Source organism: Calliphora vicina, chromosome 5 (assembly GCF_958450345.1).
Source record: "Calliphora vicina chromosome 5, idCalVici1.1, whole genome shotgun sequence".
NCBI lineage: Eukaryota > Metazoa > Arthropoda > Insecta > Diptera > Calliphoridae > Calliphora > Calliphora vicina.
Genome location: NC_088784.1, coordinates 95,408,890 through 95,553,068, shown reverse-complemented (window position 1 = coordinate 95,553,068; position 144,179 = coordinate 95,408,890). Strand labels below are relative to the sequence as shown.

The 144,179-nt window shown below is 29.2% G+C and overlaps 6 protein-coding genes across 6 annotated transcripts; 1 reads left to right on the top strand and 5 right to left on the bottom strand.

The window, feature by feature from the left end:
• Positions 1–15,692: 15,692 nt before the first annotated feature.
• On the bottom strand, positions 15,693–21,902 carry Or56a (Odorant receptor 56a). Its single transcript, XM_065512988.1, has 9 exons — positions 21,720–21,902; positions 21,531–21,648; positions 17,822–18,039; positions 17,255–17,467; positions 16,401–16,522; positions 16,238–16,340; positions 16,068–16,169; positions 15,825–15,977; positions 15,693–15,764 (listed from the first exon to the last, which is right to left on the bottom strand). Exons 1-9 carry the CDS (start codon positions 21,900–21,902, stop codon positions 15,693–15,695), a joined length of 1,284 nt encoding a protein of 427 aa, XP_065369060.1.
• A 266-nt stretch (positions 21,903–22,168) lies between these two features.
• ODA-Dnal1 (Outer dynein arm dynein axonemal light chain 1) lies at positions 22,169–22,850 on the bottom strand. Its single transcript, XM_065514077.1, has 3 exons — positions 22,699–22,850; positions 22,533–22,644; positions 22,169–22,471 (listed from the first exon to the last, which is right to left on the bottom strand). The coding sequence occupies exons 1-3, from the start codon at positions 22,848–22,850 to the stop codon at positions 22,169–22,171; spliced, it is 567 nt and encodes a 188-aa protein (XP_065370149.1).
• A 3,843-nt stretch (positions 22,851–26,693) lies between these two features.
• Non1 (nucleolar GTP-binding protein 1) lies at positions 26,694–30,194 on the bottom strand. Its single transcript, XM_065514426.1, has 4 exons — positions 30,024–30,194; positions 29,638–29,912; positions 29,248–29,578; positions 26,694–28,252 (listed from the first exon to the last, which is right to left on the bottom strand). Exons 1-4 carry the CDS (start codon positions 30,069–30,071, stop codon positions 26,948–26,950), a joined length of 1,959 nt encoding a protein of 652 aa, XP_065370498.1. The 5' UTR covers positions 30,072–30,194; the 3' UTR covers positions 26,694–26,947.
• A 5,024-nt stretch (positions 30,195–35,218) lies between these two features.
• LOC135961488 (uncharacterized) lies at positions 35,219–36,755 on the bottom strand. Its single transcript, XM_065512987.1, is given in 5 exon segments — positions 35,219–35,351; positions 35,410–35,752; positions 35,826–35,972; positions 36,240–36,472; positions 36,733–36,755. Coding segments are annotated over 5 exon segments (879 nt in total).
• A 12,628-nt stretch (positions 36,756–49,383) lies between these two features.
• pio (piopio) lies at positions 49,384–139,678 on the bottom strand. The gene is made up of 10 exons (XM_065513182.1): positions 139,470–139,678; positions 132,942–133,034; positions 92,638–92,687; positions 92,508–92,553; positions 74,855–75,056; positions 74,638–74,704; positions 50,153–50,685; positions 49,930–50,089; positions 49,707–49,865; positions 49,384–49,596 (listed from the first exon to the last, which is right to left on the bottom strand). The coding sequence occupies exons 3-10, from the start codon at positions 92,680–92,682 to the stop codon at positions 49,399–49,401; spliced, it is 1,410 nt and encodes a 469-aa protein (XP_065369254.1). The 5' UTR covers positions 92,683–92,687; positions 132,942–133,034; positions 139,470–139,678; the 3' UTR covers positions 49,384–49,398.
• LOC135960899 (apolipoprotein D-like) lies at positions 77,566–78,993 on the top strand. Its single transcript, XM_065512301.1, has 4 exons — positions 77,566–77,692; positions 78,178–78,423; positions 78,490–78,671; positions 78,737–78,993. Exons 1-4 carry the CDS (start codon positions 77,682–77,684, stop codon positions 78,877–78,879), a joined length of 582 nt encoding a protein of 193 aa, XP_065368373.1. The 5' UTR covers positions 77,566–77,681; the 3' UTR covers positions 78,880–78,993.
• Positions 139,679–144,179: the final 4,501 nt, after the last annotated feature.

The window sequence follows — 144,179 nt, the reverse complement described above, 5'->3', positions numbered from 1 at the left end:
TCATTTTTGCACCGCATAATTACTTGTGATGAAAAATGGATCCATTATAATAACCCGAAGAGTAAGAGATCGTAGAAGCCTGGCCAACCAGCCGAATCGACATCAGAGGCAAATATCAATGGCGCAAGGGAATGATATGCATTTGGTGGGACCAAAAGGGTCCTATCTATTATGAGCTGCTGAAATCTAGCCAGACCATCTCAGGGATCCTTTACGAAATACGGAAGTGAATATTAACCGAATGCCCATAATATGCGGCCAGATATGAAACTGTAATATTCCATCATCACAATACTAGGCCACATGTTGCAATACCTGTTAAACACTTTTTAAAATGAAGTGGTTGGGAAGATTCACCTCATCCGCTTTATATTCCAGACCTTGCCCCGTCCGACTACTGATTCGCTTGAAGCGAGCATTGACCGAAAAACGGTCAGATGTTAAACTGTAATAATCATTCATGACATAGCTATTCCATCTTTGCAATACCTGTTAAAAACTATTGAGAATGAAGTGGTCGGGAAGTTTTGCCTCAACCGCTTTATAGTCCAGATCTTGCACCATTTCGATCGATGCAGAACGCTCTCCCTGTGATACACTTCCTTTGGAACAGAGTAACCAATATTGGCTTGATTCGTTCTTGGCCTCAAAAATTCAGCAGTTCTTTTGTCTCGAATCCATATAATAAATTTATATTGTAGAAATATTTCAAATGAAAAACCTAACAATTTGAAAAAAATCACGCATTTTTAAGTCATAAAAGCAAAACGTGAGCAGCTTGACTGAAAATTGACATGATAAGGATAAATGGGCGTGGCACCACCCAATCAAAGTAAATAGCTATTTTCAAATATCTGCAGAATATCTAAACAACTATAATCGTGAAAGTATTTAAACTTTGTATGAATTAATTTTTTATTACTTCACGGAGTTTGACTGAAAATTTGCGGTATTGGATTAGTGGGCGTGGCACCTATCATACAAAGTAATTAGTTATTTTCGAATATCTTGAGTACTATAATTGTAAAAGTCTTCAAAGTTCAAACTCGATTCAATTTCTTATGATTGCATGAAGTTTAAGCAAAAATTGTAGGGATCGAAACAGGGATGAGTCACCTACCATACAAAGAAAATGGTTACTTCTAAATATATTGAGAACTATATTTGCAAGATTATTCAAACAAATTATAATTTCAATGGCGAAATTAAAAACTAACAAAAAATTCCGGTTTTAATTATATTCATTTAATATTTTATAAAATCCTTTCACATTTTTTATTTTACTACGATAGGGTTAGTAAAGCGCAATGGGTTATGCTAGTTTACATAAATTAATACACATAGATCGAAAACTCTCCTCTCAAAAACCTAACTCAGTTGTCAAAAACCTAAGTAGTGAGAATTTTTTAGTAAATAAACCATCGTATGTGTAACTTTTTTGAGTAATTTGTTTGTTTGAGTTTTTCCTAGTTTCCGCTCTATGTATATGTTCTCTATGCTAGTTTAACTTTTATTTTCTTTCAAACTTTTAACAGTTTAATTAGTTGTTTACATTTTTATCAAATTTCCCTATCATTTTGTGTTAATTCAATATAAATTTGTTGCAAATTTTAATGATTATTTGCTGGCAAATGTTTGATTACATGTTTATCAATTAAATACAATCTTTATTACATCATCATCATCATCTGCAGCAACAACAATAAAAGTAACAAGTACATAATTTGAAAATTATAATAATGTTTACCTTTAGACAATAACACAGTGCTACAAAATAAAAAAAAAACTTGTTATGGAATTAGCGTGGGGTCTAGCCCAGGCTGAACTGCATTTTTAGTGAATTGAGTCACATACTTGCCCAATTCACAATTGTCGTAGTGTTGTAGCATTGTATGTCATAAATATTTTTCAAACAAATTTTTCGAAACAAAAACAAAACATTAATAACAAAAAAATACGACATACAACGTACAACACTACGACACCAATTGTGAATTGGGCAATTGAATTTAAATTTTATAACAAAGTAAAATTACTTTAGTTTTTTTTAATTTCTAGCTTTTATTTTGAAACATTTGTACAATTTAAATTCATTCAAAGTATTGGAAATTGTTAGTTTTGACCTTTTCCCATCTTTCTGGCAACATACGGGTTCTGAGCCAAAAGAACTGTTCATATTTTGAGTCCAAAGACGGATCAAGCCAATATCGGATACTCTATTCCAAAGTAAAGCGTATCCCAGAGAGAAAGCATATCCCAGCATTGATCAAAACAAATAGTACGTGAGGCAAAATTTCCCAACCACTTCATTCTAAATACTTTTTAACAGGTAGTTCAACATGAGCATTACCTTAGCGCCATGGATATTTGGCTTTGGTGTTGAATCGAATGATTAACCGAGCTTCACATACGATCTCTTACTTTTCGGGTTATCGTAATGGATCAAATTTTTCATCGCAAGTAATGATTCGGTGCCATTTCATGGCGATCGGTCCATACTTGCTCATAGCTCCTTTATAAAGCCCACTTCCGAAAAACACTCTCGAAAAAATTATTGAAATTTTAAAATTTATTACTTCTTTTAGCTTTAAAGACACTTTGTATAAGTTTTAAATCACATGGAGAACTCATGAGAAATGATATCTTAAAGAATTACTTTTTTCTTGCAGAATCCTAATATACATGATTTTTGCTCTTATTCTATTGTATGTTTAAATAATTATTTATGGCAACAATAACAATAATAGCAACTCAATTAACAATAGCAACAGAATAGCAACAGCAGCAACAATAAAAACAAAAATTTGTTGAAGCTATGATTAAAATCAATTCAATTAATAGTTAAGTATACAAATAAATAAACAAGAGGAAATTTCTTATTAAAATGTTTAGAAATCAACACAAGAGAAAATTCAATGAACGAATGAGTGAATGAATGAATGAATGCGTGAGTGAATTAATGAATAGTTAAAATAAACACTTGAAATAATTTATCACAAATGAAAAATTAAACATCTTAATGACAAATATTTGTTTTAAATTCATACAATAAGACAACAACAGAACAATAAAAACAAAAACTTCCAACTAAACATTTAAACTTATTAGTTTAACTATGTAAGTTGTTGTCAAGTGCGTTCTTAAAGAAAAATTATGAAAAAGTTTTTGTGCCTTCGTATTTATCTGTCAACCAGCAACATAACTAACTGACTACTGCTGTCTCTGTCAGTAGCAAAAAACTTTAACTTTTTGTCATTACTAACTGAGCAGATAGATACCAGTAGTTGTGAATAAAAGAATTACAAGAAAAGAAATAAAGGAACTACTAAATGGAATTAAAATATTCGCAGAATTATTGTTGAAACTTATACATACATTTCATATATTGTACTTATACTTATAAGAACTTATACAGAATTTATTTTATGATGGGACTAAAGTAGACTTTATGATATCCATACAGGATCATTTGTTAAGAGCTAGATTTTTTGTACTATTGGCTGTATAAATTAAATATTCGGTATTCACAACAGATGGCGTATCTTTTGAAAGTGGTTTTTGTATTTAATAACTTATATGTCATTTTCAAGGGTTTGTATCTGTCATTTATACCCTTCACCTTCGTGAGAAGTTATAAGTTTGTCATTCCGTTTGTAATTTCTACATTTATCATTTCCGACCCTATAAAGTATATTTATTCTGGATCCTTATAGATAACGGAGTCGATTAAGCCATGTCCGTCTGTCTGTCTGTCCGTCTGTTTGTTGAAATCAATTTTCTGCAGACCCCTGATATCTTCGAATTCCAAATCTTTAATAATTCTGTCAGACTTGCTTTCGAAAAGTTTCCTATTTAAAATTAGCAAAATCGGTCCACAAATGGCTGAGATATGTGGACAAAACCAGGACAACGTCGATTTTTGACCTATTTTTGACCTATATCTGGATTACTAAGTCATTAGTATAGACAATATGGATATCTTATGATAGATATTTCAAAGACCTTTACAACGACGTATATAAGACCATAGTATGTTGGACCTACAATGGGTCAGAATCGGAAAACATATTTTTTAACACGAATTTTATTTCACCAAAAAAAATATAAAAAACAAAAAAAAATTTTAAATTTACAAAAAATTAAAATAACAATTCGATAAAAAAAATTTTCCAAAAAATTAAAAAAAAAAGAATAAATTTTGTTTACCGAAAAATATTTATTTTGAAGTATAATTTGGTGAAGGGTATATAAGATTCGGCACAGCCGATTATAACTCTCTTACTTGTTTATTCTCACTTAGTTATTGAACATTATAGTGTAAACAACAAAGTTTTTCTTGCTTCGAATTTTGTGCCAACATAGCGTCATATGCGGGAAGTTTTGTTTTACTTCTTTAATTTGAAAAAAAGTGGTGCGGAAATTGGATACCATAGGAACTGAAGCCGAAAGACCTTGAAAGACGATCTTGAACGCTATAAAAGAAAATTATTTTTGCACCGAATCATTACTTGTGATGAAAAATGGATCCATTACAATAACACGAAGCGCAAGAGATCGTATGAGAAGCCCGACCAACCAGCTGAATCGACACCAAAGCCAAATATCCATGGCGCTAAGGTAATATTCTGTATTAGGTGAGTGCAAAAGGATCATATCTATTATGAGCTGCTGAAATCTGGCCAGACCATCACAGGTAACCTATACAGAATGCAGCTGATTCGTTTGAAGCGAGCCGAAAAATGCCCAGAATATGCGGCCAGACATGAAACCGTAATATTCCATCATGATTACGCTCGGCCACATGAATGAAGAGGTTGGAAAATTTGCTGAATTTGACCAATGAGGACCGATAAGGTTTGTAGCTTTTTCACATAGATCTGTGACTTAAGAATCCCAAAAAGAAATAGTCTATCGGGGTAAAATCGAACGATCTCGGTGGCTAGTTCTCACCACTTCAGTGTGAAATGACCATGCCCTCAAATAGCTCCTGCAGAATGTACAATTTCGAATGAGCTGTGAGGCTTTTATTTTGAAACATTTGTACAATATAAAGTATTGGCCATTGTTAGCTGTGACGTTTTCCCAGACAAAAGAACTGCTCATCTTTTGAGGCCAAGAGCGAATCAAGTCAATTTCGGATACTCTGTTCCAAAGTGAAGCGTATAACAGAGATATCGTTTTGCATCGATCCAAACAAACAGTAGTCGGACAGGGCAAGGTCTGGACTATAAAGCGGGTGAGGCTAAACTTCCCAACTACTTCATTCTAAATAGTTTTTATCAGTTATTTCAACATGTCGATGTCATGATGGAATTTTACGGTTTCATGTCTGCCCGCATATTCTGATAGTTTTTTGGCAAATGATTACTTCAAACGAAGCAGTTGCGTTTGGTACAGTTTCCATAAGATGGCCTGAATTCAGAATTCAGCAGCTCATAATAGGATCATTTTGCTCCCACCAAATATAGAGAATTACCTTATCGACATGGATATTTGGCATTGGTGTCGATTCGGCTGGTTGATCGTGCTTCACGTACGATCTCTTACGCTTCGTATTATCGTAATTGATCCATTTTTCATCTCAAGTAATGATTCGATAATGATTTTAAACATCATTTTGAACATGCAAAACCAGTTTTCAAGGTCTCTCGGCTTCAATTCGTATGGTACTCAATATTTAAGATCATGTAAGATCATAGTAAGATCGACATGAATATCTTTCAAAGTAGTGATAGCTCTGTGTTCAAATATATTGAACACAGAGTTGACAATGACTCTTATAAAACTAGAGGGTAGCTACAAACAACACTTTTTATTATCTCAAAATTCAACTAAATATCAGCTTCATTACCAACATAAATATGTATGTAATTTAGATAGCTAACTTTTTTTCTTCATATCTACATATTTGTGAATGAAATGCAAAGATAAATAAATGTCTCTCTGCATTCATAACCGCTACAATTAAATATTAAGAACTAACAACTATTATTTACCCCACTCCTGCACTATGACAATAAAATCTTTGTTAATATATTTTATAATTATGTAACAGTATCATTATCAATTGTAATAAGCCAGCGAATTAAAGTTAATTTATTTATTTATTTGTGTGATTTTTTTATATGAAATCTTCAATGAAAAGTTGTTGCTTCTTGTTAATGTTCAGAAATAAAGAAAACATTTTTAAGAAGGAATACGTTCGTTTATCTTTTATATAACATACCCAGCAGTTCTGGCTAAGTGTTCGGAACTAGTTATTATACCGATCATTATTATTATTTTAAGAATTTACAAAGGACAAATTCCGCATTTCAAAACTAATTTGACTGTCCAATAGTCTACTAATGGTTGCTAAAATAACTACTTTCTAAAGTACAATACAAAATAAGATTAAAGAAACTACATTACTTAGAGACAGTATAGTGACGATTGACTTCACGCTAGATTACCTGGGCTGTATGAAGCAACCAACTGAATTCTCTCTGTATTACAAAGAGCAGATAAGTGTTAAATAAAAAAAATAAATTGAAGTCAGCCAAGAAATTATAGTGAAAATTACTGTCTAAAAGGAAACTGCTGGGTAATTTTTCAGTCAGCAATAGAAGAAATCCTTTACATATTTTTTGCTATTCATAACTAAATATATCCAGTGCTCATATACTTGTGTGACATTTCCCAGCTTCTGTTTCTTTTCATTCATTCCGTTCATTCTTTTTTTTTTTTTGTTTATCTTGTTGAAGAAAAAGTTAACATCACTTACAGTTACACACTCACGCACAAAAGCAGTTGAAATTTCATTGGATTTCTTTAACACAACATAAATTAGTACAAAAAACAAGCAAGACTATAATCGTGCCGAATCTTATATACCCTTCACCAAATTATACTTCAAAATACAAATTTTAAATATTTTTAAGTAAATAAAATTTATTTTTTTCCAAAGTTGCTTTTTCCAGTTTTTGGAAAAAAAATTTCGAATACTTTTTTTTTAATTTTTTCTATTAATTTCTTTTTTTAATATTTAGCGAAATAAAACTTTTGTTAACAAAAAAATCGGGTTAAAAAATATTTTTTTCTGTTTTTGATCCATTGTAGGTCCAACTTACTATGGTCGTTGCAAAGGTCTTTGAAATATCTATCATTAGATATCCATATTGTCTATATTAATGACCTAGTAATCCATATATAGTTAAAAAATAGGTCAAAAATAGAGGTTGACCGATTTTCTCGATTTTAAATAGCAACCGTGCCGGAAGAATTCCGGTGATATTGATACAAGGATCCACAATATATATCGCTGGCTTAACATGCAAAGGCTCTAAGTCCATATTTTAAAATTTTACAGGATAGACAAAAAACATTCAAACTTTTTTTGCGTAAATATTTTTGAATTCTGTAAACGCAATTTTTTTTGTATTTTTCTTTGTTTTTGATGTGCGTAAAAAATGTGCCGAGATAAAAGGTTTTTTGGACTTAGAGCTTTTTCTATTATTTAGTTTGTATTTTTTTTATGGACTTGGGTCTTTTTCTTAGAACATGTCTTTCATTTCTTATTTACTAGTTTTTATATCTGGATTACTAAGTCATTAATATAGACAATATGGGTATTTCAAAGTCCATTGCAACGATTTATATAAGTCCATAGAAGGTTGGACCTACAATGGGTCAAAATCAGAAAAAATATATTTTAACCCGAATTTTTTTTTTCATCAAAAAATTTTTTTCATAAATTCTTTTTTTTAATTTTTAAAAATTTAAAAAAATTTTCAAAAAATTTTAAAAAATTTAAAAAAAAATTTAAAAAATTTGGACAACTTTTGAAAAAAATTTGAAAAAATTTAAAAAAAATTGGAAAGAACTTTTTTAAGAAGGATATATAAGATTCGGCACAGCCAAACATAGCTTTCCTACTTGGTTTTTGACAAATAATTTTAAAAAAAATTTAAAAAACGTGGAAAAAAACAATTTAGAAAATTTAAAAAACAATTTTGAAAATTTTTTTTTTTTTAATTTTGTATACCTAAAAAATATTTAAAATTTTGTATTTTAAAGTACAATTTGGTGAAGGATATATAAGATTCGCCACAGCCGAATATACATAGCTATAATACGTTTGTGTAGATGTTTGTAACGCCCAAAAATATTAGTCTAACACCTTAAATTCTACCGATTGACTAAGAATCACTTTATGAGTCAATTAATTTTGAAGACATTTCTATAAAATGTGGTATATACACTCTTTTTAGGCCCAAGGACGAAGCCTATTGAAACTAGCTGAAATCGGTCCATTATTTCCCCGAGCTCCCATACAAATGTCCTCCCGAAATACTTTATACATACTATGAAAATCATGTCACCTAATTTCATGCCGATCGGTATATAACTAGCCATAGCTCCCATATAGGGCCCGCTTCCAAAAATCACTTTAACGAGCATAAATCTCTTATAAATTTTGGTATACACATAAAATTCAACGCAAATAACTTTGATGGCGATCGGTCCATAATTAGTCATAGCTCCCAAATAAGACCCTCTTCCAAAAATAACTTTTTTAAATTTTAAAAGAAAAAAATGTTTGGGCTTGACCATTTTTTCCAACTTGTTTTAAATTAAAACTTTTAATACATGTCATTAAACAATTTGACAGAAATGGTTAAACTGTACTTTTTTAGGGACTTAGAGCTTTTTCTTGTGATAAATTGGACTAAGAGCTTTTGCTCATCACTACAAAACAACAACAAAAAGCGAGATAACTCGAATTTTTATACCCTACACCACCATAGTGGGGAGGGTATAATGCGTTTGTCTGGCTGGTTGGCTGTCCATGTAAACCTTGTGCGCAGAGTACAGGTCGCAATTTTGAAGATATTTGGATAAAATTTGGTACATATAAGTTTTTCGGCCCAAGGACGAAGCCTATTGAAACTGGCTGAAATCCGTCCATTATTTCGCCTATCCCCCATACAAATGTCCTCTCGAAATTGGACTTTATCTGTCATAAAGGTTTAATTTAATTCATGTTACCAAATTTTGTTACGATCGGACCATAATTAGTCATAGCTCCCATATAGACCCGCTTCCGAAAATCACTTTAACGTGCATAAATCTCTTAAAAATGTCGGTATATGCACCAAATTCAACATAAATAACTTTCATACAGACATAAATCACACGACCTAATTTCATTGTGATCGGTCCATAATTGGTCATAGCTCCCATATAAGGCCCATTTCGAAAATCACTCACGAATATAAATTATTGAAATTTTAAAAGAAAAATCTATTTGCTAATTTACTTGGTGTAGGGTATTATATAGTCGGGCTTGACCGACCATACTTTCTTACTTGTTTTCTTTGTAATCAATGTATTTTTACTTATTGTACATTACTTCATTAAAATCTCAAAAAGTGGACTTAGAGCCTTTGCATGTTAAGCCAGCGATATACTTTATAGGGTCGGAAAATTATATTGTGAAAATTACAAACGGAATGACAATAGTTTAAGACAAAACTATTTTTTTGGTGAAAAAAAAATACGAGTAAAAAAATATTTTCCCTGATATTTTCCCTGATCGTTGCAATGGATTTTGAAATATCTATAATTAGATATCCATATTGTTTATATTAATGACTTAGTAATCCAGATATATGTATATAAAAAAAATAAGACAAATTCTAGGTTGTCCCGGGTTTTTCCTTATATCTCATCCATTTGTGGGCCTTGTTTGTGATTTTTTTGGGGGCTACGGAAAGTTGATTTCAACATACAGACGGACAGACGGATATGGCTATATCGACTTCGCAAATATAGAAATTACAAACGCTTTACGAGTAAAAACGAATTTTAAATAACCTTTATATGTAAAAATAACATTTAAATGCAAGGATCCAGTGAAAATGTGAAAGAAAATATGCTAATCTACACCATTTCCAATTGTATTTCAGAAGTTTCTAATTTTATTTCTGAAATTTCCAATTGAATTTCAGAAATTTCTAATTATATTTGAGAAATTTCCAATTATATTTCAGAACTTTCCATTTGTATTTCAGAAATTTCCAATTGTTTTTCAGAAATTTCTATTCGTATTTCAGAAATTTCCCTTGGTATTGGAATTAGAATTTTCTGAAACACAAATGGAAAATTCTGAAATACAATTGGGAATTTCTGAAATTCAATTAGAAAATACATAAGGAAAATTCTGAAATACAATTGGAAATTTCTGAAATATAAATGAAAAATTCTGAAATATAATTGGAATATTCTGAAATTCAATTCGAAAATTCTGAAATATAATAGGAAATTTCTGAAATTCAATTGGAATTTTCTGACATATAATTAGAAATTTCTGAAATAAAAAATGCTCAAAAATCGTTTAGCATTTTTTTCAAATTTTCCACTGAAAATCTTGCTACTTTTATTCAAATTTTTATCAAATCATATCAACAACTAATAATACTCACCTCGTTTGACATTAATAAAGTGAGAGAGAGAGAGAGAAGATTAAAATTATATCAACAGAGACAGAAATAAACATTTTGAAGAGTTTTCTTAACATTTTTGCGTTCATCACAGAAATAAAAGTTTATTTAAATGTTTTTACAATTGTATCTTTTTCAAAATAATTCATTTACATTTTTTTTCCAAAAAAAAAGAAAAGAAAAACTTTTTATAAAATGCATTCAAAAATTGTTTTTCTTTTTACTACAATATTTTAAAACATCCCTTTCAGACGATTTTTTTTGTATTCGTTTCTCAGTAAATTTCAATTACAAGTTTTTGTTGTTCTGTTCAGTGCTGTTTTTTTTTTTCTGTCATCCACGAATTTTGCTATAAAATCTTCAAGTAATTCATGTGAAAAAAAAAAAATTATTTACAAAAATAAATTGTTAAATAAACGAAAATAAAGTTTTTCTTGATCCAACATCCTTTTTTCGTTCTTCTTCTTGTTCTGCACCAATTCCTTTTTAAGTTGTTCACATTGTAGCTGTGTTGGGGCATAATTTTGGAAAGGGTGAGACGAGTAGTAATAATTTTTTGACAATTTGTTGCTGTTGGCATTTATTTTCATGTAGTTCATATTTGTTTCGTTTATTTAACATATGCAAAGTTTTTTAATGTTATATAGAAAAAGAAAATAAAATATTCAACTTTAATAACAATCAAATTTCTAGAAAGTATTTTGTTTTGATAACAATTCATTTAATCAAATATGAGACAAACTATTAGTTCGAAATTTAGTTATTACCAATTTTAATATGAACTTTGAAACTCTGTAAAATTCAAAAACTAATTCGGATTTTGAAATTTTAACGAAAAATATTTAAAAATTGTTACTTTGTATATATTTTTATACCCTTCACCATATATTTTTAATTTTCGAGTATATATATTATGTTATATTATAGATAGCGTAGTCGATATATCTATGTCCGAAATCAATATTCCGAAATATTCAATATAGTCCTGGTTCGGTTGCTATTTAAATTCGTGAAAATCGAACCAAAAATAACGGATATTTTTATATTTTTTACCTATTTTTGACGTCTATCTGGATTATTAAGTCATTAACATAGACTATATGGACCTTTCCAACGATGAAATATTATTTAACCCAAATTGTTTTTTACCAACCAATTTTTTTTACATAATTTTTATTTTCATCAACAATTTTTTATTCACCAAAAAAGTTGTTTTCAATCTTTTTCTTAAAGTATACTTTTTGACATTTCAGGAGGTAAACATGAGTAGAGCAAAAAACAGTCAGGTGGCGTTACGCTGCCACCTGGTTAAATACGCCTTGGGTAAAGGGTATATAAGATTCGGCACAGTCGAATATTGGTCTCTTACTTGTTATAATTTAAGTGCATTTGTGTCGAAACTACATAAATATTTTTATTAAACGTGTTATAAAAATCGAGTGTTTTAATAATTTAATTAAAATTTTTCAGCCTAACCAAAAAAGAAATTTTAAAGTTAATTTTTGTTAAAGTCAACATTATTTTAAAAATACACATTTGTTGCCAATCATGATTCCACTTTAGTGACCGAATTTTACAGTTCTGACTACAAAATTTTAGAAGGGGTTACAAAAGTTTGGTAGCTTCCACCGAAATTCTTCTTTATCAACTGACTTTCTGTTGATAGAACCGAAAAATTCTATGTGTGCAACCGAATCATTCGATTGGCAACAAATTCGGTAGTAGTTATTTTAGCATGTACGGGTGTTAATTGACCTCAAATAGTCAGTTAAAAAGACACATCATAAAAAGTCTAATAACCGATTGCTTGTGAACAAACCATCATCCGGCAACTCTCCAATAGAATACTTATTTTGGGTAAATAGTAACTACATTATAAACTGCTGTACAAAATAAACGTTTAAAGTTACTACACTCTAGATTACCAGGGATATATAAAGCAACCAATTGCCATCTCTCTGCACTACAAAAAGCACATACGTGTCAAATGATCCAAAATATTTGTATAAACAGCCAAATGGTGACACATTAGTGACAATTATTGTCTGTAAGAGATACATTGACCACCACTTTCTTAACCCCTGGTTACTTTGGAACAAAATTTAAACTATAAATCGACTTTCTGTGAAATTAATTTTTCGGCTTTTGTGGTTAGGCTGTATGTATACATATAAAGTTCGTGTCTAAATAATAAGATCACATAGTCTTTGTTTTGTTTATCCAAAAGTACAAATTATTAATTTTCAACAGTTATTTCTTTCAAAATGGACAGCGAAAATAAAGTACATGTAAAAATAACACTAGTTTACAAATCAAATATTTTTGTTTGCTCATGGAATGAAACTTATATTTTTGAGAAGAGCTAGGAACGCCAGTTAATTAACAATGTTTTGTTTCCCACCTATACGTCAAAATTTTGAGATATATGGGTTTTTATTTTTCACTTGCCCTGAGAACTACTAATGCATACTGTACCGAATTTTGGTAATTAAGTATTTACATCGTTTTTGGGTACTCAACACTCTGGAGAAGCTACTAGATACTTTCAGAGTTGTATTTTTTTTGACAAATCCCGACAAAAATTAACGGGAAAAAAATAAATACTGTTTAGAAGTACATTTTTCCTGTAGATAAACGTTAATAAATCGCTATTAAGTACAAAACTCTAAAGTAAAAACTATTTAAAAAGGTCTTATAGAAAGTGTAAAATAAACCCAGACAATTTTTGTTTTATTTGCGGAAAAATTATTCAGTCAAATTAAAAAATTTCGTAAAAGCTTTAGATCCATGGTAAGCGTTCATATTGTTCAGGTTACGATGATTTTCGTCAAACAACCCGAATGTGAACAAAAGAGCGTAATAGAGCGTAAAAATACACACAATTCATTCAGTTTCTTGATGTTGTTGTGGATATTTTATTTTTTACCCAAAAGAGCACACAAATTAAATGCCTCTTTTTGCCTACCAATGCTTTAGATAAGACAAGACTAGAATTTCAATATTTATGCAGCGTGTTCCCGAGTCTTTCTTAGGCTAAATTAATAGAAGGGTCCTCAAATTAGAAAAATGTTGGGTGATACCAAATTTGAGTGTTTATAAACCGATGTTGAAAAAGCAGCATGGAATTCTTTTAAACTTGTTGTTCAAGAATTTTTGGGGAATAAGAAAAGTCAAAATTACAGAGATATTGTTGCGAATTTATTACATAACTTTGAACTGATGGGTGTAAATATGTCCCTCAAAATTCATTTTTTACATTCTCATTTGATTTTTTTCCCGGAAAACCTCGGGCACATGAGTGACGAGCATGGATAGCGTTTCCATCAAGATTTGAAGTTTTTCGATGGGAATTATCAAAGTTTTTGGAATCATAATATGCTAGGAGACTACTGTTGGAGTGTCATATGGGAGACAAATGAAAATAATTATAAAAAGAGGACTAAAACACTTCACTTTTAATATTTTTGTCCTAATTTAATGTACATTTTTATATGTTTCGTTTTTAATAAATATCTCAAAAGTTTGACGTCCAGGATTTTTTTAAATATTTTTTCCGAAGTTAGAAGAACTAAATACATAAATCCCTATATGTTTCAATTCATGAGCAAAAACCTTGTAAACTAGTGTAATTAAAACTTTTCCAAAAAATCCAATATGCACAAAAAATAATGAATATGAACGAAAAAAATTGAGGTAAAATTTTATAAAAAAAAAAAATACTCCTGTTGTGTGATGCATGATGAAACTTATGTACTGGCAGACGGAAGTTATCTACCAGGTCAAGATTTGGCTTTTTGAAAAGCTAACTTTACATAAAATATTTTATATGAAAAAAATAGCAAATGTTTGATACCGAGGGGACCAAGTCCATCCAAAAAACACATTTTTTATGTAAAATTCAAATATAGGGCAAAAATTCTCAAATCTCCTAGATGATATCAAAATATAGAAACCCATTTAAGATGGCCCAATATGTTCTTAATTATTTTGTAAAGGGTTCCAATAACCCCCACCCTGGTCTGGATATTATAACCAAAAAACTAAAAAGTATCTTTGGGATTTTTCAAAACTTTTTTGGGAATTACAAGATTCCTGATACCAAATTTCAATTTTTTTTTAATTTTCCATTTTAATAGAAAACTCTATATAACTGTAAAATTTCGTCAAAAGATATTCAAAAATAAAAATTTAATTTCAATTTGAAATATTTTAAATTTAAATCGGCTATAAAAAGTATTGATTAATTTTTTAAATTTCTGGTATTATTGGAAAGGTTGAACTTTGTTATTTAAGAATTGAATACAATATCATTCATATGACTACCACGACTGCTCGGCCGTACCTCACCTGATAAATCCAACTTTTCAGTAGTTACATTTTCGATTGTTTCGACTCGAATCTATTCAATGGCAGTCATATAAATGTTATTGTGTTCCATTCTTAAATGACAAAGTTCTACCTTTCCAATAAAACCAGAAATTTTAAAAAATAATCAGTACTTTTTTATAGCCGATTCAAATTTAAATGGCCCACCCTATATAACATGTCTCCTCATGTTTTTGACGTGGAAAAATAATTAGGAAAAACTTAAAATCTCGCAGAGAATTTATCTTTAAGCTTCATTTTATTTTTGAATTTCCTAATAAAAATGGAATATTTCGTATTTACAATATTGTTGGTAGTTTATTTCAGAAACCAGTCAAGTGCAAGCATTATATTATTTTTTAAAAATGTTTTATGTTTATCACACAAATTGATAACTTTCATAGGAAAAAATATAAATTTTGTTAAATTAATTTTTAGGTAGCTAGGAAGTTTTCTTTGATTTACTCAAAAACAATAATTTGTTGTTTGACTGGTTTTTTGAAATAAACGATTCAATTGATGTTTGAAAAATCCTCAAATCTAACCGTTTACAAGTTCAGACAAATATTTTCCCAGTCACATTGTTACAAAAATAATAATTGCCTTAAATTTTTACAAATTTACTAGTAGCACAGACCTTATAATTTTTAAGCACTTTAAAATGCACATTTTTGATATTACGGGTTATAAATAGAACTAACAGATTATTAAATGAGAGCAAAGGATTCTTAGCTGAACTACGTTTGAACTACAAGTATTTTAACCAATAATATTGATATATTTCGATAAACATGAATAAAAGTATGTGACCTTATCATTTTGACAGGCACCTTAATATATTTCAATTTAGTTGGTGTCTTCTGATTCCAAGCCAGCATTTCTTAAAATACTGAAATAACTGTAGGCACCACGAACCACCTAAAACAGATAAAAGTCAGTCGTACGATTAAAAAAGCAATTTATTCCCATAACACTCACATCAATAAAAGTTTTTAAATTTAGTTCAACAAATATGGCCTTCATTATCAGGGGTGTATTAGATTCCATCATCATTAAACGAATGTTTTTTTGAATACTTATGGGAAATTTATGCCATGGACTAGAGTAGAGGCCCATACAAAGTTCATCGTTCTGGGGATAATAAAAAGAAGAGTATAATTCTAATATTACTATAATTTTTATAATAAAAAATTTTTAAACTTTTTATTGAGCTATACTTACACTTTCCGCTATCAGTGTAGCATGCCAGTGATACAGCCACAATATAAACGACATGACAAATAAATAAATCGCTATAAAAAAATAATCCATATTCGAAGGATTCTTAAATAAATAATGATTAATTAACGAATTACATTTTAAAAAACTAATTTAAATTAATAAAAACTTACACCCGCTGCAATGGCATAAAAAAGAAAACATATCAATACAGAAAATATTATAAAATCTGAAAAGACTGGTATCCTGATCAGGGACTGTAACTCGCCAGTAAACCTTAAATATTAAAGATATCCATAATAATAGAAATATAAAATGAAATCCAAATATAAAAACCATCTTAATTTCAATTGATGTGTAACACAAAATTCACACATTTTTGTATGCCAGTACAGCAAATCCTTTTCACTGAGAGTTCTCAATTTCTCTGGATTAAGTTCTTGGGAAAATTTAGCAAGCTGCCAATTAAAAATTTTTCTAATATCAAAACTATTAAATTATAAAAAAAGTAAGAGATCTATATTCGGCTGTGCCGAATCTTATATACCCTTCACCAAATTATACTTTAAAATAATTTTTTTTAAATATTTTTAGGTAAAGAAAATTAAATTTTTTTTAATTGTTTTTCAAAATTGTTTTTTAATTTTTTTTAAAAAAAAGTTTTTTACAAATTTTTTTAAAATAAAAATTTAAAATTTTTTTTTTTAGTTTTTAAATTTTTTTTTGACCCATTGTAGGTCCAACTTACTATAGCCTTATCTACATCGTTGCAATGGACTTTGAAATATCTATCATTAGATATCCATAATGTCTATATTAATGACTTAGTAATCCATATATAGATCAAAAATAGGTCAAAAATTGAGGTTGTCCCGGTTTTTTGCTCATATCTCCGTAATTTATGGACCGATTTTGCTGATTTTAAATAGCAAACTTCTCGAAAGCATGTCCGACAGAATTATTGAAGATTTGGATCCCGAAGATATCTTCAGAAAATTGATTTCAACAGACAGACAGACGGACAGACAGACATACCGACATGGCTTAATCGACTCCGCTATCTATAAGGATCCAGAATATATATACTTTATAGGGTCAAAATGAAAAATGTAGAAATTACAAACGGAATGACAAACTTATATATACCCTTCTCACGAAGGTGAAGGGTATAAAAATGTATTTCCACTTACATCATACTCTTTGAGCCTCTTGTGTACAATGGCATATTTCAAAACAATATATTTCATTAAACAGCACACAAAGGTGTGCCAACAGGGTATGGCGGTTATGCCCAAAAATAAGGCATAGCAGGCCCCCAAATAACCGACAATGAAATTGTCGTACACCTCACCGAAGGGAAACAATTGAAAGAGTAATATAGGCTGGGCAGTGCCATTGAGAACCTGTAATTAAGATTTATAGATAACGAGTCTACTCTATGTATTCGAGAATATCATTCTGAACATCTTTAATGATATGCACTCGTTTGTGTATTCTTTAAAACTAACCTCAATAAAGTTCTCTTGGGTGTATCTAATTATAAAATTGGACCCATCCAAGTGAAATTTATTTGCATACCTCAAGGCAAATATAACTAATATTTCATTTCAAAAACTTTGAAAGCTTTATAAAATAATTTAAGTGCAAAATCAGTTATATTTGCATTTATTGACATTTTTGCGATGAGTGCCTTGGGTATGCTTGGGCATTAGAGGGTTAACAGATATTTATCGTGAACTCTCTCTCAAGTTACTCACCTCGGGTATATTAAACACTGTTTCGGGCATAAAAACCGAACGATAGAAACAATCAATGTATGCTATAAATCCGGCTATAACTGATGGTGTCCACATTAAAATCGTTATAATGCGTAAATATTTAACTGTTTTCGACAGCATCATCTCTTCTACCGCATCGGTAATACGTAAGAGTTCGGTGATGTCTTCGTGTAGGAATGTAACCATGCGAACGACTCCTTAAAGTAAATTTAAAATCTTGTTTACACACCATCAATATGTGACAATAAAATATTTTCCTGATATAGGGGTTATATGGGGAGTAGGGCCAATTATGGATCGATCCTCAAAAAAGTTGGTAGAAAGATTTAGGTTCACCACCATTTTTCACTACACCATTTTTCATTGAAATTGAGAAAATTCCAATTGAAATTGAGAATTTCCATTTGAAATTGAGAAAATTCCAAATGAAATTGAGAATTTCAATATGAAATTGAGAATATCGATATGAAATTGTTAAAATTCCAATTGAAATTGAGAATTTCCATTTGAAATTCATAAAATTCCAAATGAAATTGAGAAATTCAATTTTAAATTGAGAAAATTGATAGTTGCAGGCATAGACAACAACTAGATAGGTAACTGAGAGCCACAAACCTAAGCCTGTTGTCTGAAACCTAATTCATGAGAATGTATTGCGTGTATTTTGTTTTTGTATCACCCGTATGTGTGACAAGAGAGTAATATTTTACTCCCTCCTTCCGTTCTATGCGTTTATTCTATGGTCGCAGGGTTCGTTCACTGCCGAAAGCGCAAACGAATGGGTCAAAAGTGTTGATAGCAAGAGTTGGGTAATCAGTTATCTGAACTCGTTCTGGTATGTGACAATGGCCCTTGCCACAGTCGTTTACGTTGAATTTTCGACAACTCTCCAGCAACACTTTTACCATTGAGTCCCTATTCACCAATGCTTAACTCTATTGAAATAATTTGGTTCAAAATCAAAAGTATTGTGAAGTCAAAGATGAATATACTAACCGTAAATCCTCCTAATGTAGGAGAGCAGAGGATTTTATATCTTCAAGAATTAATTAACGATTCCAAGTCCTGTATAACTACTGAAGATTGCAGTAGAGCTATACGACATACAACATCATTCCACCAAAGCGCTTTGGAATTGCAAGATATGCCTGTTGGACAATAAGACTGTGTACATATTGTTACGAAATTGTACTTGAATTCAAATATAATGATTTTAACGGCTGATTTAAAAGTAGCCTAATGCTTTCAAATAACAGTGCTGTAATAGCAAACTGTAACATATCTGTGGGCATTATTAACATTGAATAAAAGCTTTCAGTTGACCATTGATCATAAGTTGGCAACGCTGTTTGCTGCGACCGTATATTCGAATTCGAATATTCAGTTAAAGAACATTGTAGAAAGTACACCACAGATGGCGTATGTATTAGAAACCTCTAGACAGTTAAAGATAAATCTAGAGTGCAGATGGCAGTGTTATAAATAGTGGCCGAGGTTGCAGTCGTTAGTGAGTTTATCAGAGACTCTTTTCGAATAAACATCAACTGAGTGCCTTAAAGTGTGTTGTATTTGTCAAGTGAATTCGTGTACATTATAAAGTGTGTATTTCTGCGAATTTATAAACGTGTATAAAAAGAACATTGAGTGACTATTTAATTCTGTTGTTGTTGTTGTACATTTTAAATAAATAAAGAGTTGTTACAATTTTAAAACTACTAAACGGCTTTTATTTGCAATCAAAAGTATCCGGTTTATTTAAAGGAAACAAACAAACGTTTTGAAAAGGTTAAAACCATAGAGAAAACACATAGAGCGGAAACTCTTCTGTCAAAGACCTAACTCAGTTGTCAAAAACCTAAGTGGTGAGAATGTATTAGTAAAAAAAACTATGTGAAAACAAAAACATCACTCGTATGTGTAACTTTTTTGAGTAATTTTTTTGTTTGAGTTTTTTTCGAGTTTCCGCTCTATGTTCTCTATGGTTAAAACGTAACAATATGTTTTTTGTTTAATGCATATTATTTATATAGAGTAAAATAAAATTTTCTCAATTTCATTTGAAATTTTTTCAATTTCATTTGAAATTTTCTCAATTTCAAATGGAAATTCTCAATTTCATTTATAATTTTCTCAATTTAAAATGGAAATTCTCAATTTTATTTGGAATTTTCTCAATTTCAATGAAAAATATTAATTATTATAAAACAATTATGAATGTTCAACTAATTTTCTGAGGGGGACCTTGTATGGGGACTAGGGACAAATGTTGTCCGATTTTCGCCATAATTTACAGTATAATTTCAGGTACTTAGAGCTAATTTGTGAATTATCTAAATATTTATGGACATTTGTATGGGGGCTAGGTGAAAGCACGACCGATATTGTCCAAATGGATATATCTCGATTCCTCAAACTGCCCCAGCGAAACGCCGGGACTATACAACTTTTCCCTGTAAGCAGAAAATTTATTCAATGTATTGGCCTTTGTTAGCTATGTCCTTTTCCCATCTTTCTGGCAAACATATGGTTTCCGAGCCAAAACAACTGCTCATCTTTTGAGACCAAGAACGAATCAAGCCAATTTCGAATACTCTATTCCAAAGTGAAGCGTATCCCAGAGAGAGCGTTCTGCATCGATCCAAACAAATAGTGGTTGGACGGTGAACGGTCTGGACTATAAAGCGGTTGAGGTAAAGCTTCCCAACCGCTTAATTTTTAATACTTTTTAACAGCTATTGCAACATGTGGCCTAGCGTAGTCATAATGCTCGCTTCAAACGAATCAGTTGCATTGGTTACAGGTTCCCTGTGATGGTCTGGTCAGATTTCAGCAGTTCATAATATATAGGACTCTTTTGCTCCCACCAAATACAGAGAATTACCTTAGCGCCATGGATATTTGGCTTTGGTTTCGATTCGGCTGATTGACCGGATTCGTATAGTACCCAATTTCTCTGCTTTTGTATGAATCCTTCATTTCTAAGTCATACACCCATTAGTTTGATAAACAAACTAAAGTAAAACGTGTAAATCAAGGTTCAAAAGAATTAATTCTTTGTTCCATTTTCGAAATCAAAATAAATGTTATCACTTAACCATTAATTCATAGGCTTAATTCCTTTGTACTTTAAATGTATTGAATTAATTCGTTTGAGAATTCTGTATAGAATTATTTCATTATTAAATCATTAAAATTGTCATTAATTCAAATTCATTACAAAATAGTTTTAAAAATTTTGTATTGAATGATGAAATTATTCTTGAATTCAAATCTATTACAAAAATACTTAAATCAATTTTTTTCTAATTATGTATATTTTTTATGAAAACAGAATAAAGAAAAAAATATTTTATTTCAATTTGTATTAGATTTGCATTAACCAAATTGAATCATTCCAGGGTTGAATGAATTTTGTTATGAATTAGTTCTATTTTGAATGAATGAACGATGAATGAATTCTATTTAAATAAAAGCTTTGAATGAAGATAAAGAATTAAATGTTGGGAGTGGATTAATAGAATGAATGGCTGACATTTTTTTAATTCCGAATTAGGATTTAAGATTCAATTAATTCGAACCATTCTTTACAGAACACCAAATGTATAAGGTTTTCGAATTTACATATTTTGGCGTGCAGAACAAAGTCGATTATTCCACAAATTAACAAAATTAACGCCATTTAACTTACGTGTCCTTTGAAAGAATGCATTAGCTGTTGCAATCGAAGTGGATAAATATAAAAAAGCTGTAGCACAACTTGTGGCACCATCAGCCAAGCTGGCAAATCCCTTTGATATTTTAATAAACTATTCACAGAAAATATAAAAAACTTTTCAAAATTTAAATTTTTACAAATCCCTTTCCAGCCTTTTCTTACAATTAAACAACAGCACACGGCAAATGAGGCGGTAAAAATGGCACCTTTGCGTAAATTTAAACGTTTGTTACGTTGTTGGCTGGATACAATGTAACCATAGGTTCTCATGCACTTCAAATGTAAGCTGATTAAAGAATTCTCAAAAACTTCTTCAGGCACTTGTAAATCTTGTAATTTAACCATGATTACAATACAGAAAAACTGATCTACTTTATTTATTTTTAACTTTTCCCAGAACTAAATTCAAACTAACAAAAAGTCTGCAAAAATACTTGACATTTATAGTGGAATTAATTAAAGGAAACATTTAAAATTTACACAACAATTACAAAATATTTACAGCAATCATTTAAATGTAATTATTTTGCAATAATTAACACAAATAATTTATTCAAATTATTTTAACACCTTGTTGTTTAGCAATTAGTGGTAATTTTTAATAATATTTTTTATAATTGAGGCTCTTCATTTATAACCACCGGTTCGCCATCCAATTTTTTAATAGTCGGCAAACGTTTTATACACTCTGCCCTCCAAGTGGTTTCATCTAGGCCATCGGCTATGGGATTACCCACCACCACTAGATCTTCCAATGACTCTAGTTCCTGTAGGCGATTAAATTCTGCCCAATCTTTTATTAGATTATTGCTGATATAGAGAACTTTTAAGTTGCGTAAGGCTGAAAGCCCCTTAATCTTTTCAATAAGATTGTAACTGATCCAAAGTTCTTGGAGAGTGTCGGCAACAACCTCCTGCAAAAGATGAAACAAAATTTTAGACTCAATCATATTTATCAGCTTTAAAAGTTCTTACCAATCCCGATATTTGCTTTATATAGTTCCTAGCCAGTGATAGAACCCTCAAATTCTTCATGCCATTTAAACCGAAAATTTTCTCAATCATATTAGTGGACAAGCTTAAACGTCTAAAAAAAGGTTATAAGATTTTACAATTTTTGTGATTGAACGAATTTACTCACTCGCAATTCACCAACGATCCCAAAGTATTGTCCATTTTTTCAATGGGCGGCCATTGAAATTGCAATTCTATAACTGTAGCTTGGACTGCACTCTGTTGTTCACGTTCCTCCCAACGTTTAAGCGCCTCCTTTATGGTAGTAGCTTTGGACATTTTATCAAGTATTTTATGCAACTGTTAATGGTTTTTTTGAAGCATAATAAATAAAGATACCGCAAATAAATAATAATAAATAAATGTGAAACTAATGGTTGTCAATAGAAACCGTTACTACAACATTATTATTAGAATTGTTTTTTTGATTTGATATAATAATGTACGACATTATTTAGTTCGAAAATAAAAGTGTCTAACATCCACCTTAAAGTATGCCGATCAACTCAGAATCACTTTCAGTCTGTCCTTTTGGCTGGCTGGCCAGCTGTCCATGTAAACCTTGTGCGCAAAGTACAGGTCGCAATTTCAAAAATATTTTTTTATTAACACATCTCTTAAAAATGTTGGTACTCACATAAAGTTCAACAGAAATAAGTTTCATTTAGACATAAATCACACAACATAATTTCATGGTAATCGGTCCATAATTAGTTATAGCTTCCATATAAGGCTAACTTCTGAAAATCATTCACGAAAATAATAAACTAGTGAAATTAAAACTTTAAAATTTCTGCAAGAAGACTAAAACGAAAAGCATCAGTTTTTTCCTTATTTCAATATTTACATATTTAATTTTGATGATTTATTTTTGTTTTTTTTTTTCTCAATAAGTTTTTTAATATTGCCCACCAGAGCACTATAGTTCAAAGTATCACTTTTTCCGTGCGAAATTAATAACTATTAAAGTATTCTACTGGATTCGACTCCGAATCCGGTATAAGATTTCTCTCTCTCTTTCTTTCTTTCCTTTTTTTTAATATACGGTTTTGGACTCTTCTTGCATTCTTAATCTATCCTCACTATCTTTATCTTTTTGAAGGGAATCACAATGGACCTCAAGGTCTCCGAGTGGAAGTGCACATAGTGTACACCCCTTCCAAACCTATTCTACTGTTTGATACCAAAATTGGACCATAGGTAGATTTTTCTTATATTTTCAACAAATTTAAGAAAAAATTAATCCTTTGTCGACCATTAACCCATCAGGAGAAAAATAAGTAAATTCATTGCTTTTGATTAGAAAAAATTTATTTCATATTAGTTTTCAATCAAATTAGTTGAATCAGTAATTCATTTTGTAAACACATTTGATTCAAAATATTAATCAGATAAAACTTCGCACAGTGGAAAAAAAAGAGGGAAATAAATCTGTAATTTCTAAATCCTAAGTCCTTAGTTAGATTTGAATGGTAGGACACCTCGGGTATGTTCAATTTTTAAAACGATCCTATTTTTTCGTCTGTGTTTTCGATCATCTGCTTTGAATGTATTAATACCTTGTGTACTGTGGATCACATTGGTAACCTAAGATACAAATCTGAAAGCATATATCACCATTAAGCCACATAGTGTTTTCATTTCGAAAATTATCTTCCTTTCTTCTGCATTTTTGACATTTTACTTTTAAGTAATTGTAGACAAAATGGCGGACTTTTTCATCCAATAATTTCTTATAGCCCTTAGGAATAACAGGAGCACTAATTTTCTTCACAATATATTTAATAATAGCATCATACTTTGTGTCTTTTGGGCGTTCTTTTAACCAAATTTCAAAAAGTTAATTTTTCTATAGCACAGTAACCTAGAAAAAATGAAATTACTAAGTGAAATGAATTCACAACATTTCAATATATTTATTTCTTTTTATTTCAAGTTTTGACAAACGTTAACATTTTTTTAAAAGCTTCTATAAAGTTAAAGATTTGTAATCAAAAGAAATTACTTTAAGGTTATGTTTAAAAATTGTAATTTTTAATATAAAGGGAAATAGTTTCCAAATATTTTGGAAAGAAAAATTAAGTACTTAGACGTCTCGTTATTTTTCCATTTTAAACATTATTTAAATTATTCACACACTTTCCACAATTAACGGTTAAAAGTTACAATATAATATTGATACTATTCACAACTTTGACTTTGAAGGCAGTATTTTGTATTTTACAAAAACCAATTGCGAATTTGATTGTATTGGAGTTTTAGTAACAGTTGACAACAAAAAACAATGAATAATAACAACTTCGAAATTTGAATTTCGCACGGAAAAAATGATACTTTGAGCTTCGAATTAGTTAATTAATTTAATTTTAGCTTAATTCACTTAAATATTAATTCGGATTTAAAAACTTGTTTGTCAGCCATTCATTACATAATTCCATTCCCAACATCTAATTCTTTAGCTTCATTCAAAGGTTGTTATTTTAATAGAATTCATTCATCGTTGAATTAATGCATAATGGAATTAATTCGTAACAGATTTCATTCAACCTTTAAATGATTAAATTTTTCTTAATTCAAATCTAATACAAATTGTATTAAAATATATTTTCTTCATTAAGTTCATTTAGCTTTTAATAATTTACAAAATTGAATTGAAATAAATTTACTTAAGCCCTTTTTGTAATAGATTTGAAATGAAGAAAAATTTAATCATTCAATAAATTTTTAAAGCTCGTATTTTGTAATGGATTTGAATTAAAGCAATTTTTAATGATTCAATAAGGAATTAATTTAAAATACAAAGTAATTAAGCCTATAAATGAATTCATAAAGAATTATTTAACGGAATGGATAAAAGATAACAATTAAATTGATTTTGAAAATAGAATTAAGAATAAATTCTTTCGAACCTTTGCACGACAGTGAAATCTCTAGGTTTGTGACCTAGTGGTTACAATTTCTATCGTCAGATTTCAATCCCATTGTAGAGTCACTAAAAGGACCAAAACATTTTTGTAAAAATAAGTTTCCATTGTTTTGTCAATTCCATTATAATGAACACTTTTTACTTTGTTTTCTATTTTCAGAATTTAATTAATTAATATGTTCGTATTATAGCCTACACCACCATAGTAGGGAGCCTAAAGGTTCAAATCGTTGTTCCTATACGGCCTATTGACATCGCCAAGACTGCAGATAACACGATTACCGAACTTCGTGCGCAAAACATCGATTGTTTGATGAGCTGTGTGACATGGTGGGCAGTCGTGCTGAAACCAAAGATTTTCCATGTTCATATCTTTAAGTCCGTAATCATGGCTATGTATCGTTCGCTGAAATGGCGTACGATGTTCTTGGATAATGTTGTACACTTTCGACACAGCAGCCACATTATCGTCGGAAGCGTTCGCCTACGGGGACCATGAGTGTTGTCCAATAGCCAGACAGTCTATCGAACCTTTTTGAAAAACTTGCGTACAGCACATTCGGCCAAAACTCCTTTTCAACAAACGCATAGTTTGGGCAACTCAGTACTCACTTTGTAAATAAGTTTGTAATATTTCCCCCAACGTTGTTCTGATAGTCTCGTTATCTTTATATAGTAAGACCCTAACTTGTGTTTTTTCAGATTTAACCTAAAATCTCGACTTAAAAAACCCCGAGTTAGGGCCTTTCTATATTAAGGTAACTACTTAAATATTTGGAAAAGTTACCACAGAAGGCACTTTATCAGACCGAAATTTTGGATAATTTTCAAAATGTACGTAAACAAACCAGAACGTTCATTCATTCTCTAAATTGAATCATAGTAACCCCCACCCTATTCTGTTAACTGGATGCGAGTAACACTTTTGTTTATGAAACGAATTTATCAGCCCAATTATGAATAAAAATTCCGCGGGAGTTGCCCATTAAAGAATGAGCTTTTCACTTTAAATACATTATCAACTCCCAATTAAATAATTTTTTGCTAAGACAAATCAAAGAGTTTATTAAATAAACATACTTATATTCATTCCGTAATAAACAACTTTGTAAATCATTTTCATATTGATGTTTTTTGATACTAAATAAATATTTACCCACATCTTTTTATCTTTCCAAAATAATCAACATCCTCAATTTCATATTTTTTTGTTTGTTTTTATTAATTTATATATTTATAATTCATTAAATACATAAACTAGTACACGTAGTTTTATTCATTTTCTTTTATTACAATAGAGTTTGTAAATTAAAACATAAGCAGTGAAATAATAATAAAGCTTTCGTAAAAACTGTATTTTGTTTTTATGTTTTTCTTTAAAAAAAATATATATTCCCGTATTAACTAAAGAAGTGCCCCCCATAGATGGTAGTGTATGATGTAGTAAAACTTAACGTCTATCGGCCGTACCATTGCCTCTCTTGCCCGAATACAAATGTTTGGGCATTTTGGTACCAATAAAACGATCAGCTTCACCCTTAAGACACAAACGTCCCACCTTCTTAGCAATGTCTTTCTTGGCCATATTATGGGCCTTCTTCTTCATGGCGGTATTCTTAAGACCCATAGTATTACGTGCTGGTTTACGTTTCAATGGCTGGCCAGTCTTCTTAACAACAGCCGAGGATTCTTTGTCCAAAAGAGGTTTCTTGAGTTCTTGCTTGGAACCCACAGCTATTTGGCCACGTCTTAAATCAACCACAGATTTGTTAAAGTTGGCACTGGTAGAGCCAGACATATCGACACCAAGATTTTCCATAGTTTCCACCAATTTGTTAACAGAACGATCGCGTACCTTGGGTTGTTTGTGTCTGGGTATGATGGGTTTGTTTTTGCGGGGCTGTAGACGTTTCTCATCGCGCAACATGAAACGTTTCTCACGGATCTTCTTGGCCATTTCACGGATTTCCTTAAGAGTTTCATCCATAGACATATCAGGCAAATCATAAACACCACCTTCCTCACGTATACCTTCGGCTCTTTCGAGTTCTTCCAATTTATCAAAGATATCGGGATCAATGTAGTCGGCAATGTTATGGCCTTGCCAGAATTCAGGTATAACATCGTAACGTTCTTCTTCGGCGATATCGGCATAATTCTTTTTCAAGTCCAAAGTATATTCATCACCCAATTCCTCTTCGATATCCTTCTCCAATTTGCGTTTACGCTCAGCCTTGGCAGCATTCTTTTCGAGTCTAGCCAAAGCCTGCTCGGGAATGCAGGGACCTCTAACCTTATCATCTCTGGGTGCTGGCATAGCCACATGCAAACGATTTAGAATATTGTCTACCTTCTTGGTGCGCATCTTTTGATCTACTCTGTAGGAGAGTAAACGTTCGCATGCTTCATTTTTCACCTCCATTACACCGGACTCTTGAACGGTGGACATTAACATAACGGGCACTGCTTTGTCTTCCTGTAATTTCTCAATAAGTTGTCTCTTTTCAACGGGCAAATCTTCCACACTTAGGATGTCAATTTTGTTGATGGCCAATATCAAAGGTTTGTTAGTGAACAGAGGCTTGATACTTTCGAACAATTTGATTTGATCTTCCAAGGAATGACCACACTGTTCTGAGATGTCCATGAAGTACAGAACACAGGCACGTAAATGAGCCAAGGCTGTAATAGCCTGCATTTCAATGACATTACGTTCTTCCAAGGGATGATCCAAGATACCGGGAGTGTCAATGACCTAAAAGATACAATGAAAATAATTATAAACTGTGTTTTTTGTTTTCTGTGTAATGTTAGAAATTAATTTGTAGAGAAATTTATTTATTTCTAGCAGCTATAAAATGAAATTTAAGTAGAGTTTAAGGGAATATTGGTTTGCAGTTTTGGATAAGCCAAAAATTTGGTTTAATATAGAAACTTTTATGAAGAAAACACTAAGATTATGGATATTGAATTTATTTTCTTCTTTTTAGAACATTTATTTCGAATTTGAATACGAATTTTCGAAAATATTTTTAAAAGCTAATATTCTGATACTGTATTGAAAATACTCTCAAAATTCATGAAATTTTTGATATTTTTTTCAAAAATTTTATGTTCGAAAATGGAAAATATAAGAAAATGGCCTCAAATAAAACTAAATGTATTATTTTAAGAATCCTCATGATTTACAGATTATTTTAACAGCTTTAAAAAAATTTCGAACATAAACTCGAAATTTCGAACTTAATTTCGAAAATTAAAATTTAAGAATTTTGACGTTTATGACAACAAATTTCTATTACACCGAAAATAACGAACATTTTTGGCAAAATATAAATCCATCTCAAAGATTTTAAGACTGGGAACCTTTTGAGAAACTATTATCACAAATGAATGAATACATTCATAATATTTATACATTTTTAATAACAAACACATTATCAATAAATATAAATATCAAACCTTATCAAAACCATGAGAATTTTTGCATTTTTGTTTAATCTCTAAATGGTGATTAATTTTTACTCTTTGTTGTGGAAAGTTGTCATAACTTAAGCAATTTTTTAAGAATTGAAAGCAAATGAAAAAAGGAAGTATAGTCGATCAAGTCTGCTTATTTATATACAGAATTTGTTAGTGTTCTATAAATTAACTTTTGGCCTAACAATCAAAACATTTCCTGCAATTCATTGCCAATGTGTTGCTCTATTTGCTAGAAATGTATGCACTAAATCACAACGATAAACTTACCTGCCATCTCAAATATTTATAATCTGTATGACCGACATACAATGATTTGGTGGTGAAGGCATAAGGCTGGACCTCAACATCTGCTCTGGTGATTTTATTGATAAACGAAGATTTGCCAACATTGGGGAAACCGCAAATAATGATGGTACGTGAATAGGGATCAATAGTGGGCAAACGCGATAAATGCTGACGAACTTGTTCCAAATAAGTCAAATTTGAAGCTTGTCTCTTCATAATAGTGGCCATACGACCCAAAGCGGCCTTTTTCAATTGTTTGCAACGATACAAAGAATCACCATATTTCAGCAAACGAACATAATCCTTGGCGACACTAAAAAAAAAAAAACATTAAACATTTTTCTAAAGCAATAACAACTTTTCACAACTTACTTGTCGATTAAATGACGCGCAGTATTCAATTGACCCAAAGCCAATTTGTAATGATCTTTGTCGTATAACACATTCATTAAATCGGCATAGAAGGGATGCACATCATCCAATTTAGGGAAATCCTGAATAATCTGAGACAGACGATCGTGGAAATTCTGTTGGGTGAATTTTACCTTACGTGTGTAAAAGGCACGAATACGGGAGATTTTGTAGCCTTTGTGCACAACTGTGGGGGTTTTACGCTGGGTCTTCGACAGCATAATATCGATAAAGTCCTGGAAAGCATTATGATGAAATTGTGATTATTTGTAAACAAAGTTATTGAGGTTATGTTTTCCATCCCCAGAGGGTGCTCCTTTGGGGTTTTTAATATAAATAAAACTTACCTTTGCTGGCGGAACCACCATAATTTTTTTAAAATTGTACAAACTCATTTTGTATGATTTTTTCCTTTATTTTTTACACGTGTAATTATTTTAAAAAAATAAAAGAAAAATAAACGGGTATATTAAATGCGCACAACAACCACGAGGCGACGCAAAACCCAAAAAGAGACGTGCTACCAGATGTTTTAAATCAGCTACAAAACATATGTCAACAAAGTTGACAACATCAACAACGTGGCAATGTTGTGATAAAAAAGTGATGCCAAATCAGAGTTTAATATGCAGCATTGCCAGTTGGAAATGTTAAGATGGCATTACTGCGCTGTTATTAACAGCAATTGTGTGTGAAAAACTGTTGAAAGTATGAATAATAAAATTAAGCTAAAATAATTTTTTACGAAAAACTACAATTTTGTTAAAGGTGAGTGAATTTTGAATAAAATAAGTAACATAAATATACCAACAAACATATCGGTAACTTAAAATGTTACATATTAATTTATAGTTAATATTAATTATACAAAATATACCAAATTTATAATTGCGTTCTGTTAACTCTTCGATATGTGAGTCTTTTCTATTTGTTGATGATGTTTTTTGTTGTTCAGAAGTTGTTTGGACTATAAGGATGTACAAGTATCCAACATAAACTTTTGCTTAAAGGGTATTCTTGGGTGGACATCGGATAATTCCTTAATATAAACCCTGGACCTACTAATCGATTTTTTGCTGATTGATTTGAGTGATGTTCAGATTGATTTTGTTGAACATCTTAAATGTCTGGGTATTGGGTTGCAAACTTTCTGTTGCTGATCACATTGATTCATTAAGTTTTAGATTTTTTGGTATCTTAAGGCGATTATATTCAACTAATTTGTATTTGCCATTTTGAATCACATACAAATTAGTTGATGTCACAGGTATTATATGGACTTGAAGTTGTTTCTGGTACTTGTGCTGTGTACTTGAATAGAATAGAAGTTTAATTAATGCCGTACGCTTTGTAAACAATATTCGATTCGTGAACGTATCTTGACCAATGTTCTACGTTTTCTTCATGATTTTATAACGTAATTTGGTTTTCTTTTATAGACTCGTTAAAACTTGCAAATCAATTCCATTATAAAGCCTTTTTAGTACGTATTGCTGGCAGAGTTTTTTACCCAATTATTTACGCACTTTTCCCAATCTAATAATGTTTTTAGACTAAAACTCTAACAATAATTTTTTGAATACTGTAATTTAACTTGTTACAAAATCCAAAATATACAAAATTGATATATAGTTGCTATGGCAAATTATGAACCGATTCTTTAAATTTAGGCTGTGTAATTTTTAATTATTTTAATCTTAGTTACTTGCTAAAATTTTAAAAAATTAATGAAAAAATATTATTAGTACATAGGTTCTCCCATTTTTATAAGTTCTCCTCTTAAAGTTCTAATATAATTTTTACACAGATAAAGCAGATTCGTTGTGATTTGTTGCTAATGGAATAATTCGATAATATCTATGGATTTGTTCGATACTAGTAACAAATTATAATTTAAATAACCCAATTTTTGTTATCACAACCAAAGATATTTTCTCTATGTGACAAAACGGAAAAATGTTTATTTAAAACAGGATAATTTCTAGTAGGTCGCCTTAATACGAATTAAAATTTATGTTCTTAAAGGAATTATTGAAATGCTTAACATAAACTCCTATATTCACAAACAGTTCTTAAATTTATCAAAGTTTTATCAAACAAATTTTGTTTTATAACCCTTTTATAAATTTAAAAATTCTTTATGAATATGGGGCTAAAACTTTTAGAGATATAGAGATCGGTTTAAATTTGTTTATATACATTCTGATTTGAAAAAGTTATATTTGTAACACATTGAATTATTGGTCGTAGACCCTCAATATTATATAAATTCTATTTTTTAGTGTATGTATAAGCATATACACCATTATTTTTTTATTGCATTCTATATGTGGCCAAAATTTGGTGAAATTCTACTTCTACAAAGTGGGTCAATTTCGTTCTAGATGTCTACTAACACAAACATTTTAAACTCAATTATTTCGAAATGGCAATCAAATTATACACTATTGTGTTATTAAGGGGACGATATATTGTTACTGAAACCAAATTGGGTGAACCAGATAAAAGTTTTTATCGCAATTGGTGACCGTTTATATTGGTGGTGGATATATTTTTGTAAATTTTATTAAAAATATACAATAACATTAACAAAAATATAAGACAGAAATTACAGTTATCAGATATCGAAATATCAAATACAACCCTTACCGCTAAATTACTGTAATCGAAATAAGACAAAATACCAAAAACCATCATATTTCTAAACAAAAATCGGTTTTTATATAAAATCCCAAAAAATCTTAACTCGACGATATCTTTAAGAAAATGAGCTCGATCCGTGATTATACATATTTCGATTTTTATATCTTAAATCACAAAAGAACCTTAAATCGTTGATATCCTCGTAAATAAGCGTTTAATAAAGAAAAATAGCTCGATTAGTGATCACTCATATTTCTGACCAAAAATCGATTTTTATATGAAAATCTAAAAACGTCGGTATCTTTGTATATAAGCGTTTAATAAAGAAAAGTATCTCGATCCGTGATCTCTCATATTTGTAACTAAAAATCGATTTTTATATGAAAATCTTAAATCGGCGATACCTTAGTAAAAGAGATTTTTATATGAAAATCTCAAAACCCATATTTCGAACCAAAAATTTTTATATGAAAATCTTAAATCGTTGATATCTTTGTAAATAAGCGTTTACTAAAGAAGAGGAGCTCGATCCGTGATCACTCATATTTCCAACCAAAAATCGATTTTTACATGAAAATCTCAAATCGTTGATATCTTTGTAAATAAGCGTTTAACTCATATTTTTGACCACAACTCGATATTTATATGAAAATCTCAAAAAAACTTAATTCGTTGATATCTCTGTAAATAAGCGTTTAGTAAAGAAAAGGAGCTCGATCTGTGATCACTCATATTTCTAACCAAAAATTGATTTCACATGAAAATCCTAAATTGTCGATATCTTTGTAAATAAGCGTTTAATAAAGAAAAGGATCTCCATTCGTTATCACTCATATTTCAAACCAAAAATCGATTTTAATATGAAAATCTCAAAAATCTTAATTCGTCGATATCTTTGTAAATAAGCGTTTAATAAAGAAAAGGAGCTCGATCTGTGATCACTCATATTTCTGACCAAAAATCGATTTTTATATGAAAATCTCAAAAAATCTTAATTCGTCGATATCTTTGTAAATAAGCGTTTAATAAAGAAAATGAGCTCGATTCGTGATCACTCATATCTCTGACCAAAAATCAATTTTTATATGAAAATGTCAAAAAATCTTAATTCGTCGATATCTTTGTAAATAAGCGTTTAATAAAGAAAAGGAGCTCGATTCGTGATCACTCATATTTCCGACCAAAAATCGATTTTTATATGAAAATCTCAAATCGTTGATATCTTTGTAAATAAGCGTTTAATAAAGAAACGGAGCTCGATCCGTGATCACTCATATTTCTGACCAAAAATCGATTTTTATATGAAAATCTCAAATCGTTGATATCTTTGTAAATAAGAACGAGCTCGATCCGTGATCACTCATATTTCTGACCAAAAATCGATTTTTATATGAAAATCTCAAAAATCTTAATTCGTCGATATCTTTGTAATTAAGCGTTTAATAAAGAAAAGGAGCTCGATCCGTGATCACTCATATTTCTGACCAAAAATCGATTTTTATATGAAAATCTCAAAAAATCTTAATTCGTCGATATCTTTGTAATTAAGCGTTTAATAAAGAAAAGGAGCTCGATCCGTGATCACTCATATTTTTGCCCAAAAATCGATTTTTATATGAAAATCTCAAAAAATCTTAATTCGTCGATATCTTTGTAAACACGCGTTTAATAAAGAAACGGAGCTGATCCGTGATCACTCATATTTCTGACCAAAAATCTATTTTTATATGAAAATCTCAAAAAATCTTAATTCGTCGATATCTTTGTAAATAAGCATTTAATAAAGAAAAGGAGCTCGATCTGTGATCACTCATATTTCTGACCAAAAATCGATTTTTATATGAAAATCTTAAATCGTTGATATCTTTGTAAATAAGCGTTTAAAAAGAAAAGGAGCTTGATCTGTGATCACTCATATTATTAACCAAAAATCGATTTTTATATGAAAATCTCAAAAATGTTAATTCGTCGATATCTTTGTAAATAAGCGTTTAATAAAGAAAAGGAGCTCGATCCGTGATCACTCATATTTCTAACCAAAAATCGATTTTTATATGAAAATCTTAAATCGTTGATATCTTTGTAAATAAGCGTTTAATAAAGAAAAGGAGCTCTGACCAAAAATCGATTTTTATATGAAAATCTCAAAAAATCTTAAATCGTTGATATCTTTGTAAATAAGCGTTTAATAAAGAAACGGAAAACGTGATCACTCATATTTCTGACCAAAAATCGATTTTTATATGAAAATCTCAAATCGTTGATATCTTTGTAAATAAGCGTTTAATAATGAAAAGGTTCTCGATCAGTGATCACTCATATTTCTGACCAAAAATCGATTTTTATATGAAAATATCAAAAAATCTTAATTCGTCGATATCTTTGTAAATAAGCGTTTAATAAAGAAACGGAGCTCGATCCGTGATCACTCTGACCAAAAATCTATTTTTATATGAAAATCTCAAAAAATCTAAATTCGTCGATATCTTTGTAAATAATCGTTTAATAAAGAAAAGGAGCTCGATCTGTGATCACTCATATTTCTGACCAAAAATCGATTTTTATATGAAAATCTCAAAAAATCTTAATTCGTCGATATCTTTGTAAATAAGCGTTTAATAAAGAAAAGGAGCATGATCTGTGATCACTCATATTTCTAACCAAAAATCGATTTTTATATGAAAATCTAAAAAATCTTAATTCGTTGATATTTTTGTAAATAAGCGTTTAATAAAGAAAAGGAGCTCGATCCGTAATCACTCAATTTCTAACCTAAAATCGATTTTTATATGAAAATCTTAAATCATTGATATCTTTGTAAATAAGCGTTTAATAAAGGTCGGTGATCACTCATATTTCTACCCAAAATTAAATTTTTATATGAAAATCTCAAAAAATATTAAAACTCTTCTTCTTGATCCCCACATGAAGTCAATATTTCACAAATATATGGTAATTTTCTGTCGCAGTTCACAGTCATCCAGGTCCGGTTTATAGTTAACGCCACGCAACTAACATTAGCATATTGTGAGCTAGAATAAAAATTACTAAATATCACACTTTACTTTAGGAATTTCTGTATTAAAAAACCTTCTCTTAGGATTTCCCGGCTGCCAAGCTCGATAAGCAAAACATTTTAAATTTTCTCTTTCGGTATTAAAAAAATCTGAATTATTTGACCATGTCCAATTATAATGCAAACCAATGTGAGCCAAATATATTCTAGAATTATCCGCTTGTAATGCTTGTCCATCATTGTAATTGTCAAGTATGTGAGCTAAGGATTCTGTTCGTTTCTGTGAGGCTACATGAGCCAATGTTGCGCAGTAGTTTTGGGAATGTTGACAGTTTAACCTGGCATTTTGAAATGATTCTGGAGTGGTGTGTAGAACAAACAAACCAACTTCGGGTATACAAATGTAATCTGATGCATCTGAAAAAATGGGTAATATAGTGTAAAAATTCAGATATTAAATGCGAAAAACTCATTATCATAGTTCTGTTACCCATAGGTTTATCATATAGAGAAAAATAGTCAAATGATGTGTCATTTACCATCATTTGAAATGCTTTATTTTCTGGACATCGGAGTATATGACAATTGAAATACAGTTGTGGTTGCTTCCAAAAGTGATCACCAAATACGTTGGAATCTGTAAAAAAATTATTTATACATAATTGTTTTTGAAAACAAAATCAACACATTGACGAGTGTTGTTTTTGTTTTCACATAGTTTTTTTACTAATACATTGTCACCACTTTGGTTTTGACAATTGAGTTAGGCCTTCAAGTTTAAGTTTTGAACAATTTAAAATGAATATTTAAAACATAAACATAATTCGACAATTAATTAATGCATAATTTTAAAAATAAATTAAAACCAGTTTTAATCAATTTCAAGTACAGTGTATTACTTTACAATAATATTACTTACCCTTATGTTGCCTTAGAAATCTCTCCCTTGGAGAATAATTAAAAGCCAGTCCTCTATATTTTCTTGTTAACTTCTCGCAAGCCTCTAAACTCTCCACATTATCCAAAAATAATCTCTCCTCCAAAGATCTTTGAGAAGATTTCCATAAATAAAAGTTGAAACTTTTACGATTTTTATAATCAGAGCAATTGCCAGCAATTACAATTAAAATAAAGAAACTTGAAATAATAATAAATTTAAAAGATGTTTTTAAAATCATTATACACTTTACTTGGTATAATGAAAGTTATTAAGTAAATTTTGTAAAACAGTTTATACGCAAAGTAGAAATGAATTTGTAATGACTTTAATTCGTATAATTATGTTTATTATTATTTAAAAATGTATGTTTGTGTATAATAACTATAGTAAAATGAGTTGTGCATTCCCATTTTTATTATTATTTCAAATTTGACATTTGATTGACAAATATTGTTACCCCTGGGGGTTTTGACTAGCCATTATTTGTTCACTCAGCGAACAATTTTGTGTGCGCACATGAATTTGTCTTGTTTGGACACATTTTGTCAATGTTATGTTCCTGTCCACGCGAGACAAATTCATATATAGACAATATTGTCCGCTAAGTAAACAAGACATAGGGTTAATACTTGATTATGCCAGGAAGACTATTATTGTGCTTAAAACTTGAACAAATATTTTATTGGAATATGTTAATTGTTCTAATTTCAGTTTTAAGAAACCGAATTTCAAACATTTTGGAGAATTGTTGAAACTGAATTCTTATTTCTTTTGTGTTTCGAAATTTAAAAAATCAGTGACACATATCGGTAGACCATAGTACAAAACTAACTAAAGTTATGATCATTTAAAAGTTGAAAATTCCAAAAAAAAACTTGTTCATTAATATGATATCTGTACTAACAATTTCTAACTTACAGATTAAATTCAACATAAATTAGTGTCACTAGTAGATTTAGGACATTTTTATTGCCTATAAATAATTGTAATAATTATTGGCCGGAAAATTATCCGGCTCGAAGGACCATGAATAAAAGTGACCTTTAGAAGAATTTTATGTTTGTTAAAGTGACATATCATAAATCATACTATGACTGAAATGGGATACAGATTCATTTTAAACGATGTTATGTATCCATACACTGTGGAAAATAAGCCCAGCACGACAGTTAACCCAAACACACCTCTAGGGTTATAACTGAGTGATCACAGTCCCATGAGGTACGTGTTTTGAAGTGACCTGACCAAACGCCAGATCTCAATCTCATAGAAAATCTATAAGAAGTTGTAAATCGGAAAATATGGACTCAAAATTATACCACGGAGCTTTATTAGATGCGGTTATTGAGTCTGTAATTGGTTCAATACTTCGGATTCAATAACAAACAATGGATATTAGAGTGTCCCTTAGAATTATTTTTTTTGGAAATGTTGAAACGGTACCCGCTGAAAACATTCGTAATGACCTAAAATACCAACAAAAAAGTTTGTTTTGAGGTGTATTTACAAGGGGAAAATTGCATTTTTTTCAGTTTTTTCCTTATGTATTTTCTCTAAGGAGTGAGATCGAAAAATTCTTAACACACGTTTTTCATTACATTTTTTAACCCAAGTATTATTTGAATTTTTTTTTGATCAAGTTACCTTTGAAAAACATGTCAGTTATTATGTGTAATGTCAATTATATTAATTTTTTTGTTAATCTGATTAAAATGAGTGACCAGAAAAAAGTGCGTACTGAAATTATTAAATATTTTCAACAAAACCCAACTTGGTCTTACAAAAAGTTGGCCAAGCATACAAAGGTCTGCCGTCAAACTGTTTCCAATGTTATTAAACAGTACCGGGAGAACTTGTCAGTTGATAGAAAACCTGGTTCAGGTAGAAGGAATGGTCCACATGATGTTTCTAAAGCCAAAAAAATAGAACGCATTTTCAAAAGAGCTCCCAACACATCCGGTAGGAAAGCAGCCCGGTTAGCTCAGTGCTCGGACTATTTGGTACGAAAAGTTAAAGCTAATGCAGGTTTAAAAACATACAAGGCTCAAAAAGTTCCTGACAGGAACGCTACTAAAAATTTAGAGGCCAAAAACAGAGCACGGAAATTGAAGTCAAGTTTTATAAAAAAATATTCTTGCTGCATAATGGATGACGAAACGTATGTTCTGGCAGATTTTTCGCAACTTCCAGGTCAAAAATTTTATGTTGCTGATGCTCGAGGGAATGTTGAAGAAAAGTTTAGGACCCAAAAGCAGACAAAATTTCCCAGAAAGTTCTTGGTATGGCAAGCAATATGCAGTTGCGGCAAAAGAAGCCACTCATTTGTTACAACGGGCTCTATAAATACCGAAATTTACATCAAGGAATGTTTACAAAAAAGGCTGCTTCCATTCATAAGACTTCATAATGTGTCCACTTATTTTTGGCCTGACTTGGCATCCTGTCACTATGGCAAACAAGCCCTTGATTGGTACAAGAACAATAATGTGGTATTTGTACCAAGAGAGGCAAATCCTCCAAACTGCCCGGAGCTAAGGCCAGTGGAGAGATATTGGGCTCTTGTTAAAAGAGAATTGAAGAGTACAAAAAAGGTGTCCAAAAGTGTGGTAGATTTTAAACGGAGATGGACTACATGTTCGAGCAAAGTGACAGAAAGCACTATAAAAACGTTAATGGAAGGGTTTCCGAAAAAGGTTCAAAATTTCATCACTAGTGATTAAAACTATAAAAATAATTTTTTTTGTAAATTGTAATAATAATTTCAATCAAATAAAAAAAAAATTAAAGCTGTAAGTTTAGTGGTTTCTTTTTTATAAACATATATGTATGTTAAGAATTTTTCGATCTCACTCCTTATGTGTCTTTAGTTAATTTCAAATATTGAAGAGTAGACATTAGACATTTCTATAATGAAACTAATTTACTTAACGCCAGTTCCTCTATATGAAAAGAAAAGTATGTTTAAAACTCATACAATTAGTTTAAGAAATATTTTCCAATGATTTTAATTTTTTGACTCACTTTTTTCACGATATAAATACTTGTAAAAATGAAATAATAAAGAATTTAAGAACTTTACTTAATGTTTAAAATAATATTTTTATGATTTTATTAGGAAAAATATAAACTATGCAAAATTTGCAAATTTTCATAATGACTTTAATTAGTATAATTATATTTATTACAAATTATAAATACAATATATATTGTGAAATTTATCTCGCTAAAATAACTAAATAAATAATTCATTGTGTTTTTATTTATATTCTCTTAAATTTGACACTTGCATGACATTAATGTTTTGACATATGATGGTTGGCTGTTATTATATGAAGCACCTTAAAAAGGTTGTTATTGTTGTTTTAATTAGATTGATTTCAATTTGTTTTAAATATTTAAGCAAAATGTATTATTCTAAAAACTTATTTTTAAGAGGCCTAGCTCCAGTAAAACATTTGTGTTTGATATGTAAGTTATATTTTTATCATTTTAATAAATGTTTTATTGAAGCAAGGCCTTATAAATTAAACCAATTGGAAGAATACTTAGGAAATTGTTAATATTTTATTAGTTTAAAACAAATTTTGCATTATGGTGTTTAAGTTTAACTAACTACATATTAAACTTAAAAGATTATTGTAAAACTGGTTGGTTTTTCTTTTCCTATAACCATTAGAGTAATAATCTTTGGTTAGCACTAACCAAAGGTCTTAATATAGAAAATGTTCTCTAAAAAATTTGACATTATTTTTGCTTGCACTAACTTGTAGTGCTATTTTAACCACATAATTTTATAAGTTAAATTTTGGATTGATAATTTTTAAAATTAAGACATAGAGTTACTGCTAACTTTTGCTTAAATTGTTGGTGTTAATGGGTGTAAGTAAATTAAATTATAGAGAGGCATAGTAATATATTGAATTGTTAAATATAAAGTTGTATTATCTGGACGTTTAGATAAGGTGAGTTGTTCTATTGATAACTCTAATATTAAGTAATACTACAATGGGGGGCTTGAATTTTTTATAGTCATATATATATTACTACATATGGGGCTTAACGTATTCATGTTATTGTTAATATTTTTTAGTCAAACTTTAAATAATTTGCTTTAATGTGCTCAGGTATTGAAATCGGTCAACATTTTGTTAAGTTAAATAAGTCGACTGTTCGAGCTATGTCGGGAAAAATTAGATTTTCTCATCCATAAATCTAGCAACTATATATTTTTACATTAAAATAGGAAAAAAAAGTCGACAAAAATACCAAAATTGCTATTCAAAAATTTAAAATATTCGACATTTTGCTTCAACTATAAAACCACAATTTTGTTCTAAAAATTCGTGGATGTGCGATTAATCAAATAATAAAACATTCTTATTAATTGAAAGGTATCTGTCGGTAAAGAAATTTTACATTTTTATATCTCACTCTATAGTTGGAGTTTTTATTGACCTATACATTTCATTGAGCGTGCATAAATTTGGTAAAGATGCTTGTATCGATATAAATTCTATGAAACAAACACTTTTAGAACTAATCCATCATTTACAATAGCTCCCATAGAGTTCCGAAACCAGAACATTTTTATAAATTGGTTTTATCAAGCAGAAATACATATTACTGTCCATGGTTTTGATGAGATTTATCAATAAAATTAGGCTTAAATAAGCCTTAAAATCCCTAAAACTTTCTCATTTGAACCATTTCAAGATACATTTTTATTTCAATGGCGGATTCTGATAAAACTTAAGAAAATTATTTCACTAGTTTCAAATTTGATATAGAAAACGATCCGAAAACCATTTTTGGTGCAATTTAGACTCTAAATGCATTAAATAGTTTATGAACGGTAAAAAATTTAAAAATTGTATCTTTGACCCTGCGGATTTTGATCAAGTGTTCAATATATTTTTCAACTGTATCATAATCAGTGTTGCCACTTCATGTGTAATTACACATATTGTGTGTAATTTTAACTTGGATGTGTAGACTATGTGTAATTGAGTGAATGTGTAATTCATGTGTAATTTTAAATTCCAATTATATCCAAAATATATTGTCAATGTATGTCTTTTATCTATATTTTGAATTTTAATTGAATGAATGAATTATGGATTGTTCAGATTTCAAAACCGACTGAAATAAATATGTACATTTATATGAGGGAAAGTAGCTATATCCTCTATTTTAGTTGATAAATACAAATCCAGTATCTCTAAATGTATTCATATTTATTATATTGTACTCGTTTGTTACTCAGTATAATGTAATTATATGTACTAGGATCGCCCGGTGGCCGAAATTCGAAAACCACATATGTTTTATTAATGGTGGACAATAACATACTTAAAAGTGTACCACAAAAAAACGTGTTGGAATTAAAAGTCTTATATATAACTAAAATTTAGTTTCTATTACCAATATTATGCAAACAAAACTATCACAAACGGCGAAATGTCCACCTGGAAAACCAAACATAGCAATCTCCAAATTACTTATCGTATTTTTCTGCAAACCTTAATGTTAATTTAGTTCAAACTTGATTCATATCTTCATCTTATATTGTATAAATAATACAATATAAGTTATTGGAAAAACGTTAATTTTCAAGATAACCCCAAATCGAAAATTTGTATTTTTATAATTTTAAATTGTTTATAGAATAAGGATAACGGTATTTACAGATAACGGTATAAACTATTATATCGGTAACGGTAATTACAGTTAGCCAATCTTAAGAGAAAAAAACAAGAACGTAGGAATTTGTGTGAGAAAAATTAATTTACAAATTGTTACTAGTTATATTTTATACCCGTAAGAACTGTTTTGAGTTCATGCTATTAAATAATAAACAATAAAATTCACTTAATATTTTGGAAGTTTTATTTCAAATTTATAACTACAAATTTTAAAAATATAAACGTTACAATATTTTACTGGTAAAGTATTTACTGGGAAGGAAAATGATCAGAGATATAACACTGTGCAACAACCAAAATCGGAATGGGATAAAACGAAAAGCAAATGAAATTTTGAAATTTGTAATCAGGAATCCCGCAATTCCCAAAAAAGTCTTGAAAAATCACAAAAATGAGATTTTTTAGTTTTTTGTCTATATTATCCATAATAGGGGTGGAGAGATCGAAAGGCTTTTACAAAATAATTAAGAACATATTGGGCCATCTAAAATGGATTACTATATTTTAATACCGACTATGCGATTTGAGAATTTTTGCCATAAATTTTCATTTTACATAAAAAATAGGCGTATTTTGGATGGACCTGGTTCCCTCGGTATAGAAAATTTTAATTTTTTTTTTCATTTATGATATTTGATGTAAAGTAAGCTTTTCAAAAAGTATAAATTTGTTATACATCTTCTAAGAAATTTTTTAGATAAATTAAAAACATAAAAAGTACTTTTATCCCAAAAAACTTTCCTATTTTCTATTTTTCAAATTAAAATGCATATAACTTTGGACTCAGTAATGATTTTTAAACAATTCTTTTGCTGTTTGCCATATAAATTTTTTGTTAATCCAATAAAAGAAAAATGGAGAAAATCGGAAAATATTTGGACCCGCTGTTATCAAAAAACTGGAGTAGGGTGGGTAAAAATGTTGAAAATTTAATTTTTAATTGCGAATATCTCCTAAGCTTTAAGTGTTAATTGATAGCTAAGATAAGGTTTTTTGTAGTGCTCGACGAGGAGATTCTAGACATGTATTTTTCTTTTAAATCAGAGAGCAAACGAAAAAATAGTATTGTATTAAATATTTAACATACCGAGGTGTCCTACTTTGGGAACCCCTGCACGCGCCCTTGGTGGGCTCATGAGGTCCTAGTTCAAAACTTTAATTCGACAATACTTCCTCTTTTCGCATGTCAAATTTCATTAAAATCGGACCAACCGTTTAGAAGTTACAGATTTATTTCGCTCTTTATTTTTCTACACCACTGTATATATCAAAAATGGATTCCCCGATCCCAAAAATTTTAAGATACCACAACTTTCCGGGATAATAAAAATAAATAGGCATTGTTTTATCAAATTTTTATTGATTTTTTCTTGTTAGCCAGCGTTCCAAAATCACTAACTTCAAATGCGTGTAAAAAAAATCTAGCGCTGAACTAGAAAAAAGCATTGAGGGTTTTGTTATGGAAAACGTAAGCTTTCATTTGCTTTTGGTTTCATCCCATTCCGATTCGAAAAGTTCGATTTTGTGTCACAGTGTAATTTTTAAACAAATAGTAAAAAATATTTATCTTTGAAACTGAAAACAAAACTGATTTCAAAGCACTTAATATAAATTAGGAATAAATTAAAATTCGAAAGCAAACATTGTGCTATTTTTTAAATATTGTTAAATTTTTCATAGAAAAGTAACAATTTCCAATGGAACAATCTCCGAATGGACATTGATTAATATTTCTTAAAAGCGTATTTGTGATTGACATATTTGACTGATCTCAAGAATTCATTAAATTAGAAAAGTTCACTAAAAATAGAGATTGCTAACCTTGCTTTAATACCCCTCATATATCCAATTCCTGGATAAATTAAAATCACCGCAAGTTAAAATTGTCCATTGACAATAAAGTAATCGTATTTGGTCCAAACATCCCAGAGTCCACTGTGACAAACCTTTTATATTCATGACAATTTTAGAAAATTTCTCCTATTGAAATCACGAAAATTTATTTACATGTGTAATTTTTTCTCGTATGTGTAATTTAGGCATGAGTCATGTGTAGTTTATAATTGTCTTGGTGGCAACACTGATCATAATATTAAGAATTAAGTTTCAAATATTATTCAAATTCCTGCTACGGCTTAACTATAAGAAAGAATTACAGACATAATTCTTGTTTGCTTTTATTTGGTAATATACATATATCCTTAATAAGATCTCAAATAGTAATCGGCCAATTATGGCTGATCCAGGACTATATCCGATAAATCGATCGATAAATCATGTTTGAAAGTTATTTGGGGAATATGGAAATTTGTTTTCAACAGAGACGGACAGACCTATACCGACTTCGTTATCTATAACAATCCAGAATATATACTCTAATTTTTCTAATTTTTTTTTTTTAATTTATTACTGAAAAATATTTTATGTAAAAAAAAATTTTAAAATTTAATTTTTAAAATTATAATAATTTTTTTTTTTAATTTATTACTGAAAAAAATTTTATGACAAGAGATATTTTTTTGGTGAAAAAATTAAAATTTTTTTTCCCGATTTTGAACCATTGTAGGCCCGACTTACTATGTCCTTATATACGCCGTTGTAAATTTCTTTGAAATATCTATCATTAGATATCCATATTGTCTATATTATTGACTTAATCCAGATATAGATTAAAAATAGGTCATTTGTGGGACGATTCTCGATCAAAAATTGGTATTTATGGGCCGATTTTAAATACTATATAAATTATTTGGGGGGCTACAGAAAGTTGATTTTAACATGCAGACGGACAGACCGACATGACTACATGGACTCCGCTATATATAACGATCCAGAATATACATATATACAAATGAAAAATGTAGAAATTACACCTTGCTTTTCTGGTGAAGAATATGAAGAAAATATTTTCGAAAACTGAAAATTTGAATTTGTTCGCCTTGTATTTCAAGTCTGAAATTATTCCAGACTATTTTGAATTCGAAAAATTTAACAATCATAAATGATATTGAAAACATATATTTTATTAGTATATCTTATTAGTATTTTAAACTTTAAAAGTTTGTATGTATTATGGATGTGCGATTAATCAAATAATAAAACAATCTTGTTAATCAATATATTGATTAATAAATTCATCAACATTTCTGATTAAATAAAACTATGCTTAATAAAAATCATTGGGAGCTACTCAATCAGCAATTTCAAAACGTTTACAAGCAGCAGGATTCATGCAAAGGCAGGGAAATTGGGTATCATACGAATTGAAGCTGAAATACCTTGAAATACTAGTTTGTATGTCTGAAATGAACTCTTTTTAACTCTATAAAATAAAATCATTTTTACACCGAATCATTACTTGAGATGAATAATGTTTCTATTACGATAACCCTAAACGTAAGAGATCGTATGTGAAGCCCAGATAACCAGCCGAATCGACAAAGCTAAATATCAATAGCGCTGAGGTAATGCTCTGTATTTGGTGGGAGCAAATCAGCTGCTGAAATTAGACCAGACCATCACAGGGCACCTGTACCGAACGCAACTGATTCATTTGAAGCGAGCTTTGGCAAAAAACGCCCATAATATGTGGCCAGACTTGAAACAGTAATATTTCAACATGAAAACGCTTTCCCACATTATGCAATAGGTGTTAAAAACTATTTAAGAATAATGTGGTTGGAAAGTTTTGCCTCACCCGCCTTATAGTCCAGACCTTTCCCCGTCCGACTGCTATTTGTTTTGATCGATGCATAACGCTGTCTCTATATTCTTCACTTCAGAGCAGATATGCTTCACTTCAGAGCAGAGTACCCAAAATTGTATTGATTCGTTCTTGTCCTCTAAAGATGTGCATTTCATTTGTCTCGGAATCTATGTATATGTTGCCAGAAAGATGGGAAAAGGTCATAGCTAACAATGGCCAATACTTTGAATAAATTTATGTTGTACAATTGTTTCAAAATAAAAGCTAAAAATTGAAAAAATCCCGCATTTTTAAGTCATACTCCCAATAACTTGAATTTAGATTTTTGTTTAGAAAGATTAAAATGAAAAATAACATAAAATAAACAGGAAAAAAAAGTTACACAAAATTTAAATTTATTTGAAATTATTCAAATTACTAATCAGTTATTCATGAACTTTGAACCATAGGCAAACCTAGAGCGAAAACTAGAAAAACACAAACAAAAAAATTACTTAAAATAATCAGAAATAAGAGTGTTGTACATAAATCGTTGATATCTTTGTAAATAAGCTTTTAGCAAAGAAAAGGAGCTCGATCCATGATCACTCATATTTCTAACCAAAAATCGATTTTTATATGAAAATCTCAAAAAATCTTAATTCGTTGATATCTTTGTAAATAAGTGTTTAATAAAGAAAAGGAGCTCGATCTGTGATCACTCATATTTCTCTCAAAAATCGATTTAATATGAACATTTTAAAAATCTTAAATCGTTGATATCTTTGTAAATAAGCTTTTAGCAAAGAAAAGGAGCTCGATCCGTGATCACTCATATTTCTAACCAAAAATCGATTTTTATATAAAAATCTCAAAAAATCTTAATTCATCGATATCTTTGTAAATAAGGCTTTTGACAACTGGGTTAGGTCTTTGACAGGAGAGATTCCAATCAATGTTTATGCATTTGAACATTTGAAACTATTAATTTAATTATGAATATGAATAATCAAAATGTTTGATTAATCGAATAAATTATTAATCAGAAATTTGATTGCACATTAGGGTTCCTAATTTCCCGAATTTTTTTCTTTCCCGGGAGGAAATTAAAAAATCGTTTCATTCCCGGGAAATTTTTAACACTAAATTAAACCAAAAACCAGAAAATTTTTTTCGAATAAATTGACTTATAATTTTACCAGGGTTTTAAAAGAAGTATAAAATAACTATATTTGGTTGTTGGTCCAGCCTTTATAAGGGTTTCTGATTTAATAGTGGCATTTGATCGGTATTGTCACAGTCGTAGTTTTAATCAGTATGAAATCAATAAATTCATTGTTTAAAGAGCATAAACCTTAAATTTGATGTGGTTTTTTGATTTCGGTTATTTCAATAGTAATACTTCTTTGCCAACAGACTATCTGTTGCTAGAACCGAAAAAAATCTATGGATATAATAGAATAATGCAATTAGCTACAAATTTGGCCATCGAAACGTATCTGAATATTGCAACTTTTAGAAGAAAACTTATAAAGAAATTTCCGGAAATTCCCGACAAACATTTCCCGTGAATTAACAAAAAAATATTCCCGCGAATTCCCGGGAAATTTTTCCCGCCTGGGAACCCTATTGCACATCCCTAACTTGTATCTATTAAACCAAATCCGGTATAGAAAATAGAATTTCAAATAGCACTTGTTTTAAAGAATACAGGGATATTGTTTCAATTTGTTCTATATATTTTTATACCCTTCACCTTCGTGAGAAGGGTATATATAAGTTTGTCATTCCGTTTGTAATTTCTACATTTTTCATTTCCGACCCTATAAAGTATATATATTATGGATCCTTATAGATAGCGGAGTCGATTAAGCCATGTCTGTCTGTCTGTTGAAATCAATTTTCTGAAGACCCCAGATATCTTCGGGATCCAAATCTTCAATAATTCTGTCAGACATGCTTTCGAGAATCAGCAAAATCGGTCCACAAATGGCTGAGATATGAGGAAAAAACCAATATCTGGATTACTAAGACATTAATATAGACAATATGGATATCTAATGATAGATATTTCAAAGACATTTGCAACGACGTATATAAGACCATAGTAAGTTGGACCTACAATGGGTCAAAATCGGAAAAAAAAATTTAACCCGAATTTTTTTTTTCACAAAAAAAAATTGAAAAAACAAAAACAATTTTTTTAAAATTTAAAAAAAAAATTTTAAAATATAAAAAAAAAATTTAAAATAACAATCGAAAATTTTTTTTCCAAAAAATGAAAAAAACAACTGGAAAAAAAATTAAATTTTGTTTACCTAAAAATATTTAAAATTTTGAAGTATAATTTGGTGAAGGGTATTTAAGATTCGGCACAGCCGAATATATCACTCTTACTTGTTTTTTGTGTAATATTTTATATTGAGTTCTAGAAGATTAAAATATGTGGAAGCCAGTTTCATTGATTCCAATTTACTGATACTCAGCTGTAGTAATGTATTTCTAAACAAAAAAACAACTTCTCAAACCTCCCATATGTGATTAAACTAACAAACACATGCACTTATTTAAAATATAAAATAAATTAGTAGTTTTTTTATTTAAAATTATATATTTATTACTGATAAGTATTTAGTTAAGTTAAGTTTAGTTTAAATAATGACAAGTATTGAATTGTTTTAACCAAAATAAAGTTCTAAATAAAGATCGATTTTGGTTAAAAGACTGAAAATAAAATACATACGTAAAAGTTCAATAAGGATAACAAAGTTTTAAAGTACACTAAACATTTACAAAGTTTTTTTACAGTAAAAAAAAAACTTAAATAAAAAATTAGTTTTAAATTTTTTAGAAATTTCCAAAATACAAACATTAAACAAACAATAAGAAGTTTATACAGTTAAAAACATAAAAATAGAGATTAATTACAGTTTAAATATACAATTAAATAGTTTAAATATTAAAAGTTATCACCTGAGGCGTTAGCTAAACTACTGAAAGTTGCCGAGGGAAGGGACTCATAATGGTAAAAAAGCTAACTTAAATTAAATTAGAAAGAGAGACAGAAAGAGAAAATGATAAAGCGATAAAGCAAAAGAAAGAGAAAGAGTTTTGTTAAAGGAAATATAAAAGACCCTAAAACCTTTATTAAATTAGTGTACAAATAAACAGAGATTATTATTAATTGTGAAACTTTAAAGTTTCTACAAAAATCTCTGCGATATTAGAGGGTTTTTGGCTGTTTATTACTAAAACTATAAATCTATAGTTTTAGTAAATAGTATTAATTATTTAAAAACCCTGTAATATCTACAAATAAAAAAAGTTTTTTTCTTTAAGTGCTGTGCTTTCTTAATTTTAAATATAAATTGTTTAAACGTAAATTTATATTAATTTATAATTAAATACGATTGTTAAATTTTAAATCATTAAACTTAAATTAAACGAGTTTTAAAATTAAAAAAGGCAGCTTGTTTTTGTGACTTAATTTCTAGCTAAATAGTTAATTTTTGACTTTTCTTTCTTTTTATATAAGTTAAGAAAATTTCGTTTTAAAAAAAGTTTTTTTTTTACAAAATATTTTTGTGTTTAAGCAAATTTTTCAACACTTTTAGTGTTCAGTTTTTTCATCAAGAGAAAATTTGGATTTTTTGTTATGGGTTTTCTTAAATCTGGGCCTAAAATATATATTTAAATTGTTTAGGTGAATAGGGTAGGTTGATTTTTGGGGGAAAATTTAACTGCTATGCGAGAAAGCGGTGTTTGTGTAGGGACCACTGTAAATGGAACTGCCGGAGTTTGAAACGGTCTTAGTGCTGCGTCTAGCCATTATACATAGAACGGCTGCAACAACAGCCAACATTAAAATGAGGCCAGCTATAGCGATGGCTATGGCAAAAGCACGTTGAGAGATACAGAGAGCATCTTCCAATGTCTGCAAAGAAAAAGGCAAAAATAAATTAAATTCTCAATTTTCTTAAAAAGTGGACTTGGCTTGTTTTTGCACTAAGCTAACTAAGCTAACATAAAATATATTTAGTTTACCTTTTCTTTAGTTATTGAATCATCATCTCCCTCGGTAACATCGACATTTTCGTTAACATAAAGACCAGAAAATACTTCAATGGTGGCTGGAGAACCTTCTTCGTCTTTGTTATCGTTATTTGTTTGTCGTTTAGGTCGTTTGCCTCCACAAATGGGAGCCTTTAAAAATATAAAAAAACATAAATTATTATAAATTACACTCCTCCTAATAACAAAAACTTACCACTTTGCAATCGGGATCCTGTAGAGCACACAATTTTACATTACATTGATAATAAACCGATGTGGTATAGGGGAACTTATGAGCCGGGAATGTAACATTAGCCGCCAATCTATCCATGGTATAGTTGAATTGACCCATAATCTCATTATCCATAGGACAACTTCAAAAAAACACAGAATACAAATGAAATGCATATAATTTCCCTTTAAATTCCACAACTTACCCATCATCACCCACCAAACGCTGTTCACCCCAACCCAGACCATCGCGTACAATACAATCGGTTACATGCAAACCATAAACATTCTGTTTATCGATATTAATGACAATGGTCAAGGGATCTCCGATCTTTACATCATTGGCAATTTTATGCTCTGCATTATATATTTTCATATGGCAACCAGGCATTGGAATTTCATTATCCATATCAGTTTCATTATTCATCATAGCCTCCTCCTCGTTTAAAACATCTTCCTCATCCAATTCATCACCAGCAGCCCGATACTTATCCAATGATCTGCCATAACTTCTACGATCAGTACTGTCGGCTTCGGCACTTCTAAAGGCTTGTGGTTTTGGTGGATATTTACCACCAGCACTGGCTTTCACCATTTTATTATGGGTTTTCTTCATGTTCATGGCAGCATCACGGGATTTGTAGGCACAACGGACATGATAGCCACGACCGGCATCAGTGATCAGTTTCAAATGGGGCTGTAAAACTATGGTATTGAAGAATTCAATGCCGCCATCGTCCTGCAAAGAAAATTAAAATAAATAAAATACTTATTAGTTTAGGGAAATTGATTGTAATTAATTAAAATAATTTTTATAAACTAGGGTGGCACAAATTCTAAATTTTTGTCCCTTATCTGAACAGCAAATGCAAAATCGAATAATGTCTAGAGGTTGCACATTTTATCTGCATTTGGGAACATCCAAGATCGCAAAAGTGCAAAGTAAGGGCCACCTTAGTATACGGAACATGGATATTTTTTAGGCTATATAAAGAAATGTTTTAAGTATAACCAAATTTTTAATTTTTTCCGTTTCACAGAGGGGCATAATAAAAATGTTTGGAAATAAATCTAAAATTTCTAAACAGCTGGTGCGATCGGTATAAAATTTGACAAGGAGTATTCGAGTTTATGTTATTAAAATGGGCCCTACAAATACTCCACAGACGGCGCTATGAGGGCTCAAAGTAGAGTAAAATTTTTAAACACTTGCAATATTTTTGAAGGACTGAGTTTTAAAATGAAATGATCTTTATTTATTAACAAAACTCAATAAAATTTTCAAAATTTTTTAAATTTGTCATTCTTAATAACAAATTTTAAAATAAATTTTGACAAAAGGTCGAAGGGAATCCCGCAATTCCTAAAATTTGGAGCAAAAATACCAAAAATGGTATTTTTTACAATTTTGCTCATATGATCGACATTTCCTTCGGGGTTGGGAAAATACTTTGAGGATAAATAGGGAACACATCAAGGTTTCAAAAGCTGCTTTCCGTTTCCTGATCCCAGCTTTGGTATTTTAGAACATGTGGCCCAAAGTAGAAATTTTGATAGAAATTAGGACAAATTCTGAAGGTCGTAGGTGCGAAAATAGGAGATGTTTTTTATACCAAAATCTTTTCCGTAAAGATAACTTACAGAAAAACATAAAATTACAGAAAAACAAAAAATATACAAGGTGGCGCAGAAAATGCTATAAATTTTGCGATTAGCCCATAATGTCAGTTCTGTTTTGACATTTGTGTAGCAAACACATGCGAAATACACGTTAATAAACAATGTTACGCTACACTGCTCCAGAACGCGGAATATTGCTGACTATTTATTTGACCAATAATCGGTCGGTGACTTTGGCAAAAATAATCATGAGTGATGAGGCCCATTTCCATCTTAGCGGGTACGTAAATAAGCAAAATTTACGCTTCTGGGGCACTGAAAATCCGCGTGTAACCCACGAAGAGCCATTACACCCGCTCAAAGTCACTGTATGGTGTGCTGTTTTCGCTGGAGGAGTCATCGGACCTTTTTTCTTCGAAGACGTCGCGGTCCAAACGGTTACGGTGAATGGTGAGCACTACAGAGCAATGATCAACGAGTTCTTTTTGCCGCAACTTGATGAATTGGGATTGGAAAACATGTGATTCCAACAGGACGGTGCAACGGCACACACTGCACGTGCCACAACCGATATGCTGAAGGATGCATTTCCTGGGCGCCTAAACTCCCGTTTTGGCGATTTGCACTGGCCAGCAAGATCGCCTGATTTGACCGCTCCAGAATTCTTTTTGTGGGGCTTTTTGAAGTCGCGGGTTTATGTCAACAAGCCTCAGACTCTTGCAGCTCTTAAAGACAATATCCCTCAAGAATGTGAGGACCTATCGCCGGAAGTTTTGGCCAAAGTGATGGAAAATGCCATAAAAAGGGCTCAAATGACAATCAGCTGTGGCGGTGGCCATTTACATGACATCATATTCTCGACTTGATGTAAAAAAAATTAAAAGACCAAATAAAAATAATCCATAAGAAGAATCAAAGTTTTTCATTTTTTTTTTTAATTATGGCCAAAAAACATCGTAAGTTTACTTTTGTATGTTCTTAAAGAAAGTTTAAAAACCAACCTAAAAAGAAAGCCTAAAAAACATTGATATTACTTGAAATCTTTTGTATATTAAGTTTTTTTTTAAAATTACAAACGGAATGACAAACTAATATATTTTGAAATGCCTATAACTCGGAAATTATAAGAGATAAATAGCACAATATATATCCGAGCGCTTTCCAAAAATATAACAATCTTCTACCCCGAGTATTCCAAAAAATTTCTATTCTTCCCCACTGTGCATTATAGTGTAAACAACACAGTTTTTCTTTGCTTCGAAAATGTTGTTGTTTATGGCAATAAAGCGTCATATGCGGGAAGTTTTGCTTTAATTCTTTAATTCAAAAAAAAGTGCCGCTGAAGCACACCTCTTGCCAACCAAAGCGTATGGTGAATATGTTTCATTGATTTCAACGTGCTAGAGATGGTTTGTTCGGTTCAGAAGTGGTGATTTTGACACGGAAGACAAAGATCGCCCAAACCAGCCAAAATAGTTTGAAGACCAAGAATTGGAGCCATTACTCCTTGAAGATTGTTGTCAAATTCAGCAAGAAACGGTCCTATCTATTATGAAATCTGGCCAGACCATCGCAAGGAACCTGTACCGAATGCAATTGATTCGTTTGAAGCAAGCATTGGCCGAAAAACGCCCAGACATGAAACCTTAATATTTCATCATGACAATGCTCGGCCAAATGTTGCAATACCTGTTAAAAGGTATTTACAAAGAATTGTTTGGGAAGTTTTTCACCCTCTTTATAGTATAGACCTTACCCCATGCGACTACTATTTGTTTCGATCGATGTAGAACGCTCTCTTTGGGATACGATTTACTTCAGAACAGAGTATCCAATATTGGCTTGATTCGTTCTTGGCCTCAAAAGCTCGGAATCCATATGTTGCCAGAAAGAAAAAGGTCATATCTAACAATGGCCAATACTTTGAATAAACTTATATTCTACAAATATTTCAAAATTAAAACTAAAAATTTGAACAAAAAAATGCCGTATTTTTAAGTCATACGCCCAATACAAAAGCTATATTTATTTATATTTTTTTTCAACTTTGACCCAAAGCTCGAAACATGAAATAAATGTGCAACCTCTAAATATTATTCGATTTTGTCAGCATTTTTGAAAATCTTAAATCGCATAAGTGTAAAGTAAGGACCACATAGATATTTTTGTAGACTATATAAAGAGATTTTTTTAAGTTCAACCAAATTATTAATTTTTTATATTCTTATATTTATTTATTTTATAAAATCATCTTTGGTCTCTTTATATTTATTTGCATTTACTTATGTTAATGTATTTTCAATGCTTATTTTCTTCTAAGCAACCTCCCATACGAGGTTTATAATATTTTTTTCTTTTTTTTCATTTTTTCATATTCTATAATTTAAGTATTGTAGTTAATGCAAATAAATAACGGTTTCATATTCATTCTTATACTTGAATTAAGTTGTTTTTTTTATATTTTTTGTTGGTTTTCATAATTTATTTAGAATAATGATTGTTTAAAACGAAAAAAGCCACAAACAACTTCCTACATTTTACCGTTTGTTGGTTTTTTCTATATATTATAATTCATTTCATATTAATTCCATTCATTTTGTTTTTGTTTTATATTTTTTTTCATTCCCATTCTTTTGTTAAGGTTAGTTTGGTTGTCTGTTTGTAGAAGTTGCAGTTTAACATTACTGCACAATTCCATTCAATTCAATTCTATTCTGTTTATTTTAAACTTCTTTTGTTTTTTTTTTTTGTAGCTTTTCTTCTTATACGGTAAAAACCCTCAAGGCATAGTAACAATAATAATAATGTGACCATTGTAGGTAAAACAAAAGACTCAAGACATAAGTATGCTTACAACATTACGGTTTATTCATACGATGACGTACAATTGTTTATGATTATTTAGTGCAAAAAGAAACCTAAATAAGTTTGAAAATACATACATTTATATACATATGTATAAACTTATGAGAGACACTGTATATATAATAGGGTGGCCCTTATTTTGCACTTGCTCTCTGTCATCTAAAAACCTAAATTAGGAGTAACAATTTTAACAGTTATAAATATTATGGATAAGTGTGGGAACCGATTTTAATTTTTTTGTTCTGATCGTGGGCCCCCTAATGTTATTTTAACCCATTCTTTTCACTATTTAAAGGCAGACATATAAGTTAATTTATGTTTATTTTCATAAATCATATACAAATTGTATGAGTAAAACAATAATTGTTATCAAGCTACACTTAAAAAGTTCTCAGCTGAGTTGAATATTTAGAAATATTAGTTTTAAGTCATCTGATCATTTCAGTATCATATACATCTTGTTTTATTTGCAAACAAAAAAATATTTTATTACATTGTCCAACAGGATTTTTGAAACAGAATAGCGACCCTATAATTCTGAAAGGACATATTGAGAATAAACATATAATCCAGTTGGTCAGAGTTTTTTTTTTGTAGTGGGTCAAATGAAAAACTAAATGAAAAAAATGTTGCAAGTTATTATCTTAGATAATTCTTATTGTCAGAGTTATATTGTGGAATTTTATGGGGATAATTTTTGTGTAAGATCTTCACCTTCGTGAGAAGGGTATATATACGTTTGTCATTCCGTTTGTAATTTCTACATTTTTCACTTCCGACACTATAAAGTATATATATTCTGGATCCTTATAGATAGCGGAGTCGATTAAGCCATGTCTGTCCGTCTGTCTGTGGAAATCAATTTTCTGAAAACCCCAGATATCTTCGGGATCCAAATCTTCAATAATTCTGTCAGACATGCTTTCGAGAAGTTTCCTATTTAAAATCAGCGAAATCGGTCCACAAATGGCTGAGATATGAGGAAAAAACCAAGACAACCTCGATTTTTGACCTATATCTGGATTACTAAGACATTAATATAGACAATATGGATATCTAATGATAGATATTTCAAAGACATTTGCAACGACGTATATAAGACCATAGTAAGATGGACCTACAATGGGTCAAAATCGAAAAAAAACCCGAATTTTTTTTTCACAAAAAAAATTCAAAAAACAAAAAAAATTTTACCAAAAAAGAACTTCGGCCTGTGGAAAAGTATTGGGTCTTGTAAAAAAGAATTAAAAAATACAGGAAAGGTATCCCACGGATTTTTGGACCATCTCATCCAAAAAAACGGAAGCAACCACCTCGTTAATGGAAAGATTTCCGGATAATGTGGATAAATTTATAAATACCGACTAACATGCTAATATTTTAATGTTTAATAAATTTGTACAATATTTGAATAAATTTACGTATTTTTGAGAATTTTTGAACGGTTTAAGTTTTATTTAACTTAATACAAGTATAAGTTTTTTTTGGCTCACTCTTTAGAAATAAAGCTGTATTAAATAATTTATAATCTTTTTTTATATAGATTCAAAAATTATGCTTAAAAGTATCGGTATTACATATTTTAATATTGAGAAAATAGAAATTGTGATTCGGAAGAGCATATATTTAAAGCTAATAAAGTTAATATTGGGAAAAAGAAAACTAAAATTAAAAAATCTGTGGTCTTATGGAAAAACTAAGTAACTCCACTTTTTGCAAAAATTGAGATAACACCAAAAATCGAAATTTTGATATAGTTTCTCATTTAAAAGTTATTTTTATGTAAACTCCATGCATTTAAAAAAAAAACGAGGTAACTCCATAGTTTCTCAAAAAACAGAAAAATTAGAAGTTTAAAAAAACTAGAAGAGTAACAGCGAAATAGAACAAATTCGGGTAACAAGCTCTTTGGGTCCAAATTTTTAATATAAAAAAAGAAAAAAACTCAGCTTATTTTTGATATATTTTGATAGGAAAACAAGTAAGAGAGCTATATTCGGCTGTGCCGAATTTTATATACACTTCACAAAATTATATTTCAAAATAAAAATTTTAAATATTTTTAGGTTAACAAAAATTTTTTTTTTTCCAAAGTTGTTTTTTAATTTTTTGGAAAAAAAATTTTTCGAATTGTTTTTTCATTTTTTTTTTAATATTTAATATTTGATTTCAACAGACAGACAGACGGACATGGCTTAATCGACTCCGCTATGTATAAGTATCCAGAATATATATACTATAGGGTCGGAAATTAAAAATGTAGAAATTACAAAGGTGAAGGGTATAAAAAGGAACAAATATTTTTTTGGAAAAAACTGAGTAACTCCATTATTTCGTAAAAAAAACGGATACATTAACGTGCTGAGTTATATAGTCAATGTTTTACCACAAATGATTATTAAAGTTGTCTTAATTCCGTTAAATATAAAAATAAATTGAAAAAAAAGTTCTTTTGGAAAAACTAGGTAACTCCATTTTTCAAAAAAACAAGGTAACTGTCGGTTTTAATGTCCAACAATGAGTTCAATGGAACCAGAAATCTTCAACATAAGCATTATCATAAGATCAATATTTTAAGAATTGTTTATGCGTTTAAAAAGTTATATGTGCTTGAAATTGAGCAATTGAACCCCGTTAAAAGACTAACCAATGCGAACTTTGTAAGCAACTTCAAACTTTGTAAGAACCTCTGTATCAAGTTTTAACAGATTTGTTAAAATTGTTCTTTCCTCCCTATATTTAAAATATAATTTATACTTTAATACATAAAATAATTAAAAATTACAATTGAATTCTAATCAGAAATCCATGGTTGGTTGCCTAGGAAAATTACATTTGTTTTATTATAACGAAATACACATACTAGAATCTACACCACCTAGAGTTCTTTTTTTTATATATTTTGAACATCTTTTTGTAAAGAAAGATCATTAGCAAAAGCTCCAGGTAAAATTTAGATTTGTTTTCTTATTATATTTTAATGTATTTAGTTGTTGTATTGTGTTCTAGCAAACAGCTTTTGACTTCCTGGAAGTAAGAACAATAAAACAGCATAAACTTGGCTTAAAGGTCTAATGAAACCCAAAGTTATTATTGCTTGTATTTGAGTATAGTTCACCTCAATATTAGAACTTTATGATTTCGCTTATGTGAATACAGGTTTGGTGGTCGCCTGGTTTTTATAAAAAAATAAGGTTTTTTTAAGCTTTTTATATTCATATGAGTATATATCTGTAGGTCTCTATAGTAGATATTAATATTATTTTTTCTTTTCATCATTAACATTTTATGCTTAACTAAGTGTGACCATCCAAAATGTTGTTAAACCTAGAACGTAGTTTTTTTTCTTTCTTTCTGTAGCATATGAACATCTCAAGTTTTTTTCATTTTTTTGAGCTTCTAAGAAAAAGTTCTTAATGATAGAAAAAAACAGAAACAAAAGATGATTTAATATAATTTCGCCAAGTTTTTGTTTAAAGAATATTACCCCCTTATTAATGTTTCCGGCGCAATTAAATAAGTTTATTTTGTTGCTAATTTAGTTTTCTTTAAAGAACAAAAGTGGCATTATAAATTAAACAAAACAAAAGACTAAAGAAACCAACTTTTGTTAAATGTATTTAATAAACTATGAAATAAACCAGTGTAAATTAGTTAAAAAAACATAATTTAGTTTGTAGTAAGAAAATGTGATAAAACTAATGAGAAAAAAGTTTATCCCATGTTTTTTTATAAAACTTTCAGATGCTCACGTCGCACAGTTGCGCCATTTGAGTTTTTTCGTTGCAAAAATCATAACTTTTGAACCACATAAGATAATCAAAAAATTTAAAAGGCATATGATAGATAATTCATCAGCCTATGAAATGAGTTTTTGGAAATGGTTCTACGCCTTTCTGGTGCCTACTTATGGGTTAGCAAAGTTGAAATTTGTGGAAAAATCAATTTTATGGGAAGTAAAATAAAATATTTTTTAAAATTTTTTAATTTTTTTTAATTTTTTATGTTTCTTTTTAAAGGCTTTTATGATTTAAAATTACTCCAAAAAAATAAAAAAAAAATTTTTTTTAAAAAAAAAATCATTTTTGAAATAATGTCCTTTTTCAAAATTTTACCTCTAGCAAAAAATGGGACAAGAACGGGCAGTTGGAAATTTTTGCATTAGGCAAAGGAATAATCAAAGAACTTATTTTGAAAATATGGCAAATATAGAAATTTACAGTTTTTTTTTTATTTTCCTTCAAAGTTGAAAAATATTGAAAAAATTAATAGTTGGTAAATATCGATTTATCGAATTTTTGTTTATTCTTTTCTTAATAAATATATCTATCAAAAGAATCAAAAATAATGACGATCAGTTACATAGTTTTCGATATATTGTATCTGAAAGCGGACCAAATTACCTAACAATTTTCTGTTTTTTTTTTAAATTTTGAAGGGCTATATCTTCTGAACCAAAAATCTGATTGTAATAAGAATAACATTTTTTAAATCGTTGGACAATTTACTGTAAAAGGGGTATATTCAATATTTTTTAGGGGCACATGAAATTTTGATTTTTGCAATCTCACTTGTTCTACGGGCGTCAGTCACTGTGCGTCACCACAGTAACGAAATTAATTTCGCTTTCGACTTTATTAAACGAATTTTATAATTTTCAAACGAATTTCTTTGATTATTTGAAATTTTGACATAAAAAAAATATGAAAAAATAAAAAATTTTGTGATTCGATATATGTAACTATTGAACATTATAGTGTAAAGAACAAAGTTTTTTTTTGCTTCGAAAATGTTGAAAACAAAAAACCACATTTGCAAAAATCTTACTTGTGATGAAAAATGGATCCATTAGAATAACCCGAAACGTAAGAGATTGTAGGTTAAGCCCGGCCAACCAGCCGAATCGACACAACACCAAATATCCATGACGCTAAGGTAATGCTCTGTATTTGGTGAAGCAAAAGGGTCCTAATTTTAGAGGCTTTTTAAACCACTATACAATTTTGATGTATTTTGGTTCCAGTAGTACAAATATGGTCCAAATTTTAAATTTTTTTGGAAAATTTTGAATTTTTTTAGAAGTTTCTCCACATAATTTATGATAACTCAAAAAGAATTAGTCCGATATTATTAAAATAAACATAGAAAAGTTTAAATTTACATAAGTTTTAATCACTTTTTATATTGCGTTTCAATCTGCTCAAATTGAAATTTTTTTGTTTTAAAAAAATCATGAAAAATCGAAAACGGCAAAAACTGTTCAGTTTTAGTACTTTATCGCAAAGCCACATGTAGTAGGAACAAAATGAGATATTGGTCATAAAAATTTATGGATTCCTTTCGAATTTATTCACAATTATAATAACAAATTGATGCAAAAAATATATTTTTTACGTGAAAATAGCAAATTTTTTTGTTAAAAAAAAATCATGAAAAATCAAAAACATCAGAAATTGTTCAGATTTATTGCTTTATCGCAAAGCCACATGTAATAGGAACAAAATGTGATATTGATCATAAAAATGTATGGATTCCTTTCGAATTTATTCACAATTAAGTGAATTCGCTCATTTTCACAAAATTTAACTTTTTTGTTTGATATACATAAAATTGATTAGTTAATGTTCGTCTTTCGATTGATTGAATTTTAAACAAATTTTCTCCATGCTATGTACAAAATTGTACTTATATATTGTGTTTCAATCGACTTAGTAGTTTCGGAGTTATAGTAACAAATTGAAGCAAAAAAATATATTTTTTACGTTAAAATAACAATTTTTTTTGTTTTAAAAAAAAATCATGAAAAATCGAAAATGGCAAAAATTTTTAAGATTTATTACTTTATCGCAAAGCCAAATGTAATAGGAATAAAATGAGATATTGAGCATAAAAATCGATTGATTATTTTCGAATTTATTCACAATTAAGTGAATTCGCTCATTTTCACAAAATTTTAGTTTTTTGTGTGATATACATAAAATTGAGTAGTTAAAGTTCTTCTTTCGATTGATTGAATTTTGAAATTATTTTCCCCATAGTATGTAAAAATTTTCACATATATATTGCGTTTCAATCGACTTAGTAGTTTCCGTAGTTTCGGAGTTATAATAACAAATTGGAGCAAAAAATATATTTTTTACATGAAAATAAATTTTTTTTTTGTTTTAAAAAAATCATGAAAAATCGAAAACGGCAAAAATGTTTCACATTTATTACTTTATCGCAAAGCCACGTGTAATAGGAATAAAATGAGATATTGATCATAAAAATGTATGGATTATTTTCGAATTTATTCACAATTAAGTGAATTCGCTCATTTTCACAAAATTTTAGTTTTTTGTTTGATATACATGAAATTTATTTTGAAAACATTTTCAAAACAAACTCCCCCCCCCCATATGTACAAATTTTCACACATATTATAGTTATAATATATAGTTATATCAACAAATTGAAGCAAAAAATATATTTTTTACGTAAAAATAGGAAATCTTTTTGTTTTTAAAAAATCATGAAAAATCGAAAACGGAAAAAATTTCAGATGTTTTTGCTTTATCGCAAAACCACATGTAATAGGAACAAAATGAGATATCGATCATAAAAATCTATGGATTTTACTTATTCTAAAATTTGGAATGAAAATCTCAATTTTCATAAAAAGTGGACTTAGCACGTTTGCTTTCTAAGCTATCGATATATGTTTTCCTTATTCATAATTTTGTTTTGAAAACCTTTTAATAAAACAAAAATATGAATAATTATAAATTTATGTCTTTAGTATTTATTATTTACAATGACATTAACACACAATTTAAAACCGCAATTAGTTTTTCCCAATTTGCATTAAATAAAAAAATAATAAGAAAAACACAAATAAATATGTGTTGAAGAATATAAATAAACATGAGCTCATCCTAAGAAAACCCATTTTAATAGAAAGAAATATTTACTAAAAAACAAAATAAATATTAACTAAACCTTCACATATTTATTATATGTTAAAGCCCGGCACCAAACATAAAACAACTAAATAAACAATTTTAAAACTTGACAAGAAAAAAATATAATTTTATTTAATGATTGTACAGAACAAAGGACAGGATGTTTAAAACAGACAGACAGACAAGCAAAATGACTTCATCTTAACTTTACTTTTCTTAAAAAAACGAAAAAAATTAAGATTTACAGATGTCTACATAATAAATAATAATGACACTAAAAATAACATCATAAATATGTGTGGTCTGTAGTTAAATAAACAAAATGAAGATGATAAGTTCTTAACTGAGAAAAAAAAATATTTATATTGAATAATAATAAGCAAATACTAAAGGCAGTTGAAGGATGACTGAAAATAAATAAATAAAATTTCAACTTAACACAACATTCTTGTTAATTTTATTTATTTTCATATTTACATATTGTTATTTTGCTAAATATTCAGTTTTAAAGGTTGTTTTTTCATAACATATTGTAATTTTAATGATTAGTTAGCAATGACTAAATAGAGTTATTTCATCATATTGCTGCATCAGCTGTCAAACACATCAACATCATTATATCCACCACATTGTAGCCATTAGAAAAATAATTTATAAAAGTCATGTTTATACTGGTTGTCTAAACACCTTAATTATTTGCTTTAAATGATTGTTGCTATTATTATTGATATTTTGCTATTTATTTTTTTGTTATTAAATGGTATTTAGAGCTTAGAGTTTTAATAAGGCAACGATTTAAGTATTTGAAACATTTTCCACATGAAATCAAAAGTGTTACAAACTATTTAGTAGATTGAAGTGGCTTAAACGCCAGATATTTGTGTTGTTATACACTTAAACAAATGTGCTAATCAACCAATATTGTAATATTGAGTTAAGCCATAGACAATTTTAAGAAAATAACAATGTGCTTCAAAATAATTGAAATTTCAATACATTTGCCAAAAATGTGGTACTTTTTTTGACCAGAGAAATTTTTTTTTAACTTTGTAGGCACTTTATTTCAAAATATTGTTGTGAAATGATTGTTATTTGAATAAATATTCAGAAATTTTAATTTATTTTAAATAAATTAAAATATTCTTCACTTAAATTATTTGTTAAGTTCCAAAATTGTGGTACTTTTTTGAGCAGGGAAATTGAAAATGAAATTCCCCATTTTTTTTAACTTTGACGGCAATTCATTTTGAAATTTTGTTTAAAATTCCCATTATTTTAATAGATATTTTAAAATCCTGATTTATTCTCAATATAAACATACTTTAATTAATAGTAAAATACCAAAGTTTTGATACTTTTTCGGAACGGGGAAATTGAAGTTTATTTCTCAGCCTTATCAACTTTGATGGCAATTCTTTTTTCGAATTGCCCATGTTCTCTTAATAAATAGTTTAAAATCCCCATTAATTATGCACTAAACATAATATATTAAGTTATACTTCATTTAAATTACCTATTATTTTAATAAATATTTGAAAATTTTCATTAATTCTGAATATAATCAGCTCAATCATGAATAAAAAATCCGCGGGAGTTTTTTCCATTTTCCCATTTTTCCTATTCAAATTCAATGTTAAAAATGGGAAAAGGGAAAAAACTCCCGCAAAATGTTATTAACATATCAAATGTAAATTTTGAATTCAAACACATACTGACTTAACAGAAATTTTTGCGTAACAGATTTTGCACTCATTATATGAAAAAACGTACAAACTTGTCAAATGGGGCAGGTTTGTGGAACTTCTGAGGAGTAAATAAAGTCTTTTAATATAAGTATTTGATATTGTTGAAAACACTATGACTTGAGGATTAATATTTTAGTAAAATTAAATAATTTTTTTAAATTTTGGGACTTCATTTACCTTAAAAACCAAAAAAAAATTCATATGGTGATTTTCCACGAATAAAAATATAAAATTTGAATTAATGTAAAATTTTAACAATTAAAGATAACATAACAAAATTTGGAACCAATATAGATTAAAATGTCTTTAAATCAATGGCATTAGAATTTTTCAAAATTTTTATTTTCAAATACCGAAATTCTTAAAACGGGGAAAATGTGTTCAAAAACTGAGTTTTTTTAGAAAAGTGCCTACTGTGGCGTTATTTACCATGTGATAGTAAAAATACTAAGTACGTATTTAAAAAACATATGGAGTTATACAAATATAGATCTTCTTCGTGGATCGGTGCTTTGCCTTTTTAGAAATTTTTACTCCAACCGAAATTTTTTATTTAAATTGGCCAAGTTTGGATAGGACTGGGGAGTGGTATGTCCGTTTAAGTGAGCCAACTTGTTCTTTACATGCTTTTGCATTAAATTATCTTTCCGGATCATATACAAATTATATATAGTCCCGAAGAAATTTTTTTTCTACAAAAGAAAAACTAAATGGGCTTTTTTGGAGAAAAACTTAAAAAATGCGGTCCTTTTTACAAGTTCCAACTTTGGATGCGTATAATTTTTTATAGGGAAGAGATAACTGTTAGCAAGTTGTTTTTATTTTATTTATAATTTTATCGCCAAAATAGCTGATATCTTAAAAATAAATTTCGACCCTCCGTAGGCCCGCCATATCTAAAAAACCATAAAAAGATCGAGCAAAATTAAAAAAAAGTAAATCAATAAACCTGAATATCTTTTCAACTAATAGAGACAACCTACACTTGTAAGCGTATTTTTTGTAGATCTTCTCAAGGACTATTTATATTCAAAATGTCAGCTCATTCGGATCATAAATGGATTTTTGGGAATTTTTTAAAAAATGTGAGACTTTGAGGGGCCACCCCCACTGATCCTTAATCCGACTACGAAGCTGAACAACTGTAAATCAACACGAAAACAACTCAGCCGAGTAAATTACATGTTTAAAAATTTATTTAAATCCTGACTTTTTATGAATCTGAAAAAGAGCCCTGTTTTCTTTATATGAAAACACAAAATATAAACTGAATTCAGGCCGTTATTAAAAGAAAATGTCTGAGAAATTATGTAAAGTTGAGTGCATTTCTTTTAAGTATTTAAACAAAATAATGTAACTATAAATAATCGTATACAGAGGTTTATTATCTAATTTAATTACAAAACACTTTATATTAATACTGATAAAAAAAACTCCTCCTATTGTTAAAACCATCAATTATCATGATCTCTAACTTTGTTTGTTTTTTTGGTTTTTGCATAAATTAATTTGTTTTATTATATTTATTTTATACTTGATTTTTGTTTATGCCGGCAAAGTCATGTAAGTTCATGGTTTTTGAGGAATCCACATAAACTTGACTGCCAGATTCATTTTATATAATTAGATTTTAATTACCAAACATCTATACAATTTTTTTATTTTTTTCTATTTTATTTGCAAAGATAACTTGACTTCAAAGACTAGTCAGACTATGGGTAGATCAGTGACGATCATCGTACGATCAAGTATAATTATACATGATAGTGTTTTGGCTGTTAAAAGGTGAGATGTTGATGTTGTTTTATTTTTCTTAATTAAACACTAATTATAAGTTAAATACACGTAACAATGTAACTTCATATAAAGTTCATGATAATCTCAAATGCACAATAAAGTTAAACACGAATATAGAAAATAAACAAAAAAAACATTAAGAATTTTTACAAAGTCATTATGTAAAAAATAAATTTAAAAATAAAATAAAGTTCAAAGTCAAAGTTAAGGTAAAGAAACAAACAAACAAAAATCACTTAAGAATTTTAAACATATGACATCATTTTGTTAGTCACACAGACATAATGTAACATTTTAATAGCCAAAAATCTCCACAAAATATAACTTCTTCCATTTATTAAACAATATTTTAAAATGAATGAAAAATAACTAAACGTGTTAATAAATTTATTAACACTTTTTCCTCTAACTTAAACGTTCATTGCACCTGTTTTTAAATATATGAACTCGTAATCGTAAGTATAAATGTATATTTTTTACTGTTTAATTGTTGTTTATTCTGAGTTGTGTTTTTGTTAGAGTTTGACCGTGAATATTCCAAAAATGGTCAACTTACATTTAAAATTGATGAAGGCCTGATTTCATTCATTGAACAAAAATATCAAAACAACAAACGCCTACACTTTAAGTTATTTATAATATTGAGACTTAACTTAAAGAATTTTATTTTTTTCTTTTTATTAAAAGAAAAAGGTAAAATGTTATTTGAAAGTTTTTTCTATCCAGATTTAATCTAAATAGTTAGTTAGCTAATTGTTTCACATTAACACCTGTCAATTTGTTTCTTAAGTATTTTGATTAGTAAATTTAACAAAATAACATTCATTGAATTGATAGAAATCCGTTTTTTTAAACGAAACCGAATATTCAGTAAAAAATCATTATTTTGAATGAAAATAACAGTGCACATTGGGGAAGAATAAAAATTTTTTGAAATAAATCTGGCATTTCTAAAGGGCTGGTCCGATCGGCATGAAATTTGACATGAGCGTGGCCAAATAATATTTGAATTTAATTTATTTAAATGAGCCCTACAAATGCTCCAGAGTCAGTGCTATGGGCGCTCAAAGTTGGGTACCTTCGACATGTACAATTTTTTTTTGTTTCCCATCCGATTTCGAAGATTTTTATATTTTTGGAAAGGGCACGGCTAGGTCTTGTAAAAACGTGTTATTTATCTCTTATAATTGCCGGGTTATAGGTATTTAAAAATTTAAATTTTAAAATTTTGTCATGCCTTGGTCTGCTTTTTTAAAAAAATAGGGCGTACTTTTGAACCGAATGGACTCGAATTTGTTTGTTAGTTAGACAACTAAATTACCATTAATATACAAAAGATTTTAGAGCAATATCAATTATGGATCTAAAAGTATACGATTTTCAATTTAAAAATTAAAAAAAATAGTAAAATTTTTGTTTTTTGTTTTTTGGGCAAAAAGGTTAATAACTCTTTTTTTATAAAAAAAAAAAACTTTCTTTAAGAATATATAACAATTTTATGTTTTTCTGTAATGCATCTTTACGGAGAACATGTCCTATTTTTCGAAAATGTCGTCCCAACCCCCTTCGGATTTTAACCTATTTTTTCATCAAAATTTCAACTTTGTTCTAAAATTACAAAGCTGGGATCAGAAAACGGAAAACAGCTTTAGAAACCCTAATGTGTTCCCTTTTTCCATTTGACAATTAAATAGTTCATGGAATACTTTTTTGAAAAATATGTATAACAAAAAAGCTATTTAATGAGTTTTTGCGAAGATAAACATTTTTCAAATTGAAATTAAAATTTTTAATTATGAATATTTTTTAATTAAATTTTACAGTTATATAGATTTTTCTATTAAAAATGGATAAATAAAAACAAATTTTGAAATTTGTTATCACAAACCCCGCAATTCCCAAAAAAATCCCAACAATAGGATTTTTTTAGGTTTTTGACTATAATATCCATACCAGTGGCCGAAATACCCAATCTAGCGGCGATTTGTTAATAACTTTAAAAACATAAAAAATTGTGAATGATTTTTTTTTTTTTTTAATTTATATATATTTAAATATAATCAATTCATAAAATTTTAAAATTTGTTTCGTTTTTTAAGTATATGGGTACTTCCATATATAAAAAAGCAATAAAATATACATTTTTGACATGACCCTCTCCAATCTTGACGAAATTCGTTATAAAAATTGTATTTTACATGGTTAAGACAAATACAAACTTTTGGATTACTGGACCAAATGGTTCCGGAGATACCAAGTCATGAAAAGTGAAAAATCGTCAAAATCTTACCCGCCGAGTGAATTTTATTGAAATTTAGCATGCGATCTTTGTTTCAAAAAATGTATGGACCAAATTTCTAGACTTTTGTATGAAGCCATATTAAAAAAAGGGTGCGTTTACATTCTGCCATTTTAATTAAAAAACTTAGCAAAAACTTGCAACCAATATTTGAACTTGACATAGATAACAACAAAATTTAAACAAACTATGTAAACAGTTAACCGAATCCGGTCGAATCCATCCTACTTTTATTTTACACAAAATTGGATTTCATAACTAAAAATCTTTTCACAAAGGACATTTTCATTTTCCACTGTTAAGCACTAAAACAGACAATCACAGATCACAAACTAATTATATTTGTTTAATACATTCCTTTTTAATTAAAATGTAATCGCAAATCTTATTAAAAAATTAAATATTTAATTTTTTGCTGTCAACAAAATTGCTCTTGAAAAAAGCAAAAAAGTAATTACTGCACTTGCTGAAACATGTGCTAAGTTTGAACGCTTACAGCTGTGCGAATATAAGGAACAAAACAAAAAAGAAAACAGAAAAAAATCCGTTGAGGTTTATATTTTCAAAAAAAAAATAGTTTGCCGAATTCTGAATTTTAAAATTTCACTAAAGCTCCGCTAGATTACGTATTTCGGCCAATGTGCAGGGGCGGGTTTATAGGTACCCTCTACAAAATAATTAACAGCATATTAGGCCATCTAAAATGGGTATCGACTATGAGATTTGAGAATTTTTGCCCTAAATTTTAATTTTACATTAAGAAAAGTTTTTTTGATGAAACAGGTCCCCTTGTTATCAACAATTTAATTTTTTTTTTCATTTCAAATATATTGTTGTAAAGTTAGCTTTTCAAAAAGTTTAAATTCCTTTTAAATCTTCTTAATATTTTTTTTAGATAACTTAAAAAGAAAAAACGTAATTTTTTTCCAAAAAAAAACAATCGAAAAATTTAAATTTCTGAAATTCAAATGCATATAACTTTGTAATCAGTCATGATTTTTAAAAAAATTTGTATTTTACATATACATTTGTTGTTAGACCAATAAAAGAAAAATAGAGAAAATCGGTAAATATTTGCACCCCCAGTTATTAAAAAACTGGAGTAGGGTAGGTAAAAATGTTGAAAATTTAATTTTCAAATGTAAATATCTGCTAAGCTATAAGAGATAAATGATAGCATTGACAATGTTTTTTGTAATGCTCGATGAGGAGATTATAATTTTTTTCGGAAATCGGAACACAAACGAAGAAATAGGGTAGTTTTAAAAATTAAACATACCCGAGGTGTCCTACTTTGGGGATCACTGGCCGCGCCCCTTGTGGGCCCATGAGATCTAAATTCAAAACTAAAACTCAAAAACACTTCCTCTTTGAAATTTCATTCAAACCGGACTAACGGTTCAGAAGTTATAGATTTATTTCCCTCTTTTTTTCTATACCACTGCACATTGCCGTTTGAGAGTAATTTTAGTGAAAATAGAGATTTTAAATCAAATAACAGAGCTGAAACCATAAAAATAGAGAGTTACATTCGTCTGTTCCGAATCTTGTATATCCACCATCAATATGTAACTTGCATCACGATATTAATAATTAGAAGACTATTATGAATGTTCAAGTCATTTTCTGAAGGGGCCCTTGTATGTGGACTAGGAACGAATGTTAACCGATTTCCGTTATACTTTACAGTATAATTTCTGAATACTTAGAACTAATTTGTGCAACATTTTATCAGGATTGCCGCATAATCAAAATATTTATGACAGATCAAACATAATTCCGGGGTGACATTTGTATCGGGCTAGTGGAAATCGTGGACCGATATTGCCCAATTTCAATACCAAACTAACCTTATCAACAGATATAAGCCAAGGAAATTTACAAAAAAAAAAATATTTTTTCATTAAAAACTACAAAGTTTTTTGAAATAAAATTGTTACTATTAAACTATTATTTAACACTTTAAAATTTAACACTGCTTTAAATGAATAAGGCCTTAAAAAACAACAAGAAAATAATTTCTCTTTTCACCTTAAACTAAACCTTTTTGACATTACAACAAGGTACTTTTTTCTATCATTTATAAAATATGTAAAATTTTGTTTATCTAAGATTAGAAAATTGTTGAAAAGACTTTCAATCAAATACAAATTTTTATATAAAATCAAAATACTCTTGTCATGTTTAGCGCGTTTTATTAAAGTTTGGTTTAGATTATATTAAAACTACCTGATAGCAAGTGATTTAAAATTCTTGTTTGCAAACTTTAAATTATTTTAATAATATAAATAATTTATCTGCCATCACTACACATCATTACTTTCACTATCAAATAACATCTTTAAGCAAACCAGCAAAAAAAAAAACGAAATATATAAATAAATAATATTAATCAAAATGAAATTTTATGTTTAACAAAATTTTAAAAAAATTCTTTGAGAAGTAGTTTAACCACAAAACAAACAAAACTTTCGCCGTCTTAAATAAAAAAATAAATTAATTTTTTTGTTTGTTTTTTTTCTTCTTAAATTAAAATTCCTCAACATTATTTGCAATTCTTAACAAGCTCATGCCAACTAACCAACAACGCCACATATTTACGTGTTTTATTTTATTAATGTGAAATATCAAAACAGATTTGGTTTAATGAATTTAGAATTGAGTAGAGTTTTTTTTATATAAAATAAAAAAAGAGAAAGAAAATTTGTTCAAAGTATGTAGATTAAACCAAATACATTTGAATAACAGAAATGAAAAACTCATATAAGAAACCCAGCACACTTTAACTGGAAATTAGAAATAAATACAATTTTATGGCGCTTTTTTAAATAAAAAAAACGGTTGTTATAAATAGAAAAAAGGGTAGAGCATTTGTCTTACAAGAATATTGATTTGTTTTAAAGACATAAATGTGTTAATAAAAAATATTTTACTACTGAAAGACATATAATGGATTGTAAAAGATTCTTGGAATTATAATTGTAAAATGTTCATAATTTCTATGAACTTGTGTGAAGTATTTAGGATAATATCTTAATATTTATACTTTGGGAATAAATAGGGAACACATCAAGGTTTTCAAAATTGCTTTCCGTTTTCTAATCCCAGCTTTGGAATTTTAGAACATGTGGCCCAAAGTTGAAATTTCCATAAGAAATAGGTCGAATTCCGTAGGGCGTAGAGGCGACATATTCGAAAAATAGGACATGTTTTTTATACCAAAATGTTTTCCGTAAAGATGCTCTACAGAAAAACATAAAATTGTTATAGTTTTTATAATAATAAACCAGAGTTAACCCTCTAACCCGCAAACTTTACAAAGCTAAAAAAAAATTGTCGAATAATTTTTTTTAGTGACCCAATAAACTCAGAACAGCCATCAGAAACTAATTTGCAAATTAAGTTTAGGAACCAGGTTCAAAATGGTGAAGAGTGCCTCAGGGCTTTGTTGACGGTTTAGGTGTAAAAAACAATAATTATGATACGATTTTATTGAAAAACTAATGAAAAAAAGTAAAAGTTAGTAAAATTTTGATTTAAAAAAATCTCACAACATTTCACGTGCTAAAATTATAAAATCACTCACAAAACTGCTGACAGAACAAAAACTAAAAGTCAGAATGCATTTCGTCAAAAAATTATAATTACTTTTTGAGATAATTGTTGTTTTGTAATGCATGCCTTGAGGCTCTTTTGCAGGTTAGAGGGTTAAGCCAACTTTTCGAATCCAACTTTAACGTTTATTTTTAGATCCATAATTGATATTGCTCTGAAATCTTTTGTATATTATTGGTAATTTAGTTGTCTAACTAACAAAAAAAACTCGAGTACATTCGGTCCAAAAGTGTGGCCTATATTTTTAAAAAAGCGGACCAAGGTATGGCAAAATTTTCAATAAATAGCAAATGCAAGCATGTTTTTTCAATACCTAACCGAGGGCTTTTCAAAAATCGGTTGGGAATACAAAAAAAAGTCTTTGAGCCTCCATAGCGTCGCCGCTGAAACATTTGTAGGGTTCATGTTAATAACTTAAACTCAAATACCCCTTGTCTATGCCCATGTCAAATTTTTACCCGATCGGACCAGCCGTTTAGAAATTCCAGATTTATTTCCAAAAAATTTTGATTTTGACCCACTGTGCAATGGTGGAAAATAACTTTTTTCGTGGCAAAAATCCATGAATTAGGCTACGAATTGCTCTCTCATCCGCCCTATTCTCCGTATTTAGCCCTGAGTGACTATTTTTTGTTTCTAAACCTCAAGAAATGACTCATCGGAAAGAGATTTGACTTCAACGATGAAATCTCACAATTTTGATGACCTCGACAAATGTTATTTTTTGGAAGGTATAAACGTTGGACAAAGTGTATGGAGCCAATGGTCATATGAGATAATGACGATTCAAACGATTCTTCCATGGTACGATAATGTTTAGCATCATTATCTCATCTTGGAAAACCCAATTTAATTACAAGGTGTTTATTACTAGATTAAATAGATTTGGATTTTCAAAAGAACAATTTAAATCCAAAAAAAAACTATTTCCTATACAAGTTTCCTCTAACTTTCTCTTCGTTATAAATCTTAAACAAAAAACGGAAGTCAAATGCCTTTATAGATTTTTTTCTAGCTCAAACAAATAGCATTTTAATGATGGCACCTCTCAACTTAATTAGTTAACATGCTAGCAAATACAAAATACTGACTGACGCATTTAGTTTATATCAATTTATTTAAGGTTTTTTGTTTTGATTTCATTTAATATTCTTTCGTTTTTGTTAATATTCTAAACGGTAAACAAGTTTTTAAACAAAAGACACAGTTTACTATTCAAAACATGTGAAAATATTTGGTACAGAATAAAAGACTTAAGAAAATGAATATGAAATTTGTTCGATATTCAAATGCATATGGGATAGTCAGTTTTAAATTTAGAAGATTTAGATTGAGATTTTATTGTTTTACTTTCAAATGACAGGATTTAAAAGCAAAAGTGTTTGTGAAATAAAAATTTAATAACAGATTTCAAAACATTAAAATGATTTGCTCTAGATTCATGAGAGATAAATTGTTTGGATCAATGGTCGGTACTTATAGCCCCCAAGGGCCGAACTTTATCGTTTATTTGCCTGTTAAAAACACTAATGACAACAAAATACAAAATTTTAAAAAAAAATTTAAAATTTAAAAAAAAATGTAATCTTTTAAAAAAAAAATTCTTTAAAAAAAATCGACTTAAAAAATATTTTTCCCGATTTTGATCCATTGTCCGACTTACTATGACCTTATATACGCCGTTACTAAGGCCTTTGAAATATCTATCATTAGATATCCATATCATCTATAATAATGACGTAATAACCCAGATATACAGTGGTTGACTAAACAATGGAAACTTTTCCAAATATTCCATATGTAGCCCAAAATTTAAAATATTTTTTAAAATATTTTTTTTGTTTTTTAGTATTTTACTTGTATAGTTTTATTTATATAAATTAACTGAAAAACAAACAACATAATTAATTATATTCTGAAAAAAGGGAACAAAATTAAAAATATTCACTATTTCGCTACTGACAAAACAATGGAAACTTTCAAACTTCTGCAAGAAAGAAGTGTAAAACGAAAATAATATTTAAAAGAATGATGTAAAAAGCATTGTTTACAGTTATTTTATTTTTAAATTCTGGTAATTTTTCCCAATTTCTTTTTCTAAGTTTTTCGCATAATTGCTTTTTTTCAAAGTTAACGAAAATGGCTAAAGTTTAGTTTTGTGAAGACTTAAAAAATAAAATAATTAACGATTTTAAAGCTGGTTTAAAACAAAAAAGTATCTGTGACAAATATTCAATAAATAAATCAGCAGTTTCAAAAATTATAAAGAAATTTCTTGAGACCGGTTCTGTAAAAACTCAACACTTAGGTGGAAGACCTCGTAAGACTACTCCTAGACAAGATAATTTTATAGCGAGAGAGTTCAAGAAATTCCTAAAAATAACTCCTCGAGAGGTTGTTAATAGCCTAAAATTAGAAATAAGTACCCGAACAGTTAGTCGCAGGGTAAATGAGGCTGGTCTTGGTTGCTATCGTCCTGTGAAAAAAACACTCATTTCTAAAAAGAACTGTTCTGTTCCGTTCTCGTCTACAATTTGCCAGGGATAATTTAAACTGGTCGATACAGAAATGGAATACTGTCCTCTTTTCCGACGAATCCAAATACAATTTAAGAGGCAATGATGGGAGAAAATTTATAAGATCCAAAGTACACAAATAAGACTGTAAAGTTTGGCGGTGGCAATATTATGGTATGGGTATGTTTTTCAGGGCAAGGTATGGGCCCAATTCATAATATAAAAGATACCATGACAGGTATAGGATACAGAACCATATTAAACGATGTTATGTATCCATACGCTGAGGAAAATATGCCCCTAGTTTAGAGATTCCAACACGACAACGAAACACACCTCTAGGGTTATAACTGACTGAATACAATCCCATGTGGTATGTGTTTTGAAGTGGCCTGTCCAATCGCCAGATCTCAATCCCATAGAAAATCTATGGGAAATTGTAGATCGTAAAATAAGGACCCAAAAATACACCAGCAAGGAAGATTTATCGGAGGCGGTTATAAGGGAATGGCAGAATATTTCAAAGGAGACCATTGACTCTTTAATTGGTTCAATGCATCGTCGATGTGTAGCAGTTATAAAAAATAAGGGATACCCAACAAAATATTGATTTATTGCAAAGTTTAGACCATATTTGTTAAAATAATACCTAAGTTTTCATTGTTTTGTCAATGCCGTAATAAAGAAATCTTTTAATTTTTTTTCTCATTTTTAGAATTTAATTAATTATGTCCTTTGTTTTTTGTTAAATTAAAATACTACAAAAATGTTAAACATTTTTAAAAAATTATTTCAGATTTTAGGCCACTAATGAAATATTTGGAAAAGTTTCCATTGTTTTGTTTTCCATTGTAGTTCAAAAATAGGTTCAAAATCGAGGTTGTTTTGGTTTTTTCCTTATATCTCAGCCAATTGTGGGCCGAATATTCTCGATTTTAAATACCAATCGAACCGGGTATATAGCGGATATATTGATGTTTGAATCAAATATGTAAGTGATTTGAGGTCTACGGAAATTTGATTTCAGCATACAGACGGACTTACGGACATGGCTATATCGACTCTGCTATCTATAACGATCCAGAATCCAAAACTTTGTGGGGTCGCAAATGAAAAATGTGGAAATTACATACGGAATGACAAATTTATATATACCCTTGCCACTCATGGCGAAGGGTATAAAAATATTCAAAAGTAGATATAAAATGTCTGTCAAATCTTGTATCAATATATCAGATATACGTTCGAGAATCTGACCATAGATAACTGATACATGTATCAAATAAAACTTACCGTCTCTTGAGGCATGGTATTACAACTACGTAGTGGGAGTTTATAACGTAAGGGGCCGTCATGATCTCTGCAAAAGTAAAAATATTAATTTAAATATTGCCCATGATTCTTAAATATTTAATAAAAAGGGGACCTTCACCGGATTTGTAGAATTGCAACAATTTATTGTTTTAAAAATATTTTCTTCAATACTTTGACAAATTAAACCTCTTCTCACCTATATTCCGTTAGACATGTTGAATTCTTTGATAAACCCTTTGGATATATCATGCCACTAAATAGACTATTTTCATGATTTACTGGAGCATCCTTGATGGTTATTAGCATGGAACCCGATAAACATTTTATTCTAACCGTTGGCTCTATGGTGGGTTTCGTTGATGAGCTCTCAATTTCTTCCAATTCAGCAAATAGATCTTCTGTAATAATTAATTAAAAAACACAAATCAATTAATTAATTAAGTTCAATTACTGTTATCGGTCATAAATATGAGTCATTTGTAAATAAAATTCTTTGTTTATATTTGTTATGTCTAGTCGTATTGACAAATACAAGTGTTTACTGATGTAATGGAATTTTATACACAATTGACTCTTTTTAATCTTATTTTATGTATAAAGTGGCAATTGTTTTGTCACAATGCTAATGCTTCAATTGTTTAAGTAGCCAATAACTAATATAATAATTATAAGTGGAAATGAGACAATAAAACTAGATAACATTTTTTGTGTTTGTAATGCGGTGTTTCGAAATTATTCTATTACAGTGGGACTGTTGTTTAAAACGTTTAAAAATAAATCTATATTTAGCATTTTTCTATTGAAAATTGGTTTAAACATAAAATTAATTTCTATTATTAAAAATTAAGATTTTGATAAAAAGATAATTTTTAGTGAAAAAGATGATATTACTATCCCAAACGTGACACAGTTTGTAAATCAAAATAAAATGTTTAGTGTGATTATTATGTGTAAGAACTTGTTTTTTAATTAAATCCCCTAAATTTTAATTTGAATTAATAGTTTCAGTCCCTTTATTATGGTCTTATCCACTGTCCTGAACGCGACATTCGTATGTCTTTGTAGTGAAAAATAAAGAATTGTGAACAATTTGTTTTCTTATTTACATTTTTCGATAGCCTATTTGTAGAACTATGTTTGGTGCAAAATATAGGTTTTGATAAGCCGAACGAGACAAAAAATAGAACTCGTTTTCGTCTGGCTCTAGCAAAATGCAAAAATCAGAGAATTGGAACATAATTTGTAACCGTTTGAGCTGCTTTTAGGATCTAATCCCAGCACCAAGTGATAAAAAAACAAAATATTAAAAAAGATGCACTAACGATCGCGAACGTGACACACTTTGAAAATTATTAGATGTAGTAACATGCCTTTTAGTTAAATTCCCTAAATTTTGATTTGAATTAATATTTTCAGCCACTTTATTAGAACAACCACGAAGTGCTGAGAACTAACGATGATTTAGGTACCGGAACGCGACACTATAATAAAATAAAATGAAAAATTTACCGTTAAACGGACTTTCTTCGGCCTCTTTTATTTTTTTATAAATATTTAAACAATAAATACTAAAGAGAAAATATTATAAGTATTCAAGAGCAAGAAAAAAATGGATTTTGTGCTGGCGGCATTATCGGTTAAATATGTTTTTGAGAACGACGTTGGGCGTGGCAATGGCAAGCACTATAGGCCGATGATTACCAACGGCATGTGATTTCAACAGGACGTTGCAGCGTACCAGACAGTTCATCCCACATTGGACATTCTGTAGTAGCAATTTGAGGGCTCGGTCATCTCACGTGGAGGTGGTGTGAACTGGCCACCGAGATCGTGGCATTTGACTCCATTAGACCTTTTCTTGTGAGATTGGCCAGACCATCACCGTCAACGACGAGCGCTATAGGTCCATGCCACACAGCTCATGCCACATTGGTTATTATGCATGACCGATTTGAGGGCATGGTCATCTCACGATTTGACCCCGTTAGACTTTTTCATGTGGGGTTTTCTTAAATTGCAGGTCTAGGCGAATAAGACACAAAACACAGCGGCCCTCAAAGCCAAAATAAGCCTGACTTGTGCGACAGAATCATGGAAAATTGGACATTTCGGATGAGCGCCACAATGGCATCGATAGGCCTTTCAAACGAATAAAAATATTCGATGATATCTCACATAAACTTTACATTATTTAAATTTAAAAATAGGAAGCGCTTAATTAAGCACCCTTTACCATAAAAATTTTGACATGTTTTTAATACATATAATGTTAGAAAAAATCCTGTTTTTAATACATATAATGTTAGAAAAAATCCTGTTTTTATGAACATTTTTATTTAAGGTCAAGGTGAACATGGAACCCCCTGTCTATACTAGACAAATATTTATCATAACAATTAATGATGTTTGTTGTCCACACAAAGTTGTCTGAGCAAAAGCACTAACAATTTTGTCATAACGAAGCAATAATACTAATAAATAGGGACTATACCTGATAATTTTTTTTTTTTAACAATCATTTTGAAGTTTATCATGACAAAAATTTATCAGGTATAGACAAGGGGTTTGGAATAACAAAAAAGTACCTATAGGAAGACGAAAAGTACCACTAGGGCCCTTTTTCCTTATGTTTTACTTCATTAAAATACAAAGCAGCTATATTTTGTGTTTGCTAGGTTTATTAGTTTAAAAATTAGTAAACGATCCGGTAATATTTAGGTCCCCTACTTATCTGAGCAATTTTTTTACAAAACAGAAGTGGTAAAATGACAAATTAAAGTTTCAACATATTTTTCAAAAATTGCTCCACTGTACCTTATTTATAAATTAATATAAACATCATGACTATATTTTTAATGTTAACAATTTTGTTAATTAGTTTGTACGAAAACTAAGCGGATTCCCCTATAAAAACTGGAAAAATTATAATAAAATTCAACATTATTCCGGAGAACTACAACTGGACAACAACTGAATATTTAGAATATTTAAACAAATAGCATTTAATTGTTACTAACTTCATCATGAATAAAAGGTAAAGTAAAGTGAATAGAATAAACGATAAAGGCCTTATTCATAGAGAAATAAACATAGATCGGAAGCTCTACTGTCAAAGGCCTAACTCATTTGTCAAAAACATAAGTGGTGAGAATGAATTAGTAAATAAAATAATGTGAAAACAAAATCAACACTCATATGTGTGATTATTTTGAGTAACATGTTTGTTTGATTTTTTTTTCTAGTTTCCGTTCTATGTCTGTTTCTCTAAGGCCTTATTCATAAACAAATTATAATGGCCTGATTTAGAATCACGAAAGGAAAACAATTTTAAAATTTTTTTATGAAAATCTCTCAGTTTTTAAATAATTTTTGGGGGTTTTTCATACAAAAATATTAAAATTGTTTTCCTTTCGTGTTTCTGAATCAAAGTTTTATAACAAATATTTCAAGGAAATTTTGTTTTTATTAAACTTGGCTAAATATTATTGTTGTTAACTTATAAACATGTTACTCTTCCAGCTTATTGACTCTAACAACTTTAACTGCCCTATTGGCTGTGGCCTCAGCTCAAATTGTTTCCAAAGGTGCCTGCCCTGAGAATGTAAAGGTTGTGGAAGATTTTAATGTTGAAAAGTATTTGGGTAAATGGTATGAATATGCCAAATATCCAGTGTATTTCGAAGCCGATGGCAAATGTATATCGGCTGAATATTCCTTAAACTCTTCGGGCCTTGTTAATGTTAAGAATGCTTTGATTAATGAAAAGTAAGTAATTTTTATTATTGCTATTGTAAGCATGTTTAAACATGTTTTTCTTTTTTATGATTTTAGAACTAATGCCAATTCCGATATCTTGGGTACTGCCACTTTGATTTCGAATGCCAAATTATTGGTTAAGTTCCCCGTTTCACCTGTTATCACTGTTTCCAGTAACTACTGGGTTTTGGATACCGATTATGACAACTATACTGTGGTGTACTCCTGCACACCTGTGACAGAAAATACACATGCCAGTAAGTTTTTGACTTATTGAATTGTTTTCCTACATCAAATGTAATATATTTCTTTTATCTTTTAGCCATTGTTTGGATTTTGACACGCCAACCTCTTCCCGAGCCAACTATCATTGAAAAGGCTGTTAGTGTTTTGAAAACTAATGACATCTCTTTGCAGGATTTGAAAATTACCAACCAAATTTCATGCAATGAAGAAACTGCTTAAATTTGAAGCATACAGCAACAAGTTTAATGTTTGAATTTTGAATTAATTGTCTTTTTTGAGAAAAGAAAATAAATAATTATGGTTGTTGCAACCATTAAAAATCTTGCATAATTACACAGAAAATATGTTTTATAATTGTTACAAGTTTATGATGTAAATACATGTATCAAATTTTTAATTGGTCATAGAAGATTAAACCTTTAAGGAACAGCAAAAATATAAAAATCAGCCTCTTAAGTTTAATAATTTAATTCAACACCAGAAGTTTATTTAATCTCCTCTCTAAACTTTACACATACACTTTTCAATTCTAGTAAAAGTTAATCTGTAGATTAGCTTAACACTTTCCTCTCCATTTACAAAACATATGTATCTACATATTTCTTCTCTAATGGGTTAATTTTTTAAAAGTAGAAATCACACATTCCTTTTTTCCTTCAACGAAATCGAATTTCTTATTATTCTTTGACCATCTTCAGTTTATGGCAAATTTTTGCCAAAGCCATGTTGTTTTCCAATACCTCTCGTACACAGGTTTGTAATTAAAATAATTTATACCCACCATAAATTAAATTACTTGTATTTTATGGCCAATATAAAAGAGCAAAAAGAACAAGAAAACGACGGCGTTGAAGCACAAATTGCTGTTGTAAAATGTAAAATGCTAACGAAGCGGAAAGAAAATTAGAGAATGCAACAAGGTAGGTAGGACGAGAGGTTCAATGATCTGAAAATAAAGAAGGTTTTATTCAAAACGCCTGTGAAGAATACGCAAAGTACGTTTTTAATAGACTACTACAATACTACTTGCGAATAGTTATTTGGTTTTAATTATTAGATAGGTCCTTATATTTTTTGATCTTTGGAGCTCCTAAGGTCTTGACTTGTTCTACGTTTACATTTAGAGCTTGCAGTTTTGGGTCAAATTAGAATAAAAATGATCAATTAAAAATTGTTTTTGTAGTTCGCTGTATTGGAATTTAAAATGACGTATTCGTAAATTAGCTATCCAAAGGAACAATCATAAATTATATATTAGAAAATTCTTAATTTCTGATTCCAAAATAAATATACGGGATTTACAATAGTTTTTAATAACTTATATGTCATTTTGAAGGCAACATGTCTGTCATTTATTCTCACTTAGTTACCCCCTGTCTATACTTGACAAATATTTTTCATAACAATGACGTTTGTTGTCAAGACAAAGTTGTCTGTGTAAAAGCACTAACAATTTTGTCATAACGAAGCAATAATACTAATAAATGGGGACTATACCTGATAATTTTTTATTTTGACAACCATTTTGAAGTTTATCATGATAAAAATGTATCAGGTATAGACAGGGGGTTTTTGAACATTATAGTATAAACAACAACTTTTTTTTTTGTTTCGAAAATGTCGAATTTTTTACCAACAAAACGTCATATGCGGGAAGTTTTGCTTTACTACTTTAATTTGAAAAAAAAAGTGCAAATGAAGTACTCCAATTGCTCACCAAAGCTTATGGTGAATGAGTTTCATCAGTTTCAATGTGCGAGAGATGTTTGTGCGGCTCAGAAGTAGTGATTTTGACATAAAAGACAAAGATCGCCCAAGCCAGCCAAAAAAATTTGAAGACCAAGAATTGGAGGCATTATTCCATGAAGATTGTTGTAAAACTCAACAAGAGCTCGCAAAAAACCATTGGGAGCTACACAAGCAGCTATTTCTAAACGTTTGCGAGCAGAAGGATTCATAGAAAAACAAGGAAATTGGGTAACATACGAATTGTAGCTGAGAGACCTTGAAAGACGAATTTCTATGTCTGAAATGCTGCCTGAAAGCTATAAAATTTTTTTGCACTGAATCATTACTTGTGATGCAAAAAGGATCCATTACGATAACCCGAAGCATAAGAGATCGTATGTGAAGCCCGGCTAACCAGCTGAATCGACACCAAAGCCAAATATCCATGAAGCAAAGGTAATCCTCTGTATTTGGTGGCAGAAAAAGGATCTTAAATGCTATGAGCTGCTGAAATCTGACCAGACCATCACATCTGTACCGAACGCAACTGATTCGTTTGAAGCGAGCATTTGCCGATAAAGGCACAGAATATGCGGCCAGAAAGAAACCCTAATATTCCATCATGGCAACGCTCGGCCTCATGTTGCAATACCTGTTAAAAAGGATTTAGAATGAAGTGGTTGGGAAGTTTTGCCTAAACCGCTTTATATTTTCTGCCGTCCGTACCATACACCACCATAGTGGGGAGGGTATAATGCGTTTGTGTTTGTAATCTCCAAAGATATTAATCTATCACCCACCTTAAAGTATACCGATCGGCTTAGAATCATTTCTGAGTCGATTAAATAATTTCCGTCCATCTGGCTGCCCATCTAAACCTTGTGCGCAAAGTACTGGTCGGAATTTTGAAGATATTTTAATAAAATTTGGTTCATACAATTTTTGTCCATGTCCGTCTGTATTTTGAAATCATAGCCCCCAAATAACTAACATATATGATTCATATATCAATAAAAACCGGGTCGGTTGCTATTTAAAATCGACAAAATTGGCCCACAAATGGCTGAGATATAAGGAAAAAACAGGGACAACCTCGATTTTTGCCCTATTTTTGATCTATATCTGGATTACTAAGTCATTAATATAGACAATATGGATATCTAATGATAGATATTTCAAAGTCCATTGCAACGATGTATATAGGGCTATAGTAAGTTGGACCTACAATGGGTCAAAATCGGGAAAAATATTTTTTAACTCGAATTTTTTCATCAACAAAATTTTTTTTTGTCATACATACTTTTTATAAAAAATTTGTTTTTTTATAAATAAAAAAAAAATGAAAAAAACTTTTTTTAAAAAAAATTCAAAAAAAATTAAAAAACAATTTGGAAAAATAAAATTTTTTTAAAATTTAAAAACAATTTAAAAAAAAAATAATTTTGATTAAATAATATTTAAAAAAAATATATTTTTAAGTATAATTTGGTGAATGGTATATAAGATTCGGCACAGCCGAATATAGCTCTCTTACTTGTTTGTACTTATGTTTGTTTGCTTAAAATACATACATTTACATTTGTTTAAATATTTTGACAAAAAAGCGTGAACACTAAAAAATCGAATTTGTCTTCCCTTTGAATAAATATTGATCTTAGAAAATTAGTTAAGAAAATATCGCATTATTATATTTTTGACATTGTTTGCTCTTATCAAAGTGATCTAAGCACCCGTCTTGACAAGACATCAATTCACAAACCGAACAATTTTTGTCCGCACATGAATTTGTCTGTGTGGACAACTCGTGTCGATGTTATGTTCTTGTTCGCTCAACTATATCTGGCATAAAATTGCAAAATTTTACACAAAATACCGCCATTTTAAAAAAATACAAAAATACGCAAAACGATGCCCCATCAAAACGAGGGCTAAGATCAAATAAACATTTACTAAATAGATAAAGCGGTTAGGTTTTTTTCTCAAATATTTGATCAATATACAAAGGACACAATAAGGTTCCAAAATAGACAGAATAGTATTTTTGAAAACCAACACAACAATGCTACAGCTAACTTATGATAGATTTTTTTAGCAAGTAGTACGCTCTTTTTTAATCCCAAAGTTATACCCTAAATCAGCATGAAATAAATTAACTAATTTCCTTTTATAAACAAGTTCCACAAGTTCCTTTAGGATTTGAACTTTTTTCTTTCAACTTTTTTTTTTCATCACAGTCTAATTTATTTTTAAAACGCATTCAAAATAACTTAAATAAATTCCAATTTATTTTAACCAGCCATAACATAAAATTGGTGGTAGATTTCTCTTTTTCACTACCTATTGTAGCAAAAAGAAACCAATCTTTTGCACAAAAAAAAACCTAAGGTTTTTCATACAGCTTATAGCTCAAAAAAATTATAAGTAGAAACAAATCAGCGTTTCTAAATCATTCTCTGAACCCAACTAACTAATCAAGGAAGTTAGTTGTTGGGTTGCATGATTTCTAAAAGGCAGCAGCAACATCTAAAATCTAAATAGTAAATACATATCTAACATGTATAACAAATTTCCATTAAATCCAAACATAAACACAGCAGTATTGAGCTTTGTATTCTTACAACTTCATCATCAGCTTTAATTACAATGATGATGGTGATGAGGATGATGATGATGATTTTAATAACAAAACTATCAAGCAACTAAACAACCTTCTATGGGCTTCTGTGGCTTTTTATTTAAAAGTTAAGTCATATACACATGTGAGTAAGTTTGTACGGATTTGTTTAAAGAGTTTAAAGACGCCAAGAACTTTAAGCATTGCCACAAAAATGTTGTCTAACCAGGAAATGTTGCAAAAAACAAAAAAAAAGAAGAAAAAAAAAACACAAAACAATAAGAAGACAGCACCGCACAAAAAGAACATGAAGATACACCACGAAACCTTAGGCATAACATTGGCATAAATGTGTCTGTCTGTCTGACTTTCAGACGGCCTGCTTGCCAACCAGCCAGCCTTTTGGCGAGTAGCTTGTGTTATTGTATGAGTATTTGTTACTTTAAGCCCAATTGCAATTCTTGATTCCTCGGTGTGCTGTTAGTTTGTGCCACAAAAAGGTTGTTAACGAACAGAAACTGCAAAAAAAAAAAATAAACTGAATAGAACAAAACAGCACAGCGTTGCTAAGAAGGTTCAAGAAACTCTGGTGGCCCAAAACCGTTTTAATCACATGTACCTACCTACCTACATATATGTATAATGTTAACTCTTTAAGGGGTTTTGGGAAATTCTTCACATAATTTTCAAGATTTAGTTAGGACGTTTTTGAATATTTCGCTTTAAAAATATTTATCTTAAGATTTCTATACATTTTTATATGACTCAACTTAATTTTATGCTCTTGAGCTAAAAATTTTGTCTGCAAGGGTTCAATTCAACTCATATATTTTAAGAATTGTGAGAATCCATATCAAAACGGACAAAAAATTGCTATTTTCGGATTTGCCATCTTCGATTAATGAAATTTACCACACATATTACGATTCCAAAGGGTTTCTCAAATCAATGACATCTTCATCAAAATCCCATTTCATTTCAAAAATATCGCGATTTCAAAATTGAAAAATTTGTTAAAATTGTCTAAAATTATATGCACATAATTGCCCATAACTTCATTTTAAAGCCAAAGATAATGTCCATAAAATGGTGTTAATAAAATTGTTTACTTCCCGAAGGTTAAAGGTCAATTTTCAGAGTATATATTTCAAAGTAAAAAATATCAAAGATCGCGGTGATAAAAATTAATGAAGAACACGGTATGAGGACATCTAAACTCTCTGCTATATTCGTACAAAAAATTTGGATGGAGACTCGATTAGTTCAGGAGTTATAAGGAATAACGTTATTAAAAGTACTTTTTTTCATATAAAGAAAAATTTAATAAAAATTTAAAAAAATAAAAAAAAATTATAATCGTTGATGGTAATTTCGTAAGTAGAAATTTATAACCGGTTATGGCCAATAAGGCTAGGTTGTTGAAAATAAATAAAAAAAATAAATTCGACTGCTGTCCGCTTTCACATGGATCCTCCCAATGGTTTTATTCGTTAACTTTAAACTTTTTATTACTTTAAAATACATTTCGTAATTAATTTTAGGTTGCTATTTGCTTTAAAAAGTAATTTTTTTAGGTTAGGGTTTCTAAACGGAACACATTTCCAGAGAATGTGTTTTTTTAAATTTTTGTCGGTACATTTCGTGAATTTATTTACACTATTTCTTATTAAAGTTACATATTAGTTCCGCACATATAAAAAAAATTCCCTGTGATTTGCTGTTGTATATTCATTGATTTTCTTCAGTTGACAACCAAAATTTATCAACCACAACAGAAAAAAAATCAACTGAAACACTATTTGCTCTGTGTGACGGAAACCGAAAAATGTTTATTTAAAATAGGAAAATTAGAGCATTAGAAATTTAGAGCAAATAATGACAATAATAACAGTCTGATATGAAAATGTTCTCTTTCGAATTTTTTCTAAACTGTGTAATTTTGATAAAAGAAAAATCCCTACAAAGTTTAAATATTCTGGATCGTTATATATAGCGGAGTCGATATAACCATGTCCGTCTCTATGTTGAAATCACCTTTCCGTAGTCCGCAAATAACTTACATACATAATTCATACATCAATATATCCGCTATAGACCCGGTTCAGTTCAGAGAAAATCGGCCCACAAATTGCTGAGATATAATGAAAAAACTAAGACGACCTCTATTTTGGTTCTATTTTTTATCTATATCTAGATTACTAAACATTAATATAGACAGTATGGATATCTAATGATCGATATATCAAAGTGCTTACCAACGACGTATATAAGGCCATAGTAAGTTGGACCTATAATGGGTAAAAATCGATAAAAATATTTTTTAACCCGAAATTTAAAAAAAAAAAAAAAATTGTCATCAATTCATTTTCAAAAATTTTAAAAAATAAATTTAAATTTTGAAAACAGAATTAAAAAAAAAATAAATTTTGTTTACCTAAACATATGTATTTAAAATATGTATTTTAAAGTATAATTTATTGAAGGGTATATAAGATTCAGCACAGTCGAATATAGCTCTCTTACTTGTTTTTTTAATAACGTATGCGGAATGAAATTGCAACAAAAATTTGACACTGGCCAGAGGAAAAAATATATGAGATATTAGTGTTTTAGGACTTATTTTAAATTACGTTATGTTTAGCCTTAATACTTTCGAACCCCATTTGAAATTCTGGCTTTTAGTTATCTCAAAATGTTAACAAAAAAGAACTACCTTGAAATAACATTTGTAATTTTTTCCACATTTTATCAATTATTATCGGGATCAATTTGTTATATAGTGGCAGAGAAGTGGACTTTTTTGTAAGTAAATAAACCTATTATTGATAAGATTTCCAAAGTAGAACATAATCTTTTTTCTAAAAAAATATATATGGAACTTAATCAATCAGATGTAAATTAGAAGTTTTGACTTTTTTGGTATTTGATTTGACCATCAATTCTAATGCAATTTTATTCCGCATACGTTAGTTCTAATTCTTTTCATTTATTCTCCGTTAGTTATTGATCATTATAGAGTAGACAACAAAGTCAAATCGACATCAAAGCCAAATATTCATGGCGCTAATGTAATTCTCTGTATTTTGTGGAAGCAAAATGTTAATACCTATTATTAGCTGCTAAAATCTGACCACACCATCGCAGGGAACTTGTGTCGAACAAAACTGATTCGGTTGAAGCGAGTATTGGCCGAAAAACGCCATCACGACATTGCTCGACCACATGTCCTAATACCTGTTCTCATAGTGAAATCCGGGTGCTTAAAATTAATTTTTGAGCTATGGTTTCTTCGGCAAAGTTTCTTGGAATAACCCATAGAACAAGAATAGCAATGTGCATAAGTCACAAAAATTAGTAAACAAATCGAGGTAGTTGTGGCTTTTATATCAGCCATTTCTGAACCGATTTTCCCGATTTTAAATAGCAATCTAACCAGGACTATACCTGAGATATTAATGTATATTTTATGTTTGTAAATTATTATGGGTGCTTTGGAAAGTTGATTTCAACAGATAAACAGGCAGCTATATCGACCCCGCTATTATTAATGAGGCAGAATATGGTTTCGCAAATGAAAAATGTGGAAATTTCACACGGAGTGACAAACTTATATAAATGGTGTTTTTTTATAACTAGAAATAGTGAATTGATTATAAAGGGTGTTTTTTTATAGAGGCGGAGAACTTCAACTTTTAGTTGAAATAAAACCGAATAACGTTTTTAATATCCAATTGGCTTTATTAATTAGATAATTTTATGGCATTAATGTTTAAATATGATTTTGGGCAAGTGGCAATAACTTGGAAGTAAAATTTTCACACACACTTCATTTGCAAATTTTGGTCAGAATTAAAACACACTTTTTGTTACAAACTGATGTCATCAAACTGAACTGCCGCATTTAGAGAGATGATAATCGTCAATCCATTGTCGAAACACCATTACATCTAGAAAAACTCACTGTTTGAGGGGCTTTAACTCTTTGCGGTTAAGTGGTCACTTTACTAACCACCTTTTCTATAGTCTTTAAAACATAATTTATTGGCATTTTGCTAAACAATTATATTTTTTGAAGTCATAAGTTAGGTTCCATGGGTAGCCACTCTTCAAGCAGCTCACTTGGGTCCATTCAAATCTGATCATAGTTTATGTTTTTTTTTTTTTTGCAAAACTTTGCCGTCAGGTTGCTCTTATTAGATAAATATATGTTTTTGAAAATATTGTAAACCGCAGTTTTTTAAGAGACTTTCGCACATTCAATAAAAAAAGCACAGAGTGTTTTTTGTTCATCGAATTCAGTGGTACTTTGCTATTTCGTTTGTTTGGTCAGAAAATTTAGTCAAAAAATTCGATTTAAAAAAAAAAATATTTTTAATGCCAACCGCCACGGTGGTTATTAAACTAACCACCCCACTCCACAAAAAACCTTGAAATGGGGTGGTTTTTTATGTTTTGATTTATTTTTCTTACTTTTTATAATAAACTAATCTTGATTAAAGTAAAAATGCAATTGTTTTGATTTTAAACTTATATACAAAAAAGCGTAGCTGAAAGAGTTACACGTTTTCTCTGTTTTATTTCAAGTTAAAGTTCTCCTCCGAAAACATCCTTTCTAACCTTACCACTCATTAATCTTTTAGCCAATTCTTTATTTCTTGCTATAAAATGGTAATTTCTCTATAAGAATTCTATCTATACAATACTTCTGTGATATTTTATACTTTATCTGTTTGAATAGCTTGACCTTCATGGGTTAAATTGTAGCCATATATTGTATTTTTCTCCAATATCATTTTATGTTTCTTCTCTAACTTTAAACTTAATCTTGATGATCTTTTTTTTCAGCCATAAAATATTCATTTCTTGCCAAAACTTCTTTGGTATGTGATGGTGATGATGATCTTGTGACATTTTTTTTTTCTTCATTCTTCTTTATTTGTAAACTAACAGTGGCTGCTTTGTACCTTTAGCAGGGCTCTTATACAATGGAATACATGGTTTTATTTCATTCGTGTTTAAAGATATTTTTCCTTCTCTACTAACTCATTTTTTTTTTGTTTGGTTTCGTTTGATTTGTTGTTACCATCTTGTGTGGATGTTGTTTTTGGATTCAATGTCATTAACGTTGCATGATGTTAAATATTACAGGCAACTTTTTATTTTATTTCTTTAATATTTATTTTAAACTCATACAAAGTGAATTTCTTCCGCATTTGGAAGAGGCCGCACCTCTTACATATTGCATCGAGGAAATAAAGAAGCAACAGAGCAAAAGACGCAGTACAATTGTGATGATATGATGATGCTGGAGTTGTATAAGATGACGGCAATATGATTTATAGGATTTTCTACATGATTTAATAAGTTATGAAAGGATGCTTTCGTGTGTGATTTTGTAAGAAAAAAAAGCCAAAATATTATGAAATATAGGGGAGTTTATTAACAATAGAAAACTTGAAGATTTTAGGTGAGTTTTATAAGAAAAATCTAAATATTTTTTTGTGGATTTAAACACATCATAAATAAGAGGGAAATGCATATAACCAGGCTGTTCAATATGTGAGTTTTAAAATGTATTACAAAGATACATTTATGCAGCAAATAATTTGTTTCAATTAAAAATTTTTAATTGATTTTCAATTTAATAACGTCTGTCTTTCAGTTTAGCTTAAATTAGTTTTAGATATTGAATTTCAAAATCTGACCCTACAAAAATTAAAAAAAAAAATCTGGTTAATAATTTATCACCTACACTAATATATGCTTTTAAAATTAATATTTAATTTGCCCTTGAATTAATTAACCATATAGCAATAAACCACATCTTCAATTAATCACTTTAAATGGCAAGTCTTACTAAATTTGCCTTAAAACATATTGATTTGCCAAATACCTGCAAGCACTCAATTTCCAACACTCTCTGAATGTGGTTTAAACTAATTTAATCTTTAGCAACGTAAAACAATTACAAAATTGTAAAAGAAAAACACAAAATCCAGCAAATATGTAAAGAAAAATGCAAACTAAATAAAAAGCATTAGTAAACTTTAACTATTTGTGACCATATACTATTTACATGCTTACTGGTAAATGTAACATTTCTTGCAAAAACCACAAAAGCAAAAAATAAACCTGAATAACTAATTCACAACATACAGCAAAGCAGCTCCTCGTATAACTATGAATGTGCATAAATATGTTTGCATGAATGTGATTAAAAAAAATGAATTTGTTGCAATAAAAAAATAATGTATTTCAAAAAAGACCACACCATATTACCATTCACTTTTTGGGGGGTACAATTAAACAACAAAAACAAACATAACATTTAAGCAACAAAAAAAATATGTATTGAAAATATTTTTAAATTAAAGAAAATGACTCATGATATTTTTCTATAAAGTATTGTAATTAAGCTAAATTTTCTATATTAATTAAAAAAATTTAATATAAAATAAAATTTATTTCTTGTTTAATTTACAAAATCAATTCAATTCGCTCAATTTTCCTGATAGAGTTAAAAACGAAAGACTTAAGGCACACACATAATCGCTTTGTTTACAAAATCGCTCTCTGCTTCTTTTTACGAGAGTGTAAAACGAAAGACTTAGGACATAAACATAATTTACAGGGATGCATAATTAAGTACTTTAATAAGGAGTTACATATTACGATTTTTTGGAAATTGAATAAAATTCAGTAAGATATATATTTTATTGGAATAATTATTAGTGGTTATTTTGTCGAACGTTTATTCCTGATTAATATTCTTAATTATTTAGGCTCAAGTTCATTAAATTGATTTCCTTAGAAATACAATTTATTTTATTAAATTTTCATAATTTGTAAAGACTACTGAAAAAGTAATGGAATGGGATATATATTTTATGACTTAAAAATGCGGGATTTTTTCAAATGTCTAGCTTTTATTTTGAAACAAATTGAGACTTTTTGATTGGAACGGAATAGTGACCCTATAATTCTGAAAGGGCATGTTGAGTACATAATTTTTGTGGAATAAACTTATAGTCCAGCTGGTCTAAATTTTTTTTATAGTGGGTCAAAGTTTTAATTTTTTGATCGAAGGTAGCATTATACCAACTGAAAAAAATTTTGAAAGTTAATGTCTGAGAGAATTTTTATTGTCAGAATTATATTGTGGAATTTTATGGAGATAATTTTTGTGGAAGATCTTAACCCTCTATCTCTTGCCTTTAGGGGTCAATTTGACCCTTTTTAAGAGAAAATCCAAAAAAGTCCTTTCAAAAAAGACATTTAAGGATTAAAATATTCTACGAAAATTTTTGCAGGAAAATTTAAGTGGGGGTCACTAAAGATACAAAAGTTGTAAATAGAGCGCTTTACGCTTAATTATCAAAATTGCAAGCAATCACGGGTCTCACATTTTTAAAAAAAATCGCCAAAATTCAAGTTTGATTCGAATGAGGTGAAATTTAAAATAGTCCTTAAGGAGATCTACCAAAAACGTGCATACTTATGTAAGTTATCTCTTCTAGTTCAAGAGATATTTAGGTTTATTTATTTGTTTTTAATTCTGCTCGATCATTTTTGGTTTTTAGATATGGCGGCCCTATGGAGGGTCGAAATTTTTTTTAGAAATATCAGCTACGACAGTTATCTCGTACCTATAAAAAAGTTACATGCATCAAAAGTTGGAACATGTAAAATGGGAGTATTTTTCACGTTTTTACCCAAAAAAGTCCCTATATTTTTTCTTTTATAGAAACAAATTTTCTTCGGGACTATATAAAATTTGTATATGATCCAAAAAGAGAACCTAATGCAAAGGCCTGTAAAGTAAAACTTTGCTCACTTAAGCCTCCAAACATATCCAAACTTTGCCAATTTAAAAAAAAAAATTTGGTTTGAGTAAACAATTCTACAAAGGCAAAGCTCCGAAAAACATTTTTCTTTTAAAATTTCAATAATTTATATTTTTGAGTGATTTTCGGAAGTGGGCCTTATATGGGGGCTATGACCAATTATGGACCGATCACCATGAAATTAGTTCGTGTGATTTATGTCTATATGAAAGTTTACGATGTTGAATTTTGTGAGTATACCAAAATTTTTAAGCGTTTTATGCACGTTAAATTGATTTTCGGAAGCGGGTCTATATGGGAGCTATGACTAATTATGGACCGATCGTAACAAAATTTGGTGACATGAATTTTGTATATATAAAACTTATTTGGAGCGCAATTTGTGGAGATACATTTATAAATTAAACATTTATGACCGATAAAGTCCAATTTGGGAAGGATATTTGTATGGGGGCTAGGTGAAATAATGGACCGATTTCCGCCAGTCCTTGGGCCAAAAAAATAATATGTACCAAATTTGATCGAAATATCTTCAAAATTGCGACCTGTACTCTGCGCACAAGGTCGACTCAGAAAGTGATTCTAAGTCGATCGGTATACTTTGAGGTGGGTGTTAGACTAATATTTTTGGGCGTTACAAACATCTGCACAAACGCATAATACCCCCCCACTATGGTGGTGTAGGGTATAAAAATTGCTAGAAATGGGTAAAACCCAAAATAACTGAAAATTCATACTTCAGTTTACTACACCATTTCCAATTGCATTTCAGAAGTATCTCATTGTATTTATATTATAAATGGTAGGCTCACATATCATATTTAGACAAAAAAATCTCGACTTAAAAAAACACGAGTTAGGGCCTTTCTATATTAAAGTTAAGGAAATGCAAAATCGATTTCTGAATATGTGTTATATATGCTTTGGAAACAATTTCACAGCCTGTTTTCATAAAACAAAAAATATTCTCAACAGAATACATAATAATTTTCTTTTAAAAGACTGTTTTCATTTGATAAAAAAAATTAAATTATTTTTTTTTTTTTTTGAAAAATTTCCAAACAGTTTCAAGAAAAGTTTAAAATAAAAATCTTCTAGCTAGCTTAAATCTATCGATTTTTTATAGCTAAATGAAAGTCAAATAACTACCTTGATTATTTACAAAATCAATTTTCATGGCTCAATTTTCGTGAGAGTTATAATAGAAAGACTTAAAGAACATACATTTTCGGTTTGTTTTCAAAACGGCTCTCTCTGTTTATTTCCCTGAGAGTATAATACGAAAGACTTAAGACATAAACTAGATTGTTGTTTGTTTTAATTCAGGGATGAAAAATTAAGTACTTTATGACATACAATACTTTTGGTAGAAAATCATCAGGACTGGACAAAATATCAGCAAAAAAAAGTTAAGAAAACGAAAAAAAATAATATTGAATGCGATTTAACAAAAATTCAAAAATATTTTAAAGTAGTTAGAGTGAAATATCTTATCTTATATAGACAAATATTGAAAACAATTTATGTTAAAAAAATTAACATGAAATTTTTTTTTTAATATGAATGTTTTCAAATGTTTTGTTTTACAAAATTAGGTCATGAACTGTTTGCTTATTTCCATAAAATAATAAATCTTTAGTTTATTTTCATTTTGCACTTACTTGTTGTTGGTATTTGGGCACCCTTTGCTGTTAACAGGACTATAAACTGTAATTGTATAAAAAATAAAGAAATTATAAAGAAAAATATTTATTTTAGGACTTGCACTTTAGCATTATTGTTTATACTTACAAATATGTGTAATGAGGTGCAAAGTTTAAATGTGGAGGAGACCATGTTGCCTGCAAAAAAAAATAAGGAAAACATTATTAATTTAATTTATCAAACTTTAAAAGATTTGTTAATTTTAATTTGTTTTTTATATAATTTATAAAAAAAAATCGCATTAAAATTAATGAATAACAAAACATTAGGGATAATAACATTAAATATAAAAACAAAAATCATATATTTCACACCCATACTTTACAAATATTTTAATAATATTTTGTAAAATGTGTATTTTTCTCTGAACTCCCCTATTAATTGGTTTTTTCTCATACCATGCCAAATCTTATTTAACACATTTTTGTTTTTGCTTTCTTTCTTTTCTTTATCTTCAGACAAGCTCTAATGACTTTTTGATTGTCTGCTGGCTTTATAGTGCGCCAGCATTTCTTTTTGACGGACAAAATTATGTTTAAAGAAACGTGTGTTATTTCTGTTTCTTTCATTTCAAATGGGAACAACCTATTTAATAAGAAATTGTGGTTAATGTTTGAGTTTTTTATTTGCAAAAGTTAAAAATATAACAAATTGGTCAGATTTATTAAATTTAAATGAATGTTGAAGTTCTAGCTTTCAATTTCTCTAAAGAATAAATCGAGTCTCAATTAAAACAATATAAATGCCTTTAAATTATATAAAATTATCAGGTTAATCGCTCGAGTATACTGCTTGCTGTGACTGACTTAAAAGAAAGGTTGTCATAACATATTTTGCATGCAAAATTTGAAAAAATCTTTAAAATTTTTGATAGGGGTCAAGGTTTATGGAGCTTCTGAAGAGTAAATATTATACTTTTATATAAGTATTTAGTATTAGTGAAAACCGTAGAACTTGAAGATTGATATTTTAGTAAAATAAAAAAATTTTATGAATTTTTCGGACATTATTTACCTTAAAAACTAAAGAACTTATAATATAGTGATTTTCCATGAAAAAAAATATAAAATTTGAATTAATGTAAAATTTTAACGGTTAAAGATATCATAATAAAATTTTAAACTAATATAGATCCAAATGTTTTTAAATGAATGGAATTATAATTCTTGCCATTTTTTGTTTTTAAATACCAAAATTCCTAAAACGGGGAAAATGTGTTCCAAAAACTTTTTTTTTAAAAAAATGCCCACTGTGACGTTATTTACCATAGAATAGTAAAAATACTTTGCATAAAATTCAGCATTATATGTGGCTATACAATTATAGAGCTTTTTCGAGGATCAGTGCTTTGCTTTTTAGGAATTTTTTACTCAAACCTAAACTTTTTTTTAAAGATTGGCCAAGTTTGGATAGGTTTGGGAAGGGCTATGTCCACTTAACTGAGCCAAATTTTACTTTTTAAGCTTTCCTATTAAGATCTCTTCCCGAATCATATAAATATTGTGTATAGTCCCGAAGAAAATTTGTTGCTATAAAAGAAAAAATATAGGAATTTTTTTGGGAAAAAACTTAAAAAATACAGCCTTTTTTACATGTTCTAACTTTGTATCCGAGTAACTTTTTATAGATCCTAGACAACTGTTAGCAAGTTTACTTTATTTAGAATTTTATCATTGATATAACTGATCCTCCGTAGGCCCGCCATATCAAAAAAAACAAAAAAAGATCAAGTAAAATTAAAAAAAATCAATCAATAAATCTAAATATCTCTTGAACTAAAAGAGAAAAAATACATATTTATACATATGTTTTGTAGATCTTTTTAAAATCTATTAATATTTTAAATTTCATCTCATTCTGATCATAAATGGATTTTTGGTGATTTTTTTTAAAAAATGTGAGGTGACCAATTTTGAGTTCCGTCCATTATTCCCCATTTCACCTACGAAACTGAAGAATTGTAAATCAATTCAGAAACACCTCAGCTTTAACCCTGTGAAACTTCTGTACGATACCTCCAATAGTTCCCGAGACACTGAAGATTTCAGCCGGCAAGATCCTTTCGTTTGGGCCCAACAGACAGACAGACGGACGGACATAGCTAGATCGTCTTAGAATCTTATGAGGGCCCAGAATATATATACTAATGTAGGTCTGGACAAATGTTTTTCTGTGTTACAAACGGAATGACAAAATCAATAAACCCTATATATTTTCTGATAGTGGGTATAAAAACAATAAATTCCTTTAATTGTAATAAATGTCCTCATTAATAACAATCACGTTTTATTGTCATCAAACATTTTCAAAGACCCTAGTACAAATACATTTCAACAAAAAGCATTTCTTTTTTTTATAAGAAACTCCAATAAAAAATTAAAGACATTAAAACTTAAGGGCTACTAAAACGAAAAACATTACAAATGAGGATTATATTTCTTATAGATACAAGATTTATTAATGTCTTTTAACAAATTCGTTTTTCCTTTTTGTTTGGAGACATACTTTTTTCCTTTATATTTGAATTTTTGTGTATTTTTCATTTGTATAGTCTAAAAAAACATGAGATCTTAATTTGAGTTTATATGCTTGGGTCAAAATCGTGTTGTATCCTCAACTTTGGCTACAAACTACAACAGCCTCAAATGCGAAAGAAACCAACCAAACAAAAACAAGTTTTGAAACTATGAAAATTTGGTTTCTAGTTGACTTAAAAATAGGAGAAATTTCTTTTATAGTATTTAGTTGTTAGTGTTTCTAGCCATTAAGCCTTATTAACATATTTGTTTGAGATGTTCTAATAATAAAAATTAATACAAAGGAATTAGAAAATAAACAAAACTGATATTTATTAGCTACCAGATATGTCTATTCCATTCTAATAAAAAATAAAATGTAAATGTTTATAATTTTCGAATAGTATGTAAATTAGAAAGAGTTTTGTGTTTTAATTTTAGGTTTAAAGAAAATTCTTTAAAGAATTTTTTATATGATTTCAAGCACAAGTATTAAAGTGTCATGTTATACGATGACAACTTGAAACTAATTTTAAAACAAGTTTTTTTTAATATTCTTAAATTAAGCCAGCTTAAAAGCTTGTAAATGAACTTAAGTTATGTTAGATATTTGTTTATTGGAAAATTCTTTAAACTGTTTGATATAATTTTATTTTCATTTCATTCAGCCCTATTCCAGAAAACAGGCATCGATTTTAAGAGAAGCATTTTTTTAATTTTTGATGAACTGTTAGGGCACTCTAAGAAGGCCCTAACAAAGATTTCTGAATCTTTGCCCAACTATTTAATTTTGATTTTAAAACATATTTCTTATGTCTATTTCATTTCCTTCTTTATACATTTCACAGTTAATTATCTTTCCCGTAACCATGTCCGCCAGCCACTAACCACAAAAAAAATTAAAACACCCACAAAAAAACCAATAATAATGATTACTCATGCCCATAATCGTACAAATAGAATAAAATCATTGAACATTCTGTTTCCCAAATGAAAATAAACATAATTGTAAAACTAACCAACTAATAATTTGAAAAATGTATTCTTAGTGTGAGAAATTCTATTCTGTATTTATTGGAAATAATATTCTTTTAATATCGTTATAATATTGAAACTGTCTTATCATTTGTTACGAACGTGTTGAACTCACAAAATAAGAACAACAACTTTAACAATAGTTGAATATAATAACAACAATATCATGGTTACAGTAACTAGAGCTTAGGAAAAACAATGCATGTTGATGATGGTGATGATGATGATCAAATTATAAACCAAATGAAAATAAATTTCAAAGAGGTGGCTATATTTTGTTTTAATATGGGACCCGATCTTGATAAAACATATTCTGTGCTGTAATTATACGATTTATCTTGGTTTACCGAAGTCACCAAATAAACTATGGATTCATTTGCGCCATCAATGTATCAGATATATTGAAGTTTGATATTGAAATTCAAAAAGATCGCTGTATAAATGTCTGATATATAAGCAAAATACCACGATATTTTTAAAGCTTATAAATGTTAGAAATAATTTCTGAACTGCAGATAAACTACAGACAAATTTGTGATGTCAATATATCAGGTATATAAGCAGTTGGGTATTGAAAATTAGCAAGATCGCTCCTTAAATGTCTGAAAAATAAGAAAAATAACACGAACTTTTGGAAACTTATAAACATAAAAAAGGCACAAATTTGTCAGAAATACTATCTAAATTGCCTGAATTGCCTTAAAAAATCCAACTAAAACGATCAATAAATGATCGAGATGAAAGCGAAAACCGATTAAAAATTATTTTCCCTTCTAATGGAGCTTAACAAATCGCATTTAAATAAAGTGTATAACACCAAAAGCCCCAAAAATTCAAGCACTTGAACATTTTGTTGGAATTTGACTTGAATGCAAATGTAATTAAGTTTTAAACTTGAAAAATATTTTCAAACTAAAAACATATGGCTTGAATTTATGTTTCTTTTTTACTGGAGAATGTTATTGAAATAAAGTTTAATACAACTGTAATTTAATTGCTTGACTATAATTCAAGGCTTGAATTACACTTACTTTCATCATGAATTCCAGTAAAAATGCTTATATTGGGTGAGTACAATAAATAAAATTAAACTGTTTACTTATAACTCAGATACTAAGTTCGGATCAACAATGGGTGAATATCGGGAAAATACCCGACTTTTTAAAAAAAAGCTAGAAACACACCTTTATAAATAACATTCCACAGCAGAGCAGAACCAATTTTTTTGGAAATAAATCTGTCAATTCTAAATGACTCGTTCGATTAACATGAAATACGAAATAGTCATAGCAGAGCAGTATTCAAGTCCATTTTTAGACGATGGTCCCCAGAGACCCCTCAGGAATGACGCTGTGTGGTCTAAAATTAAGTCACCCAAGGCTTGCGACACTTTTTTGGTGTTTTGCTTTTTATTTAAGATAAATAATGAAAAAAATCATGATGAAAACTAAAATTTGGTAAAAAAAATTTTGTCGAAAAAAATTTACAATAAAAGAAGTTTGGTGAAAAAAAAAATTGAAAATTTTTGCAACAAATAGGTAAAAAAATCGACCTATTATATCTAATCCATTTGTGGGCCGATTTTCACGATTGTATCAATCATGTTTGTAAGTTATTTCGAGGCTTTGAAAAATTTCAACAGTCATGCAGATATGTCTATCTATAACTATCCAGAATATATTTACTTTATGAGGTAGCAAATGAACTTTGGCAGCCGCCTCTGAAATTTGGCAATAGTCACATATATGTTTATTCCCATTATTCAAATAGAGCGCTTTACGAAAGTTGTTCTTTCGTAAAGCGCACCATTTTGAATGATGGGTTATAATTGTGAAAACTTATTACAAAAATTTGGAAAGTTATTCTGAGACCGCTCGCAAACTTCGAAGAATTTTCAGTCTAGAAAGTGCGTCTAATGTGTCAACCATTCGAAGAGTGGTGAACAAATTTGAATAAACTGGCTCTGTTATAGACAGTAAACGAGAGTGTCGCCGAAAACTCGAAAACATCAATTCGGCATCGTTCTCAACGACTTAAAATTTCACGAAGCACTACCCAGTGCATTTTGACAGAATACCACCACCTTCATGTGTACAAAATTCAGCTTACTCAGGATCCCAAACCAGCAGACCATGGAAATTGCCGGCAATTCGTTCATTGGGTAATGGAGCAAATTGAAGTCAATGCCAATTTTTCGAAAAAAAATTATCTTCTCCGATGAAGCACATTTCCCTCTGAATGGCTTCGTGAATACACAAAATTGTCGAATTTGGGACTCAGAAAAACCTCATGCAATCCATGTGAAACAAATGCAACCTCAACGAGCAACTGTTTGGTGTAGATTTTGGTCAGGCTGTGTGTTTGGGTCCTACTTTTTTGAAGATGAGACCGAAATTGCAGTGACTGTGAAGGGCATTCGTTACAGGAACATGAAAACGGAGTTCTCGTCTTGATTTCAGCAAGACGGCACCACCTGTCACAACGCGCATGCCACAATCGATTTATTGCAACAACGATTTCCATAACAAATTATCCTAAGAAATTCTGATGTCGAATTTTGTACCAACAAAGCGTTATATGCGGGAAGTTTTGCTTTACTTCTTTAATTTGAAAAAAAGTGCCACTGAAGCACACCGATTGCTCACCGAAGCTTATCGGTTTCAACGTGCGAGAAAAAATATTTGAAGACCAAGAATTGAAGGCATTACTCCATGAAGATCCATGAAAACTCAACAAGAGCTTGCACAATCAATGGGAGCTACTCAAGCAGCAATTTCAAAACGTTTGCGAGCAGCATGATTCATTCAAAGGCAGGGAAATTGGGTATCATACGAATCGAAGCGGAGAGACTTTAAAAGACGATTTTGCATGTCCAAAATGATGTTTGAACGCTATAAAATAAAATTATTTTTGCACCGAATCATTACTTGCGATGAAAAATAGATCAATTACAATAACCCGAAGCTTAAGAGATCGTATGTGAAGCCGACCAACCAGCCGATTCGATACCAAAGCTAAATATCCATGGCACTTAGGTAATGATCTGTATTTGGTGGGAGCAAATGGGTCCTATCTATTATGAGCTGCTGAAATCTGCCCAGACCATCACAGGGAACCTATACCGAACGCAACTGATTGGATTGAAGCGAGCATTGGCCGAAAAATGATAATATTCCATCATGACAACGCCCGACCACATGTTGCAATACCTGTTAAAAAGTATTTAGAACGAAGTGGTTGGGAAGTTTTGCCTCACCCGCCTTATAGTTCAGACTTTGTCCCGTCCTACTACTTTTTGTTTCGATCGATGCAAAACGCTCTCTCTGTGATACGCTTCACTTTGAAACAGAGTATCCGAAATTGGCTTGATTCGTTTCTTGGCCTCAAAAGATAAGTAGTTCTTTTGGCTCGAAATCCATATGTTGCCAGAAAATGGGAAAAAATCATAGCTAACAATGGCCAATACTTTGAAATTAAAGCTAAAAAATTTTAAAAAAAATCCCTTATTTTTAAGTCATACACCCAATAATATGTTAAGTTACCCCTTTAGGCAAACGTCTCTGTTTCTCAAGAAACAAAATACATTGATGTAAGTGTTGGAAACGTGAAACAAATACATGAACTCAAAAAATAAAGTCATATTGTCTATTGTACATAAATATTATTGTTGAGAGAATTTAAGAAGAAAAAAAAAATTTAGTTTGTCGTTATCTATATAATTCATATCAAATGACACAATATTGTGGCCGCAGTCACATGATCATGAACATCATTCTGCAGGCAGCATCAATGACGAATGTGTGAGATTTTTTTATTTTTTGGAAAGAGAAGTGAGAAAAATTAAAGAACAAAGTATTACATCAATTGATCTAAACATGAGAAATGTTAAGAGGTGTAACGGTAGCCAGTTATTACGGCTCATTGTCATTAGAATGCGTTATAATTGGAGACAACAATAACAATATCAAAAGAAAAATAACTGATCATTATCGGGCTTATAATAATGATCAGTATGATAAATATCAATATTAAATGAAAACAAAACAAACAAACAAAAATACCTGTTGCAAGTTAGAATTTAAACACCAAAATTTGGGTCACTTATTAAAAGAAAAGGCCTTGTTATAGAATTTTTAAAATAAATATTTTAACAATTGTTTGACTTTTACTCTAAACTTGGGAAAAAACACAATTTAGGAATATTTAATTTTTAAACAATTTCCACTGTAACTCTACACAAATTCAACTAAATGTTTTAACTAATATTTATTTTAAAAATATTGCAATAAAAAAGCAAATAATCTCTCTCTGTATTAACTGAAGCTCAGCTTAAATAAACGACTCTAAAACACATGAATGATGTTCGCTACTAACAACAAAATCGCATTTGAAATTCATAAAAGCAACAACAACAAAAAATAACATGAAATTGTTTAACAATAAATTGCAATAAATTAAACTTTAAATAGCTAAATACTCATACATCAATGACAGCAAAACAGCACAATAATGACGTAAGCTTCCAATATAAACGCCAACTTATCAAATAAAAACATTCATACAGATTGAATTGAAATGAATTGAAATGACAGTGAGAGAAGAAGCTCCTCATATAACAACAATAACATATAATTACGCTCTAAACATATACACGATTGCAATTCGATTAAATGTTTAATCGTGTCTATGGACAAAGAACTTTTAGAATGCATGAATAATCAATAAATTTAATGAATCTCATCAAACTTGTGTTTTTAATGGTGAGCAGAATATGATGAATTATTCATTGTCATTTTCTAAGGAGAATTTTCAAACTTGTTAGATCTTGTCATTAGTTCTAGAACGATTGTTGTTAGAACCCCTTCATATTCGTAAATATCATCCAAAAAATCAGTCATACCACAGCCTTTTCTACACCATTTCCAATTGAATTTCATAAATTTCCAATTATATTTCAGAATTTTTTTTTCAAAATATTATTTTTAATTTTTAAACATATTTTTTTAAAAATTTGTTAGTTTAAAAAATTAAGGAAAACAAAATTTGTTTTCCAAAAAAAAATTCTGGTAAAAAAATATTTTTCCCGATTTTGATCCATTGTAGGTCTAACTTACTTTGGCCTTATATACCTCGTTGCAAAGGACTTTGAAATATCCATCATAAGATATCCATATTGTCTACATTAATGACTTAGTAATCCAGATATAGATCAAAAATAGGCCTAAAATCGAAGTTGTCTTGGTTTTTTCCTTATAGCTCAGCCATTTGTGGCCGATTTGGGGCCGATTTTCTCCATTTTTAATAGCAAAAGAAACGTGTCTATAACGGATATATTAATGTATGAATCACTTATGTGAGTTATTTTGGGGCTACGGAAAGTCGATTTCAACATACAGACGTACAGACGGACATGACTATATCGACTCCGCTATCTATAACGATCCAGAATATATATACTTTGTGGCCACTCATGGTGAAGGGTATAAAAATTCACCAATGAACAAATTTTTATTGAATATTTTTACATAAATTTTCTACTTAGCAGGATTTTATGGCTGGCTTAAATCTGTTATTTCAAAACGGTTATTCCGCTTTTAATAAAACTCCAAATGGCTATAGAAGAGGCATAGTTGAATTTAGGTTCTGAAGTTGGAATGTAAAAACAAAGGAGGGGTGGAGTCTTATAGCCTTCCTCGGCGGAGCAAAGTGGGCTACCTCAAAAATGTTTGTTCTCGATCCGATTTGAAACATTTGAATAAAGAGTCTTTCATATTCGTTTGAAAGGCCAATCGATGTCGTTATGTATGGAAATGTCCGCAGCGCAGAGTGGACCACATAAGAAATGTTAAATTATACATGACTCTGACATGAAATCAGGCAGAATTTGGCCGATGGCATTTAAATTGGCTTTAAGGGCAACTTTGATTTGTGAATAATTCGCATAGACCTACGACTTAAGAAAACGTCAGAAGAAAAAGTTTAACGGGGTCAAATCGCACGATCTAGGTGGCCAGTTCATATCACCTCCACATGAGATGACCATGCCCTCTAATCACTCGTGTAGAGAGTACAATGTGCATGATCTGTGTGAAACGTAACGGAAACCTGTTGAAACCAAATGTTGGGGTCCATATTATTCAATTCAAACTAAAAGAAGTTGGTAATCATAGACCTATAGCGCTCGACGTTAACGGTGACGGCCTGGCCAACGTCTTTCTCAAAGAAATATGGACCGATGACGCCGCCAGCCTAAAATCCACAACAAACATTGATAAACAGTGACTTTTTTGGGATGAATTGGACACTCTTTGATGTCATTTAGATTGGTATCAAATTCGACAATTTTGTTTGTCGACGTACCCATTCATGCAGAAATGGGGCCTTATCACTGAAGATGATGTTTTTGTTGAACCTTAGGTTCAGAATAGAACACCCATATTGATAAAACAATTTCATCATTTGCCCGTGTTGTTGAACACTATAGTCAAAAATCGGAAGTCCCTATTGGAAGAGCCTTTGGAATATACTAGAAGATTATTTTAAAAGATTAATAAAAAAATTATATTGTAAACATTAAAATTCTCAAAAACAATCAGCTAAAGATTCTTTTTACAAAATATTTTTTTATGAATTTTTTTAATTAATTCCCTAAACTTTAATATAAAGGGTATTTTTTTAAGCCTGATAGAATTTGAAAATGTAAAAAAAACACAAAAAAGTAAATTTTAATCCAACAAATCAATACATGGCATTAACATTTGAAAATGATTTCGTGCAGCTGTTCTTGACGAAGCGTATTCTGGACGTCCAATTTGGAACCACTTTTTCGAGCATTTCTGGTCGTATGTCACGAATAACACGAACAATGTTGATCTCCAAAGCGTCAATTGTTTGCTGGTTTATCAGCATAAACAAGTGACTTCAGGTGGCCCCCACAGGAATTAATCTAGATGTGTCGAATCGCACGACCTTGCGGCAAATTGACAGGTCCATTGGTCAAAATTAAGTTGTCCCAAATCTGGACCAATGGATATCGTCACCAGACCATAAACAATGATTTTTTGTTTGCAAAAATGTATGGTCCCGGTGTGGTTACGATCTCCATTGACAGTAACGCGAGCTCCGGCCAAATTTTTGAACAAATAAGGTCCGATGATGCCACCAGCATTTTTTGAATGCATTTTTTGGATGTAATGTAACTGTAGGGTCTTCAATCAACTCGTGTTGATTTGCCAGACTATACAGCTCAAAAATGTCAAAAAGAGACAGTTCTATGATAGTTTTATCTTTCGTAAGTTGTATCGGTCTTAAGAAACACCCTTGTCTACCCTATCTTTTCCATTTTTTGCAATGAGGAAAACAAATTTTAGCTGATTGATTTTTTAAATCTTCTTTAATGAAATTTTACAGAAAACTAGTAAGAGTGCTATATTCGGCTGTGCCGAATCTTATATACCCTTCACAAAATTATACTTCAAAATTTTAAATATTTTAAGGTAAACAAAATTTAATTTTTTTTTCAAGTTGTTTTTTTAATTTTTTGGAAATTTTTTTTTTTTTTTTTTTAAATTTTAAAAATTTTTTTTTGTTTTTTCAATTTTTTTTGTGAAAAAAAATTCGGGTTAAAAAATTTTTTCCGATTTTGACCCATTGTAGGTCCAACTTACTATGGTATTATATACGTCGTTGCAAATGTCTTTGAAATATCTATCATTAGATATCCATATTGTCTATATTAATGTCTTAGTAATTCAGATATAGGTCAAAAATAGGTCAAAAATCGAGGTTGTCTTGGTTTTTTCCTCATATCTTAGCCATTTGTGGACCGATTTTGCTGATTTTAAATAGCAAAATTCTCGAAAGCATGTCTGACAGAATTATTGGAGATCTGGATCCAGAAGATATCTGGGGTCTTCAGAAAATTGATTTGAACGGACAGACAGACATGGCTTAATCGACTCCGCTATCTATAAGGATCCAGAATATATATACTTTATAGGGTCGGAAATGAAAAATGTAGAAATTACAAACGGAATGACAAACTTATATATACCCTTCTCACGAAGGTGAAGGGTATAAAAATTTATTTTTGGGATTGAATCCCACAATTCTCAAAAAAAAAATGTAAACCCCAAAATTGGAAGCATTGCGAGCCGTTTTCAGCTAGTTATTATGTATAATATATTTAAAAGCAATTATAGCAAGTAATCGATTAGTTTCTAATCATATATTTGAAAACACTATTAACTAAATAGTTAGACTGACTACTTAAATACTTTTAAGCTTAAATTTTATATGCAGCTTTATAGAAAAAAAGCACATAGAAAATTACAAAACACATTTTACGAGACTTTTAGGAGAATTTTCCATAATACAAAATAAATAGCGAAAAACAAGTAAACATATCGAGCCCTTAGCGCCAAATTATCGTAAGCGACATTTTTAAAATTTTTGTTTTATTGCAGAAATTAAAATTTTATGGACCGACTGATGTTTTAGCGTTCTCAGAATATCAAAATTGTTAATAACATCAAAAATATAGAGGGTAAGATTTTATCGTAAGTCAATGTTTATATTTTACAGTAAACAAATTTTATCGTAAGCGACACACAGTGGTATAGAAAAAAAAGAGGGAAATAAATCTGTAACTTCTAAATGGTTAGATTGGTTTGAATGAAATTTCACGTGTGCAAAGAAGAAGTGTTATCGAGCGCGGCCAAGGGCCCTCAAAGTAGGACACCTCGGGTATGTTACATTTTTAAAACGATATTATTTCTTGGTTTGAGTTTCGATTTCAAAAACGTTCTACATATAGAATCTTCTTATCGAGCACTATAAAAAACCTCGTCATAGCTATCAATTATCTATTATAGCTTAGGAGATATTCGCATTTGAAAATTAAATTTTCAACAATTTTACCCACCCTACTCCAGTTTTTTGATAACAGCTGATCCAAGTAATTCCCGATTCTCCCCAGTTTTCCTTTATGAGACTAACAACGCATATATTTATCAAATGGAAAAAGAATTGTTTAAAAATGATGACTAAGTCCAAAGTTATATGTATTCGAATTTAAAAAAAATTTAAAAAGCTATTTCTCGCTATTTTTTTGGGAAAAAAAGAACTTTTTTTCTTTTTAAGTTATCGCAAAAAATTTCTAAGAGGATGTATAAGGAATTTCTACTTTCTGAAAGCTTAGTCTTCATAAAATATTTAAAGGAAAATAAATTTCAAAATTGTTGTTACCGAGGGGACCAGGTCCTTTCAAAAACCACCTATTTTTTATGTAAAATAAAACTTTAGGCCAAAAATTCTCAAATCGCGTATCCGATATCAAAATATAGTAACCGATTATAGGTGGCTCAATATGTTTCTAATTATTTTGTAAAGGGTCCCGATAACGCCGACCCTGGTATGGATATTATAGCCGAAAAACTAAAAATTACCATTTTTGGAATTTTTCAACACTTTTTTGGGAATTGCGGGATTGCTGATAATAAATTTCAAAATTCGTTTTCATTTTTCCATTTTAAATAGAAAAATCTACATAACTGTGAAATTTCATTAAAAACTATTCATAAATAAAAATTTTATTTCAATTCGAAAAATTTTTATCTATGCAAAAATTCAATAAAAAACATTTTTTTGTCATATTTTTCTATAAAGTATTCCATGCATTTTTAATTGTCAAAAGTTATCAATATTTTTGAAAAATAGACAAATAGCTTGAACGAATTATATTATGTCGCATCATAACATTTTTAATTCTATGTATAAATTTCAAAATAATCAAAAAAAACCTTCTCCTGTAAAATTTGTGTTTTGTCGCTTACGATAATTTGGCGCTAAGGGGTCGATATATTGATAAATTTGCAAAATCTACTCAAAATATTTGAAAATAATTTCAAAACTTTGATTAAATACATTTAAATTTAACAGCTATTGAATTCAAAATTGTAAATTCTAAACTCTTTCCGATTTCAAATCAATCGTAATTACATGGGAACCTTTACATTTATTTCTAATTTAAAATTTGTATTATTTTTAACTTGTTAAACCGTTAATTTAAAGATGTTTATATATAATTAATATGCAATTTTAATAAACAGTTAATATCAATTGGATGTTTTCGTTCATTATTAGCCACATTAGCTGACATTATTTGTTTGAAATAACCTTGAATTTAGACATTTTAATGCCTTCAAACAGCAAATATGGATGCGCTCGAATGATTTTTAATTTTATATTTTTTTTTACTTTAACAAGTTTTATTATGGTTGTTGTTCAGTATTAATTTTTTATTAAACAATTACTTTATGGACAATAATTTTTAGCTTGAAATAAACTTGTTTCAGGCAAAAAAAAAACTGAATTAAAAAATTGCATAAAGACTAAAGGTGTTAAACAGAATTAAGGGAATGATTAAGAAAAATGCAAAAAAAATAGTTATAAACTGGAAATAACTAAAATCTGTATTTTACTTGTTTATAAATAAGCAAAATCTATTCTGACCAATTGATTTTCAGAATTTATTTATTTCTATTTTTAGTGCATATTTCAGCATATTTTTGTGCATATTTTTCGGTATTTATTTGAAATTAAGTTTTTCTAATCCCTGAATGTTTGTAGTTTTAATGTTTATTGTCTTACAAAGTATCTTTACATATCTTTGAATTTCTGTTACACATTTCATTTTGTTAAATGTCTTTATAATTTAGAATCTACATGGCCAGTAGTCAGACATATTCCCATATGTAGTACTCTGTGGCCCGTTATGTTGCAATCTCTTTTTATAATAATTGTTTTTACTACAAAAACCGTTTTGTGTCCATTCACATTAGTAATTCCTTTATAGTTGGGTTTTTTTTTTGTCTAACTGCCTCACTGACAACAAAACGATTTTACATTTGCCTTAGTTTCAGTTGGACATCATACTTGAACAACATGCAACCAGAAGAATAATGAAAAAAATTAACAAGCAAATACAAGGCATAAATATTGCAACATGAATATTTAAGTAGATTTCTGGTCATATAATACATGCACTCAGGGAAATTCAATTAAAAGCATTAATAATACTTACTGTACAATAATAATTGTAATAAGCAGGGTTGAGATTTTTATGTACTAAAACACAACGAAAATATGCTCAAAAATATGCAGAAATATGCTTTAAAAAACAGAAATAAATGCTCTATCAGATTAGAGCAATGGTGCCCATTTTATTGTCTTTAGTGCTGACTAATCACACACACATTCTTATTCTCTTTTGTTTAGTAGCCACTGAGACTGCGACGAATACACATGCTTAGCGGTTGTATTGCTATTTTTAAATTTTTTGTTCATGATCACTGAAAGAAATATTTGGTTTTTTTTAATATCTTTCGAACTTTAAAAAAATCATTGAAGTGTTGTCTGGTTTTTTCCCTCTATTTACTTCTGCGAACATCTTTTTTGGAGATTTGAAATAATTTTAATCAAAAACAAGTAAGAGAGCTATATTCGGCTGTGCCGAATCTTATATACCCTTCACCAAATTATACTTTAAAATAATTTTTTTTAAATATTTTTAGGTAAAAAAAAATTAAATTTTTTTTATTGTTTTTCAAATTTTTTTTTTGAAATTGTTTTTAAAAAAAGTTTTTTCCAAATTATATACCGAAAAAATTTTTTGATGAAAAAAAAATTCGGGTAAAAAAATATTTTTCCCGATTTTGACCCATTGTAGGTTCAACCATTGTAGGTTCTCCGTTATTTATGGACCGATTTTGCTTATTTTAAATAGCAAACTTCTCGAAAGCATGTCTGACAGAATTATTGAAGATTTGGATCCCGAAGATATTTGGGGTGTTCAGAAAATTGATTTCAACAGACAGACGGACAGACGGACAGACAGACAGACAGACGGACATGGCTTAATCGACTCCGCTATCTATAAGGATCCAGAATATATATATACTTTATAGGGTCGGAAATGAAAAATATACCCTTCTCACGAAGGTGAAGGGTATAATAAGCAAAAAAAAAATATTTTCCATATTTACAATTTTGTCGAAAATGATTAATATAGAACTCTCAATTAATGAGCTATGATAATATGTTGCAGACAATTTGATTAAGATTGTTGACTTGATTATTGTTAACAAATAAAGTCTTAAAAATATTGACATCTTTTATTTAGTTCACAAAACTTTTCTTTCAGTGGAGCTCTCTTTCGCTCACCAACACAAGTGCAGTTTTAGCTTTGGACATCCCTGGATTAGAGACAGCCCTGACTGCTTTGAAGCAGTTTTGTATGAATTTTGTTCTATTTTCAACTCAGCTTTCGTTTTCCCTTTTATAATTGATCGTTTATCACCTTACTTCACTGCATCTAAGAAGCGCTTCTTTCGAAGTACTTGAAATAAATATTTTCAAAAATGTATAAGTTTTGTTCTAATTCATTATGAATTTAAAATTTGTACTTGCCTTTAATCACAATTCTCTTGGTGTAATGGTTTTTTATAATCTATATAAAATTAAAGCTTCTGTACAAGGATTTTTGGCAACTAAAGCTAACTACAACTATCGACAACTGGTTTTTATTAGAAAAATGTCTTAACTTAACCTGAATGTTTAATAAGTCTTGTATGTAGGTGTTGCAATTAATGTATTTGGTTTTTTCTTTCAAACTATTGATTCTTAAAGTAATAATTAAACAGCAAAGCTAGATGTCAATTAATTTAGCACGAATTTTACAGACCGTTCAATATTAAGAAGTTGTTTGGTTAAATGGCATTAGTATAGAATTTTAAAGGAACGAAAAGTACAATGAGTAAAATTGAAGTTTTGTAAATATATGGATTGGAAAATGTAGTCAACGTTCCCAACTTAAATTAAAATTCTTTTAGAGATACTATTTTGCATATCTTGGCATTTCCTGTGCTTGATAAAGGACAAAAGCTTTACAAAGTTTTCCTTTCTCAACGAATTCAAAATAGGAACTTGAGAGAGACGTTTAGAAGCAAAAAATCGAGGGTCATATCTCAGGCATTTGAGGATTAAAACTATTTTTAAAGAATATTTTTGGGATTCAAACGGTCTCCTATTAGGTCGTATTGTCATAATGTCATAAAATATTTTTTTAGTTTAAATAAATTTTTGTTGGGTTTCAAACAAAAAAGTTATAAACTAATAAGACTTTTAGAACTATGTTTATTGGTTTGTCATAAAATAACACTTTTTTGTTTGCAGCACAACAAGAATTTGTTTAAACTAAAAAAATATTTTACGACATTATGACAATACGACCTAATAGGAGACCGTTTGAATCCCCCAATTATTTTTTTAAATTTTGTTTACCTATAAATGTTTATAGGTTTATATAAATTGGTGAAGGGTAAATAAGATTCGGCACAGCTCTCTTACTTGTTTTAATTTACATCATATGGGAGGTGCCACGCCCACTGTGGCTACTACTCCGATTTGTGCCTCAAGTATTTATACACACGGTGGAATTTGTGGGATTATAGTTTCCTAGATATTTTATATCTTGAAATTTCACTATCACTATCTTGAAATTGCACTATCAACTTGAATTTAACGATTTTAACACTGGTTTCCACATCTAACAGCTTTTGTATACATTGTCATAAGTAAATACTTGGCAGCACAGTGCTGCCAACACTAACTGTCAAAGCTGATAACATGAACATTAAGGATGATGAAAGCTCTGGAAGTCGAAACTTCTATTTTTTTCCGTTAGATAATTCATGTAGCTTCTAGAATGTAACATATGTGAGTATAAATAGGTACAGCAAATTGCAGTGAGTTAGTTTATTATCAACTGCATTACCAGTGTATTCTTCTACATTATAAAGTGTGTGTTTTTAAAGTGTTTGTATTAAAATTGTTGTATAAATTTAAATAAATAAAGAGTTGTTAAAAATTTTAAACCATTAAACTGTTTTTATGTGCAATCAAAAGTATTCGGTTTATTTAAAGGAAATAAACCACCGTTTTTAAAAGGTAAAAACGTAACAATATAGATAATGTCCTGCATTATAAGCTAGATTTTATTGAAAATTTATTTTTATTTATTTTCTTTATTAGTAGTGATACAAAGTATTATTATTATAAAAATTAAAAATCGAGTGACAAATGTATTTCAAATACCAATTTCCAAACACTTTTGAGATGTTTATTTAATTTTAAAAAATATTCTTAGCTAAGTTTTACTATTATTTTGGCATAATTTAAATTTATAGGAATTAGCTTGAACTATTTATATTAATAGCAAACTGTTTGTAGCTTAAATGTATTTGTAGAATTGCTAAGAGAAATATTGAAACTTCCTATAAATTTAGAACTAAAATTGCAGATATTAAAAGCTAATAAAAAAAAATTGCCATAGATTTCTATTTTCTCACATAACCTTTAAAGAAATCAGGTCTTTTGTTTAAATTTTATGGTAAAAATATAAAAAAACTTTATTTTTAGCTGGCTAATTTGGCACATAGTCGCAACATATCAGCAGACATTAATCGCTAAAATAAAATATATAAAAACCTTTATGTAAATTGCTTTGGCATCAATACTTTTTCTTTTCTTTTTATTGTTGCTAACATTTTGTTTTTTTTCGAATAAAGGAACTTTAACATGACCTAATTTGTAAGTTTGAAGTACGAAGAGTATGTAATTTAAGTTCATAAGTAGAAGCACATACGTTATTTTGAATGTATTGTAGCAGCCTTAAGTCTTTTGTTTTTGCTGACTTGAAGGTTTTTGTTTGATTCTTAAGTTTGAAAATAACATAAAAAAATACAATAATTGGTTTATAAAAATAGTAATTACTTATGGAGTGTTGAATGTAAGTATGTTAAAGCTTTCTTCTATTCTTTATTATTTATATAAAGGTACTTAGATGCTGCTGTTAGGGTTTAGGCCATTTCTTTCTAAACAAAATATTAATCTTCATTAGCTTTTTTAATGGCTTCTTATTGTTTAAGAAGGTTTATGATGGTGTCTTTGTTTTGTTTGATTTATACGGGTGGGTTTAGTTGTTGAAAGATTTGTTTGATTTGATTTGATTGTAAAACTGTTAAATGTCTATGCATGTTCTAAATTATGTTAATTAGGCCAAATGTTAAAAATGAAGCTGTGTTACTTTTGAGATTTGATTTTTTATCTAACAAAGGAAATAGAAATGAAATTTCAGGGAGAGTTAATTACTGGTATTTAAACAAAACTTTTACTTTTTCTTTACAAAGAATGGTTAAATAAAAAGGAAAGGTATTTAACTATTTAAATTGAATATAGGTTAATGCTTGTTATTATAATTAAAACATTTGCTTTCATTTAAAACTAATTATTTAAAAAAAAAAACATAAATTAACACCTTAATTTAGTGTCTAATTTCATCAATTTTCCATGCAGTTAATTTCATTTAACTTCTGTTTTTCTTTGTCTTTTTTTATTATTATTACTCGTATTTTAAACAATATATGCTGGTATTTTTTGGTTAAACATTTGTATTAATTTAACCATCATTTAGTGTTTTGTTGTGGCGTTTAAATTGGGTGTTTAGTGTGATACAATATCATGTATGTCACGATTTATTTTAAACCAATTTATGTTGCTTTTGTTTTTATTGCTGCAAATACCAAAGAATTACATTTTTTTTCATTTAATTTAGTTGTAATTCATTTATATTTGTTTGTATGTACAATTGTTGCTATTGTTTGATTTCCAACTCATGCATGAAGTTGCTGTTTGATGTTGTCTATTGTATGGTTTTAATACCAACAATAAATACGCATACAAGGTCACATTTAAAACTTTTAAATCTGATTATTTTTGTAAAAAAAAAACAAGATAAAACGGTAGTAGTTGCAAATAAATTTAATTAAAGTGTCAATTTGTCATGCCAAACCCAAATCGAAAGAGTTTTACCGGTTTAGTTTTGTTGGCAACATATATGAGGAGGTTGTAAGTAAAAATGTGAGCTTTTCTCTATAAATATACTATGAGCAACTAATGTTCTAATAGATAATTTGTTTAATCCTATCTCTAACCAACAATTTTTTTTAAATCGAAAATGTCGAATATTGTACCAACAAAGCGTCCTATGCGGGAAGTGGTGCTTTACTTTTTTATTTGAAAATAAGTAAGAGAGCTATATTCGGCTGTGCCGAATCTTATATACCCTTCACCAAATTATACTTAAAAATATTTTTTTTAAATATTTTTATTTAAGCAAAATTAATTTTTTTTTTAAATTTTTTTTTCCAAATTGTTTTTAAATTTTTTTAAAAAAAGTTTTTTCCAATTTTTTTTTTAAATTATTTAAAGTTTTAAAAATAAAAATTTTTCAAAAAAGAATTTAAGACAAAAAAAAATTTTTGAGGAAAAAAAAATTTGGGTTAAAAAATATGTTTACCGATTTTGACCCACTCTAGGTCCAACTTACTATAGCCTTATATACATCGTTGAAATATCTATCATTAGATATCCATATTGTCTATATTAATGACTTAGTTATCCAGACATAGATCCAAAATTGGCCTAAAATCGAGGTTTTCCCGGTTTTTTCGTAATATCTCAGCCATTTATGGGCCGATTTTGTCGATTTTAAATATCAACCGAGCCGGAAGAATTCCCGATATATAGTTCTATGAATCATGTTTATAAGTTATTTGGGGGCTTCGGAAAGTTGATTTCAACATACAGACGGACATGGATATATCGACTTCGCTATCGATAACGATCCAGAATATATATACTTTGTGGGGTCGCAAATGAAAAATGTAGAAATTACAAACGGAATGACAAACTTATATATACCCTTGCCACTCATGGCGAAGGGTATCAAAAGTGCCGCTGAAGCACACCGATTGCTCACCGAAGCTTATGGTGAATGTGTACCATCGGTTTCAACATACGAGAGATGGCTTGTGGGGTACAGAAGTGGTGATTTTGATATGGAAGACAAAGATCTCCCAGGAAAGCTAAAAAAGATTGAAGACCAAGAATTGGAGGCATTACTCGATGAAGATTATTGTCAAACTCAACAAAAACTTGCAAAATCATTGGGAACTACTCAATCTGCAATTTCAAAACTTTTGCAAGCAGCAGGATTCATTTAAAAGTAGGGAAATTGAGTATCATACCAATTGAAGCCGACGAATGACCGATATAAAGGAAAATAATTTTTTCACCGAATCATTACTTGCGATGAAAATTGGATCCATTACGATAACGCGAAGCGTAAGAGATTGTATATGAAGCCCGGCCAAACAGCTGAATCGACACCAAAGCCAAATATCCATGGCGCTAAGGTAATTAATTATCTGTATTTGGTGGTAACAAAAGTGTAGTATATACTACGAGCAGCTGAAATCTAGGCAGACCATCACAATTAACCTGTACCGAACGCAAATGCCTACAATGAAACCGTAATATTCCATCATGACAACGCTCGCTCACACGTTGGGAAGTTTTGCTTCACCCGCTTTATAGTCCAGCCCATGTTCCATCAGACTACTATTTGTTGTGATCGGAGCAGGAAGCTCTCTCTGAGATACGCTTCACTTCAGAACAGATTATTCGCTTGATTCGGTCTTGGCCTCAAAAGATGAGCAGTTCTTTTAGCTCGGAAAGATGGGAACAAGTTATAGCTTACAATGACCAATACTTTGTATTGCACACATAGAATTTTTCGGTCCTATTAACAGAAAGACAGTTGATGAAGAAGAATTTCGGTTGACGCTACCTAACTTTTGTTCCCAATTCCAAAATGTTGTAGCTACAACTGTAAAATTCGGTCACTAAAGTAGAATCATTCGATTGGCAACAAATTCGGTTGCTATCACGAATCTATTTTCTCTGTGTACGAAATTGCTCCATCAATATGAATTTATTGATCTTAACACTGGTTTCCACATCCAACAGCTTTTGTATACATTGTCATAAGTGGATACTTGTCATCACAGTGCTGCCAACATTAACTGTCAAAGCTGCTAACATGAACATTAAGGCTGCCGAAAGCTCTGGAAACAGTTTTTTCCGTTAGATAATTCATGTAACTTATAGAATATGGCACTGTGAATTAAATTATTGTATAAATTTAAATAAATAAAGAGTTGTTACAAATTATAAACTACTAAATACTTTTATTTGCAATCAAAAGTATCCGGTTTATTTAAAGGAAATAATCCACCGTTTTTAAACGTCAAATGGTTGTCAAAATAAAAAAATTATCAGGCATAGTCTCCATTTATTTGTATTATTGCTTAGTTATGACAAAATTGTTAGTGCTTTTGTCTAGATAACTTTATAAATATTTGTCAAGTATAGACAGGGGGTAAGAAACAACACAAAAAAAGCTTTTTCTTAAAAAAAATTATACAATTTGGTTGTATTATAAATTGAAAAATTGATTTTATAAAAAGTTTGTATCAAAAAAAAGCTTTAAATAAACTTTTATTAAATGTTTATATTTGGGAAAAATGTATTAAAGAATTTCTGTTTTAAATCGTTTCTTAAAAATTCTGATTACCCAAAATATTTTTAAGAATCTCTACAGATTTTTTCAAAGTCGATTCGGAGTTGCACAAACTAATTTCATACAAATAACTTAGGTTATGAAATAGAAAATTTTCTAAGTAATAAATTTTTAATTTTAATATTTAATTTATTAGTAAGGCAATCTTGTAATTTGTAATTTTACAAGATGTAAACACTCGACAGGATGTCAAAGCTTAAAAAAGCTTTTATAATATTTTGATTTTCAATAAATAGCGTGAGAAATATTTGTAAATTTGTTTCAAAGCTACTGTTACAAATTACAAAATATAATTCAAGCCACAATGTCCTCAGTAGCAACAGTTTTTAATTGTTTTTTTTTTCTTGTATTAAGTACTGCTGTTGTGTTAACAACAAATTCATACATTTCAAACTCCCACCCATTTATTATACTTTCAAAAACAACAAAAAAAAAACACTGCAAATGATTTGTTTCAATACTCGTACGCTACTACACATAAGTACATACTCAAAGGTGTGGTGATTTTGCTTTCAAAATCCTCTGTATTGACTCTTGAACTAAATTCATGATTGTGGTTCCAACAACTGGTAATATCTGTCTAAGTTAATCTCTAGTTTTTTTTGTAGCAAACAATATAAAACAGTCACTAAATATTGGTCATTTTGTTGGTGCAGCAAGCAAATGGTTTGGCTTGAATTGAAATTGAACAAAAAATATATAAAACTTGTATGTGTCTCATTGTTTGTCTCAAAATGATATATTGCAAAAAATTAGTAAAACTGTAATACATAGACAAAAGAAAGAAAAACAAAAAACTATTTATTTCGGTATTATTTAATGTTATAACAATAAACGGAACTAAAGCAAAAAACTAAACATTTAAAACTAAGCAAACAATTTTAACCAGTTTTTGGTCTAACCAATGTCTGCCTTCAAGTTTTGGTAGTTTACTTACCACAAACAAAAGTAAACGGCCAAAACAACAAATATTAAATCAAAAACTTACGTTTTATTATTTTCAAAATAAAACACAAACCGAAACAATATCCAAAGAAACCTTTTATAGTTTAGGCTTAAAGAAACGAAAAAAAAAACTAAAGAAATAAAACACGAAAAACGTGAAGTGTTTTAACAAAGTGGACTCTTGATACACTTTAATTTTAAGCTGAACATTAAATTTACTTTAAAGCAAAAACAAAAAACTAAAGAACATTACAAACTAAACTCAAAATAACGTGGTTTTGAACAGTACTTAAATATTTAATGTTGAAATTAAAAGGTGGCTTTTAAAAAATACTCAATAACAGTTTGAATTGAGTGTGCTTACGCTATGATTGAGAGTTTTCAATTTGTTTTATTTTATTTAGTAACGAGTTTAATGTTTTTTTTTTTAAACACAAAGTTAAGCTTTGATTACTTTAATTCAAAGTCTTAAATACCGGCTTAAATAAATGCGTAAATTTTGTATATTAAATTGTTGCCAAAATTGGGCACATAAAAGTTGTCTATATTTTTGTAAAATTAAAAGTTTAAAACCTTCAATATTTGTCATAAAAAGTAGGCCGATCATTTAGAGATACGATCAATATTGAATAATTTAACAGTTACAGTAATGCAACAATAATAATCATGTTATAACAATATTAATAAGTTATAAACACTTTCACTTTAAATCTTTGAGAATAATTCTACCATCTGAGATCAATTCTAGCTCTCAGAGAGCCTATACTAATGATGATAGAAACAGCTCTTACTTGTGGGTTCAACTACATAGGAGCATTCTAATATGTACTACCATTTTGATTACATGATCAATAAACTTAGTTTGAAATTTATTAAGAGTAAAACACATAAATTATATTAAAACTTCCCACATTTAATTTGGTTGCATTAGATTTTAGTATTATGTTTTTGAATAATTTAAATATTCGTACAATACTTTAATATGTTTATGAGTAAACAAAGTCATATTTAGTGTTTCTTTTTTTATAATATTTTAAACAATAACCTGAACAAAAATGACCTTCAATTCTGCTCAAAAAATAAGCATTACTATATGAAATATACATAATAATAAAACAAAACAAAAATGTCTAAAATAATCGTCGTAAAACACTTAAAAAATTCACAGAAATAAAATAAACAAGACGTGTTTTAAAGCAAATATTTTCAAAACAATTGTTATGAGGTGTCATAAAGATCACTTAAAAGCACAAAAAGAAACAAAGATTTTTCTACACAAAAACAAAATAGTTTATGTAATATGTAGTTAAATATTTAAGTAATGTACAATACTTTAGCAAATAAGAAGAATATTTAACATTTTAAAAGATTTAAGTTAAGGTTCATGTACTTTGTGTTTTAAAAGGCAAAGTAAATTTTAAATAATTCAAAATATTAAGCAATTAAGATAAATTTATAACAATTAAATGATTTTTAGTTATCAATTTTGTTTATATAGAGTTTTATTTAACAAAACAGAAATCTTTTTGTTAAATTTTTATACTTTCTTTATATAAAAACTGTGTTTTTATAAACATTTTTAATTTTTTGTTTAAATAAAATAGTATCGATTTGTTTGACTTTTTTGTTTAAACTGTTTGTTTTTTTAAGTCTTTTGTTTTATAAATTTCAATGTGCGGAACACAGTTATTTGGCTTTATGGTTTTTTATGATAATACTGTGTGTAATTTTTTGAGTCATGGAAATATAACCATATACGGACAAAGATTAGGGCCTCGGTGTCATTTTTGCCAAAAAAGTGATAATTTTCTCAGGCTCATATCATGCAAACATTTTGGAATTTTGATTTACTCTCTGAGGCAAAGTTGTAGCCCTTGTCATAAAGAATAAAAACTGTGAACATATAAAATCCAAAAAACTTCATCTTCAAAATCAAAATCGCAAAAACTCTCTTTGCCACAGAGAGTAAAAATCACACCGAGGCCCCGAGGGCTCATAAAAAAACTGCATGACTTTGGGCAAAACTGGGAGACACAGGTATTTTATCACGTAGTGGTGTCCGTATATGGTTATATTTCCATGACTCAAAAAATTACACACAGTGTAATACAGTGGAAACTTTTCCAAATATTTAATAAATCCGCTAAATTACAAAATAAATCTAATGAAATTTTAATGTTTTTAGTATTTTATTAATATATACCTGTACTTTTTGTTAAAAAAAAATTTGGTTAAAAAATATTTTTCCCTATTTTGTTTGACCCATTGTCGTTTAACCCATTGTCTATGTAATGACCAGGGAAACCAAAATATGCAAATGCATGTTTTTTCTGGTGAGTCTAATGGGCACATGGATAAGATATTTACACGTTTCAGAACTATTTAAGAATTTTGGCATCGATTTGTTAGTGCATATTTTTGCATATTTGACCATTAAATGCATATTTTTGCATATATTTGTTTGAGGAGCATATTTATGTCATATTTTTGCGTTTTAGAGCATATTTTACTGTTTAATAGCATATTTTGACTTTATCAAAAACAAATTTTGTCTTACTTATTTTTCGCTGTTGTGTTACAGGTTTTTAATTCCTTTATTTAAAATTCAAAATTTTTTTTAAATATAAAATAAGCACTACTTTAATAATAGCGCCATCTAAATATCAAATTTTAGTTCTAATTCAAACTCAACCGTTCTAAGTGTTAAAGAAATATTATCTTTTAAATTTGCTCCTATAACGTCAATTGATGTCAAAAGAACATTTTCTATGTAAAAATGTTTTCAGATCCAATAGACAAAGATTTTTATTTTAAAATTTAAGTCAACATTTTGTAATTGCAATAATAACCTTAATTGAAGAAGTGACTTTATATTTATATAAAATATCATCAAAAAATACCTCTCGAGGACTTTTCATAACTTAAGTTCCTATTGTTTTTATGTTGTATTTATTTTTTGTTATACTTTTTAGTTCTTGTTATTTTTGTTTATTTTATGTTAGAAATGAATTGTATTGATTTTTTTAAATAAAAGTATATTTTTTGGTTAAAAATTATGTAAAAGTTTGTTTTTTAAGAGCATATTTTTTAAATTTTAAGAGCATATTTTAAAGTTTTTACTGCATATTTAAAGCGCTTAAAACGTTTTTTTAGAGCATATTTCCGGTTTCCCTGGTAATGACTTAGTAATCCAGATATAGATAAAAAATCGCTGTAGTTATGGGTTTTGCTTATATTTCCGCAATTTATGGTCCGAATTTAAATAGAAGAGAGACTAAGGGCGTGGCTATATCGACTTCGCGATCCAAATTATATAGGATTGCTAAAGACTTACGACTCATTGTGAATTGTATAAAAATGAGAACGTAATTAATGAAATTTCTAAAACAGAAAACAAACTAAAAAGTATTTATTATTATGATATTGACAAACATAGAAAACATTTTATGGTCCTTTTAGTGACTCGAGATTTTTTGAAACTCCCTTGTTTTATATTACTGCTTCACAGGGACGTTGAACAAATTAAATAATCAATCATATTCTTTGAACTATTTTGTCCTTAGAACCGCATCTGATAAAGCTTTCTTCGAGGCATAATTTTGAGTTGGTATTTTGCGATCTAAAATCAATCTGGACAGACCACTTCAAAACACATAAATTTTTTTAGTGTAACCACTCGGTTACAACTCTAGATTTGTCTATGGATTCATTGTCGTACTGGAATCTCCAAACAGGAGGCATATTTTCCTCAGCGTATGGATACATAACTTCGTTTAAAATGTATCTGTCCCAATAAGCATTAAAGAGCTAAAAATTCAAGCATTTGAACATTTTGCTGGAATATGACTTGAATGCAAATACACTTTTTTTTTTAAACTTGAGAAATATTTGAAAAAAATATTTTTTTTTAAACCAAAAACATTTGGCTTGTATTAATTGATCTGTTCATTTGCTTGCTATTTTTTATTATTATACCCTTCAGCTTCGTGATTTTTACTAACTTTGGGAATTTTCAATACAAAAAGTAAACAAAATATTCGAAAATACCTAAACTAGCAGGCAAACAAAGTCATTCAATCTTTCCTTTTTTATATGCTTATTGAGATCTGATTCCAGTTATAGTAACTTTTATGATACGAATTGGGCCCATTCTTTGCCCAAAAATACAGCCCCACACCAATTCGAGAACTATTTTCCAATTTTAGATTATTAATATACTCCCGGGGAGTTATTTTTGGGAATCTTGCTATTAAATTCTTGAAGTATTACTTGTTTCAATTTTGTTATAATTTTTGAAATTGGTGTTTTATTAAGTTTAAATGTTTTCCACATTATCAAAATGTTTTCTTTAACTATGATTCTTAAAAACGCTGAAATTTACTATATTTTATTAGAAAACCGAATTATCGTTTGAAAACTTAAATTAAGAAATATTTTGTTTAAAAAAGTTTTCATTGTTCACTGTATATCTGAATATATCCATCAAACATTTTGTGAATTTTGGTAATGGCAACTGTTTACTACACATACATTATTTTGTAATGAGTGGTCGTTACCTAGCACATTATTTTATTTAGTAGAGTAAGTACTTATTTGTATACGGTTCGATTCCCACACAATGCAATTTTATGTTTGTTTTTTTAACTGCATATTCTTGTGGTGAATGTAAGTACATTTGTAAGCGAGACTCATGAATTTTGTCAAATCGCGAATAAAGTAGTTATCACTTAGCTCCAATATTTCTTGCAGGCTTACTACGTAAGTAAAGTTTTTACTGGGTATTTCTTAGAAAAAGTCCGTTAAAGTTGAAATAGCAAACTATTTATATTCATCCAAATTAATTTACTTATTTTATGTTTAATTAATTCAATCAAATTACTTTGACATTATAAGCTTCTGTCAATGTTAAACACAACTGAAACTCTTTTTAATGTTTTTCATTTATAAATTTAAAACTACATACAATTTATGTATAGAGCTATACAAAATTAAACTGTAAATTAAATGATAGCTTAAAATCAACATATACAAAAGCAAAAAATAACCTTAAAGTAAAATCTAAAGTTACTTATCAAAACAAATTAAAGAATTGTTACCAAAAACCGTATAAAAATATTTATAAAATTAAATAAATGTATAGAAACAGCAAATTCACAAGCTAACAAGACAAATTAGGCGGGTACCTTCAAAAATTAACAGCAAAACAGTTCATTGAACTGTTTGATTATATTCCAATACATATGCTGGCATAACACAATTTTGAAATTATTGGTAATTTGAGAAATATGTTTTTTATATAAGATTTATTATATTTAACAATGATTATATGATTTGCCCAAGGCTTGAAAAAGAAACTAAAGTAAATTAAATTTCTATTTAATTTTCATATTATATAATAGAAATCTAAAAGCAATTTATTTGAATAAAAATTGGTTTTTACACAAACACCTTCTTTTTAAATACTACTAAGTTCAATATTAGTTTGAGTTCTTCTTTGTTCTTCTTTTTATAAGAGTTCAAAAGTCATTAAACGACCTTAGTTAATCAATTAGGAAATAGTAAATTAATTAAACAATTTAAATATTGAAACATCTTTTAAAATTCGTGGTTGTTTTCGAACGCAATGTATGTAGGTGAGGGTTTTCATAATTTGTGAAGATATAAAAGTTGTTAAGAAATATTTAAACTATAATAAATGTTTATAATTAAACAGTTTTGAAACGTTTATATTTTTTAATCGATTTAATCTAAATCATAGTAAAACTTTTTATTCAAATGAAGCAGAAACAGGCTGTCTTAATAGCCAACAGATGGGTTGATGCTAAGCCCAGTCTTTGATATACTCAGATTTAGCTAATTTTATCACATCGGATATTTAAAGGGAAAATGCTCGACCGATGGCTTTGAGAGCCGCTGTGGTTTGTGGCTGTGTGACGTTGGTGTCCATATCATCCGATTCAGGCCAAATGTAGATGCAAATCATCGACCTATAGCTCTCGCCGTTGACGATAATGGCCTGGCTAACGTCCTTTTTAAAAAAAAAATATACAACGATGACAACGCCAGCCCAACATCCACACCAAACAGTGACTTTTTCGAGATACATTGGACGCGCTTCGATCGTCCCAAATTCGAAAATTTTGTATTTTTACGTACTCATTCATTCAGTCTTTGCTGAACGCTTTATCCGTTCATAATGATTTGAGAAAATAAACTGAAAAAATTACAGCCAATTTGACAGATGTAGCTTCAACAATATAGGCACTATCAAATGTCAAAGTTCGGAAGTCCCAATTGGAAGATCTTTATAAAAATTATATAATATATTTCGGTAGTTTATGTACTACAAACATGACGGAAAAATATGTCGCGTAACAAATCACAGTAAAGGTTATAAAACTAAAACCAATGCAAACATTTCAACAAGACAACTCGCAATTGATGGCTACATTATTTATACATATTTTAATATAAACAACATCTTTAAAAATATAATTTTCTAATTCGCTGAGTTTTACATTTTTCTATTTTTTGTCACGTTCGGGATACCATGTAATCAACAAAACCAAATAAGGCATCGACAAATTTAAATAAGAAAAAAATTTCAGATTTCTTTTCTTTCACTTGAAAAGCTAAAAAAACTAATGTCGCGTTCGGGACCATGGAAATGGGTTTCAATCCATTTTTAAAGATTGTAATATAAAATCTAATAGTTTTTGACGCTCGTAATTTCAAGGCCAAAAACTTTGGCATCTTAGCTACATGTCAAAATTAATAGGAGGCCATTTGTCTGTTTTTGATCGTTTGGTGGGAGTGGTGAACTTTGACACTCTGTAGATCGTATTGTTTACAAACAGTTAGATCGCAAATTTAGTATCATAAAAACTTAGGGTTTCTACCATAATCTTTCTATATTGTACATTATTTTTCAAGCGTACCGTTAGTTAAGTGGAAAAAGCTTTTCAGTTTTATTTGATACATTTGAAATTTCTTTCAAATTACTTAAAATAAAAAGCCATTTCTCCCGCTATTATGTATACATACAATATTAAATTTATATATTTTCTATAAAACAAACACGTAAAGATATACTTTGAAAAAACCCCCTCATTAGAAACGAAAAAAAAAACATACAAAACGTGAACGTGACCATAAACGGAAATCCGTTTGATAAAGTTTATAACAAACTCTAAACAACACAATTAATCCCTAAAGTACAATATTTTTTGAACTTTTATAATTGAAGCCTAAAGAAATCTAGAGGTTTTTTTTAACGCAAATAAAAAGTACTTTTTTGTATTTTCATGTATTTTTTTTTTTTGGTAAAAACCCACCGTTAAACTACCAGCATAATGTTAGTTTATAATTAATCATTTTATAGTTTAGATACTTATGTACAGGTTATACCAAAATTCTCAAGCAAATTGTTGGTTTTGGGTTAATTTAACGTCCCCATAAAAGTACTATATACTACATACAGAGAAAGAAATTTTTCGGCATGGTTACGGCAACTATACTATTTTCATTTGAACAATATTTTAGTTACTGTAAATACGGCAATTATAAATTAGAGTATGGTTCACTGAAACATTACCATTTTTTCAAGCAACTAAAGATTGATAAATATCCAAACATATTATATTCTGTACAACCATTTAAACATACAAATAATCATTAAATGTTAAGTTTCTATATGTGTGCACATGATATGTTTAGGATGCAAACAAAATTTTGTTGGGGAGTGTATGACTTAAAAATGCGGGATTTAAAATATGGCGTATCTTTTGAATGCGAATTTTGTTTTTAATAACTTATATGTCATTTTGGAGGGTACATATCTGTCATTTATTCTCACTTAGTTATTGAACATTATAGTGTAAACAACAGACTATTTTTATCATCGAAACAGTCGAATTTTGAGCATATGACGCTTTGAGTCATGTGCGGGAAGTTTTCCTTTATTTCTTTAATTTGAAAAAAAAGTGCCGCTAACGCAAACCGATTGCTGAGCAAAGCTTATGGTGAATGTGTTCCATCGGTTTCAACGTACGAGAGATGGTTTTTTCGGTTCAGAAGTGGTGATGTTGACACGAAATACAAAGATCGCCCGGGCCAGACAAAAAGTTTGAAGACCAAGAATTGGAGGCATTACTCCATGAAGATTGTTGTAAAACTTAACAAAAGCTTGCAAAATCATTGAAAGCTACTCATGCAGCAATTTCAAAACGTTTGCTAGCAGCAGGATTCAACCAAAAGCAGGGAAATTGGATATCATACGAATTGAAGCCGAAAGACCTTGAAAGACGATTTTGTAATTCCGAAATGATGCTTGAAATCTATAAAAGAAAATCATTTTTTCACCGAATCATTACTTGCAATGAAAAATAAATCCATTACGATAACCCAAAGCGTAAGAGATCGTTTGTGAAGCCCGGCCAACCAGCCGAATCGACACCAAATCCGAATATCCATGGCGCTAAGATAATTCTCTGTATTTGGTGGAAGCGAAAGGGTTCTATCTATTATGAGCTGCTGAAATCTGACCAGACCATCACAGGGAAACTGAACACAATTGAATCGTTTGAAGCGAGCATTGGCCGAAATACGCCCAGAATAAGAGGCCAGACATGAAATCGTAATATTTCATCATGGCAACGCTCGGCTACATGTTGCAATACCTGTTAAAAAATATTTGAAATGAAGTGGTTGGGAAGTTTTGCCTCACCCGCTATATAGTCCAGACCGTGCTCCTTCCGACTATGAGCCATTATTACAACTTGCCGTTTTAGTTAAAGGTAACTTTAAGCAATAGAAAAAGGTACCCTTAAAGGTAACTTTAACTATAACGGCAAGTTGTAATAATGGCCCTAAAACTTGTTAGCGATTTTTTGCTACTTTTTGGGAAAAAAAGTACTTTTTTTCTTTTTAAGTTCTCTAAAAAATTTCTAAGAAGATGTATTAGAAATTTATACTTTTTGAAAAGCTAACTTTACACTAAATATTTTAAATGAAAACAAATTTGAAAATTGTTGATACTAAGGGGACCAGGTTAATCCAAAAAACGCCTATTTTTTATGTAAAATTCGATTTTAGTTGATACCAAAATATAGTAACCCTCTTTAGATGGCCAAATATATTCGTAATTATTTTATAAAGGATTCCAATAACCCCGCCCCGGGTATGGATATTCTAGCCAAAAAACTAAAAAATCCCAATTTTGGGATTTCTAAACACTTTATTGAGAATTGCGGGATTCCTGATTATAAATTTCCAAATTTGTTTTTATTTTTCCATTTATAATAGAATAGCTGTAAAATTTCATTAAAAAATATTCATAAATAAAAATTTTATTTCAATTTGAAAAATTTGTATCTTTGCAAAGATTCAATAAAAAGCTTTTTTTTTACCTATTTTTCAAAAAAGTTTTTCGTAGTGCTTTTTTTGAGAGCGGAATAGAGAAGAAGGAATAGGATTCAAAACTTAAACTCGACTAAGCAATGTCGATTAAGCAGAGTCGATTAAGCCATGTCCTGTTGAAATCAATTTTCTGAAGACCCCAGATACATATCTTCAGTATCCAAATCTTCAATAATTCTGTCAGACATGCTTTCGAAAAGTTTGCTATTTAAAATCAGCAAAATCGGTCCACAAATGGCTGATAAATGGACAACCTCGATTTTTGATCTATGTATATCTGGATTACTAAGTCATTAATATAAACAATATGGATATCAAATGATAGATATTTCAAAGACCTTTGCAACGACGTATATAAGAACTACAATGGGTCAAAATCGGAACCCGAATTTTTTTTTCACCAAAAAAAAAATTAATAAAAAAAAATTTTAAATAACAATTCCTAAAAAAATGTTTTCCAAAAAATTAAAAAAACAACGTTGGAAAAAAATTTTGTTTACCTAAAAATATTTAAAATTTGTATTTTGAAGTATAATTTGGTGAACGGTATATAAGATTCGACACAACCGAATATAGCTCTCTTACTTGTTTTTTTTTATACCACTGTGCAATGGCAAAGTAATGTTTCAAACTAAAAGCTAACAATTTGATAAAAATCTCCCATTTTTAAGTCATACACCCAATAATATCATCATTGGATCATAAATATGATTACATAGGCCCATAATATGATTTAATTGGTTGGCAATATGATTAATTTCAATAATAATATGATTACTTCAGGAAATAGTATGATGTAAGTAATATTATGACTATATTTTTTGTCATAATATTATATTCTATGATACTAATAATGATCATAATATGTTTGGACTAGAATCATAAATAATATGTTGCTCTTTTATTATGTTTACCACAACCATGTTCTTTCTCTGCGTGTAGTTTTGAATTAATTGGCTACAATTTTTATAAAAATGTACAAAAGTTTTAAAAACATAAAGAGAATTAGAAGAATAGGTGTTTATTTGAAAACACATTTCTATTCACAACTAGAAATTATTTATTCAAAAAAACTCCTACTGGATACCAAGAGAATTTTTTGTATAAATCTTATAAAATAGCAGTTTTGTGTCAAGATTGTTGGTTACATATTGAGAAGGCGTCTTCATTTTGTATTATAAAGTATAAATTTCATTTCTCTAGTGTAATTACTATTTGTAAGCCATCAAAACAACAATTTGTTTCTTTTGTATTGATATTATTCATAACTTTTCTTTCTTTCCTTTTTTCTAAATACACACCCCTTTCATTTATTCTTGTCTTGATTATCTTTATACCGCATTTTGTGGTTAACCAAATTGTTTGAGGTTTGAAAGAAAGTTCTTTTATCTAACACCTTTTTTATGTTTTTAATTGTATTAACAAATTAACTGACCTTTGACTGGCTGTCTGTCTGTCTGGCAAGAGTGCCGAGTATCATAGGATGAGTTACACTATTTCTCGACATTAATCTTTTTTCTTTATTTCTTATAAACGATCACTTTTCGTTACAATCATTTGGCTGAATGATTGATGAGTGTGTGAGATCGTTTGCTGAGGGTTCAGGGTAAAGTGTTAATGATAATATTTTGATTTAGATAAATAATAATTATTATTTAAAGCGATCTTATGACTTAATTCACACAAAATATTAAATTAACTATGAATTTTTTGAGTTCACAGAATGTTGTAATCAATTTGTTAAACAAATAAAATAAAAAATATAATAAAATTTTGAAATTTAGTTTCATGGGAATCTGTAAAAAGAAATGAAATATTATTTACATTATTATATTTAATGTAAACGAGAAACTCAAAACAAAAGTATTCGTAATTCGTATAAGAATCTAGTAAAGAGGTACTTTTGATTTTAAGTTGTTTAAAGTATTTTCATGGAGATACTTCTCTTTATGTTGACATACCATAGATTTATCATAATTTTTTGCTTAATATTTGCCTGTGTTTGTAAAAAAAATCAAATAAGCCCCGCATGTCTGCCAAATTTCAAATGTATAGACGATGACTTCATTTAACGTTAACTAATTTTTATAAAGATGGTAAGATGTTTCACAACAAAATTTATTTTTAATATATTTTTTGGCTAAACAACTTTAATAAAACTGACATAAAAAGTTACAAAAGTGACAAGGGTACGTTTTTTTAGGGAAGACAGTTAATTAATTAATGATTTTTCCCGAAATAAAATATACTTTTAAATTAGTACATGTTTAACCTTAAATAAAAATTTAAATTTTAGTTTTCACACATAAATAACAATTTTCGAAATTTTGCATTAAAAGTGTTTTATGAAATCGAGGCGTATTTAAATAAAATTGTAATATAAACTATTGTTATGTGTTTACCTTTTAAAAACGGTGGTTTATTTCCTTAAACAAACCGGATATTTTTGATTGCAAATAATAAAATTGTAACAACTCTTTATTTATTCAAATTTATACTACAACAGTTCAAATAGTCACTCTTTGTTTTAATACACACACTTATATTACACAGTTTATAATTTTTACGAATACACTGGCAATGCAGTTGATTTTAATTCTAACAGCGACTATAATCAACTAAACTGACTGCAACCGCTGGCATTATTTATATACAGCGTCATCTTCCAATAGCTTCATGAATTATCTTAACGGACAAAACTAGAATGTTCTATTTCTAAAGCTTTTAGCAGATACAAATAATGCCAATAACATCGTGCTATCAATATTGTTGATAATTAGAAACTTCTACTGATGGAAATGTTTATAAACATGATGAATGTTGCAAGCAGTCGTTGCAGACTGTTAAATTCAAATTGATAGTGCAATTTTGTAACAATATTTTAATTTTAAGGGGGTAATTTGGTAAATCCCTTCACCTTACTTAGGGAAAAGTGAGGTGAACATTTTTATGGAAATATTTTCAAAGTGTGCTGAAGTTATTGGGTTTATTACTTAATGTGGGAGTTACAATAGATGGCGTATCGCGGTTTTTGTTTTTAATGTCATTTTGAAGAGTACCCTTCACCTTTGTGAGAAGGGTATAAATAAGTTTGTCATTCCGTTTGTAATTTCTACATTTTTCATTTCCGACCTTATAAAGTATATATATATTCTGGATCCTTATAGATAGCGGAGTCGATTAAACCATGTCCGTCTGACTGTTGAAATCAACTTTCCGAAGCCCCCAAATAACTTGCATACACGATTCATACATCAATATATCCGGAATTCTTCCGGCTTGGTTGCTATTTAAAATCGAGAAAAACGGTCTACAAATGGCTGAGATATAAGGAAAAATTTAGGACAACCTCGATTTTTGATCTACATATATCTGGATTACTAAGTCATTAATATAGAGAATATGGATGTTTCATTATAGATATTTCAAAGACCTTTGCAATGACGTATATAAGACCAAAGTAAATATTATTAACCAGATTTTTTTTTTACCAAAAGTTTTTTTTCCTAACCCCCATTAACACGAAGTCTGGTTATGCCTTAACTAATAGTTATACTGTCGGTTAAAAATATTTTTGTATGAAAACTGTCAGTTTAACTATTAGTTAATACATAACCAGACTCCGTGTTACTGGAGGTAAATATTAAAAAAAAAATTTAAAAACAAAAAAAATTTTAAAATTAAAAAAAACAATTTTTTTTTCACAAAAATGAAAAAACAACTTTGGAAAAAAAATAAATTTTGTTTCCTAAAAATATTTTAAATTTTTATTTTGAAGTATAATTTGGTGAAGGGTATATAAGGTTCGGTACAGCCGAGTATAGCTCTCTTACTTGTTTATTCTCACTTTGTTATTGAACATTATAGTCATAGAGAATAGACATAGAGCGGAAACTCTCCTGTCAAAGACCTAACTCAGTTGTCAAAAACCTAAGTGGTGAGAATGTATTAGTAGAAAAAACTATGTGAAAACAAAAACAACACTCGTATGTGTGAATATTTTGAGTATTTTTTTTTCTAGTTTCCGCTCTATGTTCTCTATGATTATAGTGTCAACAACAGAGCTTCTTTACTTCTTTAATTTGAAAAGAAAAGTGCCGCTGAAGCAAACCGTTTGCTCTCAAAAGCTGAAAGCGAGAGATGGTTTATTCGGTTCAGAAATGGTAATTTTGACACGGAAGACAAAATGCCAAAAAAGTTTGAAGACCAAGAACTGGATGCATTAATCCATGAATATTGAACAAGAGCTTGCAAAATCATTGGGAGCTACTCAAGCGGAAATTTCAAAATGTTTGCGAGTAGGGTATCAAATGAATTGAAGCTGGGAGACCTCGAAAGACGATTTTACATGTCCGAAATGATTCTTGAACGCTATTAAAAACATCATTTTTGCACCGAATCATTTCATGTGATGAAAATTGGATCCATTACGATAACCCGAAGGGTAAGAGATCGTATGTAAAGCCCGGCCAACCAGCCGACACCAAAGCCAAATATCCATGGCGCTAAGGTAATGCTCTGTATTTGGTGGAAGCAAAAAAGTCCTATCAATTATGAGCTGCTGAAATCTGACCAGACCATTTGCCCTAAAACGCGCATAATATGAGGCCAGACATGAAACCTTATTATTAGATCATGACAACGCTCGGCTACATGTTGCAATACCTGTTAAAGATGATTTAGAATGAAGTGGTTGGGAAGTTTTGCTTCACCCGCTTTATAGTCCACACCTTGACCCGTCCGACTACTGTTTGTTTCGATCGATGCAGAACGCTCTCTCTGGAATACTCTTCCCATTGGAACAGAGTATCCGATATTAGCTTTAATCGTTCTTGACCTCGAAACATAAGCTGATATTTTGGCTCGGAATCCATATGTTGCCAGAAATATGGGAAAAAGTCATAGCTAAGAATGGCCAATACTTTGAATATATTTATATTGTACAAATGTTTCAAAATAAAAACTAAAAATTTTAAAAAATCTGGCATTTTTAAGTCATACACCCACTATTTAGCCAATAAGCATTTATACTGGAATTCAAGTAGAAAGCAAGTGTAATTCAAGTCTTGAATTATAGTCAAGCAGTTGAATTAAAGCTGTATAACACTTTATTTAAATAGCATTCTCCAGTAAAAAAAGGAAACATGTTTTTTGTTTGAAAAATATTGAATTTTTTCAAATATTTTTCCACATTAAAACATAATTACATTTGCATTCAATTCAAATTCCAACAAAATGTACAAGTGCTTGAATTTTTGAGACTTCGTTTTTTTTGGTTTTATGGTACAAAATAAGGATTGTTTTCTTAAAAAAAAAATATTTAAAACACTATTTTTGCTCAATAGGTTTCTCAAGAAAATCAAATTATCATTGTGTTGTTTCCATTAAGGGGAATATACAATATTTTAGTATTACTTAATTTAGCTGTCATTTATAATTTGTATTTTTTAAGCTAAATATTTCTTTAATTTCTTCATCAGCAGCTCAAATAATAATAATTTGTTTAAATAAATATCACAGCCATAGAGAAAATATACATAGAGCGGAAACTAGAAAAAAAAATATAAAACAAAAAAATTACTCAAAAAAGTTATTTTTGTTTTCACATAGATTTTTCATTAATCTATTCTCAACAATTAGGATTTTGACAACTGAGTTAGGTCTTAGGACAGGAGAGTTTCCGATCTATGTGTATTAATCTATGATCACTGGCTGGTTTTTTTCTTCTTCTTTAATCATTTGACCAAATTTGTATTTGACGTGCTACTTAATATTGCTGTTTGTAGCTGCTCATCATCACGTTAAAGCGGCTTTGATTGCGTTTGTATTTGTCATTATTTGTTGCTTGATTTGATTTAAAACTGAAGATGAAAACGGCCAGCAACTTGTTGTGGTTGCTGTTGATTATGGCCGTATTTTGTGTGTTCGTTTCATGAGTGTGGATGGTTTTCGATTTGCGTAAGTTTGTTTTGGCGTTGTTTTTTTTATTGAACCTGTTTCTCAAGGTTAAAATTAAAATTTAAGACCCCCATACAAATGTTATGGTTTGTTATTTAAAAATTTTACAAAAAAAAAAAGTAAATTTTTGCAAAACTTCATTTTATAGAGAAAGACTTACAAGGAGTTGAATTAGCGACATCATCCACATCAACTTGCTAAAGAAGTGAATATTACATCATTTTAAAACGGGGAAATGCTTTTTTTTGCTTTTTCTTAAGGCCTTAAAAATGTGGCTTTCAATGTCAGTTGTTTAAGGATTTAATGAAATGGAAAAAAAACTCGCTTAAAGCAAGACACAATAAAGCCAGAGTTAAGGAAGAGGAGCAAAAAAATATGTTGAAATTGGATTTTAAAAAATGTATTTAATGTCTGTTAAAAGAAAGGAAAAGGAAGTTTAAAAGCGAGAAAAAAGTTTGTTTTTTATGTTAACGTTTTAATTGTGACTTCAATCATTTAACGTCTATTAAAGCAGTCAGTTCTAAATCGTTTTAAAATTTTGAAAATGTTATGAAAAGTAAATTCTTAGGCCTTTTAAATAGCACAAGGCAACAAAATCTAAAAAAATTCTAAGGCTTTTTAAACCACTACATAATTTTTATGTATTGTGGTTCCAGTAGTACAAATATGGTCCAAATTTTAAATTCTATGGAGAGGTTTTTTTTAAATTTTTAAAAAAAAAAAAAAATTTTCTGACTTTTCTTCACATAATTTATGATAACTCAAAAGCGATTAGTCTAATGTTATTAAAAAAAAAATAGAAAAGTTGAGATTTACATAACCTTTAATCCGTTTATATAATATATTTCAATCAGCTCAGTAGTTTCGGAGTTATAATAACAAATTGCAGCAAAAAATATATTTTTTACGTGAAAATAGAAAATTTGTTTGTTTTAAAAAAATCATTAAAAATCGAAAACTGCAAAATTTTTTATAAATTATTACTTTATCGCAAAGCAACATGTAATAGGAATAAAATAAAATATTGATCATAACAATCTATTGATTATTTTCGAATTTATTCACAATTAAGTGAATTTGCTCATTTTCACAAAATTTTTGTTTTTTGTTTGATATACATAAAATTGAGTCGTTAATGATCTTCTTTCGATTGATTGAAGTTTGAAAACATTTTCACCATGATATGTAAAAATGTTCATATATATATTGCATTTCAATCGGCTCAGTAGTTTCGGAGTTGTATTAACAAATTGATGCAAAAAATATTTTTTCTATGTTAAAATAGCAATTTTTTTTGTTTTAAAAAAATCATTAAAAATCGAAACTGGCAGAAATAGTTCAGATTTATTACTTTATCTCAAAGCCACAAGTAATAGGAATAAAATGAGATATCGATGATAAAAATCGATTGATCTTTTTCGAATTTATTCACAATTAAGTGAATTCGCTCATGTTCACAAAATTTTAGTTTTTTGTTTGATATACAATTTAGTAGTTGTATTATTTAAAGGTACTGCATGATTTTCTTTATAATATAATTTTTGTAAATATTATTCATATTTCTCATCTTTCTCCTCTTTAGCGCCCACTGTATAATTAGCCGCTTTGGTTTTTGGTGGTCGAGCAAAGTTAGGAAATTTGTCACCACAAACCACAACATAAAAAAAAACATTCAAATAAGTAAGTAACACATAAAAAAATTGTAGGTGTTCATTTGCAATGTATTGTAAATTAGACATGACATAATTTTCAATATAATTAACAAAAGTTATACAATTTTTGTGCAAAAAAAACCAAAACTCTTTTACTTGGCCATTGTCTTTTTCTTTGGTGTTTTGGCTTTGTTTCAAATAACAAATCTATTTTGATACCTGACGAACTTATGTATGTAACAACAAAAAATTTCATTTATATTAATACCACAAACATACTTAAATTATAATGTAAAAAAAAATTATTATCTAAAAAGAAACACTTACCTTTTTTTGTGTGATAATCTGAAGTTAAAGTAAAGATATTGGTGCAAAAATTTTATAATTCCAAACGGCCCACCAAACAACAACACTCAGCGGCTAAGATGTCAATAATGCGTGATTTCATTCAAATTTGGTCGATGAATATTTAAAATTTTAAGGGTTTTTTTTGTAAAGAAAAGAAATGGAAAATTGCAAAACAAAAATTATTATTTTTTTTTTTAATTTTAAAACTTAGTTAAAAGTTAGTCTACTATTTTCTAAAACACTTCCTTTTTTCATTAGAGTCTCAATAACAAATTTGTTTACGGAACTAAGGTTTCAATTGTAGTTATAAAATATAAGATTGTATTATCAGAAATTTTAGTAAAATTTTAAATATTAATCAGCAGAAAATTATAACCTATAAACCACTATTACAATTGAAATTGATTTGAAAGATTAAATCATTAAGAAATATAAATTTGAAACCACACAGTAGTCACAACTCAAGAGGTCGTAGTTTTACAAATTTGGACCGATTTTACTGTGATCATTTGATCGTGTGTTGGTTGAAATATGTTTACGAATTTGGTAGAATATCTAATAAACATTTGCGAGACTTATAATATTCGCGATCTTTAATCAATGTTGGGAAACATGCAGTAATTGGAATCTACTTGTTTTTTCTTGTCTGTTTGGTAATGTATAGAGAGTTCGATAATGTCATATAAAACAAGTAAAAGAGCTATATTCCATTGTGCCAAATCTTATGCTTTAAACTACAAATTTTAAATATTTTTAGGTAAACAAAATTTAAAAAAAAAAATGTAATTCATTAATTTTATGACATTTTTTAAAATAATTTAATTTTAATTTGTTTCTTTAAAATTTTATTTTTTAATTTAAAAAAAAAATATTTATTAGCGAAAAAAATTAAAAATACAAAAAAAATTTTTGGATAAAAAAAAATTCGGGGTAAAAAATATTTTTCCCGATTTTGACCCATTGTAGATATGACTTATTATGGCGTTATATATCGTTGCAAACGTCTAAATGAAATATCTATCATTAAATATCCATATTGTCTATATTAATGAAATATGTCAAAAATCGATGTTGTCCTGCATTTTTCCTTATACCTCTCTCTTCATGAGAGGAAGAATCTAGATTTAGCAATTTTTGCAATAAGAAATCAAAATAGCATTTGCTATTGTTTATACCCTACTTATTAGGGTTTTTATTTTCCCGAACTTTGTCCATTCCCTAGAAAACATAAAAATATATTTTCATTCCCGGGAGTTCCGAGAATTTTTAAATACTAAATAAGGTCAAAAACAAGTAAGAGAGCTATATTCGGCTGTGCCAAATCTTATATACCCTTCACCAAATTGTACTTCAAAATAAAAGTTTTAAATATTTTTAGGTAAACAAAATTTATTTTTTTTTTCCAAAGTTGTTTTATTTTTTGTAAAAAAAATTTTTCAAATTGTTTTTTAAATTTAAATTTTTTTTTTATATTTTAAAATTTTTTAAATTTTTTTTTTAATATTTAGTGAAAAAAAACTTTTGGTGAAAAAGAAATTCGGGTTAAAAAATATTTTTTCCGATTTTGACCCATTGCAGGTCCAATTTATTATGGTCTTATATACGTCGTGGCAAGGGTCTTTGAAATATTTATCATTAGATATCCATATTGTCTATATTAATGACTTAGTAATCCAGATATATGTAGATACAAAAATCGAGGTTGTCCTGGTTTTTTCCTTATATCTCAGCCATTTGTGGGCCAATTTTCTCGATTTTAAATAGCAAGCGAACCATGTTTATAGCGGATATATTGATGTATGTAAGTTACTTGGGGATTGTTGAATTCAACAGACAGATAGACGAACATGGCCTTTTTTGCGAACATGGCTTAATCGACTCAGCTATCTATAAGGATCCAGAATATATATACTTTATAGGGTCGGAAAATTATATTGTGGAAATTACAAAGGGAATGACAAACTTATATATACCCTTTTCACGGAGGTGAGTGGTATAACTTTAGGCTTTTGGCAGGTTTTTCAAGGTTTGTGAAAACCACAAAAATTCTTCCATAAATGTCTGAAATATATGCAAAAAACGACGACTACATCGATTTATTGGATATTTTTGTTTTTGAAATAGCAAATTTGTTGTATATCAGGTTTTTATATGGAAAATTATATGTATAACAGTTTTAGCAGTATAAAACTTTGTGTATAATAGTCTGTATAACAATTTTTCTAATGAACATTTTCATAATAAAAGTTCTTTTATCGAAAATTGCAAGTTATTTTATTGAAAATAAAACAGTTTTTTTAAGAAAAATTGTCTGTATAACATTCTTTGTACAGAAAATTATCTTTCTATAGAAAATTATCTGCATAACAGTATTTGTTATAGAAAATTGGCAGTATATCTTTTTTTTATACAACATTTTTCTGTATAAGTATTTTACTATAGAACATTGTTTGTGTATAACTGTTATTTCTATGCAAAATTGTCCATATTAAAGTTTTTCTGTAAAAAGTTGTCTGCACAACAGTTCATTTCTATAGAAAATTCCAAGTATAACAGTTTTTTCTATGACAATTGCTTGTTTAACAATTGTTTCTATAGAAAATTATGGGCATAACAGTTTTCGTTATAGAAATTTAGCAGTTTTTTTTTCTATAGAAAATTACTAGTATAACATTTTTCCACTGTTAGCCAGTATAACAGTGGAAAACTGTTATACAGTTTTTTTTTACAGGAATTTTTCTATTAATAGTTGTTTCTATGAAAATTGCTTGTATAAAAATTTTTTCCATGGAAAATTATCTGGATAACAGTTTTCGTTATAGAAAATTAGCAATATAACTTTTTTTCAATAGAAATTTGTCTGTCTAATTGTTTTACTATACAACATTTTGTGTATATCAGTCTTTTCTATGCAAAATTGTCTGTATAACAGTTTTTTTTCAATAGAAAATTGTCTGAATACCAGTTTTCTATAGAAAGTTTTTTCCTCCAGAAAAAATTGCCAGTATAACAGTTTTTTTTTCCATAGGAAATTTTCTAAATGGAAAATTTTGTGTATTACAGTTTTTTCTATAGCTGCATAACAGTTTTTTTCTCCAGAGAAAATTGCCAGTAAACAGTTTTTTTCCATAGGAAATTGTCTAAATGGAAAATTTTGTGTATTACAGTTTTTTTTATAGAAAATAGTGCCCATAACAGTTTTTTTCTATAGAAAATTATCAGTATAACACTTTTTTAAAAAGAAAATTGTCTGTGGAACAGTTTTTATAAAAAAAAAAAGGTTTGAATAATTGTTTTTCCTATAGAAAATTTTCCTGATAACTGTTTTGTCTACAGAAGATTGCCAGTATAACACTATTTTCTATAGAAAATTACAGTTTTTTATATAGAATATACAGTTTTTTAAAAAAAATATTGTGAATAACCGTTTTTCTATAGAAAATTGTCTGTATATAGTAGTTTTTATACCCTTCACCTTCGTGAGAAGGGTATATATAAGTTTGTCATTCCGTTTGTAATTTCTACATTTTTTCATTTCCGACCCTATAAAGTATATATATTCTGGATCCTTATAGATAGCGGAGTCGATTAAGCCATGTCAGTCTGTCTGTCCGTCTGTCTGTCTGTTGAAATCAATTTTCTGAAGACCCCAGATATCTTCGGGATCCAAATCTACAATAATTCTGTCGGACATGCTTTCGAGAAGTTTGCTATTTAAAATCAGCAAAATCGGTCCATAAATAACGGAGATATGAGCAAAAAACCGGGACAACCTCGATTTTTGACCTATTTTTGATCTATATCTGGATTACAAAGTAATTAATATAGACAATATGGATATCTAATGATAGATATTTCAAAGTCCATTGCAACGATGTAGATAAGGCTATAGTAAGTTGAACCTACAATAGGTCAAAATCGGGAAAAATATTTTTTAACCGGAATTTTTTTTTCATCAAAAAATATTTTTTGTCATACATTTTTTTCCAAAAAAAAAAATTAAAAACTAAAAAAAAAAATTTTAAAAAAATTTTTAAAAAAAATTTGGATAAAACTTTTTTTTAAAAAAAAATTTTGAAAAACAATTTAAAAAAATTAAATTTTGTTTACCTAAAAATATTTATTTTAAATTATAATTTGGTGAAGGGTATATAAGATTCGGCACAGCCGAATATAGCTCTCTTACTTGTTTTATATAAAATTGTCTGTATAACAGTTAAAAAAAATCTGTACTAAATATATTTTTATGAAAAATTTGCATATGCTAAAAAAGTTCTGTTCTGTATAACTGTTTTTTTTTTTCATTGAGAGAAAATTGTTGTATAACAGTTTTTTTCATAGAAAATTTAGTGTATAACAGTTTTTTCAAAATTGCCTGTATAACAGTCAACTTATCTGAATATAATATTATTTAAAAAGATGTATGTTTATGATCAAAATCTTGAATAATTAAAAATCAATTTCAGATTTGTTATCAGCGATTCTGAAAAATTAAAACTTGAGTGATTTTCATACAAAAATTTGAAGCCCTAAAATTTAAACAAGGATTTTTGTCATTGCCGTATTAATTTTGACATTTTAAATTTCAAAAATTTTACATTCCTCAAAACTACATCCGGCAATAAAGCAAAACGTAAATTATCTTTACGTATTTCATCATGAACGCAAGTATTTCCTTTAGAATTTTAGATTCAATGATTTTTTTTTTTTGGTTTTTGATTTTAAATTTTTAAAGATTTATGATACATTTTTTGCAATCATACCAATTGAGCTTAGTGTTTTAGAAAATAGAGAGTAAACTTTATTTTAAATATTTTTAAATTTAAATTAAGATTTTTTAAATATTTTTTATTATTAATTTAGTGTATATTTTAGGCCCAAATTATGTCTAAGTATATTTTAAAGTTTTAATTTTATTATTTTCATTAAAATTGTTTTAGTGTTTTAATATTATATTTTAGTTTTCTTAATCTCTTGAAAACTTTTAGTTATTATTACAATTTATTTGTTGTATTATGTATTTTTATTATTTTTGTTATTTAATTTATTTTTTATTGTGTGTAACACATTTTTTTTTTAATTATTTATTCAAATTATTTGTAGGTTTTTTATTATTTATTTTAATTATTTATGTATAACGTTTTTTTTGCAGTTTGTGGTCAAGTTCATTAAGTTTATTTTAATTATTAGCAAAGTTTTGTTTATGTGTTTATTTAAGTTGGATTTTATAAAATACGATTTTTTTTTATTAAATTTGATCATTAAATCAAAAGATTTAAGCAACAGTGGTGAATTGTTTTTGTTATGGAATTGATTTTTTTTTATTCAAATTTTTATTTCGCTTTCAAATGTTGGTTTGCAAACCATTTTGCAATGTGTTTAACGGAAACAACAGTTTTTGTTTTGTTTTATAAAAGCTTTATTTTTGTTTTAATAAAAAAACTGTTTATTTTTTTTTTTGTGTTGAAAAAAAACTTGTTTTTATATATTAATAGATCAGGAGTTAAATAAACATTTAGCCCCATATTCCTAAACAAAATGATTTAAAACGAAATTTCCATACAAAATTTGATTTCAAAACGCCCAATAAGCATTTTTACTGGAATTCAAGTTGAAAGCAATTGTATTTCAAGCCTTGAATTATAGTCAAGCAATTGAATTACAGTTGTATTACACTTTATTTCAATAGCATTTAATTGTAGGTATTAATAAGAATTAATGAGACTTGATTCAAATTCGCGATTTTCTTTATTGGAAATAAAACAATTATGTAATTAATAAAGCCGATTGGATGGATATTAAAAACGTTTTTCTCTGTTTTATATCAAAGAACATCCTGTAGTTAAATGTCACTTTTAAGCTTGTTGCTTCAATCTTTTGTTTTGTACCTTTTTTATTAATTTATTTCAATTCAATTAATTTAATAAATCTTCCACATATTTTATACAATTTTCAGAAATTTATTTGTTAATTTTAAATAAAAAAACAATTTTATATATTTGTCATTTGTTTAACATTGCAATAATTGGTTCTTTTTTTAAATTTCTTGCCTCAATTTTGCGTATTTTTCAAACATTTTATTTTAATCATTTTTTTTAGATACAAATTATATTAAAATGATATCATTTTTTGTATATTTGTGTTTTCTTAGATTTTGTTTTTGTTACTTTTTGTATTGTATTCAAGATGTTGTTGTTATAAATCCAGCTTAAAAGCAAGGTTAGTTAAACACTAACACTCATACACTCTCTTGGCAAAATCTCAAAATCTCACTAATACCATGAAAACTTTATAAAATTTTAGCACTTTCAAAAAAAAAACTGAGCACCCATACTCAGACACAAGAAATAATTTCCTGTTTTCATTACCCACAGGCCAAATGAAGAGTAGTTAAAGAAGAAAAATTTTGCACTAGGGTTTTTTTTCACTTTAAAATCTTTAATTTTTCATAAAAATTTTTATTATTTTTGTTAAAATTATTTATTTAATTTTGTTTAAAACACACACCTTTATTTTACTTGATACTTTATCTATTCTTATTAGAATTTAAAGCAAATTTATTGATTTTATTATTATTTTTTTTGTATTAGTTAAGTTGTTGTTTTCTTGTGTATTTATTTCTAAAAGAATTTTTTTGTATTTTAATTCAGTATTTCATTTTCGTAAAACCCGCTTATAGTTCAACGTAAATGTTGTGCTCAACACACCAACCTGGCTCAGACTAAATGTTTGGCACGAGTAAGACAAGTTACAAAAGTCTTAAAACACACATTTACTTAATTTAATACTCATACATACCTAGCAACTCATACATAAGCATATAACTAGATTCCACAACAACAACGAAAAGAGTATTAGCTCCCTACAATCAAGATCTTTTTGCCTCACAGCTACACAGAAACATGTTCGTACTAACAACAACTTGTGGCTAGCTCTCTTTTAACTTAAACATTTTCTTATAGCTCAACTAGCATTTAGGTATTTCATGCTGTTGCAAGTGTGTGTGCGTTTTTTTTTTTTGGTAACCGGTCTTGCCAAGTTTCAGAGCAATTTGCCAGCTCTAGACGCCAATAGAGGCAGTAAGGGCTGGCAGCAGTCAGCTGAACTTTTTTGGAAAACGAAACAATATATGTATCTTGCATAAATTTGGAAGTTCAACACAGAAAGACTCAGGCCCATTAAAACAAAAATAAGCCAGGAATTCTTTTCAATTCTATCACTTTAACACTCTGTTAGTAAATTTTTTGTCTGAATCCAGGAACCAATGTTAAAATTTTTATCATAAATAAGCTTAATAATTCAAAATAAAATGTATTTTCCCGTTTTTACCCCCTCTTTGGTACTATCCCGGGGTAAAATTTTATTCAAATAAATTTCTGTATCGTGGAGGGGGCTCATAATAAAATATTCATAGAAAAACATTTTTTGTTTGAAAAAAGTACCAAAAATAAACACAATTTCTATCCCTTAAGAGTTGGAAATGCCAAAAAGTTGGTTTTTTTGATAAGTAAAGAATACAATTTGAAATGTATTTCTAAGTTTATTGGTTAAAAATTTACATGGGGTAGCAAAATGGTACCAAACTACAGTTTTTACCCGTTTTCTCCCCTAAAAGATTAAAATTTAGAAAAAGTACCATATACCTGTTAGCATTTTTTAAATGCAGTAAGATGCTTTATTAAGTTTTTTGTATCTGTATTATTAAGTTTTTATACCCTACACCACCATAGTGGGGAGGGTATAATGCGTTTGTGCAGATGTTTGTAACGCCCAAAAATATTAGTCTAACACCCTTCTTAAAGTATACCTATCGACTTAGAATCACTTTCTGAATCGATTAAACGATGTCCGTCCGTCCGTCTGGTTGGCTGTCCATGTAAACCTTGTGCGCAGAGTACAGGTCGCAATTTTGAAGATATTTCGATCAAATTTGGTACATATTATTTTTTCGGGCCAAGGACCAAGCCTATTGAAACTGGCTGAAATCGGTCCATTATTTCACCTAGCCCCCATACAAATGTCCTCTCGAAATTGGACTTTATCGGTCATAAATGTTTAATTTATAAATGTATCTCCACAAATTCCGCTCCAAATAAGTTTTATATACACAAAATGCATGTCACCAAATTTTGTTACGATCGGTCCATAATTACTCATAGCTCCCATATAGACCCGCTTCCGAAAATCACTTTAACGTGCATAAATCGCTTAAAAATGTTGGTATACACACAAAATTCAACATATTTAACTTTAATATAGACATAAATCACACGACCTAATTTCATGGTGATCGGTTCATAATTGGTCATAGCCCCCATATAACCCCACTTCCGAAAATTACTCAAAAATATAAATTATTGAAAGTTTAAAAGAAAAATGTTTTTGCTCTTTTACTTAGTGTAGGGTATTATATGGTCGGGCTTGACCGATCGTACTTTCTTACTTGCATGTATCTATGTTAGTTTAGAAGATATAAGGTTACCGAATTTGCCCGTTTTTACCCCCTAAACATTCGAATACCCAAAAATCACTTCTTAGTTAAAATTTATTCTTCTGGCGTTTCGGTTGTGCGTTGATGAATCAGTCAGTCGGCCAGTAACGTTACTCGTTTATGTATATTAGAGTTAATTTAAAAAAATAGATTTTTATGAGATTTGCGCCACCTGTTGTGGGTTTTTGGAACTTGTTAAGGGTTAAAAAACGCAGAATCGACTGGTGAAATCAGATTTGCAAAATATATTCAACCGTTTTTGCTCTACAGAAAAATTAGATCAAAATCCGCGTATTTATTTAGTTGCGTTGAACCATCACAAGGAGTGAAAATTTAAAAAAAAGGTCGCCATTATTTTTATTACGCAATAACCTTCAAAAAATGGTGATACCCGAAAAACAAATGAAGTGACCTAATCACCAAACGAACTCTAATGTATATAGATAATTCAATGTTGGTCTTAAATTGTATACTATCCATTCAACCATTCCATTCATTCAATAAATACAGTCGTAGAGATTTTCGAAGTTAAATTCAATTTGGAATGTTAAATTCAGTTTGAAATATAGAAAATTTGAGATCGCATATGTATACCCATCAGCTTACAATATAATTCTGGTCATAAATGGAATACTAAATTAATTTAACAAAAAATACAGTTTGTTGTTTCCGAAGTCATTGTTTAAGAATCTAAAATTCAATTTGAAAACAATTTTTTACCCACCACCAAAAACACACCGAAATATTGGTCGTAGAAACTCAAAGGTATATAAAGGGGTTTTCATTAAACGCTCTCTATCTTTAAATTTAATTTAAAAAAAAGCATGTGAGATATTACCCAAATTTTTTATTCGTTTGAAACATTTATCGATGTCAGTATGTATTAAAAATGTCCAGTTTTCAATGATTCTGGAGCATAAATCATGCTGAATTTGACCAAGAGCACTGGTTATATTGGCTTTGTGGATAGCTTTGGTTTGTGGCTTATTCGCATAGACCAAGAAAGCTCCACATAAAAAGTCTAACAGAGTCATTTCGCACGATCTCGGTGGCCAGTTCATATCACATAAACGTGAGATGACCATGCCCTCATATCGCTCGTGCAGAATATACAATGTGATATGAGCTGTGTGTTAAAACCATATGTCGTTGGTGTCAATATCATTCAATTGAAGCCAAAAGAAGTTGTTAATCATCGACATATAGCACTCGCCGTTGACGATGACGGCCTGGCCAACGTTCTTCTCATAGACATATGGAACGATGACGATTTTGAGATGGCTGCGATCCCAAAATCCACAACAAAATGTGACAAGCAGTGAGTTTTACGGAGGCTCTTGGATCTCATGTGGATCGGTATCGTCCATACTTATTTGACTGGCCTGGGCGATATTTGTCTTCCGTTTTAAAATCACCAGGCTGTCGGGAACTCTAATCTCTGGAAAACCAAGACCATGTTCTATTAATAGACCTTGACCAAGACAATGCTTTTAAATGATATGATATATAGAATATCTCGTTCACAGAGCATCGCATACGATGGGCAGATAAAAGCGTACATCTCATTATACCTTTAGGTTCTGGTGAAATCTGGTTAAGTTACAGAATAAGTCCGAGACATTCTGCATTTCCCGCCTCTTAACTGAAAGGGAAACACTTCTCCTGTCAACAGGCATCTGTGATCCTGTCTAAATTTTAACAAGCTGCGTCATTTAGTTTGTGTTTGACAGCCATTGATAGCAAACCACCTCGCGACTTGAGGAGAAATTGGAAAAAAGCGGGAAAACCATCACTCAAATAAAGGCTAAGCTTGATAAATACTATTTGAACTCTGCTCCATCAATTTCAATGCTAAAAAAGTGGTTAACTCTATTTCGTTATAGACTTAGAAGCACTGAAGATTCCGAACGGTCTGTACGCCCATTGAAGTATCCACACCCGAAACAATTGAAAAAATTCACGATATGGTGTTGGCCGATCGGAGATTGAAAGTGGGAGAGATTGTGGAAGCCATAGGCATCTCACATGGTTTCAATTTTGAATGATCACTTGGGTATGAGAAAGCTTACCGTAAGATGGGTGCCGCGTTTGTTCACAATCGACCACAAACACAATCGTGTGACAGCGGCAATCAGGACGAGTTTTTGCGTGGATCCACCACAACACTCCGGAGACAAACATTCAGTTTTTCGGGGTGTATCAACGCCAAAGAAGGCAAAGGCGGATTTGTCAGCCAATAAAGTCCTGCCAAACGTTTTTTGGAATACACCCAGAATAATCCACATTGACTGAACAGGGTAAAACAATCAATAGCGAAAATTGAGCCAACTTATTGGGTCGATTTAATGAGGATTTGAAAAAAAACGACCGCATTTGGCCAAGAAAAAAGTTCCATGGCAAAAATCCATGAATTAAACAACGAATGCTAACTCATCCGCCATATTCTCCGGATTAAGACCCGAGTTTATATTTCTTGTTTCCAAACCTGAAGAAATGGCTCGGCGGAAAGACGCCAACGATGAAATCATCTCACAAACAAATACCTATTTTGATAACCTCGACAAATCATAGTATTTGGAAGGGATAAAAGAAAATTTGAGAAAAGATGGACAAAGTGTATAGAGCTCAAAGGAGACTATGTTGAAAAATAAAATATTTTTTTATACGGAAACCTGTGCATCATTCAAAAAATCACGGACTTATTGATCCATATTACAAAACATTAG

What these genes read in the sequence shown, in the direction of transcription:
- Non1 (XM_065514426.1), bottom strand. Translation starts at nt 30,071, where the DNA reads ATGAGTTTGTACAATTTTAAAAAAATTATGGTGGTTCCGCCAGCAAAG. An exon ending in TGGTGGTTCCGCCAGCAAAG is followed by an intron (nt 29,913 to 30,023) that starts GTAAGTTTTATT and finishes AATGCTTTCCAG; the next exon opens with GACTTTATCGATATTATGCT. An exon ending in ATAAATATTTGAGATGGCAG is followed by an intron (nt 28,253 to 29,247) that starts GTAAGTTTATCG and finishes TGTATCTTTTAG; the next exon opens with GTCATTGACACTCCCGGTAT.
- LOC135960899 (XM_065512301.1), top strand. An exon ending in AATGCTTTGATTAATGAAAA is followed by an intron (nt 78,424 to 78,489) that starts GTAAGTAATTTT and finishes TTATGATTTTAG; the next exon opens with AACTAATGCCAATTCCGATA. An exon ending in GACAGAAAATACACATGCCA is followed by an intron (nt 78,672 to 78,736) that starts GTAAGTTTTTGA and finishes TTTATCTTTTAG; the next exon opens with CCATTGTTTGGATTTTGACA.
- Or56a (XM_065512988.1), bottom strand. Translation starts at nt 21,902, where the DNA reads ATGGTTAAATTACAAGATTTACAAGTGCCTGAAGAAGTTTTTGAGAAT. An exon ending in CTACACTGATAGCGGAAAGT is followed by an intron (nt 15,978 to 16,067) that starts GTAAGTATAGCT and finishes TATTATCCCCAG; the next exon opens with AACGATGAACTTTGTATGGG. An exon ending in ATTTAAAAACTTTTATTGAT is followed by an intron (nt 15,765 to 15,824) that starts GTGAGTGTTATG and finishes TATCTGTTTTAG; the next exon opens with GTGGTTCGTGGTGCCTACAG.
- pio (XM_065513182.1), bottom strand. Translation starts at nt 92,682, where the DNA reads ATGGTCTCCTCCACATTTAAACTTTGCACCTCATTACACATATTT. An exon ending in ACATGTCTAACGGAATATAG is followed by an intron (nt 74,705 to 74,854) that starts GTGAGAAGAGGT and finishes TTACTTTTGCAG; the next exon opens with AGATCATGACGGCCCCTTAC. An exon ending in ATACCATGCCTCAAGAGACG is followed by an intron (nt 50,686 to 74,637) that starts GTAAGTTTTATT and finishes TTTTCTTTGCAG; the next exon opens with GACGATGGCGGCATTGAATT.
- ODA-Dnal1 (XM_065514077.1), bottom strand. Translation starts at nt 22,850, where the DNA reads ATGTCCAAAGCTACTACCATAAAGGAGGCGCTTAAACGTTGGGAGGAA. An exon ending in GGATCGTTGGTGAATTGCGA is followed by an intron (nt 22,645 to 22,698) that starts GTGAGTAAATTC and finishes ACCTTTTTTTAG; the next exon opens with ACGTTTAAGCTTGTCCACTA. An exon ending in TAAAGCAAATATCGGGATTG is followed by an intron (nt 22,472 to 22,532) that starts GTAAGAACTTTT and finishes CATCTTTTGCAG; the next exon opens with GAGGTTGTTGCCGACACTCT.